We start from the raw sequence: 144,179 nt of genomic DNA, 5'->3' as shown, positions 1-144,179 counted from the left end.
CATTTTAATCCCACTTTGTAACACGATAAAATGTGGAAAAAGTCAAGGGGTGTGAATACTTTCTGAAGACACTGTATATGTCCCTTATGTCACAATACCTGTATTATTTCAGTGATACTTGCAGTCATAGTACTTGTAGCCATGGTAATAAAACATTAGAACAAAAACAAAACAATAAAAACTTAATTTCATCCTATTCATTAAATGTTTTTCTCTCATCACTTCTTAATTCAGCCATTTTACTATTGTAAGCCGTTCCCACTTGTCCCTTTGTTACACCCGGGAAGCACTCTTGCCAGCATCTGTGGAAGGAAGCAACAAATAGAAGATAAAGAGCACATAAAACAGTTAATGGTTGGGTTTGGGCTCATAAATTAAGAGATATATAGTTTTTAATTGAAAAACGATTATCAGATTCAGTTTAATAAGAAATGCTTGAACATTAATGCCTTATTTGCAATGACCGATTTATACATTCAATTAAGGGATTAACTTTTTTACACCTTATAGTCAGTAATATGGTTCCTTACCCTGAAAGTAGAAACTGTAATCCATGGTTAGAGTTGTTACCTTGAGTGGATTTGGCCACAAACATTGAATTTTGTCTAATTGCCACCATAACCTATATCATATTTTTGTTAGCCATCTGACTATAAGGTGTAAAAAAGTGAAATTGACCCCAACCCTGTTATGGGGTATACATTTTTAGAGGGATACTGTGAGATTTCGATGAACTCATCAATACCATTTTTGTCTCTCTGCGTGCAGTTTTGGAGATTATTGAAGTTAGCTTAGCACAATTGCTGGAAGTTTCCCGGTACAGTAACTAGCAGATTGCAACGTTGCATCTGTCTCAATGGCACAGTCTCTGGGCTTACAGACGCCATAATGAGACAGATACAATGTTGCGATCTCTGTACATATCTATGTGCCAACGGGAGAGAGAATGAGGAAGTGGATAGAATGTTTCAAATGATTATTAGTAAAATTAATGAATGTATAAAATATTTATTACTATGTCTAGCTTTGTAAGACTATAAATGACCAACCACACAGCTTTGGAGTAGTTAGGTCTATTTCCCTGTTTTTTTGTTCTATTTTTTTCTTCTTCTATTTCCCTGTTTGAGAGGAGCTGGCTACTGTGGGAGACTTAGAGTAATTGCGCTAAGCTAACAAAATGCTAACTTCAATCATCTCCAAACTACTCGCAGACACATACAAATGGTTTCAATTAGTTCGTATGACTCTGGGTCATTTAAAAAAGCAACCTAAATCTTGAAATATAGCAGAATCCCTTTAAGCCATGTCAGTGTCTGAAATAATATTCACCATTCTTTCTGCCACAAGTCATTAATAAGTCAAATATTTTTATATATATCATGACAACACCTGCACACTTAAATGCTTTTTTGCAATCGATTAACAAAAACCTACTCACTTTTTTCAGGATCTGTCTTTTTCTCCCCATCTTCTCCCCTTTTAGTTTTGCCACCTAGAATTGTTCAAATGAAATAAGTAAATAATAAATAATTATCCAAAGTCATAATGACAGCCAGATATTTAAATTTGAGTTAGGTCTAAAGATAACGTCTCTGGCTTAGCTCTACAATGCTAGAAATAATACATTTGTGTACATACTGTACCACAGCCATTGCCCCATATAATTAGAATGACTAAAACTGGCATTCTCATTTGAAAAACAGTGTTGGTTTGGGTGAACAGCAATTAGCCTCTTTCATAGGCGATGTATCTCCGGTTACCTGTTATCCTTATATGTGCATTATGAGATGGAGACCCCACAAAAATGACCCAATGTGATTGGATCTTCAAACTTGGAGACAAAATTATATTGAGCCTGCGCAAGCTCATCCCCCACCGGCCAAGGACAAGCCCCTTCTAGCCATAATCTAAGGACCTATTCCCCTTTCAAGTAATTTTAATTCTACGGTCTATACAATCTCTTTTACATACATTTCAGGTTGTTATTCAGCAACATGTCAACATCAAAACCACAGCTCTTTTGCCATCACAGTGGAACTGTTGGCCTGTTTGCATGGTCGCCCACTGTAATGTTTGAGCCTGGGTGAATTCCAATCTGCAAAACATGTAATATACATACACATACAATATTCAATTAGGATTTAAAAATATATATAATCATTTGGATATTTTGAAACTATAAAATGATTTCAAGTCAAACTCCACGTTAAGGCCAAGAGGAGACAGTGTGTTGATCCTGTGGATCCAGAAAGATTCCCTTTGAAGAAGTTTCCTCTCAATGTCCTCGCAGTCATTGATTACAACAATATATACCATGTTTTACAAATTTAGATTAGATTCAACTTTGTCATTGAACAAGTGTTTACGGACATATTCAATCAATCCCTATCCCAATCTGCTGTTCCCACATGCTTCAAGAGGGCCACCATTGTTCCTGTTCCCAAGAAAGCTAAGGTAACTGAGCTAAACGACTACCGCCCGTAGCACTCACTTTTGTCATCATGAAGTGCTTTGAGAGACTAGTCAAGGACCATATCACCTCCACCCTACCTGACACCCTAGACCCACTCCAATTTGCTTACCGCCCAAATAGGTCCACAGACGATGCAATCTCAAACACACTGCACACTGCCCTAACCCATCTGGACAAGAGGAATACCTATGTGAGAATGCTATTCATCGACTACAGCTCAGCATTTAACACCATAGTACCCTCCAAACTCGTCATCAAGCTCGAGACCCTGGGTCTCGACCCCGCCCTGTGCAACTGGGTACTGGACTTCCTGACGGGCCGCCCCCAGGTGGTGAGGGTAGGTAACAACATCTCCACCCCGCTGATCCTCAACACTGGGGCCCCACAAGGATGCGTTCTGAGCCCTCTCCTGTACTCCCTGTTCACCCACGACTGCGTGGCCACGCACTCCTCCAACTCAATCATCAAGTTTGCGGACGACACAACAGTGGTAGGCTTGATTACCAACAACGACGAGATGGCCTACAGGGAGGAGGTGAGGGTCCTCGGAGTGTGGTGTCAGGAAAATAACCTCATACTCAACGTCAACAAAACTAAGGAGATGATTGTTGACTTCAGGAAAGAGCAGAGGGAACACCCCTCTATCCACATCGATGGAACAGTAGTGGAGAGGGTAGTAAGTTTTAAGTTCCTCGGCGTACACATCACGGACAAACTGAATTGGTCCACCCACACAGACAGCATCGTGAAGAAGGCGCAGCAGCGCCTCTTCAACCTCAGGAGGCTGAAGAAATTCGGCTTGTCACCAAAAGCACTCACAAACCTCTACAGATGCACAATCGAGAGCATCCTGTCGGGCTGTATTACCGCCTGGTACGGCAACTGCTCCGCCCACAACCGTAAGGCTCTCCAGAGGGTTGTGAGGTCTGCACAACGCATCACCGGGGGCAAACTACCTGCCCTCCAGGACACCCACACCACCCGATGTCACAGGAAGGCCATAAAGATCATCAAGGACAACAACCACCCGAGCCACTGCCTGTTCACCCCGCTATCATCCAGAAGGTGAGGTCAGTACAGGTGCATCAAAGCTGTGACCGAGAGACTGAAGAACAGCTTCTATCTCAAGGCCATCAGGCTTTTAAACAGCCACCACTAACATTGAGTGGCTGCTGCTAACACACTGACTCAACTCCAGCCACTTAATAATGGGAATTGATGGGAAATGTAAAATATATCACTAGCCACTTTAAACAATGCTACTTAATATGTTTACATACCCTACATTATTTATCTCATATGTATACTGTACTCTATCATCTACTGCATCTTTATGTAATACATGTATCACTAGCCACTTTAAACTATGCCACTTTGTTTACATACTCATCTCATATGTATATACTGTACTCGATACCATCGACTACATCTTGCCTATGCCGCTCTGTACCATCACTCATTCATATATCTTTATGTACATATTCTTTATCCCTTTACACTTGTGTGTATAAGGTAGTAGTTTTGGAATTGTTAGATTACTCGTTGGTTATTACTGCATTGTCGGAACTAGAAGCACAAGCATTTCGCTACACTCGCATTAACATCTGCTAACCATGTGTATGTGACAAATAGAATTTTATTTGATACAGTACAATGAAATGCAATTAGCATCTAACTAGAAGTGCAAATAAAAGAGTACAAAAAAATGTTCAAGTGAAACAATTAAGTACAATGTATGTTAAGTGGGATGTATAAATGTGCAATGAAGGCAAATTGAAAGTGCAAGGAGGCATGCAACTGAAATACAGGGAGAGCAGCAATGAGGTTACCGAGGTAGACATGTACATGTACAACTGAAAAATGTCCTTAATCAGACTTTGCAAAGCAATATCAGAGTCCAGTAATACAGTGAAGAGTGCAAAGAGAGTAATGCAACAAGGTCCCTGAGAGGCAGTACTAAGCGGTGGGCGGATGGATATGGTTAGTGCTGTGTTACAGAGTTCAGCAGGGTTACAGTAGCTGGAAAGAAACTGTTCTTGAGCCTGCTTAGTGCGGGAACGTAGAGACCTGTACCGTCTACCTGATGGTAGGAGGGTAAACAGTTTGTAGCATGGATGTGAAGGGTCCCTGATGATGCCTCATGCCCTACGCAGACACCGCTTGCGCTGGAAGTTTACGATGGCAGGGAGCTGGGCACCAGTGATGTGCTGGGCGGTTTCCACCACCCATTGCAGGGCCTTCCGGTCAGCCACGGAGCATCCGCCTAACCACACTGTGGCGCAGTTAGTCAGAATGCTCTCGACCATGCAGCGGTAAAAGTTCACCAGGATCTTGAGAGACCGGCGGGCCTTCTTCAGCCTCCTCAAAAAATACAGGTGCTGCTGTGCCTTTTTGACCAGGGTTGAGTTGGAGGGTCCAGGAGAAGTCCCCGGAGATGTAGACACCCAGGAATTTGAAGCTGGGCACACGCTCCACCTCAATGCCATCAATGAGAACATGGGCGTGGTTGCAGCTTTTAGACTTCCTGTACAATGTGATGCCATAATATTATGGGCAGCCACAACTATAGTATACAAAAATAAATATTCATACTTTCATAGGTTTCTGTGGATTTTCAAACAAAATATAAACCTACAATAGTTCTATGCCATCTCAATCTAATCTCAAAATGAGATGACAAGTATCATCTAGAGTAGCTACAAGAAACAAAGTAGTCATAATGTTGCCAAATGCAATTAGAAAATAATTCATCTCTACGTGTGAGATTTATGTATGGTTTTTAAATACATGCCATGTATATTGTTTTCATTCAGGAATACATTTCAAAGCAATAAATGCACTGAACAAGAAAACAAATGTTCTGAGTAGATTTTGCATGATGAAAATACATATCCATGTTATTTTTTTACAATGGTGTAAATTACTTATATGAAAATAATTTAAAGTACTACTTGAGTAGTTGTTTGGGGTATCTGTACTTTTACTTCACTACATTCCTAAAGAAAATAATGTACTTTTTACTCCATACATTTTCCCTGACTCCCAAAAGTACTCGTAACATTTTGAATGCTTAGCAGGACAGGAAAATGGTCCATTCACACACTTATCAAGAGAATATCCCTGGTCATCCCTACTGCCTCTGATCTGGTGGACTCACTAAACACACATGCTTCATTTCTAAATTATGTTTGAGTGTTGGAGTGTGCCCCTGGCTATCCATCAATAAAACATTGAAAAAGGAAATTGTGCTGTATGTCTGGTTTGCTTAATAAGGAATTTGAAATTATTTACACTTTTACTTTTGATACTTAAGTATATTTAAAAACATACTTTTAATCAAGTAGTATTTTTCCAGGTGACATTCACTTTTACTTAAGTCATTTTCTATTAAGGTATCTTTACTTTTACTAAAGTACTTTTTTAACCACAGATTTTTGTAAGGGGGGTGTGAAATGTACGTTATTAAAATACATATTTTCAAATATGTCACATTCTTTGACATATAAGGCCATATATGACTTTTCCATATGGGAGCAGCCCAAGTCTTGGTGTAATAGTTAGAGAAATGTGATGGAAAGTCCATAGCTCGAGCCAAGGAGTGTCAAACTCCTTCCTTTGAGGGCCTCGTGTCTGCAGGTTTTTGTTTTTTTCTTTAAATTAAATCCTAGACAACCAGGTGAGGGGGGGTTCTTTACTAATTAGTGACCTTAATTCATCAAATCGGGTACAAAGGAGGAGCAAACACCTGCAGACACTTGGCCCTCCGTGGAATGAGTTTGACTTGTGCCCTAGCCTCTATGGCACAGTTAACATTTCCACCAATACGAAGCCCTATAGAGCCCCACAGTAGAGGTGTCATAATACCCAAAAAACCTAGCAGTCAAACAGGGAAATGGTTCCAATAGTTTTTTCATCAGGTAATTTTAGAAACACTTAAAATCTCTCTCGGACAAGATCACTTTCATCAATAGAGTCGGCTTTATTTACCCTCAAATTCCAACATGCCAATTAGCATCAAAGTGGACATCATGCGAGACTACAAATCCCTGCAATCTCTTGCACGTCATCTCTAGCTGACACCTTTGCTAACAAGTAATATGTCCATTTAAAACTTGCACAAGACAGAATGGTCAATTTAAAGACATTTAGCCAATTTATTCATTACCAAATTTAGCTAACAGATAGTTAATCCAGATATTCTTACCTTTGTCTTGATTCGGCAATCTTGTCCAGATCATCATGGCATTTGTAATTCTTTATAACCACATTAGCATTTTTTTTTTTGGGGGGGGGGGGGGGGGGTAAATACAGGTGAATATGTTGAGAAAAAAATCATGTTGTCCTAGAGATTTACACGGTTATCAAAACGTCACACCAGGATATGCCTATATCCTGCTTCTAAAACCCCCTATGGGAAAATAAATGGTGGAAAAACAACTGGAACCATTTCCTTATTTGACCAGTTTTATGGGTATTATGACTCATATGGTGGTACTCCATTGACCTCATCCAAGCAATCTTCAAATACCAATGACGTGCCTGAAAGTAAGAAATGGAAGGGGAATATTGAGATCTTGTAAAAAAGATCTCTTGATCCGAGGTAGCACTAGCTTTACATTGGATAGGCTGTAGAGCTGAGTTAAAGTTCATACTAGCCCTGATTATTATAAACAACTGAAAACAATTTATTGAATATAAATTATCTAATAGAATTAATGTCCACAATAACAATAGTACTTAAGTTATAGTAATATATTTGGGATTTACCAATGTAAGCACACACCTGTCCAAAGTCAGTGAAAGTCATGTTCATTTCACAAAGCATTTATTCATTTCACAATGCATTTATTTATTTTTACATCTAAAAACGTAAGCAGACAAGACTGTGCATGGTTGCACTTATGTACACTTTTCTGTACCTAGACACCATAAATAAAAATCTATAAACATTGGTTCAGTAAGAAAATCTGTTTTTCAAGATCCTTTAAAACAGGAAAAATGTAATTTATACAACTTTTACAAAGCAAACCCCCACACAGTAAAATGTACATTCCAGTAAATAACGTCATAACCTCAAATGCCATCCCAGATTTAATGAAAATAGTTTCTCTAAATCGCATGTTCAAAATGTTATTTAGCCTACTGTACAGTCAAATATTAGGCTTTACATTAAACATATACATCAGATTCCATCATTCCGTGCGACTGCATCACACAAGCCTTTTAAGTGGAGTCAAAATAATTCGGGGTGTATGTGTGTTTTGTTATTGTATTGCTAGATATTGCTGCATTGTTGGGAGGCAGAAACATAAGCATTTCCCTGCACCTGCGATAAGTGTGTAAGCGACCAATAAATATTGACTTGAGCCACGTAGCTTCTTTCATTTGGCATCTCGCATCAGGACGTGACAAACTCAACCATAGATTTAAGAGGAAAGCTTGAGACAGTTTAACAGAATGTCAGCACAGCAATAAAAAATAAAAATAGTTCGCAAAATAATACAATGGGCTAAAATTTTACATGTTAAAGGTGACAAATGAGATTTAGTAGAATCCAATCATGGCTCCAACATTTGATCTTCCATACTTTATAAGCCAAGGTGAAATCAAACCCTAATATTGAAGTTATCCACTGTCATTGGATTTCTACAAATGATTGTTTACTTTATAACACTATCCAATAGACAGGTAAATTCAAAACTCCAATTCTTGAGGACGTGCAGATAACAGGCATAAGTGAGTCACATGTACTAAAATCTCAATAGCCTAATCACCACGCCAGTATGAATTTCATTACGTAACCAGACCAAACCTACTGAACCAAATGATACGGGAGCTTCACTAAATGGAATATGAAATAAGCTTGGAACTACCTGAGAATTCCACACAAGCTCATACATACACAGTTCTACAAGTGTGTAAATCCACCTGGATCATCTCTGTGCAGCCAACCAGAACTATGTGCTATTCAGTACATACCATAGGAGAAGATATCCAAATAAATGCTATTATTTGTATTGATGGTAAACAGCAAAAATGTGTTGCTGCCCAAAATAGTAGTTTGTTGCTGCCCAAAATAGACATGCAATAAATACAGTCAGAGCGAACATCCCTGCAGTTAGAAAACAGCAAAGAAATTGTCCACTTACAATGCTGGAATGTTCCGCAACAAATTGAAACAAGCCAACTCAAATGAAAAAATGTAGACTAGAAGAATATGAATTTTATATTCAACAAGTATAACGTTTAAGTTAATGGGGTTAACAACATTATTACCATCCGTTCTCCAGCTGTACACTAGAATAGAGCTTCCACACAAGAGTTAGTCTCTGTCACATCTTTCTTTTTTTTACAATGTGCAAACCTTAACTAGTTTAGGTGCTCCACATCGGCTTTGAAAAACAGCTCGTTCCCTGTAGGCTAAATTACTATTCCTCAATCTCAGACAATTTTAAGTGTGAATATTGGGAAGAAGAATGACAAACCAGCAAAAGCATGTGGAGTCTACTGACTTTTATACCTGATCCAAGTAGGTCTGCCACATAAAACTAGGTGCATCTCAGATACTTGACCCATGTAACCCCATATTACAAAGCTTTTACCAGATCAGATATGAATTGATTAAATAACTCAAATGTAAATTTGGAACCACAGAATGAAAGATTCTCAATTTATCTGTAACTACGATCGTTTACATACATTTTCATGCCTCCATCACTAGTTAAAGACCAACAAGACAATGTCTTCTGGGCAAATATTTTTACATGTATAGGACCAAAATGTTGCCAATCTCTGCAAAAACACAAAACAGTATAAAATGATCAGGTCTTCTCTGATAAAATTGGGGTCAATATAACTGAGTGCAAGCCTGATTCAAAGCATTACAGTCATGGTAATTTATCCAAACATTTCATGTTCTTTGATATAGAGTAAAAGTTCTGTTCAATTTATTTGGACCTATGCCATTGTGGCTACAGTAACAATTATTACCACATTAGCAAGCTTCCACAGTAAAAAGAATACAGCAACATCCGTTCCTCAGCAAGCAAATTTCAGACAGGCGTTTTGAAAGTAGTGATCACGAGCCAAAATGTGTCCTCGTAAATTGTGCACTACGTCACCTATTTCGTATGATGTTACATCCTGCAAAAAAAACAAAACGTTTTCAATTCGTATAATATGTGCTTCAGATCCTGTACTGGATCTTTAACTTCCCTCCAAAATCAACATTTGTCAGATGAGTCCATGTTCCAAGCCATGTTGTGTAGATCCAATGGTATCCCTCAATCCCAAATTAGCTGGAAATATTGACACCACAAAACATTATGAAATTAGATGGTGCCAATCTCTCATTCACTCATGATTGAGACATAACAGCTTGATCTACAAGAGTTGATGTGGGCTTATCTCGATGTCAGATTACTTTTAAGGTTTGAAAACATCTGAAAAACTTTGATTTGGACTGAACTATCTTTAAGCGTTCATATCAAAACAAATAAAAACACGCAGAGGTGAAGAAAATATGTTAGGAGAACATTTTTGGGACAAAACGCTGGCCAACTCACGATTGATACTTTCCTCTCCCACCAATACGACAGCACTTGCCTTCCTTTCTTTATACAGCATGTCCATGTATGCATCCACCAGCCTAAACCACATACTGGTGGTTGGAGGCGCCGTAGTTCATCGTGTAGGCCTGCCGGCTGTACTGGAAGTGGTCGGTCAGCACGTTGCTTCGACCATACTGAATGTCTGAGCCTTGGGAGAAAGGCACTGAACCATTGGGCTGCGTCTTGTCCAGTCCCAAATTGTCAAAGGACATTGTGTCCTGCTTGGAGGAAGGCAGCAGCTTCTTCTTAGCTTCCTTATTGGCGTCATATTTCGCCTGTTGGCAGTGAAGAGAAGTGAATAGCTTAGCTTAACACATAACAAAGAATGACAAAAAAAACACACATTGATGTAAATTACCATTGTGTGATTTCAAAGTTCTACATAGTTATAAAGTTGCATGTAAAACTGTCCTCGGTGGGGGAGGAATTCAGAGCACTGTTAGAACCCCCCCCCCATGCAGCGCAGAGCAAGCACCATGGCAGCAACAAGCACAATTGGTTGTCTATTAATGCATTGTAACAGCCGTGTGAGTTTAAATATCAAAATTGCAAGGTGTGTGGAGTGTACCCATAGGATGTTGGGTATTTATCAAATTTGCATCGGAGATGACAAAAAGAAAATTGCTCTACAGATTCACGCTGCATAGTACAATAGTGTCTGAACATTTCCAACATGTTGGCCACCAACAACTAATTCAACTTAGTTCATGAAATAGATTAACAATTAAATCAAATTCAGCATTAAGCATGCAGATGTACAAATGCGCTTCTTTCTTAGTAGCACTGATTGTGTAGATAGCCACTATATTCAAGGTTTACATTGCAATAATTATGATGTGTGAGTGGTTTACCCACCGTAGGTGAATGCAGTAATTGTGTTGACTGGATAAATGCCAAAAAAGTATATGTAAGGCTGTCAGAAGGAGTCACCTTGTTGTACAGGAAGACGCCCACAATGGCCGTCATCATGCCCATGATGTTGGTGGAGCTGACCGGGTTACGCAGCATCAGGAGCGATATGCTGATGACCATGATCCTCTTGGTGGCGTTTGCCACAGCGTAGCTCAGCGGGCTGACCAAGTTGAGGACGCTGAAGGCGATGACGTTCTGAGCAAAGTTACAAAAGCCGCTGACGAGGAGTAAAAGGAAGGTGCCGGTCCATTCAGACATGCCTGTCTGGAGGGGTTATGCAGAGGAGGGAGGAAATGATTACTTGGATATTTGGAGAGAACAATGGATTTAGTCAAGACTTTCTAGGAAAATAGAATGTATCCAGGTTGTGGTCTCAATGTGACAAATGAACAAAAGGCAACCGGATACTAGAGATTTTGTTGTGTGTGAAGATATATTGAGGATTAGGCAAAGGAAATGGATAACACATTTATGGTACACACTGTGACATCCTGTAGACTTGTGAATATAAGACAGACATACACCATATGCAGTAGATGAACCACTATCTTATAAGCTGGACAACAATTAGACCACATTCGTTGATGCGTAATGTATGAACCTGCGCATACACTTTACGTAACTGAAAAACATATCCTATCCTTTTTTAACTCACAAAATCCCCCTCAACCAAGAATGAGGAGAGGTCCACCAGAACCCACGTAGGCACCATGAAGAAAACAGCATTGAAGCCCAGTATGTTGAGAAGTCTCAGGTGGTGGATCCTCGTGTCCCGCAGCACCTAAAAAAAAAATGCATATTCATTCATGGCCCTTCTCATTTCTTAGGCAAAAAACAACTGTTGTGTTGACCTTATGCCTCGATCAGACCGACAGTGTCACTGCATCAATTCTCCGCAATAAATTATGCAGTCAAACCTTTTCCATTTTGTAATCCAAAATTGTTAATGCGTGTGCAACAAAAGTTTAACATTCACCTTCTGCTCCTATTTCTGTCAAGTCTACGCATGCAATTTGATGCATACGCTGGATAAATCATACGCTGGATAATAAGTATACACCGCACAGAACGCACCGCAACTGCCTCTGCAGTGCTGCAAGGTAAACAGCAGCGTTCCAATGGAAATGAATGTGCTTCTAGTGTACCGAAACGTAATCTGTCTGATCAAGGCGTTCGAAATCAAGTGAGCAGACAAACACACCTCAAAGCGAGACAAAAAGACACATCGCTAGAAATTCAGAGGTCACACAAATTCCTTGTCGGTTGGATGCTTTTCTTCATCAACAAGTATGAGACAGGTAACTAAGCAGTTGGTAATTAACAAGACATCCTTGTATATAAGTCTAACACTACAAATTATTACAGTCATTTGACTGCAGGGTTAGTAATATCAAGTCATTCATAACACATCACAGAGTAATGTGCTATGGGGTAGATAAACTGGTCGGTGAGTGTTAGGTACACCCATCTAGTTTATGCTGTGAACAGCCCGTTCCATCTCATCCCAAAGATGCTCGATTGGGTTGAGGTCTGGGGACTGTGCAGGTCAATCAAGTAAACGGAACTCGGTGTCACGTTCCAGGCAATGTTGTTCCACTCCTCAATCACCAGTGTTGGTGATCGCGTGCCCACTTTTTTTATCTGATAGGAGTGGAAACCAGTGTGGTCGTCTGCTGTAATGGCCCACCTGTGACAAGGACTGACGAGTTGTGTGTTTCCAGATGCGTTCTGCACACAGCTGTTGTACTGCCCCAGTATTCGTCTGTTTGTGGCTCATCTATTAACTTGCACGATTCTCCTTCAACCTCTCATCAACGAGCTGTTTTCGCCCACAGGACTGCCGCTGACTGGATGTTTTTTGTGTTTGTCGCACCAGTCTCTGTAAATCTTTGATGTCATTGTTGTGCGTGAAAAGCTAAGGAGGGCAGCTGTTTCTGAGATACTGGATCCAGCGTGTCTGGCACTGACAATCATGCAACGCTCAAAGTTCGTTAGGTCACTCATTCTGGTGTTCAATCGAACAGTAACTGAATGCCTCAACGCCTGCTTTATATAGCAAGCCACGGCCACCTGACTCCTGTCTGTAGGAGCAATCAATTTTGTGAATGGGGTGATGTACCTAATAAACTGGCCGGTGAGTGTGTGTCCTTCTCTAATATTGGTTTAAGGGAGACCACTTAAAACAGCAGGAAAATGTAGGACAGATGACACAGCACATCTACAGTATGTAATGAGCAAATGTATTGCAAGGACTAACAAGGCTTCATATAAATAGGCCTTGCCCTTGAGTTTTCCTTTTTAGTATGAGTGATGTCTATTATGTCTTCACTTGAATATTGCAAGGAGTGCTTTTACTTCAAATAACAGTATTCTATTAAAAGGAAAATGTCTTGAACTTATTCTACAATCTCTGCTCAAACACATACTTCATTAAAAAGGTCCTCCTAAGTTCAAATTGTGCTATACTTGTATCCATCATCTAACAACACAAACAAGTCCTTTTCAAAGGGTGCCGACTGTTAAGACATACCTTTTTGGAAAATATGTTTTGCAGAGAGAAGCAGAGTGTGGCGGCCAGGGCACTGACTAACCCAGATACATCAAAGGACAGCTCTGTCATTGTGGCCAGAAGCACTCCTCCGATGATGGGGATGAGAGATACGTACACCTGAGACAGGCACAGGACAAGAGTGCAAAAGAGAAAGTAGGCCAAAGTCAAAAAGTATGGTTGAAACCATTAGCATCCATACACATGCAGTTGTTTTGCTAATTTGTTTATGGGACATTTTGTCACATTGAACCCACCCTCTAAATGGCTGTGGCACATACAGTGCATCTGGAAAGTATTCAGACCCCTTGACATTTTCTACAGTGTATTATACCTTACAGTCTTATTCTAAAATGGATGAAATGTATCTTTTCCCCTCATCACAATACCCTATAAATGACAAAGCAAAAACAGGTTTAGAAATTCTAGCAAATGAATAAAAAAAATAAAAAAATGAAATATCACATTTACATAAGTATTCAGACCCTTTCCTCAGTACTTTGTTGAAGCACCTTTGGCAGCGATTACAGCCTCGAGTCTTCTTGGGTATGACTCTACAAGCTTGGCACACCTGTATTTGGGGAGTTTCCCATTCTTCTCTGCAGATCCTCTCAAGCTCTGTTAGGTTGGATGGGGAGCGTTGCTGCACAGCTATTTTCAGGTCTCTCCAGAGACCTTCGATAGGGTTCAAGTCAAATAAAATTGTATTTGTCACATGCTTACTTACAAGCCCTTAACCAACAACGCAGTTAATAAACATACGTGTTAAGTAAAAAAATAGATCAGGAAAAAAAACATCTCAAGAATGAACAATGGAAACAGGATGGACCGGAGCTCAATTTCAAGCCTCATTGCAAAGGTTGTGAATACTTATGTAAATAAGGTATTTATTTTTTTATTCTTAATACATTTTCAATAATATCTAAAAACCTGTTTCACTTTGTCAGTATGGGGTATTGATGAGGGGAAAAAAGTTATTCAATCCATTTTAGAATAAAACAGTATATAGGGGTCTGCATACTTTCTGAATGCACTGTAATTGTGCACCACACAGTGTTAACCGGATGCGTGTTTTATTCCTGCCTCAAAGCTGCGACCTGCAAACACACCTGCAAGCCTGGTGGTAATATGAGCCAAAAGACCGGCTCACATTGTGCCACATCACCATTGCTTGGACAAAATATATTTGAAAGCAGCTTGTACACTATCAATTCTCTGAGTTACTCACTTTTGTGGTTTGCTTCTCCTTCATGATAATCCTTGATAACAACACAACCCATATAGGCATTGTGGCTTTGACTGTGGAGTGAAAAGAAACAAAGAAAATAGATAAAAGGATCATGTTCAGTGCTTGACTTGAGGGCAAGGGCTTGAGTTGGACAAGCCTAGGTTACAAAAGGTAAGGTGCATGACTTGAGATACAATGGTTTAAAGACTTAGGAGCCCATGCAATTGTGCTACACACCAAGAGTTTAAGTCTCATTGTGTCTCGTGCGTCACATATACACCCCTTGTCAACACAAAACGTGGAACTTATTGCATCATAACCTTATGACACTGCATCAACCATAGCTATACATGTCAGTTATTGAGGTAAGACAGCAAATAGTTAGTTAAACTTTATAAAGGCTTATGTCATACATTAAGTACCTAGCTAATTAGGAAGTGAAATGGTATAATACAAAGGGATTGTCATTAAGTGTTGCCGAGGTCACATTTCTGAGCTGTCAGGTTCCCACCAGTGACCATGGCCAGAAAGTCAAAATTGGCTAGAAATTCATTAACACAAACATTTGATTTTTGTTCTTAATTTAAAGGTTAGATTTAGGCATAAAGTTAAGTGTAGTTAAGGTTTAAAATCCGTTTTTAAGAAGATACATTTTTTTTTTAAATAGCCAGGAGTTATGACTTTGTAGCTGTGGTAACTAGTGACGACCCATTCAGGAAAGGTGAAGAACGACCGTTTTCCTGTTGAGATTCAATTGGCACATGCGCATTCGCGCCAAGTTGCCATCTTAAAGTAACAGCAAGAGGAAACAGTCGGTGGTTGTATTTGATTAACCTTTTATTAAAAAGTATGAATTTAAGCGAACAAAGGCATGCAACAGAGGACAAACATAGGTATAATGTAAAGGTTTCAGAATGTACATTTCCTATCGACGCATAGCGACTCGGAGTAGGAGTCCTAGGTTCCTTTCAAAAACTAGTCTGCACTCATCTCAGTGAAGGAGTTGAGGTAGGCCCCCCCCCAAACAAAAAGGTATTCAAACAACCCCAGTATGTTGGTAAGTAAGGGAGGACGCAAGCTCCTTGGCTAATCGTCAAGTGACTTAAACAAAGCTTGCCTAAATTGACCAGGACAAGACAGCAATCGATGTCGTTGCTAGCAAGCTAAAGCATTATACAAAGATTTGCTAATGTTGCGAGCTTACTAGCTAACATTCCGTTAGTTAAAACGTCAACCAATGATTCAGAGCTCGTACAAGTCTTACCAGTGTGTGCGTAGGAAACTGGTACCTTCCATATACTGAAGTGGGCCGACACAGAAGCGAAGTATTTCCCAAAAGCTAAAGGGAGAATATACCATTTGTAGTATATAGTTGGTACTTCTGTTTTTGGGACTCCCCATGCCTTCAACAACGTAGGAAGGAAGACGACGATTGAGAGTATATGAAAGAGCGAAACTGTGACAGGATAAGGGAATCCATTTAGAATAATTTTGTTAACGACGTTACCTCCCGAACTAACAGTGTACCAACAGAAACAGAGTAAAGCTATCCGGACCCCTTCCTTGACTGGGGGACGTTCCACCGCAGCCATCTTCCAGTTCGGATTCACCGGCAGTGAGACGTGGAGCAGCTACCAAAGATGGTGGATAAATGAAGACAGTTCACTCAGGCAATTTACCATTGGGGGAAAAAATGTCAGTTCCGGTCTACTTAACTGGGTGTGTCTCCCATATACACGGATGTAATAGCAACTTGGTCTGGTCTCGTTGACTTTCATTGAAACAGCGAGTGGGGTGTCTCGTTTCCTCTTCCGTCTCTGCAGCTACTACGTAGCTCTACGTACAACGCTGAGAATATATGCCGCGTTCACTTGCTAGTCGGAACTCTGAAATGTCCGACTTGTTTAGTTTTTGAACACAGCACGTGTATAACTACAACCAGCTAGCAAGTCGGAATTCCATAATTCCAACTAACACATGAACGCGGCAATTTGCTGATTGCGTCACCCCCCCTTACAGCAGAGGTCCCAAATAATTTAAATATTTAAACTATACTGCTCATATTGACATATTTACCATGCACCATTAAATACTCTTTCACGTTATATTTTGTAGCTCAATGGCTGTGTAGCTGGCAACTGAAAGGATTATGAACTTGTTTAACTTTAACTAGGCAAGTCAGTTAACACATTTCTATTTACAATGATAGCCTTCTTTCAATTCATTAGATTGTGTAAAACAAACATGCCTGACAGTCCAGACCAATATTTACGACAAAATAATTCTCCAAAGTGTTGCCGTTGATAGAACACTGGAATCTAATCACATTGACTGTTAAGGCATTACATTCCAGATTCTCTTTGATTATATTGGGAAAAACATTATTCTATTTAACATATTTTGCACACAAAGGAGTTTATGGGCCCTCAACATAAAACATTTCCACCTGCCAAGTGCTGAGCGATAGTGGCTCCTAATTAACCCCAGGAGGCGTTTATGTACCAGGGACTCGGAGATAGAAAATTGGGAAATTATCCAAATGTATCTGGATAGCGCATTAAATATTATATTTAATCACAGATATGTTGTAAACTACTTTTAGAAAGACTGGCTCAAAAGAGTGCTCCTTTGACTACTTAAAAATGTGGATGTTGAGGTTAAAAGTCAAGCCACTGCGGAGGCTCTCAACTAAGGCAAACATCTCAGGACAGATAAGTCTCCTGTGGTACACTGTTCCACTGAAAGGGAGAAAGACATTCACAATTTATGCATTGTATTTATTAACACATACTGTATCAATGTGTCCATTTAAAAAGGACTAAGTATCAAATATGTTCTCTTCTGCATTCAACTGAACACAAATAGCACATTTCTATACATTCACTAAGGCTCCATTTTAGGAAACAAATTGGTTTCCACAAGGCAAACAATATCTAAAGGAATGGTAACAAGTATATTTCCAACATATAAACAATTTCTTTTTCTGTTTATCCTCACAGTACAAAGTTGCAATGTTTTAGCATCTGGTTTGCAATTGCAAATTGTTTTCCGGTATATTAATATAAATTGGAGTTCGGGCAAGGACCGTTCTAGTTGTATTATGGTATGGAATGTTGCTACCGTGTTAACCATACATTTTTGTGAGAAAATGTGCAAAGCACAGGTTTACCATATCTGACAAGCAGAACTGATTGAATAAGTGACTTCAATGAAAGTTGTTTTGCACACGTATGTAACTAACAAAATAATGAGAATAAGTCCAGATAAATAAATGCATACATGATAACCACACATTTCATTCTCTTTGCCAGCTTGTACCTGCCAAACAGGTTCCTTAATACAGTTACAGGGCACCTTAAACTCTTTGCATTTTGCACACAATGCATGGAACCCTTCCACTCAAAGAACTTCAGTGATGCTACAGCTGAGCTGTCTCCCATCGAACACTGATCAGCTATTGCTTTTTATAGACAGCACAATTAGCAAGGCCTCTCTTACACCAACTCTGCAAAGGAGTGAGCAGGTTCTACCACGGACAAGTGCCTTTTTGCACTCCAAACTTACACAACTCTCAAGAAGGGAGCAAAGGAAGGCGCTATTTATCCCTCTTAATTCAGAAACCACAGCTCATTAAACTCTCAGTCTAGGCAGACATATGGCAGAATGTTCAGTTTGCTCTCATCCCCATGTGGTTCTAAGGATATGCACTTTGTCCAATCATACCAGTTGTCCTTGGTGTCATGGCACCCGTTCACCCCAGGCCAGTGCTCTTTGTGTATTCTGTCGAGGTCCTCGTTTATGACCTCTCGGCTCACCCCAGGTAAGTCCATGTCAGGGATATTTGGTACCAGCACGTGTGTTTTTCTGGCCTCTTTGATATGATGTTCCATGTACTCATTCATGAAAAAGTGTGCCCCCGAGGTTTGAGCCCCAGATGACGTGAGCACATTGCTTTGACGGTTAAGGTAAGACTGGATGATTTCATTCCTTGACAGCTCTTTCCAGTTGGTCTGTTGGAATGGACTGGGAGTAACAGGGGTATTCTGTGCATATTGATTCCGCTTGAGCAGTTCTGTCCGAGGTTCTGGTGTGACCGGCACCACTGTAGCCTCCCATTCTGGGTAAGAATCTTTGTGGGTCCAGGATTTTATCTGACCTGTTACAGGGTCAAAAGTAAGTCTACGGTCTTTTAATCTACATGGTTTTGTGCTCTCTTCCGTGGGCTGCCCACCCAAGTTCACTGTGTAGTCTCTGGACCTGTATTTGTTCCTCTTTCTCACTGTGCTAGTGGCAGCACCATTGCCCTCCGCCTTCACCTTGCTGCGTGACGTGGCTTTTGAGTTGTGCAGAGAGTCAGGTCTCATGGTACTGTGCTGAAGGCATTGGTCCACGTTTGCCGGTCCGTCCTGATGAAGGGCGGACTCTGCAGGCGGAGGCCCAACAGTGAGGGAACCCTGGATACATGAGGTTAAAGGCTGTGGAGAAGGCAAAGAAGAGGGCTCCAGTCCAGAGCTGTCCACAACCCTGGGACTCTGAGCAGGGCTCAGTAGAGTTGTTGCTTTTGGTGCAGACAATTTAACAACCACATCCTGTTTCGTACTTCTGGGACTATACGAGTTTCTGTGGGGGATTTTGGGCTGATGTTGCCCCCTTCCTGAAGCAACCAGGTCCATTTTGGCTTGCTGTTGCAACACGGCCGTTTTGAGCAATGCGGAAGTGCTAGGAGGTTTGGCAAGTCCCGGTGAGCTAGGGTGAGGTTTGACAGCGTTGATGGGAATTTTGTTGAGTCTGTCGTTGTCAAGATGATCAGCACCATCCTTGTCTGATTTTGGATGTGAATGAGCATCAAGTGTGTCCATAAAAGCCTTGGGACTGGCCCCAATTCCATTTATTGGCAGCCGTGAGTTTCGTGTTCTTTCATAGGCTGTTTTTTTAGAGATTTTCGCTGGTAGGTGCTGTCCATCCCTCTGCTCCCCTTTGCGTTTTCGGTTGCCTGACTTTTCTGCTTTGGGAGAATAACAGTTGTTGAAGTCATTTCTACTCTTGAGCTCCGAAACCATTTTATCTGAAGGCGGGATGACAGCTGGAGGGGAGACAGCCGTCCGGCAGGGGTTGTTAGCACCGTTGGCAGCGCCTGGCGGCCCTCTATGCCCCTTGGACTGTGCCTCACTCTGCCCAGGCTCAATCAGCTTCTGCCAGGTGCGCAGGAGCTTCTTTGCACGCTTGACAAGATCCTCATCCTTTGTCTTTTTCCTTACATCGTTAATCAGCTTGCCAAGGCGGGTTTCCTTGAAGAAGAACAGGAAGTTTTATGTTTAGTACAACACCCTCTTGGCAACATATTTCCAAGAGCTGACATGCACATTTGTCCCCAGCATTACCTACCTCAAGTGCTTCTTTGGTGATGGGATATTTCTCCAAATAGGAAATGACGTCCATTACAGCTACCATGTTGCAGATCTGCTGGAAAGTAAACAACAAATCATGTTAAAACTATGAAAGTAAGAGACAGGAAATGGTAAGAGAAACTCAATGTATAATGACAGATGAGTGTATACAACAATTCAATCAAATCCGATAGAGTCCAAGTTGTAGAATATGAACTTCAATTATGCCACTTCTGTGTTGCGGAGAAAATAAAGGCTCTATGAGCATGAATTCTTTTTACTCTGAACAAGAAATTCAAATTGGATTAAAAAACCCACACTGACAGTCATAGTCAGTGGCTTAAATTAATAGGACTAATGGTTCAGTGGATGTATAGTGGTTCATACCACTTACTGACCAATGGGTACCACCGGAATTAAAATAAATAAGGTGTTCGCCAACAAGTCATGTCTGCAGGCAGCGGGACGCACACCTTTAGCCAATTTATTTATATAATGAGCCTCTGGATAGATTCTTGGTAGTTCCCCTTTCCTTGACAATTTGTTTAGCTTTAATGACATACCCTGGGCCAGACGGATTACCAGGACGTGTACTCCGAGCAATGCGCTAACCAACTGGTAAGTGTCTTCACTGATATTTTCAACCTCTCCCTGTCTGAGTCTGTAATACCAACATGTTTCAAGCAGACCACCATAGTGTTCTTGGGCACAGGGACTAAGGTAACCTGCCTAAATGACTACCAATCCGTAGCACTCACGTCTGTAGCCATGAAATGCTTTGAAAGGCTGGTCATGGCTTACATCACCACCATTGTCCCAGAAACCCTAGACCCACTCTAATTTGCATACCACACCAACAGATCTACAGACAATGCAATCTCTATTGCACTCCACACTGCCCTTTCCCACCTTGACAAAAGGAATACTTATGTGACAATGCTATTCGTTGACTACAGCTCAGCGTTCAACACCATAGTGCCCTCAAAACTCATCACGAGGGTTGCAAAGGGTCAGAAACTTTCCGGTAAATTTCCAGAACTTTTTCATGGGAAATTAAGGCTAGGAATTTTGCTTAAATTCATCAGAAAAAGTTTGCTTATAACAGTGAACCTTTTTTTGTGGGATGTACATAAGTAAATTCTAGGTATTGTGGCATATTTTGGTTAAACTATCCCCAATTCAATGGAATTGCAACCCTCTGCATGCACAGTGCATTCTTCCACCACAGGTACAGCTGATTCAAGATCATGCATATTAATAAAATATGCTATTGAGACTACAATACTACACTGTCTGAGCCTAGGACTACATGTTTTCTGGTAAATTTAGATTACAATAATAGGTGGGGTGAATGTATTGACATACATGATTTTTTGTTAACTAGTAAATAGTAGCCTACAGCAAAATGTGTTTAAATAATTCCTAACTTGTTAACAATTTCTACTAGTTAGCTTTTGCTACCTTGTGGGTTTCAGCTTGCTTGAGCCTGCTAACTGAGTGTAAATTCACCTGTTTCCATGCACGTTTAATTTGAAAACATTTCTTCCAAAGGATATGTTTAATCTAACTGCTTAACTATTTATCTGTACATGGAATTGTATTTGTTTTGTTTTTTAAACTATTTTATCTAAATCAACACAGGAAAATGCTACGGGCACTATCTGATGTGTGGAGACATTTCACTGCAGCTAATGTAGAAGGAAAAGCTGTGTACATTTGCAAATACTGTGCCAAATCAGGTGTGAAGAATGCAACAAAGATGCAGAATCATCTGGCCAAGTGCATATAGCTCCCTCACAACAAGCAACATTTACATTTACATTTAAGTCATTTAGCAGACGCTCTTATCCAGAGCGACTTACAAATTGGTGAATTCACCTCTGACAAAAGTCCCTCTACTTCTATTCAAGGTGAAAATGACGAATCAGACACCTTATCGATAGCAACAGCTCATGGTCCTCCTGGAATCAGAAGTTTTTTTGATTCAATGGAGGAACAGTCAGAGAAATGCTGATGAATGTCCTGCTTTAGCTGGGTATGCAACTGGTTCACCTCTGATGCTCACAGGCAATGTGTATTGGAAGAGATTTCTGAATGTTCTTCACCCAGCATACACCCCTCCAACCAGACATGCTTTATCTACTAATTTGCTGGATGCAGAGTTCAAGTGAAGGTCAAGCAAATCATAGAGAAAGCAGACTATTGCAATCATCGCTGATGGGTGGTCGAATGTTCATGGGCAGGGAATAATTAACTACATCATCTCCACCCCTCAATCAGTATTCTACAAGAGCACATACAAGGGACAGACACACCGGTCTCTACATTGCAGATGAGCTAAAGGCAGTCATCAATGACGACAGAAGGTATTTGCACTGGTGACAGAATGCTGCGAACATGAAAGCTGCTTGGTCTAAAGGGGAGGAGTCCTAACCTCACATCACACCCATTGGCTGTGCTGGTCATGCATTGAATCTGCTCCTCAAGGACATCATGGCACTGAAAACAATGGATACATTCTACAAGGGAGCCAAGGAAATGGTTAGGTATGTGAAGGATCATCAAGTTAAAGCAGCAATCTACCTCACCAAGCAAAGTGAGCAGAATAAGAGCAACACATTGAAGCTGCCCAGCAACACCCGTTGAGGGTGGTGTCGTCATCATGTTTGATAATCTCCTGGAGGGGAAGGAGTCTCTCCAAGAAATGGCCATATCACAGTCTGCCGATATGGACATGCCCATCAAGAGGATCCTCCTGGATGATGTATTTTGGGAGAGAGTGGTAAGCAGCCTAAAACCTATATCAGTAGCCATTGCACGGATTGGGGGAGACAATGCCAACCTGTCTGATGTTCAGACTCTGCTTGTAGATGTAAGAGAAGAAATCCGTACTGCCCTGTCCACTTCACTGTTGCGCCAAGCAGAGGAAACTGCAGTTCTGAAATACATCAATAAGCGTGAAGACTTCTGCCTGAAGCCATACACACAGCAGCATACATGTTGGACCCCAAGTATGCTGGCAAAAAAAACATTGTGTCTGGTGCAGAGAACAACATCCTGTCTGGTGCAGAGGTCATCATTACTGTGTCTCGCCGCCTGGATGAGGGAAAGGTTCTTGGCAGTCTGTACACTTTCAAGCAAGGGCTTTGCGACGGAGATGAGATATGTTGGCATGATTGCCAAATTGCATCAGCCACCTGGTGGAAGGGACTTTGTGGCTCTGAGGCTGTTTCCTCTTTCCTCCTCTGTTGCCTCCATCCTCCAAATCCCAACAACAGCCACCTTAGAGCGCAACTGGTCCTTGTTTGGGAACACACACACCAAAGCATGCAACAGGCTGACCAATACAAGGGTTGAAAAATTGGTGGCCACCCAGACAAATTGGGGTCTTTTTGAGCCTGACAACGAGCCATCCGCAACAAGGTTGGAAAGTGACAGTGAAGATGAGCCCTCAGTCTGATGTTCAAGAGGTGGACATTGAGGAGGTCCAGGGAGAAGACATGGAAGCCTGAGAGGAAGACAACCAAAGCTTTAGTTTCTAGACTATAATTTTACAGATAGATGCATGTTGAAAACATTTTTGGGAGATGCGATGGATCATTCATCCCTTTTGTTGTTCAGTAAAATCATCCCATGTGAAGAGTTAACTCAATTAAAAGTTAAATTCGTAACTATTGTTTTTTTTGTTTTATTCTATTGGACGGGTTTAATCATTTGCAATTATGTCTACTTATAAGGTAAAAGGTTTATGTTTGTCTCCATATGATTTGGTAAATATATCCAAGGCAAAAAAACATCTACATTTAAATGGTATTAAAATTAATTTGCATATATTTCCATTAATTCCCATATATTCCCACAAAAAGTTTCCACCTCTGAATATTCCCCAAAATGTCCAACCCTGCTCATCACTAAGCTAAGGACCCTGGTACTAAACACCTCCCTCTGCTACTGAATCCCAGACTTCCTGACGGGCCACCCCAGGTGGTAAGGGTAGGTAACAACACATCCGCCACGCTGATCCTCAACACGGGGGCCCCTCAAAGGTACGTGCTCAGTCCCCTCCTGTACTCCCTGTACACTCATGACTGCACGGCCAGGTAGGACTCCAACACCATCATTAAGTTTGTTGATGACAACCGTGGTAGGCCTCATCACCGACAATGATGAGACAGCCTATAGGGAGGAGGTCAGAGACCTGACCGTGTGGTGCAAGGACAACAACCTCTCCCTCAACATGATCAAGACAGATTGTGGACTATTTGCATTGCTGCTGCTGCTGCCCCCCCGCCTCTCTGTTATTATCTATGCATAGCCACTTTAATAACTCTACATACATGTACATTATTAGCTCAATACCGGTGCCCCCACACATTGACCCCTCTAATGTTATTTACTGCTGCTCTTTATCTGTTATTCTTTTCTCTTACTTTAAAATATATATATATTTAAAAAAAAGTATTTTCTGAAAGCTACATTGTTGGTTAAGGGCTTGTAAAGTAAGCATTTCACTAAGGTTCACTACACCTGTTTTGTTTGGCACGTGACAAATACATTTTGATTTATTAAAAAAAAAGAAGAAGCTATGTATCAATTTAACCTTTTTTGCTGATATGAAAGATAATGTCCTTATGTTTCTAATACCATACCGCAAGTGATGCATGTTCATGTTCAGACCGAGTGTTGGGGCTCTTGACAAAACTCCCTGTACAGAAGACACATTCATCCAATGACGTGTAATGTAATGGAACAGAGTCGTGATCAAGGGCTAAGTATGCTACAAAGAGTACACCTTGACCAACAGACTTGGAGGAAAGCAAGCTTCCTTGTACTGTGTTGTCACTTCAAGAGTTTAACAACACTTTTGTTTGCATCAGCCATTTAATTCAATGTTTGTTAATCACATATCATGATAGTCTGTGAGCCTTTGTGACAGATGGCTTCATGTTAGCAACCAGTAACCATTAAGGAATGGCTCGTCACACTGAATAACAAAAGAGCTGATTGGCTAACACTGCCAATCCAAAATGGCTGTGTGGCTTCTGCTACCTAACACGATGGATGAAAAGGACAGTTTTCTGATAACTTCAAAACTAGCAGGCGTTCAATCTTCTCAGTGGTACAATTGGGATAATGGCACAATTCAGAGTCCAACGCATTTCTCATCCCTGGATTAAGGTATGTCCTCTGAGCCGTATCTCGCGGCAGCGTTAATCTACACAGGAAGCCTGTCCGACCCAAGTAGTGCAGATACAGGCAAGCGGCTCGGATCTGCTGGCTACTCATTTCCAAAACACTGCTGACCTTGGTGGTGGGTTTTGAGTAGTAAGATCATCCTTTCAGTTAACCTGCTAGCTAGCTACAATGCTTGGGCCTCGCTAAAGTAACGGCAAAGTTTAACTCTGGTTTAGTTAGCTACAACAGTCGCTACGCAACAGTATAACTAGCTAATAAAAAAAATACATTTAAAAAAAGTAGAACTAGCTAATTTGCTAAGGTGAAGTTTAAAATGTCAACTTTAGCTATCTAAATTAGGCACAGTTAGCTAAATGACAGGCAGGTAGCTAACCAACTAACTTCTGATCACTAGAACTAAGATAGGTTGACCAAAGATGTTGAAATGCTTGGGCTCAGGCGAGACTCCAGTGTGTTTATGTACGTTAGCTAGCTAACTACTACAGAGTTAATGAACTACTGTTAACTAGCTAAGTTCCTAGTATTGACTTTAACGAACAAGCTCATAGATTTAGTTAGTTTACGAGCAGGCTTCCAGCTAGATAACATTAGATAGCTACCTGCCGCGTCGTTAGTTACCACTGCACTGGTTTTAGATAACGACGTTAGCTAAGACAAGTTAGTTAGCTAGCTAATGTTCGCTGTCGATGTTTGTCATAAGATTTCACAGTAGGGGATCATTGCAATAGTGTGGACAGAGAGAGACCCTTCAAGTACGTGGAAACATTACTAACTCACATTGTTTTGGCCATCGATGGCCTGCATCAGCCGGTCTCTCATCTGCTGCGGAGTTGCCGTGGCCGCTGTCATTGCATGGCAGTGGTGCGGATCAGTTGACGGGGGAGGAATCCTCCTTAGACACGAGTGGGTGACTTGCAGACACTCACAGGCCTTTCGGGAGATGTGCTAGTAAATAAAGACCCATATTTTATGGAGCTTTATTCGACCTTGAAGGTGTATTCATGTATTTCGCAATGAATACGTATCTCCAGATAGAGGATCTTCCCGAATACTCGTGTCCGACTGCCTCTTTGGCAACAGCCAACGCTGTGGCCTTTCTCAACATCGGCTTCTCTGCAGCTCAAAACAACAGAGCTATTGAAAAACGCTCTCCTGGTGCATCGTGGGAAATGTAACACAGAAACGTTGTCGACTGTGAATGTATCTGATATTATTTGTGTGAACCTGTAGTTAAATTACTGGGTTATCCTATTACACAATATGGATGTGTAACCAAACACTGTATCTGAAACGTTAGATTTGTCTTAATTCAATACATTTAGCACGAACAATGAAGCCCAACACGTACATTCTAATACATGTGAAAGCTGTACTGTGTAGCCAATATGTGCTTATTAATTTAATTAATGAATCAAGACATGATACAACTGTTTTATGATTTTGTTTAACATGTTTATACAGATGAGTGAGTGTGTGTCAAACAATGCACAATGTGATTGAGTGCAGGAACCAAATAAGGTTGAGAAGCACTAAATCAGATGACACACTACTCAAATCCTAAATTAGGAAAGGAAAAGATGAAAAGGGTATGGATGAAAACACCAAGTGCATTTTAGAGTAAAGTTTTATTATACAAAACTAGATCATAGACAAAAGTATGCAACAAAGCAATGATAAAATTAAGTCTGAATGCTCTTAACATCAGAAGGCCTTAGTAAGACAAACATCAAACATGTCAAATGGTTCTCATTCTGTTCACAAGTTTTAGAAGAAAATGAGGACTATAGATAACAGGTTAGCAATAGGGCTGGGAATTGCCAGGGACCTCATGATACAATATTATCACAATACTTAGATGCCGATACAATATGTATTGCGATTCGATGTTCCAAACATATTGCTAACCATATATCCGCTGCAGTGTGACGAGAGAACCATGAGAAGCAGTTTAGGTCAGTCATGGAAATAAAAGGGCTGAAAAACCAATTGGCTCCCTATTTCTAAAAGCTTTGAAGATAAAATACTGTAGTTTTGGTGCAGGTACAACTAACTAGTGCAAAAATATTGCGATATTGCACATAATGGTCGCAGGTCACAGGATCCGACACGAATCTCAACTCCAAAAAGTTTTTTTTTCGTGCAGGGGCTCCCAATCCAAAAATGAAGTTGATCACTATCCAAACAATCTGTAAATGTAATAGACATGGGCAATTAATACACAATACATTATTGTCAATATGGTATACCTTGTGAGGCACAGAAGCATATCAGTATGACAATAGTAGTAGATTAGACTCTACAAGATGGCAGCTACTTACAGAATCATGCAAAACATCATGAATATGTTCCATAAGGCAATGAAAATCCGGAAGTAGCGTAGACTGGAGGAACTCTCTGATCTTGTCACCTAAAACAAATACGCCATGGTGTCATTTCAGATTTATAGAGACCTTCATTGTGTGTTCATGTGTAACGGATGTGAAACGGCTAGCTAGTTAGCGGTGGTGCGCGCTAAATAGCGTTTCAATCGGTGACGTCACTTGCTCTGAGACCTTGAAGTAGTGGTTCCCCTTGCTCTGCAAGGGCCGTGGCTTTTGTGGAGCGATGCTTCGTGGGTGACTGTTGTTGATGTGTGCAGAGGGTCCCTGGTTCGCGCCCGGGTATGGGCGAGGGGACGGTCTGCACACATCAACAACAGTCACCCACAAAGCTCGCCCATACCCACAGTTTGGCGCAGCACCAGGGACCCTTTGTTACCCATCGCTCCACAAAAGCCGCGGCCCTTGCAGAACAAGGGGAACCACTACTTCAAGGTCTCAGAGCAAGTGACGTCACCGATTGAAACAATATTTAGCCGGCACCACCGCTGATCCGGGTCAAGGCACCAATGTAACAGTATAACTTTAGACCGTCCCCTCGCCCATACCCGGGCGCGAACCAGGGACCCTCTCACCACCATGCAATACAGCGTACCAATAAGTGCTTCAGCCTGACTCGAAGGCTCAGAGGACGGGGTAAAAACGATGCAGAAACATCAGCAATAGCCTGCAGCCTATGTTCTTTAAAAATAGATGATCTATCTCAATGCATACCTCTTGAGTATCCTTACTTTCATTTTCATGAATAGTCACTCTGTGAAGTTTCCTGTGGTGAGGTTTTTTAATGCACCACAATGCATCACACACCTGTAGTTGGTCCACGGGGTTCATCTCCAAATTATCCTTGTGACTCCTTTTTCTTACTGTAATAGAGAACAGTGTTGATTGTCTTGTGTTGATGAGCTAGTAAAAATAATATGAAGTCCAGCATTATTGTCTGTTTAGTGTTACCAGGCACAACTAGGACAATGTCTTCAGCGCAAGACAAAAATTGTATCATACTCACAGTTTGAAGTTTAACACAGCACCAGTGTTCATGAGTAAGGTCCTAAAAAGGATGACATAGAAATAGTTGGAAATTATCACTTTTAATACAGCACATGACAGCACAGAACTCCAACTTTGGCATTAAGCAAATAAATTCATTAAAAATCCTACAATGTGATTTTATGGATTTTTTCCCCCTCATTTTGTTTGTCATAGTTGAAGTGTACCTATGATGAAAATTACAGGCCTCTCTCATCTTTTTAAGTGGGAGAACTTTCACAATTGGTGGCTGACTAAATACTTTTTTCCCCCACTGTATGTGTAAACGAGGATAGCTGGTAGTTATGTCTAAACTGGGCTACTGTAGTTTGCTAACATTAGCGAGCTGGCAAAGAAGGTGCTAGCTAGGCTTGCTCAGCCACACATAGGCTTTGCTGCTAAGTTAGCAGTGTTGGGAAAGCTACTATGAAAATATAGCTTACGAAGCTACCAATTACTTAACACTGGAAGAAGTTAAGCTACCCTTAAGAAAAATATAGTTTACTTAAATAAAGTTACTTAGGAAAAAAATACTTTCACAAACTACTTGGTGAAAAAATATATCTAAATCTAAAATGTCAGACTGCAAATTGCAAGACAGATCACTCAGTAGTCAGATGTTAACATGATGTGTGATTTTTGCCTATTAAACACAAAAAGTGTTTCAAGTGAGAATTAGGCAGGTCTGATGCAGGAAAATAAAGAATTCTTGCCTACCTCACCCATATTTTACTTTTGCAAAAAAAAGGAGTGTAAAGTTCCAGCAGTTACACCACTACATGGCAAAAAAAAGTAATTACTGAAAACAGTACCGACATTTGAATTTACTACCACCAAGCTACTGCAAAAATATATTAGTCAGTTGTACAACTGAATGCATTCAACTGAAATGTGTCTTCCACATTTAACCCAACCCCTCTGAATCAGAGGTACGGGGGGCTGCCTTAAATCGACATCCACGTCTTCGGCGCCCAGGGAACAGTGAGTTAACTACCTTGCTCAGGGGAAGAACAACAGATTTTTACCTTGTCAGCTCGGGGATTTGATTGGTTACTGGCCCAACGCCAAATCCTGTAACTACTAGGCTGCCGCCCTTATTAAATACTATTCTGAACAAAAATACAAATGTAACATGCAACAATTTCAAACATTTTACTGAGTTACAGTTCATATCGGAAATCAGTCAATTGAAATAAATTAATTAGGCCCTAATCTATGGATTTTACATGACTGGGAATACAGTTATGCATCTGTTGGTCACCGATACCTTAAAAAAAAGGTAGCCTCGTGGATCAGAAAACTAGTCTGTATCTCGTGTGACCACCATTTGCCACATGCAGTGTGACACATCTCCTTCGCATAGAGTTGATCAGGCTGTTGATTGTGGAATGTTGTCCCACTCCTCTTCAATGGCTGTGTTAAGTTTCTGGATATTGGCAGGAACTGGAACACGCTGTCGTACACGTCGATCCAGAGCATCCCAAACATGCTCAATGGGTGACGTGTCTGGTGAGTATGCAGACTATGGAAGGACTGGGACATTTTCAGCTTCCAGGACTTGTCTACAGGTTCTTGTGACGTGGGGCAGTGCATTATCATGCTGAAACATGAGGTGATGGCGGCAGATGAGTGGCATGACAATGGGCCTCAGGATCTCGTCACGGTATCTCTGTACATCCAAATTGCCATCGATAAAATGCTATTGTGTTCGTTGTCTGTCGCTTATGCCTGCCCATACCATAAACTCACCGCCACCATGGGGCACTCTGTTCACAACTTTGACATCAGGTAAACCGCTTGCCCACACAACGCCATACACGTGGTCTGCAGTTGTGAGGCCGGTTGGACGTACTGCCAAATACTCTAAAACAACATTTATGGTATCACGCTCCCTCAAAATTTGAGACATCAGTGGCATTGTGTTGTGTAACAAAACTGCACATTTTAGAGTGGCCTTTTATTGTCCCCAGCACAAGGTGTGTAATGTGTAATGATCATGCAGTTTAATCAGATTCTTGATATGCCACACCTGTCAGGTTGATGGATTATTTTGGCAAAAGATAAATGCTCACCAACAGATGTCAAAAAATTTGTGCACAACATTTGAGAGAAATAATATTTTTGTGCTTATGGGCAGTTTCTGGGATTTTATTTCAGGTCATGAAACATGGGACCAGCACTTTATAGATGTTGCGTTTTATACTTGTGTTCAGTATAGTTGAACTACATGTAGTTCACTACTCCCCGACATTGTAACTTAAATTAGCTAGCTTGCTAACAACAACAATCAAACTACACACTGGCTGGTTGAAACAAAAGGCCACGATTATCACATTCCTCGTTGTTAAAATAGAATTAATCTCTTTGGTTTCATAATAAAAAGTCCAGCATTACCCGAATATCAAGAGATCCCCGATCATTTTGTCCACATCACAGGCGCTATACTTCCGCGAAAATCGTAAAAAATAGTCGAATGGCTGAAGTGTAATCCTAGTGGGAATTCAATACGCCGATTCGGTTTTGCAACTTGTTGGACTAATGATTACACCCATGGAATATGTTCAGTAGAGAGAACGTTTTGAAAGGGGAAGCCACATGGAAATATTATCACACCCACGTAGGGGGTAGGTAATACATGGAAACAATTAGCTTTGGACATAGGCCCATATACTCCTATTTTATATTCAGCACTATTTTGACATCATTTTGACTCTTAGTTTAATCAATTATAAAATTCCGTTTTTCTAGCCACAAGGGAAGCCCGTGCGCCAATGTGTAGGCCTACACTAGCTATCGCACCTTTTTTTTCTCACAATAAACTCATTCCGCAGCATATTCACGGAACCACATAATCTGCAGAGCTATATGTTCTTTCTACAACTACATCTCATAGGTTTGGCTTGGTCAAATGTACTACAACGCGAACACACGATTTCAGCCACCCCATAGGTTTATGGAGGCACATGATGAATACAATTCGGCTTCAGACCCTTCATTTATCATCATTAGGCCAGTTTGTTAAACAAATACAATCCTAAAGGACCGAGGTTACATGAATATAATACATCATAAACATATTCTACCTGATTTATTGCAAATGTCTTTATTGTAGGCTACCATAAGCAGGTGCCAGGTGGAATTGACTATCCCAATACAAATATTATTATTAATCTGTAATAGTTTTTATTAGCCTATCAATATACGATTCGGCACTGATTTTTCACATCAGGTTCCAAAGCCAACGTTACCCACGATTTAAACCTATAGAAAAACGTGTTATCGTAAAATAAACCGTAAACCTGTATAGTGACATGCGCATCGTGTCATCTCTTTCTTTCTCCCTCTCTCTCCCTCTCTTTCTGTCTTTCTCTCTCGCTGTTATTTGCAGAGCACTATGGCAAATCGTCAATATATTTCTTAGGCCAGCTATCGTTCAAAGATTAGATTAAATAATGTATATAGCTGCATATCTGATCAAAATTGGGGACCCAAAAACTAAAGCCTATCTGTCATTTTTCAACCGTAGCGACGAATTCCATGGGGAGCTGACAAATAAGACCAGCTGGAATAGAAAAAACGCTCGGCCGAGAACAAATTATAAAGCTGTGCAGATGAGGTATATTAATAGGAAGGCTTGAGTGTCACAGTCTTTTTACTCGTGAAGACGTGGAGCTTCGTGGCGAGTCGCCGGACAACTGACATTCTAGTTACGCAGTGATCATAAAATACACGCGGTAGTGTTATAAATCTTAAATCATGGACGTGTTGGAAGTCCTCAATTTGGGCGATGTTGCCCACAATTTCTCAAAAATGGGAATGTTTCCAGTTTTTGATCTTGCTTATTACATCGTGTCCATACTCTACCTCAAGTATGAACCAGGTTAGTGGTATTTTTTTCTCCCTATACATTCATGTTAAAAAATGAAATCATTAGTTGTAATGGATTTATAATTGTGAGGCTGAGTAGCCTGTAATTAGGTAGGCTATTGAATATAATACTGGTCAACGTTGAATAGGTTATAACCTAGGCTATATGGGTTGTCAACCCCCCAAAATTATAACACCAATAGATACATGTACCAATACAAACATTAATTTGTCAATTTATACATAGGCCTACTATGGAAATCGTAATAAACTTTTAATAACTTGAAAGGAATTTGAATTTGTCCTATGAATAACATTTGCACCAGCAGCTTGGCCTACTTTGAGAGAGGAATTAAGAAACTCTTTTCTTTAATACCTCACATTTCCCAACATTTAAACCTTGAAACAGAAAGGGTCTGCTGTATGAAATCTGAAGAGACCCGATGCATACCAAAGCTTTGGCCCCCGTGCAATAAATAGACTGTCCTTAAATAGATGTCTCTGGGCTGGCTACACACTACAGAAAGTCTCCTCTGCTTCGGAGTACGATTGTTCATAGCCCATTTGTAATTGTGTTTGTAAGACCTCATTGACATTGTATTAATCAAAGGTGAAGCTTACAATACTCCAGAATATATGCAGCCAAGCCTCTTAGAGACCAAAAATATGTCCAAAAGCACGTATGTTGGCCTCGAAATGAACATGTCTAATACAATCCCAGCACTGTTCTACCCTTCTGGATATCCCTTATTCACCCAAGTAAAGGTACACTGAATGAAGAAATTGCATTTGTTCATTGTGGAATAAGTTTTAAATAACAATTTATTTTATTATTTACTCATTGACACATTTTTGTGTTACAAGTAAATGATAGTGGTCTATAAAACCTGGTATCAAAATACTCTCATTCCCTACCTTGCCTTTTTGGCCAAATCTTTGTAAAATCTTAGTAAAGACAGGTGGAACGTTTTTTTTTCTCTCTCAAGTAATGGTTCAAAGAAGCCTCGTGAGCTCCTAGACCTATGTAAACCAATCTCTGAGTCACATGTTCTCAGTGGTTCCCTGGTTCCTCATGAATGAGTTTGGAGGCTGGGGTGTTGAGGGTCAAGGTTTATGTCAAGCCTGTCAGTTGCGTTGTGAGGCAGGAAAGCAATAGAGCAGCGTGTATTTTTAGGGTGCATTTCTTTGGATCAGTTTTCTGTCAAACAGCAGGCAAATCACTCCTACACCCAGAATCACACCTGTTATTTTAGATCTTGACAGTTCTAGTGCCCAATAGGGGGACACACATTACTCCACAATCTTACAACGATCCATAGATGTTTCAAACACCTTATTATAGTAGATGTGGCTTTTTAAAATGACTTTGGTGCTAGTGAAAGACTTGATTTCTCTTTCCTCGTCCCAGTAACACAAATGAGTAGAGTTAATTAATAATTGAGCAATGGATGAGTAAAAGGATTCAGAGACTTTCTCGTGTGGTGTGTACTGTAACATTGCCCTTGAGTAACTCACTCAATGGTGGGAGTGACATGAGTGGATCATTACTATAAGACTATACTGCTGGTATACATTTGATGTGGGGATGAGAGCTAAGGAAGAACCAACCAAAACACAATGGTGTACACACACACACACACACACACACACACACACACACACACACACACACACACACACACATGGTAACACTTTATAATAACTTTGAATAAGCATTATTAAACAATTGATAAACTATTAATAAATGTGTAGGTCATGATTTACTCATCTCCAAGTGTGTGTGCGTCTGTAAATTGTTGTTCGTATGTGTATGTTTGTATCTGGTGTGAGGATTTTATTTGTGAAAAAAATTGAACATTTTATATTATTAAAATTATTATTTTTAATTTTTATTTTACTAACGTCCAGAAACATTTATAAGCATGATAAGCATTACAAATCATGAGTATTTATTTATGAAGCATTTTTAATTGGTTATTTATGAATGTTACTAAAACGTGTTACCAGTCTGACTTCACGTGGAGAATATATTTAAATCCTGATTCTTCTGCAGGGTCAGTAGAGGTGGCTCGCAAGAGCCCCGTGGCCTCTTGGCTCTGTGCCATGCTCTACTGCTTTGGGAGCTACATCTTAGCAGACGTTCTGCTCGGCGGTTGCCCCCTGGACTATTTCCAATACAACAGCCACATCCTCCTAGCCTCCGCTATTTGGTAAGATCCTTTAAATGGTTAATGTGCTTATCTACATACATTATTGTTTTTTGTTTTTTGTTTAGAAAGTGCAAAACCTATGTCTGTATATGCCTAGGATTGTTGAAATAGGCCACATTGAATTTGGTGTCACATAGTAATTATTTCAAAATGATTTAGAAATGTTGTTGTCAAGTAATAAGAAAAAAACTGCCACAACATTATTCAAATGTACTCTTTTGTTTCTCTCTCGTTCACTAAAATGTAACAACAGGTACCTCGTCTTTTTCTGCCCTCTTAACCTCTTCTACAAATGTGTGGCTTTCCTGCCTGTAAAGCTTGTGCTGGTAGCCTTAAAGGAGGTTGTCCGCACTCGTAAAATCGCAGCTGGTGTGCACCATGCCCATCATGCCTACCATAACGGCTTCCTCATCATGGTCATCATCGGCTACGTCAAAGGTTGGGGTCTCCCTGCACTCCACACCTCCCATAGCTACTATTGCAACCTGTAGGACTTTCCTTGTGTGTGTCCATTTTGTAAAGAAGTGAGATACAGACCTTTGTCCTAATTATTCTACTTTCTATTTATATCCTCCCAGGGTCAGGAGTGGCTCTCATTTCCAATTTTGAGCAACTGCTGCGTGGTGTGTGGAGGCCCGAGACCAATGAAATCCTCAACATGTCATTGTGAGTTGATTGTCCTCACGACTCTGTGGTTGATGTCAGCCGTCGACATTTGTTTGCTGCCTCCTCAAGCAGGAGAAGATTTTCAGAAAATGTCTGGCTGTTAGAAACCTAAGCGGTTTCAGGACGACCTACGGGGTTCCCAGCTCTAGTTTGTGACAGCAAGACAATGTTCTATAACAGCAAATAATCCGATATTGATATTTACACCCACAACTTCTGAAGGTATCAGGTAGTTGCACAACTGTATTTGAAGGCAATCGAATGCATTTACTGGTTCTCCAGGTATCTATAAGAGATCATACATGTGTAAATGGGGCTGAACTATCCATTTTAAAGCTGACAAATGTATAACAATGGATATTTTCTATCAAGAGAAATGTGTTGACTTTGTCTGATGTTGATAATATTTTCCCTCTCCAGCCCTACTAAAGCCAGTCTGTATGGAGCCATTTTGTTTACACTTCAGGAGACACACTTGCTTCCTGTGTCCAAGACCACCCTCATCTGTCTTTTCACTGCGTTCATGGCTACTACAAAGGTAGGTCCTGGAGTCCATACTAGAGAGTGTGCATCATACGTTTATACAGGGTTTGGGGCAAATATGCTTTAACTCAAGAAATTGTGAAAATTAATTAACACAAATCCTTTTGTAAAATAATTGTCAATATGCAGTTCATATTCTGAACAGATTTTTAAATGGAATTGATCTCGACCCTACTGCTGTACTTACATACCTCTCCCTTCCTATTGTTTGCTATTAGTATCAGCAATTAAACAAACTTGATAGGGATCCTACTCTATAGCGATTTTGTTGTCTCAACTAGATAATTGCACAAACTAAGTAAATATTTTCACACTTATGATTTCTATTTCACTCAGGTGATTTTGACCGCCCGCCACTCTCACGGCTCTCCCTTCGTCCTCATCGAGTCTTGGGTGTGCCACTTGCTCTTTGGCTCCCCTCTTGGAGGTGGTGAGGAGGAGCACCATGCTGCCCCTGCCCCTGTCGCCCCCGTCTCACCAGTCAAAACCAAGGAAGAGTTTGGCGAAGGCACCCGCAAGAGGAAGTCCAAGAAAGCAGAGTAGCACGCAAACTACTACACCAGTGAAGGGGAAAAAAGGTCCCCACCCCATCCACAAAACTCATCTGATCTCCCCTCATGGCCCAGCCTTCTGTTTAGACATGATGGAGTCTCCCATTCCTTGCTGGGGAAAGGTGCAGTTTGATGTTTACCAAATGAGTCCCTTTCTATTGAAGGAAATGGTGCTTTCTATGTCATATCACACTGTATGGGGATTCTGTAAATAGCTCACCAAAGTCTCAGACTTAAATCATCGTCCCAGCCAGTACATATCTACTTATTTATTTATGTATTTATTGTGACAACTGTGAACATCTCTCCTACTGTGTGCAACAGCATGTGGTGAACAGTGTTACCGCAAGTTACTTTTTTGTTTTAGGATGGCCTTTGTTTCCAGTGCTTCTGCTGTTAGCTATACATGTTTTTGGTTTAAACCCAGTCAGACCTATTTCAGTAATGTAAAGAAATTGGATCAAAAGCACAATCTGACCCTTGATCAGACAATCAGACCACAGAATCAATCAGACAATAATATAATGTGAATAATACATGGCTGCTTTTTACAAAGACAACTAGTAAAAGTAATGTCCTTTATTAATAAAGGCAGGTCAGAATTCCTATGTGGTGAGAGTTTTTGATTCAGTTGTTTACTATGATATTGGGATATGTTGTTTAATGGTTACCGTAAACAAAATAATATATGCGGCTGCTGGGCATTCATACAGAAATGTGCAATATAAAATTACAATTCATTTTGTTTACAAAAGAGAGGGTCACAATACCAGCCAGAGATAAATAGTATGAGGGGAAACTGCCACTGTACCCACATACAACACATGAAATTACCCCCTGAAAAAAATAAAGGTTAATTAACATAAATACATGTTTTAACAAGTAACCTTTTAAAAGACACAACAGACGCAGGTATTTAAGGAGAAAGTTAAATGTCTTGATATACTTTTCCATAAAGAAGTTGAAATTACTCAAAAGTGCAGTGTCATTACAAAAGCATCTTCAGGGGTTGTCGTACTGAACTCAAAATGCTGTTTTAACCTGAAGCTACATCTGTGTCTGTTTGCCCTAGTCCCACTTCCTGTCCTTTGTAGTACAGCTAATGAACCATCATTGATTAACTTTACAGAAGGTCACAACCCCTGACCTCTGACCTTACAGTCCTCTCAGACAGTGGAGGCTGCTAAGTGGAGGAAGGCTCATAATAATGTTTGGAATGGAGTCAATGGAATCGTATCAAACATGTGGTTTCCATTTGGTTTATACCGTTCATTTGATTCCATTCCAGCCATTACTATGAGCCATCCTCCCATCAGCAGCCTCCACTATCTTAGCAGTAGAAGAGGTCATTGACCAAACACAAGCATTCCCTTTATTTTCCCTCCTCATAGCAATGTTAGCTTGTTTTGTATGTACCTCAATCACACCTCAAATATAGAAAACAATGCTGTTTTTCAACTAAAACCAAAAGACATCACTAAGAGCGCTACACTGAGTATACAAAACATTAGGAACACCTGCTTTTTCCATGATATTGACTGACCAGGGGATTCCAGGTGAAAGCTATGATCACGTATTGATGTCACTTGTTAAATCCACTTCAATCAGTGTAGATGAAGGGGAGGAGACATGTTAAAGAAATATTTTTACGCCATAAGACAATTGAGACATGGATTGTGTGCCATTCAGAGGGTGAATGGGCAAGAAAAATATTAAAGTGCCTTTGAACAGGGTATGGTAGTAGGCTCACAGGTTTGTGTCCAGAACTGCAACGTTGCTGGGTTTTTCACACTCAACAGTTTCCCGTGTGTATCAAGGATGGTCCACCACCCGAAGGACATCCAGCCAACTTGACACAACTGTGGGAAGCATTGGAGTCAACATGGGCCAGCATCCCTGTGGAATGCTTTTGACACCTTGTAGAGTCCATGCCCCGACCAATTTAGGCTGTTCCGAGGGAAACTCAATATTAGGAAGGTGTTCCTGATGTTTGGTATAATCACTGTATTGAGGACATGTTGAAATATTCAGTGTCGTCTCAGTTTCTTCAACCTAGCTAAGACTTTAAACACACAGCAACGTTTTTCCAGAGTTGAATTTCAACCATCAAAGGTGACTTGCAAGGGAACAAGTCATGCGTCACCTTGTTTCCTGCCAACCTTCAAGTGTATGTCCAAAAAAACAAGGAAACGTCAACATCTTGGGAAAGAGATGCCTACAAGCCTCACCAACACCAAGCCTTCCCTTTTCATTTACCCTTTGACAGATAGCTGTTTGTAGAGAGAGTCGAATAGACAGTCAAATGTAGTGTCATTTTGTTTCCTTTCTGACATCGCCATTGAAGTCAGGGATTCTTGTTTTGCTTTTCCAGCGAGGGACCAGGAGGAGGCTTCTCTGATGCTGAGGGTTAGGGAGAGAGCTAGGATAAATGTACTGGAAGTCATGACATCCAGTCAAGGTGCTTGCACCACAAAACCTCAGGGGTGCCTGCACTGCAATGTAACCAACATCTGTTAGTTCCACTACTGGCAAACAAGACATACAACACACAAATCCACCAACGCAAATGAGTTCAGCTTTCCATGCAGACACTGGTAAATTAGGGTTCAAGCAAAATTTGGAATGGATATGAGTTCCTTTTTCAAAAGGTGTGATGTACACAGTTGTCATAACTCTCCTGTGAAGATCTGAAGGATCCGGTTACAGTGGGTTCGCTCTACAGCGTGCTCTCTCTCGTAGAGGGGGAGAGCGGGAAAGTCGGCTGTTTTATGACGGTCATAAAATACGCTGCCCATATGCTCTGTTGTGTTCGAGATTGGAATGTAAACTGTGGAACACAGAGAGACCCTTGGACATCAAAAGTTTGAATAATTAAACAATATTTCTATTTTTGAGAATGTGGGAGTGGTCCGTGGACACTTAAGGGACAGTCATGACGAAGTTGTTTCATTTGGTGACCTCATGAAAGACAGGAGATCCACATTACTGTACCTCTGTTTGTGTACACTTTTCAATGATCAGATTTACATCTAGATGTTGGATAAAATGAATGAGTAAATATGAAACTATTTGCGAAAAGATGTAATGTGATGCTCGCCTTCTAAATGAGAGTGGATTTTCATATAAAGTTTATCTAGTCAGTGGCTACACCTCCGTGAGCCAGACAGTACATCAGGCGTCATGGAACCACCCTTTTCTACTCCAGAGTATAAAACCACCCGTGACAAAATGTACATTTCATGCCAAAGAGACCCACGGTAATCCAGATATCTCGAATGGAACGACCATCTTTATGCCTGATGTATCCATTACAACAGACACTATCCAGAGCCGCTGAAAAAGTGACAACTATGAAAGACTTTGTGACTTCTCGGGAAGTTAACCAGAGACTCTGACTGAATGAACTGACTGCCAGCAGACGGACCGGCGATTCCAACAGAGAAGACAACAAAGACATACGGGTGCAAATATTGTTATGCTCTGGCCATAGAGAGGCTTTTATTCTCTATTTGGGTTAGGCCAGGGTGTGACTAGGGTGGGCATTCTAGTTTCTTTATTTCTATGTTTTCTATTTCTTTGTTTTTTGCCTGAGTGTGGTTCCCAATCAGAGGCAGCTGTTTATCGTTGTCTCTGATTGGGGATCACATATAAGTTGTCATTCTCCTTTTGGTGTTTGTGGGATCTTGTTTTTTGTTAGCTCTAAGAAGCCTGCTGAACATGACATTCGTTATTCTTTTTTGTTGTTTTTGTTTGGTGTTCTGAGTAATTAAAGAATCATGAACACTTACCACGCTGCACCTTGGTCTCCTTCCGATGACAAACATTACAAATATATACATTGCAATTATTTTTGATTGAGCGGCCGTTCATGTGCAAAGGATTAGCATTACACTGAATATAATTATCAACTGTGTGTAGTGAATCCATTTAGTCTTTTCCACTTTTTATCTGTCCCCACCCCTTTCCATTGTCTACCAAGCCGTCACACCGATTTCGCCCACTCGGGACTTATCAATGCACTGTGTTAGTAACCAATAACTATATTGTTTGTTTATGTATTTCTGTGATTTGTTTAGTTAGTTAGTTAGTAAATAAATAATTAAGCCAATTTGTATATCGCTGATACATTTTGGAGGCTAGGGTTCGTGCAGATATCCAAGGGTTTGTGACGTTCAGTAATGAGAACTGATAAGGTAATAATACATTAATGCAAGACTGTACTCGATAAGATATGAAAATATCTGAAGAGTCGATTCAGGAAATAGAGACTCTATAAACATTTTCCCGTGTGTAAAGTGTCTGTGTGTAACTGGTGAGATGAGTCAGGCGCAAGACAGCAGATATGAGTAATGAAAGCAATTTTACTCAAATATATCCCAATACACGTCTTATAAATACAAGGCCACAAATACGGACCACAATACAATAAATAATTACTCACAACCAAACATGGGGGAACAGAGGGTTAAATAATGAACAAGTAATTGTGGAATGAAACCAGGTGTGTAAGACAAAGACAAAACAAATGGAAAATGAAAAGTGGATCGGCGATGGCTAGAAGGCCTGTGACGTTGACAGCCGAACGCCACCCAAACAAGGAGAGGGACCGACTTCGGCGGAAATCGTGACACCGTGGTGCCCCGACTTCCTAGTTTATTAATGTCACATCTTGACCTTAGTTCTTTTTTTATGTCTCTATTTTAGTTTGGTCAGGGCGTGAGTTGGGGTGGGCATTCTATGTTTGTTCTGTGTGTTATAGTTCTATGTGTTTGGCCTGGTATGGTTCCCAATCAGAGGCAGCTGTCAATCGTTATCTCTGATTGAGAACTATACTTAGGTAGCCTGTTCCCACCTGGTGTTTGTGGGTAGTTGTTTTCTGTTTTGTGTATTGCACCTTGCAGAACTGTTCGTTTGTCGTTTTTTTGTTCAAGTATTTGTATTGATTAAAATGTATTATGAATACTTACCACGCTGCACCTTGGTCTTCTCCTTCTCCCGACAACAGACGTTACAATTAAACTTTACATGATTAGATTCATCACATAATAATAATTACACATAGAGATTTGATAAAATAACATTTAATGATAGTCACAGACATGACACAGTACACGAGAGGTGTACCCAATTGACAACCTGATCAGGAACATACTCATCAATCAAATTCATTTTCTAACACTATAGATGACTGAAGACTTTTGAGGCATGGTTAGTTTCAGTTCGGGCTGCATATTGGTTCCCCTTATATCGTTTTCCTATTTATTTGCTAAACTGATTAGTTCTTCCAGCAGGCAAAACGGGTTGTAATGACATCAATATGATGGTCAGGTTGTAGACTGACCAGGTAAATCCAGGTGAAAGCTATGATCCCTTACTGATGTCACTTGTTAAATCCACTTCAATCATTGTAGATGAAGGGGAGGAGACAGGATTTTTAAGCCTTGAGACAACTGAGACATGGATTGTGTACATGTACTGTATGTGTACCATTCAGAGGGTTAATGGGCAAGTGCCTTTGAATGAGGTATGGTAGTAAGTGCCAGATGCACCGGTTGGTGTCAAGAACTGCAACGCTGCTGGGTTTTTAACGCTAAAGAGTTTTCAGGGTGTATCAAGAATGGTCCACAACCCAAAGGACATCCAGACAACTTGACACAACTGTGGGAAGCATTGGAGTCAACATGGGCCAACATCCCTGTGGAACGCTTTCGACACCTTGTAGAATCCATGCCCCGATGAATTGAGGCTGTTCGGAGGGCAAAGGGGGAGGGGTGGGGGGTTAGAACTCAATATTAGGATGGTATTCTTAATTTTTGTACACTCAGTATATACTGGTTGAGATATCGGTCACATTTTATTTCGATAGTCCAGATAGTCATACGATCAACAATCTATCTTGTTGACAAGCAACTGCTTGCTAAGGTTAAGGTTAGGTTTAGAATAAGGGTTAGGGTGGATTAAAAATAGGGTTAGGGTAAGGGTTAAGGTTAGGGTTAGGATAACGTTGAAGGTTAGGTTTAGAGCAAGGGTTAGGGTTAATAGATAGTTAGTTAGTTAGTTAGTTGAAATGTTACTGATCGTCTGTAGCACATTTATAGATGGGCTATCCAGATAAAGTGTTACAGAGATATCTTTACCTGGTTGTAATAGAGACCAGTTGGTTGTAATCTGGTTACAATCAGAAAATGACAACCCTTGTATGTGTATCATCATTATCAATAAACAAAGTTAAGAGGACCATGCTTTTGGGCCAGTGATGGGCTTCTGTGTTACGTGGACATTCCTAAATGAAGGCTTCCAAAGGATCTCATGGTCGGAGGTGATGTCACTCTAGGAGACGTATAAAAAGGCAGGCAGCAGAGGAGCAAGATGACACTCTCTCTCAGACTGTCTTAACCCTGCTACAGGAGCCATCCCTGATTCTTCTTGAAGACAAAGGGCAGAATTTGGATAAAGGACCTGGTCGAACCACACCAGACTTTACACAGTGGCACTGGACTTCATATGCACTTACCTGTCTTTCGCTGTAGAGACGTCGAAGGGCAAATGAGAGCATGCTGCGGATTCTGGTGTTGGTGATTTCGTTGAGTGTGAGCAGTGACCTAATAGCTGGTCAGAGAGGTATGTATATCAATATTTCAGTATCTTAAGTGAACAAAAACTTCATAGCACAAAATGTATGTCAAATATGTTTGGAGAGATTCCAAAGTTATTTCAAGTGGGTCTGGTAACACCATGATAACAGTGTCATGAATAAGTAATTTATCAATTCTAATAAATGCTTTATAAATGATTATAAATGTTATAAATGCATACAAATTGTCATGTTTTATAATGCTTAGAAATGCATCTAAATGTTTACAATGAATGAAATACTAAATTGTTTCTTAATGCTAATTAATTCCTTTGTGTTACCAACTTCAGAGGCATGAGAACACTTTTTTGGAAGTCTGCTATTTTATACCTGTGATAAATGTCACATAAATGTCTTGTCAATGGCACGCCAGATCATATTAGTCTAAAATGGAAAGTTTATTTGCAATTATCCCGATTCAATGTAACTACTTTGATTTAGCATATTCCTGAAATAGAACACAATAAATGGATTCATCATCAATTTGTAAGTCGCTCTGGATAAGAGCGTCTGCTAAACGACTTAAATGTAAATGTAAATGTAATTTGCAAAACTGAATTCGTAAGTCCTATCCTCTACATGGCCAACGGGTTCATTCACTTTCACACTTTGAAAAACAAATTGGCAGCTTATGCTGTTGAGCGACTTGTCGGTCAGGCAATGCAACTAAATCACCCTGATAGTGTCATTGGTAGTGTTTTCTTGCCAGTATCTTTGAAGCATGTTTGCTTGGAATTCATTCAGAAAAGATTGCAGCTCCTAATGGGAAGACCACACTTCCTCTCCTCCATGCTCAGGAGACTTTGACACAATATAGCTCCCTGGGGAGTTTATTAATACATCAGGCCAATTAATACATCTAGGAGGTTCCTGTTGGAGCACCACAACAGGCCCCACATGCCAGGCTATCCCAGCATCCTATTCATCTGGGACAACTCTTCCTTGGAAAGGCCCAGACCCCAGGGCCTGTAAATCTAACTTCCACAGGAGTCCATAAATGAAGACTTAAAGTGATTCAAATTGCCATGATTCTTGCCAACCACTGTTAAACCAAACCACAGGCTGTGGCTGCTCTGCTATTTTCAAGCTCCTGTTCTATACCTTTCACGTTGCAATGAGTGTGAAAAATAAAACATTTAATTTCAACAAATTCTTTATCATCCCGTATTTTAGAAAATTGGTATTGCAGCGCTAGGAAAAACCTGGCACAAAACCCACAACATCTTAGTCTCTGTATTTCTGTATGCATGTGATTCAGGCTCAGGGATTGTCTTGGAATGCCAGCTCCTGTGGCAAGGGGATAGTAGTGCAGGTAGTAAAGATGATGAATGGGCAGTGGATGATGTTGTTTTATAAAGGGACATCTGCATAGTGCATCCCCAACACATTGCATACTGATGACTTGCGTCAGCCACAGATGTGCATCCAAGACAATGTCACAGGAAGAGTAATGAGGTATGAGCAGGAGCTTTGTGACCTGCCTTACGTTCAGTTTCAACATGAGGTTGACATTAGTTTCAGTTTATCTTGGCAACCTATGATGATAACACCCCATTTACCTGAAATTGCTATTCCGTCTACTGACTTTGAGTTATTATGACTTTGGTTGAAACAGAATGTGCTGGAATAGGAATACATGTGGGGGTATGTTTTCAAAGATGATCTGTCCATTGCTAATGTATGAAACAAACATAGCTGTGTTTGCACATCCATTGCTAATAAAGCGCTGTGAAATGTTTTTTCAAACTCAGATGGGGAAATTATTAATCAGATCAAGGGAACAAATCAAGCCTTGGCTGAGATTAAAGAACTGCTGAAGCAACAGGTAAAGTCACTGTTTGGACATATAGGGCAACTTTCATTGAGGATGTAAATGGTCCCATACAGTATAACGTGAACTAATAGTGTATTTGTACCTCCATGCAGATCCAAGAGATTGTTTTCCTGAAGTACACAGTGATCAAGTGTAAAGCCTGTGGTGAGTAGCCTTGGCCTGCCTGCAGAAATAGATATTCCAGTTGAATGTCAGTAAACATTGTGGTGTATCTGTTAATCAGGCTGGCGCTCTTTTAGGCACAAAATAAAGCTACTGTATTTTTAAAACAGTACATACATGAATATGTACATATTTAATATATAATTAGAGTACCAGTCAAAAATTTGGACACACCTACTCCTTCAAGGGTTTTTCTTTATTTTTTTACCTTTTTCTTCTTTGTAGAATAATAGCGAAGACATCAAAACTACGAAATAACACATATGGAATCATGTAGTGACCAAAATTGTGCTAAACAAATCAAAATATATTTTAGATTTTAGATTCTTCAAAGTAGCCACCCTTTGCTTTGATGTTTTTTTCTCACCCATCATAAACATGTTTTTAGACATTTTTGCACATTTATTAAAAATGAAATAACGAAATATCAAATTCACGTAACTATTCACACCCCTGAATCAATACTTTGTAGAAGCACCTTTGGCAGCAATCACAGTGGTGAGTCTGTCTGGGTAAGTCTCTAAGAGCTTTCCATACCTGGATTGTGCAACATTAGTTCATTATTCTTTTCAAAATTCTTCAAGCTCTGTCAAATTGGTTGTTGATCATTGCTAGACAACCATTTTCAGATCTTGCCATAGATTTTCAAGTAGAGTTAAGTCTAAACTGTAACTTGGCCACTCAGGAACACTCGTTGTTTTTTTGGTAAGTAACTAGTGGAGATTTGGCCTTGTGTTTTAGATTTTCGTCCTGTTGAAAGGTGTGTCTGGTCTCCCAGTGTCTGGTGGAAAGCAGACTGAACCAGGTTTTCCTCTAGAATTTTGCCTGTGCTTAGCTCCATTCCATTTATTTTTAATCCTGAAAATTCCCCAGTCCTTAACCATTACAAGCATACCCATAACATGATGCAGCCACCATTATGCTTGAAAATATGGAGAGTTGTACTCAGTAATGTGTTGTATTGGATTTGCCCCAAACAAAACACTTGTATCCAGGACAGGGTGCATGTTTTGGAATATTATTCTTTACAAGTTTCCTTCTTTTCACTATGTCAATTAGTTTAGTATTGTTGAGTAACTACAATGTTGTTGATCCCTCCTCAGTTTTCTCCTATCACAGCCATTTAACTCCGTAACTAATTTAAGTCACCATTGGCCTCATGGTAAAATCTCTGATTTGTTTCCTTTCTCTATGGCATGTGAGTTAGGAAGGACTCCTGTATCTTTGTAATGACTCTGTGTATTGATGTATCATCCAATGTGTAATTAATGACTTCACCATGCTTAAAGGGATATTCAATGTCTGCTTTAAAAAAAAATATATATATATATATATATATTTACATTTTTTTTTCACCCCGTTTTCATGGTATCCAATTGTTTTTAGTAGCTACTATCTTGTCTCATCGCAACAACTCCCATACGGGTTCGGGAGAGACGAAGGTTGAAAGTCATGCGTCCTCCGATACACAACCCAACCAAGCCGCACTGCTTCTTAACACAGCGCGCATCCAACCCAGAAGCCAGCCGCACCAATGTGTCGGAGGAAACATCGTGCACCTGGCAACCTTGGTTAGCGTGCACTGCGCCCGGCCCACCACAGGAGTCGCTGGTGTGCGATGAGACAAGGACATCCCTACCGGCACAACCCCTTCCTAACCCGGGCGACGCTAGGCCTATTGTGCGTCGCCCCACGGACCTCCCGGTCGCGGACGGTTACGACAGAGCCTGGGTGCGAACCCAGAGTCTCTGATGCCACATCTGGCACAGCAGTACAGCGCCCTTAACCACTGCGCCACCCGGGAGGCCTTTTTATTTATTTATTTATTTAATTTTTTGACCCATCCACCAATAGGTGCCCTTCTTTACGAAATGTGCCTGGTCTTTGTGGTTGAATCTTTGTTTGAAATTCACTGCTTGACTGAGGGTCCTTACAGATAATTGCGTGTGGGGTACAGAGATGAGGTAGTCATAAAAAAATTATGTTAAGCAAACAGAGTGAGTCCATGCAACTAATTACGTGACATGTTAAGCACATTTCTACTCCGGAGCTTATTTAGCCTTTCCATAGCAAAGGGGTTGAATACTTATTGACTCAAGACATTTGAGCTTTTCATTTTTAATTAATTTGTAAAACATTCAAAAAACATCATTCCACTTTGACATTATGGTGTATTGTGTGTAGGCCAGTGACACAAAAAATCTAAATGTCATCCATTTTAAAATCAGGCTGGAAAAAGGTGGAAAAAGTCAAGGGGTGTGAATACTTTCTGAAGTCACTGTATATTACACATATATCAATATCAACAGCATGATTGCTATCTCAACTGTATGTAAATATGGTACATTAATCATACCATTGTGCTCTCATGTACTTTTTAAAAAGATGTACAGTGAATATTCATAAACGTATGAATATGTAATGGTAAATTAATCTGTAATGGAAATGTAAACAAATAGAACATGCCATGTTTCATAACCTGCAGTAGATGGAGACATCTTACAGGAGAGTGCTCCAGGTCTACTTGGTTGATGGTTGGTGTATCATCCTCTCCCACCTAGGCATGCAAGGTCCCCCTCGCACCTCCTGTGCCCTAACCCCTGCCACATGGGGGTAACGTGCATTGAGACCGCCGGGGGCATCAAGTGTGACCCCTGCCCCGAGGGCATGGAGGTTAATGGTACCCACTGCACACATGTGGATGAGGTAGGACAGGATCCCAAAAATGTCACGTAGTATTCTGTAGTGCAGGGATCATCAACTTTATCAGTGTTTCCCAAACTCGGTCCTCGGGATGTACGTTTTGGTTTTTGCCCTAACACTAAACAGCTGATTCAAATTCAAAGCTTGATGATTCGTTTATTATTTGAATCAGCTGTGTATTTTTTAATTTTTTATTTAACTAGGCAAGTCAGTTAAGAACAAATTCTTACTTACAATGACAGCAGGATTCAAACCAGGTACTGCATTGATGCCTCTTGCACTGAGATGCAGTGTCTTAGACCACTGCACCACTCGGGAGTCAAGTGCTAGTGTTTTGCTAGGGCAAAAACCAAAACGTGCACCCCTTCGGGTCCCATGGACTGACATTGGGAAACCCTGAACTAGATTCAGCCGCGAGCTGTTTTCTTCTTGAGTGGATGGATGGGGGGCAGGAACATAAGCCCAAACAGATATAATATTTGACTAAATCATAATCATTTCAAACCTTGCTTACATTGGTATACCTGCAATCACATCTTTCTATTTTGAGTGGGAATACTTCGGGAACAGATTTCCAAAATTAAAATAACTTTGAGTTGATTTCTTGATGTTTTTACAGTGTTTTATGTCCAACAATGAAAATTCCCCCCGAATAATACAACATAATTATTTGTTTTTGCTCAGGGGGGCCAAATAAACTTGGGGGGCCAAATAAAAACACCCGCACTGCCACTGGGGAAACTCTGCTGTAGTGGGTCTAAACTGAAATACGATCATTTACACAGTACGTGTTACTATTGTGTATATTGTTAGGTTTTTAAAGAGCCTCTGAACACCCGGATTGGCATGTGTGCTTTCCTGTTGCTCATTTGAAAACCTAGATTTCAGTCTTGCCGGTGTGTTTCCTGACGATTCCACGTTTGGTTAATGATGTTTGTCCCTCATGACACACTGTAAATGTGGAAGCCTATTTAACTTCCTCAAAACCCCCAGAATAATTGTAAGATAACTCAAGAAATCGTGAATTAATATTGATGTTTTTGCAGAGGATGTTTCAGTTGTGCAATTTTACATCTAACTAAGGTGTTTGGTGCAGTATTTCTCAAGCTAAAAAAAACATGTTTCTTAAGTAAACAAAGTCGGAGCTGCTGGGAAGGTCTGTCTCACTGTCTATGCTATTGGATTAATAGCAATCACTGCAGCTGTTCACCCCATGTTAGTGGGGAAATGGACACTGTCAAATGAAAACACAACCTTAATTTATCCGTTGTGATGCACGGATGTTCCTAAAACTCCATTTTAGAGTAGACTGACTTTATGACCAAATTATCCTATTTACACTGTGTTGTCAATATTGACACTAGAATAACTGTTTCTGGCTCATATTGCTGCCACATAGCCCATTTTCAAATGGATTTGTTGCTTTTAAAAGGCAGTCACTCTTTAAATCAACTGTTAGATTATCTCAATAGCAAATAGCAAATTCCAATTCAAATATTGAACATGTACATTATACTGCCCTCTCTCCGCTCTCCTCCTGTGTGTGTAGTGTGTCGTGAAGCCCTGCCACATGGGTGTGCGCTGCATCAACACCTCTCCAGGGTTCCGCTGTGGCCCCTGTCCCACTGGCTACACTGGCCCCCGGGTGCAGGGAATAGGCCTCTCCTACGCCACTAACAACAAACAGGTAGCAATTTCGAATCAAGCAAAGAAGCTTATGAGCTTGGCTTTGGGGCCTTTCCACCTCAAAAAACACAAGAAAGAGGATTTCGACACCCGCCATCTCAGATTGTTCTGAAATCGTTTTGGTAATTAGCAACAGATACAATTAGCATTCCTGAAACACACATTGTCTTGAAATATAATTTTATCTCTGCGAAATTAAGCTAATTGATTGCACCCTAATTGGTCATTTTGATTTATAGGATTCAGATATTTAATAAAATAGTACTCAACATCCGATATATACTAAACTTCGTCCTACCAATGAGTAAGAGGAATTCATTTTTGGGGGTCAAAAGCCCCCCCCCCCCCACACACACACACACACACACCAATCCCACCTCAACAACCAGTATACAGTATCAGTTCTCTATGTTTGACAAGTAGTATGAAGCTGTGGCTTGCAGTTCTGCTTCTCCATACTATGTAAATGTTTTCGCTGTGAATCTGGTGATGTTTTTTTCCCCTGTTCAGAGAAATTAGTCAATGAAGTCACTTGCATTATTTACCATAAAGTAGTGTGAAAGTACCAGGTTTTGACCAATAGATGCCTCTGTTCCTGCTATACCACCACATTCTTTAATCAATTTTGCTGGTCTTTTGTGTTTATTAAATAGATCAAAACATTTCCTTTGCAACTTTGGGTAGAAAACCAATAGATTTGTCTCATTACAAAATGTGTATGGTCATCCTCACAATTCAAGTCAGTCCTCAACCCAACTCTCCTTGAATAGTCCAACAAGTGGCAGCTCTTTGAGAGGGCTATTCCTATGCAATTCTCATATGAAGACTTTTCCTACAAGCCCAAAACTACTGTATAATGGAGAACTTGGCTAGGGATTAAAATGTTGTGACAACCCTAATAAAATACTGAATTGCATGGCAGCCTGTTTTTGAAAATGATCAGGAAACATTTCTTCATGTGATTTGTGATTAGTGACATTCAACATTGAACCCAACGCAATCCAATACCATTACAACTGCAATATACTATAAAGTGTGTGTTTTACTATTGAAGTTCATTAGAGACCATAACATGGAACTGATGTAACCAATGGTCTTGATCAGGCTGTTGATTGTGGCCTGTGGAATGTTGTCCCACTCCTCTTCAATGGCTGTGCGAAGTTGCGGGATATTGGCGGGAACTGGAACACGCTGTCGTACACGTCGATCCTGAGAATCTCAAACATGCTCAATCGGCAACATGTCTGGTGACTATGCAGGCCATGGAAAAACTGGGACATTTTCAGCTTCCAGGTATTGTGTACAGATCCTTGTGACATTGAGCTGTGCATTATCATCCTTAAACATTAGGTGATGGCGGCGGATGAATGACACGACAATGAGCCTCAGGATCTCATCACGGTATCTCTGTACATTCAAATTGCCATCGATAAAATGCTATTGTGTTCGTTGTCCATAGCTTATGCCTGCCCATACCATAACCCCACCTCCACCGTGGGGCGCTTTATTCACAACGTTGACATCAGCAAACCACCATACACGCTGTCTGCCATCTGCCCAGTACAGTTGAAACCGGGATTAATCCGTGAAGAGCACGCAGGTCAGATTCCCTGAGGCAGTTTCAGACAGTTTGAGCAGAAATTCACAGTTTCATCAGCTGTCCGTGTGACTGTTCTCAGACGATCCTGCTTGTGAAGAAGCCAGATGTGGAGGTCCTGGGTTGGCGTGGTTACACGAGCTCTGCGGTTGTGAGGCCGGTTGGACATACCTCCAAATTCTCTAATACGACATTGGAGGTAACTTATGGTAGAGAAATTAACGTTCAATTCTCTGGCTACAGCTCTGGTGGACATTCGTGCAGTCAGCTTGCCAATTGCACGCTCCCTCAAAACTTGAGACATCTGTGGCATTGTGTTGCGTGACAAAACTGCACATTATAGAGTGGCCTTTTACTGTCCCCAGCACAAGATGCACCTGTGTAATGATCATGCTGCTTAATTATCTTCTTGATATGCAGCACCTGTCAGGTGGATGGATTATCTTGGCAAAGGAGAAATGCTCACTAACAGGGATGTAAATAAATTTGTGCACAACATTTGAGAGAAATAACCTATTTGTGCGTATGGAACATTTCTGGGATCTTTTATTTCAGCTCATGAAACATGGGATGCACACCTTACATGTCACGTTTATATTTTTGTTCAGTGCAGTAGTAAAACCTGATACTTTCACATTACTAATTTCTCTGAACAGGGGGAAAAAAACATGACCAGATTCACAGGGAATACATTACATAGTATGGAAAAGCAATACACAGTTTAATACTACTTGTCAAACAGAGAACTGACACTGTGTACTGGTTGTTGGGGTGGACTTGGTATGGAGTGTAGAGGGTCAGTGATTGACAGTCGACCATTTTCTGGGATTCCTAATGTCTAACTTACTGTTAGGAAAAAGTTTGGTCCAAATCGGATGTTGGGAACTATATTTATTGGACATTATTGGACACAGAATCTTATAAATTAAAATGGCTAATTTGGATGCACTCAATGAAGCAACATTTCTGAGATAAAATCTTATCTGTTTGTAACTACAGAAAGAATTTCAGAACAATCTGAGATAGTGTGTATCATGGCTTGCTGAAATTACATGGAACGACTTGCTGGCAACATGCAAGGTTTTGCTTGAAGATGGAAGATTTATGCATTAGGGCTTTCTTTTGTATTTGAATCCTACCCAGGTCTGTAAGGACATCAATGAGTGCGAAGGACCCAAGAATGGAGGTTGTATGGAAAATTCCAACTGTGTGAACACACCTGTAATTATCATTAAAAGTCGATGCCACTCAAATATATATCTCATTAGGAAATCCAGAGGTCTTTCCTCTCTGAGGTTTTTAGGGGGGGGGGAACTAAGTTTCTGCTGTGGTGGTTGTGCGTGTTGTTGTCAGGGCTCGTTTAAGTGTGGCTCCTGTAAGGCAGGCTATGTGGGGGATCAGCGCAAGGGCTGTAAGCCTGAGAGAGCGTGTGGTAATGGCCAGCTCAACCCCTGCCATGCCAGCGGAGAGTGCATTGTCCAACGAGATGGGAAAATAGAGTGTCAGGTAATGTGATACAATTCTGTTGCAATAGATCAATGTGAATTTGAATACAGCCTAAATGTATACTACTCCTTATACATGTTGTCTATAGCATTCTTTTGGATACAGATTGCTCGTTATTGATTCAGCTGCTGTAGCTGAAATGGAATTGAATGCAAATTGACATTCCATATTCAATAGAGTACAGTCCATAACTTTGACTTGATCCTGATTCACAGTGTGGGGTGGGATGGGCTGGCAATGGCTACTTCTGCAGCTCTGACATTGACATTGATGGCTTCCCTGATGAGAAACTGGAATGCACCGAGAGGAACTGTGCCAAGGTAATACACTTGAATGCCCTTGAAAAGGCTATGGAAGTCCACGACTATACTATTTTGAACGCAAAGGAAAAATAAAGTGGAAAAACTAAGTCATTGTCATATGCTTTATATACATACTTTTAGGATAACTGTCTAACAGTACCCAACTCTGGCCAAGAGGATGTAGACAAGGATGGCAAAGGAGACGCCTGTGATGAGGATGCAGATGGCGATGGAATCCTAAATACACAGGTTACTGATCTCTTTCTCCAGCAACTGATTTTTTGCTGTGTCATGTTTACGACAGGTCTTTACACTGATTTTGTATCTTAGTGTAAAGACAGGCTCTGATGCCTCTTTGGTAGGACAACTGTGTGCTGGTACCAAATGTCAACCAAAGAAATGTGGACGAAGACGACTTTGGAGACGCCTGTGACAACTGCCGTATGATTAAAAACAACGACCAGAAAGACACTGATGTTGATAGACTGGGTGACGAATGTGACGAAGACATTGATGGCGACAGTAAGTATGCATGTCGAGGTTTTGACCGTGACAAGCCTAATTCTGCCATTGCGGTCATTCATGTCAATTGACATGTCAACTACTGTTACCTCCTTCTAGGAATCCCCAATAATCTGGACAACTGCAAAAGGGTTCCCAATGCTAACCAGAAGGATCGAGATGGGGACAAAGTCGGAGATGCTTGTGACAGTTGCCCCTATGTTCAAAACCCTGACCAGGTCTGGTTTCTGATTTCCATGTTTAGCTGTACTTGTATTAATCCTAGTCATTACTGCATGTTCTACCAGAATGACAAACTATGTCGATGTTCGAGTGATATTTTTTGTGTTTGATACAGTTGGATATGGACAACGATTTGATCGGAGACCCTTGTGACACCAATAAGGACAGGTATAGCGGTGTTACTAGCGTTCTTGTTACCTCCTTGCCTTTAACCAGTGTCGACCTGTGCGTGGCGTTCCAATCTATTGGTACGCCATGACTTATTTTATATGTTATGTAATGACTTGGGTTTGACACATCAACTTTCAGAATCCCACAACAGTGGGGAGAACTGTAAAATGGTCTCCTTTTCTCTACTGTTCTCAGTGATGGTGACGGTCACCAGGACTCTCAGGACAACTGCCCTGCAGTCATCAACAGCTCCCAGCTGGACACGGACAAGGACGGCCTGGGGGACGAGTGTGACGATGACGATGATGATGATGGTATTCCTGACTTTCTGCCCCCGGGACCGGACAACTGTCGCCTCATTCCCAACCCTCTGCAGGAGGACTCTGACGGTGAGTTCAGCACTTTTTCAGTCTAGTTTCCACAAAGTTCTCCAATATATCCGTGTAATGTTGACAGTAATATTGTCCAGTGACTTAAAAGTCACATATTGCGTGAATCTCCTTGTTACAGGTGATGGTGTTGGGAATGTATGTGAGAACGACTTTGACAACAACACCATCATCGACAGCATCGATGTGTGCCCGGAGAACGCTGAGGTCACTCTCACAGACTTCAGGGCATACCAGACAGTGGTGCTGGACCCAGAGGGAGACGCACAGATAGACCCTAACTGGGTGGTGCTCGATCAGGTATGTGTATGCAGATGTTGGATCATAGTTTCAGCCAGTTTGTTATAATAGGATAACAATCCTGTAGCAATTTTTGTAGGGGTTGATACATTTTTTGTTAGGTCAAATCAAGTCTGAAATTTCTAAGTGGAAATTCTAAATGTTAGAAGCCTTTTTAAAACTCAAAAAGACTTCAAGTTTGCATTTCCTGCTATGCAGGAGAATTCTCAGCAATAAAAGGGTCATCAAATCTGTATTGATGCATGCATTAAATCTTATACAATAAGTCCAAGTTACAGTAGATACAAATCAGTGCCAACCTACTGTGAATAGATGTCAGTTCAACGTCTATTCCACGTTGGTTCGTTGAAATGAGGTGGAAACAATGTTGATTCATCCAATGTGTCACCAGTGGGAAGAGACATGTTAACTGCTTAAGTTCTATAATCTTCTCTGTTTCTCTTTCCACAGGGAAGAGAGATTGTCCAAACTATGAACAGTGACCCTGGACTGGCTGTTGGTAAGAGCAACAATCACTCTGTCTCAAGTCGGATTCATTCAATAAACCGAGTTGTACATGACGTTCTCAAACGCGTCCTAACCCAAACTCACGCCATTCCTTCAAGGTTACACAGCTTTCAACGGTGTTGACTTCGAAGGGACTTTCCATGTGAATACCATAACGGACGACGACTATGCAGGGTTCATCTTTGGCTACCAGGACTCTTCCTCCTTCTACGTGGTGATGTGGAAACAGATTGAGCAAATCTATTGGCAGGCCAATCCATTCAGAGCTGTGGCAGAACCAGGGATCCAACTGAAGGTACAGAAAAACCTACATGCACATCTTATATGACTATTATCTAGTCATGTAGTAAAAGTCACTTGTGTTCTCACGGCAGGACAATAATCCTGCAGCAACTGGAAATTTGAGTTATTGTGTGGATTATAATTAATGGAAGAAAAAACATCACTGGGCACAGACGTCAATTCAACGTCTATTCCACGTTGGTTCAACATAATTGGGAAGGAACATCCGCAACTCTGATATGCTCCTATGGTGATTTAATCAGACGTAGAGTAAACACAACGTTTTAATATTTCATATTTTTCTGTTTTTTCTATTACAATTATAGCAAATTTTCAGTTTTCCCCACCCCACTCAAATCACTCCCAGACAGTCCTAGCAAAATTCTTTGATTGAGAAATTGCTCTTTGTTAAGAAGCATTTTCTTCCTTCTTTTTGACCGTTTTAATTTAAAACAACCACAGTAAGGTACTTAATTGCTACCCAGAAAATATTTATGCATTTTTTATTATAATTCATGGACATTTTTGTATGACTTTACATTTTTTGTTAGGGCAAATCAAGTCTAAAATGTTAAATAGAAATTGCAAAATCTAGAAGCCTTTTTAAACCTTGAATTCCTCCAACTACAGGGTAATCAAATTAAGATCCTATATACATCTGTTCAAATTCATGCAAACATGCCACTACTCTATTAATAGACTGACCTACACACATCTAGCCCTTTCTAAGTAATACTCATAGGGCCAGTTACCTAATATTAAGTCTACCCCTGGACTAAAAACAGCTCAACGGAAAATAGATACATTTTGAGTTTACATATAAATACACCTGCCCAGATTGATACATTGGAAGAGATCTACAGTTCTGTAAAAGTGCTGCCTGTGCAATTGTGTTGTCGACTAGGCTGTGAAGTCCAACACGGGACCAGGGGAGAATCTACGTAACTCCCTGTGGCACACTGGCGACACCAGTGACCAGGTGAAGCTGCTGTGGAAAGACGTCCGCAACGTGGGCTGGAAGGACAAGACTTCCTACCGCTGGTTCTTGCAACACAGGCCCCAAGATGGCTACATCAGGTAGTGCGCTGCTATCAGACACACCTTGTAGGCGTCTGATGGCTTTTGGTGCAGTTTGCCAACGATGGCGTGACCTTCTCCTTTCATAATACATTAAAGGCCCAGTGCAGTCAAAAATGTGATTCCTATATTTTATATATAGTTCCACACTGTGAGGTTGGAATGATACTGTAAAAATGTAAATAATACCATTTTAGTGTAAAAGCTTTTTGAAAAGACAGACTGAAATTTTAGCCTGTTTTAGTGGGAGGGAGTTTTGATCTTCCATGGTGCCATCACCATGCGGTAAATTAATTAATAGACCAATAAGAAAGAGAGATCCAAACCTCTCTGCCAATAACAGCAAATGTCCAGTTTTCCACTCCCCACTCAAACCACTCCCAGACAGTCCGAGCTAAATTCTTGTTTGAGAAATTGCTCGTTGCTAAGAAGCTATTTTTGTTCATGTTTTAAACTATTTTAACAGAAAACAATCACAGTAAGGTATTTAATTGCTACCCAGAAATGATTTGATATTGAGGTAAAAACGGCTGCATTGGACCTTAAAATTACAATTTGTGGCATTATGTGTGCAACTGGACTGACATATGCGACCACATACTGTTGAACTTGAACAACATGAAATTACTATTGTGCATGTTCTCTTATCATCATACATCATCATCATCATACATACATCATACTATCCATATTGTATTCTTTACCACAATAGGTTACATCATCCAGTCGTGACACAACTATTCGGGTTGGAGATGGTCTTATTTTGGCTGCATTAACACAGGCAGCCTAATTCTGATCTTTGGCAAAATGATTGGTAAAAATTCTGATTTGATTTGTTAAAAGATCCGAATTGAACTGCCTGTGTAAACGCAACCTTTGTCATATTTTGGTATTCCTAACTGGTCTCGCTCTATGCATGTGTGTGTCATCTTCAGAGTGCGTTTCTTTGAGGGTCCTCAGATAGTGGCAGACACAGGTATCATCATAGACACCACCATGAGAGGAGGCAGACTGGGTGTCTTCTGCTTCTCCCAGGAGAACATAATCTGGGCTAACCTACGCTATCGCTGCAATGGTGAGCAGCACACTAATGACAACCCCACCCCCCTTATTAGAATACCCTTCTCACAAGCAGGAAGTAGAGGAGGATGGGGACCTTAGGGAATCAATTAGAGAAGTATTGCATTGCAGCATCCTGATAATAGAATTCCTGTATTGAGAAATGGATAATACTGCTCTCTGGCAAAAGAGGATCTACATTTACTTGTGTTTTGTGCCTGCTTCTATCCATTCTCATTGTCATTCAGTGACACTGTGGCTGCATTTACAGTGCATTTACAGTGCCTTCGGAAAGTATTCATACCCCATTGACTTATTCCACATATTGTTGTGTTACAGCCTGAATTCATAATGGATTAAATATATTTTTTCCCCTCCCCTATCTACCCACAATATCCCATAATGACGAAGTGAAATTATGTTTGTAGATGTATTTTTTTAAATTGAAAATGAAATACAGAAATATTTAATTTACATAAGTATTCACACCCCTGAGTCAATACTTTGTAGAAGGACCTTTGGCGGCGTGGAGTCGTGCAGATTTTCTCAAGCCCCGTTAAGTCAGATGGGGAGTGGCGGTGAACAGCAGCCTTCAATTCTTTCCACATATTTTCAATGGGATTCAAGTCTGGGCTTTGACTGCGTCTCTCAAGGGCATTCACATTCTTGTTCTGAAGCCAATCGAGCGGTGCTTTGGCTACATGCTTGTAAATCTTCGTCACAGTCAAAGGTTGTTTGCACTCTGTGCCGGTCGGCGTCATTTAAGATGAAGGAGGATGATTCTTTTTTTCCATGAGCATGGCCTTATTTCTATTACAGCATATTGGATGACTGTCATTCATATTCCATTCACCCAGCTCAATAGAACATTGATAGGTTTAGGTTACTACATGATACTCAGATTTTCCCTATACCCATCATGAGGTTTCTACAACCTAGCCTATGAATTAAAGTTTACAACATACAGTGGGGCAAAAAAATATTGTCAGCCACCAATTGTGCAAGTTATCCCACTTAAAAAGATGAGAGAGGCCTGTAATTTTCATCATAGGTACACTTCAACTATGACAGACAAAATGAGGGAAAAAAAATCCAGATAATCACGTAGGATTTTTAATGAATTTATCATCCAAATGCTCTCAAGCAAACCTCAGACGGGCCTGGACACGTAGTGTGTTACTGATGGTAAGCTTTGTTACTTTGGTCCCAGCTCTCTGCAGGTCATTCACTAGGTCTCCCCATGTGGTTCTGGGATTTTTGCTCACCGTTCTTGTGATTATTTTGACCCCACGGGGTGAGATCTTGCGTGGAGCCCCAGATCGAGGGAGATTATCAGTGGTCTTGTATGTCTTCAATTTCCTAATAATTGCTCCCACAGTTGATTTCTTCAAACCAAGCTGCTTACCTATTGCAGATTCAGTCTTCCCAGCCTGGTGCAGGTCTACAGTTTTGTTTCTGGTGTCCTTAGACAGCTCTTTGGTCTTGGCCATTGTGGAGTTTGGAGTGTGACTGTTTGAGGTTGTAGACAGGTGTCATTTATACTGATAACAAGTTCAAACAGGTGCCATTAATACAGGTAACGAGTGGGGGACAGAGGAGCCTCTTAAAAAGAATTTACAGGTCTGTGAGAGCCAGAAATCTTGCTTGTTTGTAGGTGACCAAATACTTATTTTCCACCATAATTTGCAAATAAATTCATAAAAAATCCTACAATGTGATTTTCTGGATTTTTTTCTTCTCATTTTGTCTGTCATAGTTGAAGTGTACCTATGATGAAAATTACAGGTCTCTCTCATCTTTTTAAGTGGGAGAACTTGCACAATTTGTGGCTGACTAAATACTTTTTTTGCCCCACTGTAGGTGCACAGGTGGAGAGAAATTTGAGTAATCAAGGTGACAGACATTGACAAATTCAATACTGCCTTGCACAATCTTGCCTGCATCTAGCTGATCTAGGGTGTAATCATTAGTCCAAAAGATGCAAATGATAGTATCTATTGGACAAATTCAGGTATGGTTATCAGTGGTGTAAAAAGTACTCAATTGTCATACTTGAGTAATAGTAAAGATACCTTAATAGGAAATGACTCAAGTGAAAGTCACCCAGTAAATTACTACTTAGGTAAAAGTCTAAATGTATTTGGTTTTAAATATACTTAAGTATCTAAAGTAAATAGAATTGCTAAAATGTACTTAAGTTTCAACAGTAAAAGTATAAATAATAAAAGATTCCTTATTTTAAGTAAACCAGTCAGCACAATTTCCTTTCCTCTTTTATTGACGGATAGCCAGGGGCACACTCCAACACTCAGACATAATTTACAAACACAGAATTTGTGTTTAATGAGTCTGCCAGATCAGAAGCAGTAGGGATGACCATGAATGTTCTCTTGATAAGTGAATGAATTGGACCATTTTCCTGCCCTGTTGAGCATTCAAAATGTAACAAGTATTTTTGGGTGTCGGGGAAAATGTATGGAGTAAAAAGTGCAATTTTCTTTAGGAATGTAGTGAAGTAAAAGTAAAAGTTGTCAATTATAAATAGTAAAGTGAAGTACAGATACCCCCAGGTAGCAGGTAGCGTTTTCCCAGATTAATCCGCCGGACTGCCAGATGGAGAAGCGTGATTCATCACTCCAGAGAACGCATTTCCCCTGCTCCAGAATCCAATGGCGGCGAGCTGTACACTACTCCAGCCGATGCTTGGCATTGCTTATGGTGTTCTTAGGCTTGTGTGCGGCTGCTCGGCCATGGAAACCTATTTCATTAAGCTCCCGACGAACAGTTCTTTGACAGACATTGCTTCCAGAGGCAGTTTTTAACTTGGTAGTGAGTGTTGCAACCGAAGACAGAAAGATAGCTACTTCTCGCTCTCGCTTCTCTTTCATTTTTGCTAGCTAGCTGTAGTTTATGTTTTCAGTACTATCCTGAACAAAAATATAAATGCAACATGTAGTGTTTGTCCCATGAACTGAAATAAAATATCCTAAAATTTTTCCATATGAACAAAAAGCTTATTTCTCAATTTCTCTTTCCATCCCTGTTAGTGAGCATTTTTCTTTTGCCAAGATAATCCATCTACCTGACAAGTGTGGCATATCAAGAAGCTGATTAAACAGCATGATCATTATACAGGTGCACCTTGTGCTGGGGACAATAAAAGGCCACTCTATATGACTGCAGGAATGTCCACTAGAGCTGTTGCCAGAGAATTGAATGTTAATTGAATGGTTACACAGAGCCCGTGTAACCACGCCAGCCCAGGACCTCTACACCCGGCTTCTTCACCTGCGGACTCGTCTGAGACCAGCCACCTGGATAGCTGATGAGTATTTCTGTCTGAATGAAAAAAAAACTTTTGTGGGGAAAAATTAATTCTGATTGGCTGGGACTGACTCCCCAGCGAGTGGGCCTGTCTCCCAGGTGGTTTGGTATATGCCCTCCCAGGCCCACCCATGGCTGCGCCCCTGCCCATACATGTGAAATCCATAAATTAGAGCCGAATGCATTTATTTAAATGGACTGTTTTGCCTATATGACCTGTAACTCAGTAAAATCGTTGAAATTGTTGCATGTTGCATTTATATATTTTTTCAGTATATATTTATTCGCTGATCCTTTGATTGGGTGGACAACATGTCAGTTCATGTCATAAGAGCTCTGGTAGGTTAGAGGACGTCCTCTGGAAGTTGACATAATTATGGTGTAAGTCTATGGAAGGGGGTGAGAACCACCTAGGTTTTGTATTGAAGTCAATGTACCCAGAGGAGGATGGACATTACCTGTCTTTCGGCTACACCATGATGCTACCCTAGAGTGCTGTAGACCTTCATTGCAAAACAATGTGTTTCAATCAATTATTTGGTGACGTGAATATATTTAGTGTCTTTGTTTCACTATTTTTATGAAATTCTGTGAGGAGGATGGTCCTCCTCTGAGGAGCCTCCACTGTCTGAAGTGGGTTCTCATTAAGGATTTGCCTGTATTTTGCTCCACTCGCTGTTCCGTCAATCTCCCAGTCCCTGCCGTTGAAAGGCATTCCCATAGCATGCTTCACGGTAGGGATGGTGTTAGATGGGTTATGAACTTTGCCTGGTTCTCCAGACATGGCACTTTGCATTCAGGCCAAAGAAATTTGTCTCATCAGACCACAGAGTCTTTTGAATTATGATCTCCTTCATGTGCCTTTATGCAAGATCCAGGCATGCTGTCATGTGTGGCTTCCGTCTGACCACTCTCCCATTTAATTTTTTAATTTTACCTTTATTTAACCAGGCAAGTCAGTTAAGAACACATTCTTATTTTCAATGACAGCCTGGGAACAGTGGGTTAACTGCCTGTTCAGGGGCAGAACGACAGATTTGTACCTTGACGGCTCGGGGGTTTGAACTCGCAACCTTCCGGTTACTAGTCCAACGCTCTAACCACTAGGCTACCCTGCCGCCCCGGAAGTCCAGATTGGCTCCCTTCTGGCAGGTTCTCCCATTTCAGCCAAGGAACTCTGTAGTTCTGTCAGAGTAGTCATTGGGTTCTTGGTCAAGGTCCTTCTTGCCCAGTTGCTGAGTTTGGTCAGATGGCCAGCTCTAGGCAGTCTGGGTAGTTCCATATGGAGACCACTGTGCTTTAGAAAACTTTCAACACTCTAGAAATAGTTTCATACCCTTCTCCAGATACAGTATATGCCTCATCTTGGAGATCTGCGGACAATTCCTTGGATTTCATGTTATAGTTTCTGCTCTGACATGCACTGTAAACTGTGGGACCTTTTTATATAGACAAGTGTGTTTCTTTCTAAATCATGTCCAAACACTTGAATTGGCCATGGGTGGACTCCAATCAAGTTGTAGTGACATCAGTGATGGTCTATGGAAATTAGATGCACCAGAGCTCAATTTGTAGTGTCATATCAACAGGGTGTAAATGTTTAAGTGAGATATTTCTGTATTTCATTTTCACTAAATTTGCAGAGAAAAAAATATAATCCATTTTGAAAAACAAAATGTGTAATAAGTCAAGGGGTATGAATACTTTCTAAAGGCATACAGTATATACAGTAGACTGCATTTAAATGACCACTCGGTACACATACTAGTTTGAGGCTTTAGAGAGAGAAGTTTGAGTCTTAATTATGTATATTGGTCCGTTGGATGTTTGGTATTGTATTGTAGACATTTGGATGTACTTGACAGACACCAACTAACTTACACGACTCATGTAGTTAAGCCTATTGCCATGCAAGGATTCCGTATCGACCTATCATCTCTCCCTCTCCCTTTAGATACAACCCTCGAGGACTTTGACTCATACCAAGTCCAACCCGTTCAGCTACAGTTCTAATACAGCATGCACAAACCTCTGCCCAAAGGAAGACTGGGAGGACATTCCATCTACACCCCCACATTCTGGAACGCATGGCTCCCAGCTGAACAGTGCATGGTTGTGTCTGTAATGGCACCCTATCTCCTATATAGTGCACTACTTTTGATTAAAGGCTATATAGGGCCCGATTTGGACTTAAGAAATTATGCCTTTCTTATGCACACCTTTCATACACACTGAATAGTTAGTATTCAGACGTACCTTATGAAGGAACGTAAAGGGCTTTGCAGGCATGCTTCCCTTGTCATTCAATAGAATTTTCAGTGCATTTATCTTAAGCCATCTCTTTAAATATGGTGTAACTTCTAGTTAGTATTTTGTTGACAGACTCAATAGAATATATTGAATATTAGTGATCAATGAAAGAAAGCCATCTAAATATATGCATATCATTCTCTGTTTCAGCACCACTTGGTAGATTCAAAATACTCTGATCTTGTAGATTATTTAGGGCTAGGAAAGTATTTATGAAATCATAAAAAACAGGTTTGGAGAGCCTTTACGCGGAAAAGAAAACAGTGGTTTGATTCATTCAGAAAATTGCCACATTGTTATTTAACCCATGGTAATGTTGGAAGAGTAGTGTACATTGAATTATAATAGGGAGAATAGTGTACAATAGTAGACTATACCCTCGTCTGTTGCATGCACTCGCCATGGTACTGTGTGATGACAGCCAAGTATTGTGCCATGCGTAGGCTTCAAACTGTTAATGCCTGGTCTGCACTCCACTCCATAACGATTTAATTAGCCTAACTGTTGCTAATGATCCTCAGCAACAACCACATGGCCATGACAGCGTTTACAGAGGAAACAAATGCAGGTAAACAAAACAATGTAATTAAATGGAATGATAATGTATGCTATACCAACTGAAGGGAACTAACAGTAAACTGGCAGTTGAATATGTGTGTTATTAAGCCTACTGACGGTCGATACGGATAGTGGCTAATATTTAACATGATAGAAATAGGAAACAGAAAGTCGTGGTAGCCTATAATTAAGACATCCGAGTGCCCAGCTATGAGTTAAAAGGCTGTGCAATTTAAATTCTGCATAATAGCACAGCCTTTCATGAACTTTACTTTGGGAAAGTTGATATACTTCAGTTTGAAGCCATATATGACTGGTTTCACATTTGTCTCCAGCAATTGGAAGGTAAAATATATCTAAAACAAGTGTAATTTATAGTTTCCTTATCCAGACAGATTACACATTTAACTAGCGCTTATCAAGTTGTAGATGACAGAAATAACACCACACCAACACCAAATAAAGTAATGCTTTTTCCACTTGAAACCGGTAGGTTCGCTAGACCTTATTCATTATTTCCTCATATGTAAAAGGTGGAAGAATTATTAGGGAATTAAAGTCAAGGTCAGAATACAGCGTCTGTTGACACACCATCATTTATTTGATCTCCACCCAAAACAAATAGCAGGTGAACAGCATGCTATTCTCATGCTTAAGTTCAAGGTCAGAATAAGCATAGAGAAAAGTGCATAAAAATGGAATTACTACTTCCATTTAAGCACGCTTAACTCGGTTCGGAATTGGGCCCATATTGAATATTTTTTAGAAGGACCCTGTGAGATGTGACTCAGCAAAATGGAGGCTGACATATTGGTCACCACCAGCAATGACAACATTTTCCGGAGACATTTGCTCCCCAATAATTCCAGTTCTCAGGGGACTTTTCTTTATGTCTACTACTACTCTGTCAACAATATAGAAATGTGAGGATAGTTGTGTGTTTTGAAAAATCAGGGTGTGGACAGAAAATGTGAATTACATTGTGAGCGGACTAACTTTTTTTTTGAGGGGGGGGGGGGGCTATGCATTAGATTGCATGTGATCAATTAATAAAATGTTGAACCACACAACTGTTATTTTGCTTTAGCATATACTGAATATATAAGACTTACCTTTAGGTCAAAACTGGTTTACACTTTCTCCTCACTACTGACTAGACAGAAACCGAAGTCATGAGAAACTGCTTTGAGTACTGATCAAAAGTTTGGGACTGAAAATCACAAAAACAGGTATTCAAAATTATCTTTTAAAAACACATACAGAAATACAGATTACAAAATATAAAACAACATAACAAGGACAACAAAATATAGAATAGTTCAAACGTCATGCATGTCCACACTTAGCAAACCTTGGTGAAATGACATTTTTCATTTATATATTCTGCAAAATCGAGACTATGTACAGAGAAGAAATGCCTCCCACATTCAGTGTATCTTACAAAGGGGTCACATAAAAGGAGTTTCACATAGAAACAAATAATTACTTTACATCTCAGAATATGATTTACAGGACAATAGTTAAATATGTGATACCCACTTAAAGCTGACCAGGGAATTCCCTATAAGAGAGATTTTTACATTATGAATTGGAAATACTTGCCAAAAGTGGCATTTTAGGGTACCCAACTTCAACTGCACGGTTCTACAGGAGGAAATGATTTTGATTTATATTAATCCATTTCAAATTATGGGACAGAAAATATAATTATCCTTTTCATTCACCTTTAGTTGAGAGAATGTATGAGGACAGGTACTCTGGCAGTGACAGTAAGCTTAGTGAGAATCAAGATACTGCTCACCAATTCCCACAAGGCTGAATTCCTTTCATGCTCACTTCAGTCAGTGTATTGTAATAATTACTGTCAAAACAGGAGTCCACATCACAAAATAAATATACATTGAGTGCTATTCCTTTTTTAACATGATTGGAAAACAAGCTGCATTGGAATAAGCCCTTTCTGGTTTTGCATTACAAAATAAGGAATACACTTCCACACTGTTACAGGCTTAAAAAAAAAAAGATAATATGCTTGAGGGTACAACAGTCAGCATTGACAGAACAGCCACCGTTCACATTCACAAGGCAGTTGGCCACAAATAAAGTGAAAAAGCAACAGAATAAGAACACATACAACATAAAAACGTGTCATAAACCTTACTTAAAATATGTCTTATGCAGTCACAGTAACTGATATCAGTTTAGACTTGATTCGGCAGTCATGATGGCACATGCCTCAATTTAGGTTAGCTAACTAGCCATAGTTCATATTGCTGAAGTCAACAAGATAATGTTGAATCATTTGCAATAAACCAGCATCAACAATAGGGACCACTTATAACATCAGTCATGCCATGCAACTGACAGTAAGCTCGACTGTCAAGTCAAGTTTTACTGCCAATACGGAGTACAGTTGCAGTCGAATATATTGTCACCCTTGCACTTTACAATGGAGCAGAAGGTTCTGTTCTCTTAAAAAAAAAAAAAACTGGTTGAATGTTATTTCTTTTTTACCAAGGCACCTGGAACTTACCACAGGTGGAGATAAATTACAACCTTAACAAGAATCACTTTCCTCCAAACAAACTAATTTAAATGTTAAATAATTTAGTCCAAGCCATTTTTTACATTTATGTAATAAATCTTAATTTCAGTTTGGATGTTTGGTTTCTTGGTCCCGTGCAGCTTTAAATCAAAAACACTTGTTAACGCCAACAGTTTTCTTAAATTTCAGCTGATGAGAATAAATGGAATCGTTCAACGGTGCCAATATATTTGATAGCAGCTGGATAAGTGCCATTTTTAAGTAGCTCGTGAAACTGTTATGACTCTTGCCAGATCATTAGTGTAAGTTCACTCCAAAATCAACAGAAGTTTCTATATTTCAACAGTGGTCTTACGTCAAAATGAGTCCATGCCCCTGGCCTTATGTTCTGTAGATCCAGATATTCAGGGTATGCTTCAGTCTTAAATGAATGGAAACAATGTGTACTCTCTTATTCCATCATGGTTGCAGTCTTTGGCTCTCAGTTTACACTTGAAGCCCAGTAATTGAGGCTGTCATTTGATGACAGGAAGTGTATCAGTGCATCAAACTAATTACAGCATACATGCTATAATCACATCAACTATTGGGCTTTTATCCACACATATCATGTTGATGTGATCCTTCTGGAGAGCATGACAAGGATGTGAATTTACAAGTTCAGGATATGAGTTGAGTTACCTGCAAGGAAGCCGGTTAGACTTGGATGATTTGTTGCCATTGTTTTTGATTAGGCTATAACTCTTTCTGGATCAGGAAATTCAAAGTCAATTCCGACTTTGACGGAAGTTCTCACAAACTCATGAGCCCGCTTTAAAAGAAGAAGAAGATTAATCTCAAGGTTAGACAACTTTGAGGTCTGAAATCAATTGGCATCTGATGTGTTATGAAAACGGGATTTTCAATAGGTTCGCATTATAGGAACAACTGACAATTTGACTCACACACAGTGAGGTGCTACAGTGAAGAACTAGACGCTAAAGCAAGTAACAGCCAATTCAACTGAATAAGAAGTAGATGGTGAAAAAAGGGACTCAATGAAAATGCTTTTGGTTCATGTCAATCAGTGAAACAGACACATTCCAAGACTGACTATGTTACACAAATACATTCTTATTTCAGCAATGAGCTAGCATTATGCAGAAATGGAGGTAACACAGTCCTCTGAAAAGTAAATTGTTTAAGTGAATCATTAGGAACAATTGACATACATCCTTTTTGACTGGGTGTGTCACTGTTTTACATTGTAGAGCATGATTTAAATCATCCTGCTTAGCAAATTAAGGCCTTTTTCTGAGGTTCTCTTTCATTTTTGTCATGCAGTCGATTTGTTTCAGCTATAGCCTATGTACAGTACAGGATGTACAAAAAAATTGTCTTGACAAAGAAAAATTAACAAGCATTTGTTTGCAGATAATCTGAATGGCACTGTAAGTATCATACATGCGTATTGCAGTTTGGCCCAAAGTGAAGTTTTTTGTGTGTGATATATATATATATATACACATATACACACACAGTATCATCTATATCTATTTCCTATTCTAATGCAATGGTCAGATGTTTTATTCTGATTTGCATAGGAATCACAAATCTTATTAAAGCCAAACAGTCTGTGATTAATAAACAAGTCAACAGGCAATGAAGAATAAAATGAACTTGAACCCTTAAAATCGTGTCTGCAAAAACAAGATTTCTTTGAGGTATGAAGTAAACAAACTGTTTCCTTTTTACTTAATTCCTTTTTTTGTTATATTTACATTATATTTGGGGCAATATGCCTCTTCCCACATTGGTAAATTAAATTAACATATTTATGTTTTCTGTACACACACACACAATACATTGTACAATAGAAACATGATCCCACACAGCTATCAACATTTCAAAGGTGAACTGAAAAATAAGTTTGATAGTGTTCTTCAAACAAATAAACAGTTGACACAACGCCTTGAGTATGAAAACGATCTCAGCCCATAGAGCGTCCAATTTAACCAACTTCCAATCTAGTGACTTACTTCCAACCACTATATTAGTTTTCAAAACAAAAATGTTTGAATATGAATCGGAGGGAAAGATAGAGTAAAATAAAAAGCAAGAAGCATTTCAGCTCTACAAATTGGTGTATGGACAAAATCTCATCAATTTTAACCACTTTTGTGAAGTTCTACATGTCTTTTGGGACTAATTTCACTGGGTGCATAAAACTGAATGTTCAGCTTGTTTTCTACCAGCCCTAATCTGGAGGGAATAACCAAATATAAGTAATATTGTAATTGTTTCATACAATTTTCTACCAAAATCTTTCCCTTCAAAGAAGCAGAAACCCTACCCATATTTGCACTCTCCATCACAAATTTGAATCCAGCGTTTGATTTTCTTTTTACAAAATCATCAAGAATTTGGCTAGAAAGTGTACCAGTAAAAAATACAGTACAGTGATTTGTCAAACTTTACACTACATAACAAATATGGTCACTGACTAGGAGTTAAAAGTCCTCTCAAGTACAAGAAAATCTTACGAGAAGTTAAGAAAATACATTGTCACATTAGTTAAGACTTAAACAGTATAACACTCAATATGTAAGGCAAAATCAGGTGATTTCACAGTGACAAGTTCAATAGGTTTCTGAGGAGTTTGTATCCTTCAGATTTTCAGGAGGCATTCAATCAAGATATCCATTTTCAACACTCAAAGGAAAAATATGGCCATCTTGTTTTGGGAATTTGCCTTTACAGTGTTTTCATTGTCACATTTGCTTCACCTTATCAGCTGCTAAATGCAAGGATCTGTTGTGCATGTTTCCCATTAATTATGACAAACTTAAAAACAACAGAGTTGGCACAAGACAAAACCCAACCATTTCTGGCCCATGTAAGTGATAAAAAGACCTGCAGACCTTATGCTATATTGTGAGAGGCCGCAGCTAATTCTATCTAGCAAGCGGTCTTAGCAACTGGCACTCGTTAGAGCTTATGAGCAAATATGGGGAGGATTTGTACTCCTTAAGTTAACAGAGTAGCTTAATAAATACAGTATGTAGGTTAAAAATGAATAAATTACATCAGTGCAGTATGTACAACATGACCACAACAGAGCAATGTTGGTATCGAACTCAAAACACTAACAATAATTTAAAAAAAGACATTAAAACTAAATGAATAAATATTTCAATAAATACATATTTCAAGATACAACAATCCAACATACATAAACGCAAATATTAACATTCGGTTGTCAATAAAAATAAAGCTTCGAGTGTGAAGTATAAAGCTGTTATAGTGGGTAGGGAAAGAATCCATTTCAATAATAAGGTAAAAATACCTTGGATGTTGTATGTTGCTCATAATATTGTACACAGTATTCATGAAAGATACGGTGCAGCTCACCTTCCTAGTGGCTTTTTGCTTTTCAAATCACAAAATGTATTTGTAAAAAATAAAAAAATAAAAACGGAAATGTAATAAAATCAGAAGGAGATCAAATCTGTTCAACTGTGACACGGTGGGATATAAGTAATAAGATATGCACAGTTGAAGTCGGAAGTTTACATACACCTTAGCCAAATACATTTAAACTCAGTTTTTCACAATTCCTGACATTTAATGCTAGTAAAAATTCCCTGTTTTAGGTCAGTTAGGATTACCACTTTATTTAAGAATGTGAAATGTCAGAATAATAGTAGAGAGATTGATTAATTTCAGCTTTTATTTATTTCATCACATTCCCAGTGGGTCAGAAGTTTACATACACTCAATTAGCACTTGGTAGCATTGCCATTAAATTGTTTAACTTGGGTCAAACGTTCAGAGTTGCCTTCCACAAGCTTTCCACAATAAGTTGGGTGAATTTTGGCCCAATCCTCCTGACAGAGTTGGTGTAACTGAGTCAGGTTTGTTGGCTTGCTTGCTCACACATGCTTTTTCAGTTCTGCCCACACATTTTCTATGGGATTGAGGTCAGGGCTTTGTGATGGCCACTCCAAAATCTTGACTATGTTGTCATAAGTGATTTTGGAAGTATGCTTGGGGTCATTATCCATTTGGAAGACCCATCTGCGACCAAGCTTTAACTTCCTGACTGATGTCTTAAGATGTTGCTTCAATATATCCACATAATTGTGAAGTGCACCAGTCCCTCCTGCAGCAAAGCACCCCCACAACATGACGCTGCCACCCCATGTGCTTTACGGTTGGGTTTGTGTACTTCGGCTTGCAAGCCTCCCCCTTTTCCCTCCAAACATAACGATGGTCATTATGGCCAAACAGTTCCATTTTTCTTTCATCAGACCAGAGGATATTTCTCCACAAAGTACAATCTCTGTCCCCATGTGCAGTTGCAAACCGTAGTCTGGCTTTTTTATGGCAGTTTGAGCAGTGGCTTCTTCCTTGCTGAGCGGCCTTTCAGGTTATGTCCTGGGGCGGCAGTGTAGCCTAGTGGTTAGAGCATTGGACTAGTAACCGAAAGGTTGCAAGTTCAAATTCCCGAGCTGACAAGGTACAAAATCTGTCGTTCTGCCCCTGAACAGGCAGTTAACCCACTCTTCCTAGGCCGTCATTGAAAATAAGAATTTGTTCTTAACTGACTTGCCTAGTAAAATAAAGGTAAAAAAATATATTAAATAAATATAGGACTCGTTTTACTGTGGCTATAGATACTTTGTATCTGTTTCCTCCAGCATCTTCACAAGGTCCTTTGCTGTTGTTCTGGGATTGATTTGCACTTTTCGCACCAAAGTACGTTCATCTCTAGGAGACAGAATGTGTCTCCTTCCTGAGCAGTATGACAGCTGCGTGGTTCCATTTTGTTTATACTTGCGTACTTTTGTTTGTACAGATGAACGTGGTACCTTCAGGCGTTTGGAAATCGCTCCCAAGGATCAACCAGACTTGTGGAGGTCTACAAGTTTATTTCTGAGGTCTTGGCTGATTACTTTTGATTTGCCCATGATGTCAAGCAAAGAGGCACTGAGTTTGAAGGTAGGCCTTGAAATACATCCACAGGTACACCTACAATTGACTCAAATGATGTCGATTAGCCTATCAGAAGCTTCTAAAGCCATGACATAATTTTCTGGAATTTTCCAAGCTGTTTAAAGCCACAGTCAAATTAGTGTATGTAAACTTCTGACCCACTGGAATTGTGATACAGTGAATTATAAGTTAAATAATCTGTCAGTAAACAATTGTTGGAAAAATTGTGTCATGCACAAAGTAGATGTCCTAACCGACTTGCCAAAACTATAGTTTGTTAACAAGAAATTTGTGGAATGGTTGAAAAACGAGTTTTAATGACTCCAACCCAAGTGTATGTAAACTTCTAACTTCAACTATATGTGTATATGTATATATATATAAATAAAACGTAGCAGGCTAGCAAAGCTCTGACCAACCAACAATCTCATTGGAAATGACAGCAATGCCCTTCCCAAACCCAACAAGTCATTGCATGTCCTTCTCTACAATGGTTTTTGATGGCATATTATTTGAAAGGACTTGAGGGTGAGATCAGATAGCTGAATGGCCATGAAACTGGGGAGATGATTCACCCCCACCATGCCTCGTTTCCCTTTCTTACCAGGGTTATTTTTTGTTGTTGGCCACAGCCAGTATTCTGCATTACAACCTGTCCATCCTGAACGTGTCCTCAGTGGCAGGGTCAGCCAGAACCATGTCGGGATCATTGAGCATGTGCAGTCCATCCAGGGTGAGAGGGTCGATCTTCAGCTCGTCCAATGGGAAGGGAGAGTCCGCATCGAAGCTGACATCTCCAACACCAGCCAGTGAGTTGGTTAACTCCTTAGAGAGGCTGGGTGGAGACTCACCTGTGACTACAATGCAACATTTGGGAAAACATTTGACATTTGTAAATGAAAGCAGCTGCTAGATAACTACCAATATTATTTAAGTAATAGTCTTCACTTAAAGAATCTATAACAAGAGAAAAACAAAATACAATTCACTTAAACAAAATACATGTTTTCCTTATACTGGCCATCCTTCATAAAACAATTGACTATAATCAAGCCAGGATGAATTAATCCCTTTATTAGGTGTGTACAGAACCTAGACTAAGTTAAATTACATGACAGGCTCGCTAATTGGCTCAGCTGCTGCTCAGTACCTGTGAGAATGATGTTAGGGATGTTGCCATGGCTACTGTAGCCCAACTGCTGGGAGTCATGCAGGCTGCTCCCTGTAAGGCCCATCATAGCTGCTTGTGTGTAGTTGAGGGTGGAGCACTGGCTGTATAGGCTATTGGAGCTGATGGGGTTTTCAATCATATTGAACTGCTCGAGCTAGGCAAGTGAAAAAATACACATTTAATAAGTAAAGTTAGGTAATAGAATATAGAGATCAGGCACAATTTCTAATATGGATACATTTAGGGGGAAAAGAGTTGCAGTGAAAATAGAGACAGTGAAATTCATGTCCTAGTTTGATGTGGGTTAAGTCACCTGGTGGGAGAGAGCATTGGTCTGCCGAGATGCAAGCTGCGGATCGTAGAACGAATCCCCAAATATACTGCCCACCACCGGAATGTGCTGAAAGACATTTGACCAATGATTAGAGTAAAAATAAATGGTTTATGGAAACTAATAGGCCTACAGCTAATCAGTACAGCCTTCTTCTTGGGTATCTGAGGGATATGAGGGAACAGTAGTCATGAGACATCACAAAAAAAGCACAAGCATGAGGCAATCCACAAGTTCTTCAATTCAAGCACCGTTAACAAATGGCTGTTAATGACTGCACAGACACCAGCATCTGACAACACTATATTATGCCTATTCAGACCATGTTTTAAAAATTAACCATAGAATGCATGATTCATAAGAGCCACATCCACATAAATGTTTCAGCAGTAAGATTTGATACAGCTGAACAATAACATTATATAAAAATCAAGAGCAATAGGCCTTGTTTAGAAAAGAGAAATATCACAATATAACTGCAGAATGAGCCATCTTGTCATTTTTAGAGGGATGAGCTAGCAAAACAGTGCTGGGGCGGTAGCTATTAGCAAACTGACTGCAAATAAATGCAAGTGACTTTTGCTAGCTAGCTAGGCTAACTTTGGGGTGAAGTTAATTCGTTTCTGCAGCTTCTCTCTGCTAGTAACACGGTTTCATGCCTTTAAAACGGACTTGTGCCAGTAATACTTACATTTGACAAAAGTTGTGACGTATCCACTTTTTAAGCATAATCACTTGCTAAAGTTTGGCAATATAACAAAACAAATTTTGGAATTCAGAAAAAACAAAAACAATAAGTAGAACATACAGTATATAAAGCTACTTTCCAAAGGAAGATCACATTACTGTAGGCAGCTGTAATATATGTAAAGGTAGGATCTTTCACAGGAACAGCAGCAAACAGAACAAAAATATAAACGCAATATGCAACAATTAACTATTTACTGAGTTACAGATCATAAGGAAATCAGTCAATTGAAATACATAAATTAGGCACTAATATAATAGATTTCACATGACTGGGCAGGGGCACAGCCATGTGTGAGCATAGGCCCACCCACTGGGGAGCCAGGCCCAGCCAATCAGGACTTCATTACAGACAAAACGGAGGATTATTTCTATCAGCTAGTTGGGTGGCTGGTCTCAGATAATCCCACAGGTGAAGAAGCCAGATGTGGAGGTCCTGGGCTAGCATGGTTACACGTGGTCTGTAGTTGTGATGCCGGTTGAACGTACTGCCAAATTCTCTAAAACGACATTGGAGGTGGCTTATGGTAGAGAAATTAATATTCAATTCTCTGGCAACAGCTCTGGTGGACATTCATGCAGTCAGCATGGCAATTGCACACTCCCTCAAAATTTGAGAAATCTGTGGCATTGTGTTGTGTGACAAAACTGCACATTTTGGATTGGCCCAAGTTGCACTTGTGAAACGATCATGCTGTTTAATCAGCTTCTTGATATGCAGCACCTGTCAGGTGGATGGATCATCTTGGCAAAGGAGAAATGCACACTAACAGGGATATAAAACAAATTTGTGCACAAAATGAGAGAAAAGCTTTTTGTGCATATGGAACATATCTGGCATCTCATTTCAGCTCATGAAACATGACCAACACTTTACATGTTGCGTTTATATTTTTGTTCAGTATAGAAAGAGTTAAACCCATTTCTCACACCTGAAACGGCCTTGTTAACAGGATATTTCCCCCAAAATTAATCATGTCAACAGGAGAAACCAAAGCTGCTACAAACAGGTTGGACTATCCAAAACTAAAATTAATCATAATTAAGGTTCCAGGTAGGTGCTACATATTCACAAGACATACACTACATGGCTAAAAGTATGTGCACAGCTGTTCGTCGAACATCTCATTCCAAAATCAATGGGCATTAATATGGAGTTGCGCGTCCGTCCCCCTGCTGCTATAACAGCCTCCACTCTTTTGGGAAGGATTTCCACTAGATGTTGGAACATTGATGCGGGGACTTGCTTCCATTCAGCCGAAAGAGCAGTAGTGAGGTCGGGCACCGATGTTGAGCGATTAGGCCAGTTTCGCAGTCGGCGTTCCAATTCATCCCAAAGGTGTTCGATGGGGTTGAAGTCAGGGGTTGAAGTCAGGGCTCTGTGCAAGCCAGTCAAGTTCTTCCACACCGATCTCAACAAACCATTTCTGTATGGACCTCGCTTTGAGCACGGGGGCATTGTCATGCTGAAACAGGAAAGGACCTTCCCCAAACTGTTGCTACAAATTTTGAAGCACAGAATGTCACTGTTTGCTGTAGCGTTAAGATTTCCCGACACTGGAACTAAGGGGCCTAGCCTGAACAATTAAAAACAGCCACAGACCATTATTCCTCCTCCGCCAAACTTTACAGTTGGAACTATGCATTCGGGGAGGTAGCGTTCTCATGGCATCTGCGAAACGCAGATTTGTCCGTCGGACTGCCAGATGGTAAAGCGTGACAGCTGAGCAGTTGTTGCTCCTAGACGTTTCCACTTCACAATAAAAGCAGCAGTTGACTGGGGCAGCTCTAGCAGGGTAGAATTTTGATGAACTGACTTGTTAGAAAGGTGGGATCCTATGACGGTGCCACATTGAAAGTCACTGAGCTCTTCAGTAAGGCCATTTGACTTCCAATGTTTGTCTATGGAGATTGCATGGCTGTGTGTTCAATATTATTCACTCGTCAGCAACAAATGTGGCCGAAATAGCCTGAATCCACTAATTTGAAGGGGTGTCCACATACTTTTAACCATGTTGTGTACATTTGGTTCAAGCAAAAACACAAAAAGCTACTATGCGACAACACTCAAAGACCTGAGCCAATATGATAAGCAGACATCGAGCAGTGGTCTGGAGGAGAGGAAATGGGGGTGGGATTGCTGACACCATGGATGGGAGCGAGAGGCTGGGATGAGTAGCAGCTGGACCAATTACAGCCAATTCCAGGCAAAAAACCCTCCCCCAACAAGGCAGCTTGGTGGTTTCGCCCTTACTTGAGGCGAGCCGCCAGGGGAGAAGCCTGGGGAGAAGCCTTGATTGGAGACTGGGGAGGTTGGAGACTGATTGGCCGGAGAGCCTGTCTGATTGCGGTACTGTTGGAGGGAAGAGTGTTAACCGGTGCAGAATTTCTAAACACTAGCAATAGCACACAGAGAAAGTCCCAAGGACAGTCTGGGGTGGGCTCAGTCTTAAGCAACTACTACTACACCATCTATCCACAGACCAGTTCACTCCCAATGAAAAAACACAAAAACTAAAAGCAAATCAGCCATTACTGAAGTGAACCAAACTTTGTAGAAGCTAGAATTTCACTGGGTATGAGTAAAGAAGTTATCAACATTCAAGGTACTGACAAGCAGGAAACTCAATTCAACAGACTCACCGAGTTGACGTTGATGCTTGCGGGCGTCTGGATCTGGCTGTCCGGGGAGGACTGGGTGGCTGTTGGGGCAGTGGTGGTGGCCAGGGTGATCAGCCTGATGCCCTGGGGCAGGGCCTGCTGCTGCAGGTCATTAAGCACTTGAGCCTGGGCCTGAACTGTCAGCTGGCTAAAGAAAGCATACTGGGATAGCTGTTGCTCCAGAGTCAAGGCCTCCATCGCCACTGCCTGATAAATGATACACAAAAACAACTTTACCAGGCTAAAGAGGCCAAGATTTTGGGGCGAAAAAATGAAAACAAGGCATCTGACAGTGTTAGGACAGGGTTACAGTATCTAGCAAACTAGTGTAGGAGTAGTTGATAAATTAAAATGCATTTTGTTTTAGTAAGCTAGCTAACTAACAGGTGAAACAATTAACTTATTTACAGTTAGGTAACTAATGCATCACTCTTTGTTAGCAGTGTTTTCCACTAATGTCGGCTATACACACATTTTCAGCCGCGTACATTTTCAATTTAAAAAAGGTGCACTAAGCAGAAATCTCTCCCCCATTTCCTGGTTGCAAAAATGCTAATAGTTCACCTTATTTCAGTTTATGTGTGACAAAAAAAAGCGAGTATAGTGCAGAGAATTATTGTACCATCTAAACCGTTGTGAAATATATTTTCCATAACCAAAAATCTTATATTTTCAGCTGTTTGACACTGGTGTTAAAAACCGAAAGACGCAAAAACAAAACTTAAAAACGCGATGCACAGAAATAGCGCACATAGAAAATATCTACCACTTCTTAGACTTGCTTCCAATAAGAATGAGAGTTTTATATTTCACAATTTTACACATTTCTATGTGAATTCTATGTGAATTTGGTCAGGTCGCCCAAAAAATGCACACACACACTGCACTTTTTATCATTCGCAATTGTGTCGCACTGACTGAATAAAGTCAATCTCATATCCTTGTCATGCATAAATCATACAATGTAGTTATACACCGGGTGTACAAAACATTAGGAACACCGTTCCTCAGAACAGCCTCAATTTGTCGGGGCATGGACTGACTACAAGGCGTCAAAAGCGTTCCACAGGGATGCTGTCCCATGTGTCAAGCTGTCTGCATGCCCTTTGGGTGGTGGACCATTCTTGATACACAGGAAACGGTTGAACTCTTGCCCATTCACCTTCTGAATGGCACACATATACAATCCATGTCTCAAGCCTTAAAAATCCTACTTTAACCTGTCTCCTACCCTTTATCTACAATGCTTGTAGTGGATTTAACAAGTGGCATCAATAAGGGATCATAGCTTTCACCTGGATTCACCTGGTCTGTGTCATGGAAAGATCAGGTGTTCATAATAATTTGTACAATCGGCATAGGTCTACTGATTTAATCAGTGTTTACAATGGAGTAGTCAACTACTGCTTTCTGTGTAGCCAAGTCCATGATTAACACCTGCTTCATTCACTCCTACCTGTATTGCAGATAGCTGAGAAAATGGAAGCATGTGGAAGTCAGCAGACTCTTACAAGATTCTTTAAGAAGAATTCTGTGGGTCAGTTGTTAAACAAGTATTGTTTTAGAATGAAAGACATACTGTAATTCACAAAGAGAGTTGCAAACACTTGCAGAAATGATTTCACTGATGTCGATCTCTCTTCTCTTAACATGTATGGACCCAGAACTTAATTGAGCATCTCTTCTATTTATTTTAGAGATACATTTTTTCAGGGGATCCTGGCTGGCTACTTTTTCTATAGGGGCTACTCCGTGTGTGCTTGTGGAAAACACTGCGCTAAAAAACATCTATTGGACATTTTTGACAGTCTTCCAAAGTGTATTAGTAAAAACGAACTGGTTTAACATACAAGTGACTGCCAAAAATAAAGGAAACACCAACATAAAGTGTCTTAGGCCATTGGGCCACCACGAGCCAGAACAACTTCAATGCACCATGGCATAGATTCTACAAGTGTCTGGAACTCTCTTGGAGGGATGCAACACCATTCTTCCACGAGAAATTCCATCACTTGTTGTTTGTTGATGGTAGTGGAAAACGCAGTCTCGGGCATCGCTCCAGAATCTTCCATAAATGTTCAATTGGGTTTAATGCTAATCAAACAATTCAGTGACCACTCGTGCCCTGTGAATGGAGGATTGATCACCCTACGGGGGCATAGCCATGGGAGCCAAATAAAATAATCTTCCAAGCATTTTTACACATGACCCTAAGCATGATGGGATGTTAATTGCTTAAATAACTCAGGAACCACACCTGTGCAGAAGCACCTGCTTTCAATATACTTCCATCAATTACTCGTGTTTCCATTATTTTGGCAGGTACCTGTACATGACCTACAGTATATCTTCATGCAGTATATAGCACCCAGATGAAGACTCAAAAAATAGCAGCAAATATGCTGAGCTTACATTTTCCTCCAATATACACGGAGTGTACAAAACAGAGGAAACCGGCTATTTCCATGATATACACTGACCAGGTGAAAGCTATAATCCCTTATTGATGTCACTTGTCAAATCCAATCTAAATCAGTGTAGATGAAGGGAAGGAGACAGGTTAAAGAAGGGTTTAAGTCTTGGGACAATTAAGACATGGATTGCGCATGTGTGCCATTCAGCGAGTGAATAGGCAAGAAAAATATTTGAAGTGCCTTTGAATGGGTTATGGTAGTAGTTTGTGCCAAGAACTGCAACGCTGCTGGGTTTTTCCACCCAACAGTTTCCCGAGTGTATCAAGAATGGTCCACCACCCAAAGGACATCCAGCCGACTTGACAACTGTAGGAAGAATTATTGTCAACACAGGCCAGCATCCTGTGGAAAGCATTCAACACCTTGTAGAGTCCATGCCCCGATGAATTGAGGCTGTTCTGAGGGTGGGTGGGGGAAACTAGGGCTGTTACGGTGACCGTACTATCGAATAGTCCCCGCGATATGCAACTGTTCAGGGAAGTCAGGAACCAATACACGCAGTCAGTCAGGAAAGCTAAGGCCAGCTTCTTCAAGCAGAAGTTTGCATCCTGTAGCTCCAACTCCAAAAAGTTCTGGGACACTGAAGTCCATGGAGAACAAGAGCACCTCCTCCCAGCTGCCCACTGCACTGAGGCTAGGTAAAACGGTCACCACCGATAAATCCATGATTATCGAAAACTTCAAAAAGCATTTCTCAACGGCTGGCCATGCCTCAACCCCTATTACCAGCCTGTTCAACCTCTCTTTCATATCGTCTGAGATCCCCAAGGATTGGAAAGCTGCCGCAGTCATCCCCCTCTTCAAAGGGGGAGACACCCTGGACCCAAACTGTTACAGACCTATATCCATCCTGCCCTGTCTATCTAAGGTCTTCGAAAGCCAAGTCAACAAACAGGTCACTGACCATCTCGAATCCCACCGTACCTTCTCCGCTGTGCAATCTGGTTTCCGAGCCGGTCACGGGTGCACCTCAGCCACACTCAAGGTACTAAACGATATCATAACCGCCATCGATAAAAGACAGTACTGTGCAGCCGTCTTCATCGACCTTGCCAAGGCTTTCGACTCTGTCAATCACCATATTCTTATCGGCAGACTCAGTAGCCTCGGTTTTTCGGATGACTGCCTTGCCTGGTTCACCAATTACTTTGCAGACAGATTTCAGTGTGTCAAATCGGAGGGCATGCTGTCCGGTCCTCTGGCAGTCTCTATGGGGGTGCCACAGGGTTCAATTCTCGGGCAGACTCTTTTCTCTGTATATATCAATGATGTTGCTCTTGCTGCGGGCGATTCCCTGATCCACCTCTACGCAGACGACACCATTCTATATACTTCCGGCCCGTCCTTGGACACTGTGCTATCTAACCTCCAAACGAGCTTAAATGCCATACAACACTCCTTCCGGGGCCTCCAACTGCTCTTAAACGCTAGTAAAACCAAATGCATGCTTTTCAACCAATCGCTGCCTGCACCCGCATGCCCGACGAGCATCACCACCCTGGATGGTTCCGACCTTGAATATGTGGACACCTATAAGTACCTAGGTGTCTGGCTAGACTGTAAACTCTCATTCCAGACTCATATCAAACACCTCAAATCGAAAATCAAATCAAGAGTCGGCTTTCTATTTAGCAACAAAGCCTCCTTCACTCACGCCGCCAAACTTACCCTAGTAAAACTGACTATTCTACCGATCCTCGACTTCGGCAATGTCATCTACAAAATTGCCTCCAACACTCTACTCAGAAAACTGGATGCAGTTTATCACAGTGCCATCCGTTTTGTCACTAAAGCACCTTATGCCACCCACCACTGCCCAGTATGTTGTATAAAGATTTTCTTAGGTCATGGTCAGAACAGGTAACAGTCGAGACTGGATTATTGTTTTCCATTTGAAAGTAGCTCACACTCGGCGCATTGTGATCGAATGCCTACTTTGAGCAAATGAAAGCACTAAATTACTTGAGGGATATTTGCTAGCCGAGTCATTCCAGGAAACAAGGCCAAACTACATCTGCCAGGAAGTGCTTGCTCACCTCCAAATTGGGATTTAGCCATGTTAGAGAAAAATACTTCCACCAGTGCTCCTTTTGAAGTTAAGGTTGAGTTATAATTTAATTTCTGTCTACATAGTTGTTTAGCCAACTCCAGCACTATTATAAAATGTGCCCTATATAAAAAGCCAACCCCACGGACAATCGGTAGAGCAAAGTTAAAATATAATTGTATTCAACAAGGGACGTTTAGGTTTTTGTCCATGTAATAATGCTTAGCCCTGCTGTCCAGGGATTGGATAGCATGGTAACGTTGGGTCTACTCACCTGGATGTTGAGAGGGGGCGACAGCGTGGGGGAGAGCTGCTGCGGGGACTGCTGTGGCTGGGGGTCTGCATTGAGGGTTAGGGGGATCAGGGTGGGCTGCCTACGCTGGGCCGCCACAGTCATGGTAGGCTGAGAGGTGGTAGTGATCCCTGCCAAGACACAACAGGACAGGCACAAGTGACTTCTCTGAAGTACAGCAAAACTCATTCTGGGTATTGCAGTGCAACATAACATTTCTGCAATGTACATTTCTGCAATGCTATGCAACATTTTTCACAACTACATTGAACAGATTTTCTAGTGAATTGTGCTTTATGTTGATCTGACTTTGACAATCGTCTACATATGCCAATCACTATGTAATAAAGTACCCACCCATCTAGCGTTCCTAAGCTTGGAAAATGCAGTTTCTGTAACTTGTTGCATAATCATTCTGTGAAATCTTTTCAGTATTGAATGAATGGTTCTTCCTCAAATACACTACATGTAATAATTTATAATATTTGACTGAGTTACACGTGGTCTCGCTCTCTAAATTCTCTTATCTGGAAACAGCTCTGGTGGACATTCCTGCAGTCAGCATGCCAATTGCACGCTCCCTCAAAACTTGAGACATCTGAGGCATTGTGTTGTGTGACAAAACTGCACATTTATTGTCCCCAGCACAAGGTGCACCTGTGTAATGATCATGCTGTTTAAGCAGCTTCTTGAAATGCCGAACCTGTCACTTAGATGGATTAGCTTGGGCAAAAGATAAATACTCCCATGCAAATCAAATCAAAATTTTATTTGTCACATACGCCATATACAACAGGTGTAAACCTTACCGTGAAATGCTTACTTACAAGCCCTTAAACAACAATGCAGAACAAGAAATAGAGCTAAGAAATGATTTACTAAATAAACTAAAGTGATTTTTAAAAATAAAATAACAATAACGAGTCTATATACAGGGGGTACCGGTACAGAGTCAATGTGCGGGGGTAGAGGTTAGTCGAGGTAATGGGGGGGGGGGGGGGGGGTCAATGTAAATAGTACGGGTGGCCATTTGATTAATTGTTCAGCAATCTTATAGCTTGGGGGTAGAAGCTGTTAAGGAGCCGTTTGGTCCTAGACTTGGCACTCCGGTACCGCTTGCCGTGCGGTAGCAGGGAGAACAGTCTATGACTTGGGTGACTGGAGTCTGACAGTTTTTTGGGCCTTCCTCTGACACCGCCTAGTATGTAGGTTCTGGATGTCAGGAATCTTGACCCCAGTGATGTACTGGGTCGTACACACTACCCTCTGTAGCGCCTTACGGTCAGATGCAATACCAGGTGGTTACAGAACTTGCTTGGTGCTTTAATGAAAATCCGTAGACTATCCTTGGTTACATTTTTATCTGAATATCATATACACCTTTAAAGTTTGCCACATTCATTTCGCCATCGATGACTTACCGTGGCTGGCAGCACTGATGCCAAGGTGGGTGAGGTTGGTGGTCAGGTTGCCTGTGCTGTTGGATGAGCTAAGGGAAGGAAACGCCACAGTGTCGTCTGGATCCAGCGGAGTGGGAAGCGGTGGGGGGAACTGGATGTTGGTCAGATCAGGCAGGGAGCCTCCCGTATTGAGCGTGGCCGGGATCAATGACGTGTTCACTTCCTGATCTGGTGATGGAAATATACTAGGAGGGGAGAAAAAAAAGGTCTACATATTTCCTAAAATAGCACTAGGCAAAAGAAAATCGATTATAAAATTAATTCTATTGGTTGGTTTTTATGAATGATGACATTTCTCGTTGTTGTGTGTTGAAATAACAGCTGCTAGTCATATGGTGTCATAGGTCCTCTCTCACACAGACCCATGTTCTCTCCATCATTGGACATAATTAATTCTAAGCATGCCCTGGACAGCTCTTTCTCACAAATCACCTTTCTATATGGTACAGTCCTGCCGGAGCACCATATTCAGGTGAATGATGCGTCAATTACTCACTTGATCCCAGGGACTTCGCAGGACTTGGTTCTTGATGAGTCATTCTAGAGTGAAAGTACACTCAGTAAAAAACAAAAACAAACGGTGAGAAAGCACTGATACAACTAGGCTACATGTCCACTCCTTTACCTTTTTGTTATCCCACTGTGTATCCTTGTCTGCATCTGATTCAGACTCCTCAGTCCCAGGCACTGTAAGCAGCAGCACTAAATGGGGAAAAGAGTCAAATAAATGACAATTTAAGGTACTAAGCTCAATTCAAATCAACCCACATTGCAGTATTTTCAGTGTAGCATTCTTCCTGTAGTGAAATGAAACTGCATAATCACTTGGAGACAGTAAAAACAACAGGTAGATCTCCATGACAGGTAGCTAGATACTTTTCAGAAGACCATATTATAGCTCTATTTTCACATGTCATCTTGAGGAATTTCAATTGAGACCATTCCCAGAGGAGATAAGTTCCCTTCAAGAAAATGACTTTGTTTAGCACAATATAATTCAAAATACTACAACAATCTTTCCCTCATCAGTAAGCAGTGGTTGGTTGAACACAAATCAAAATGTGATCCCTTCACCGAAAGAGAATAGCTGCTCCAACATGGACAAAAACTGTTAGTGGAACACAACACCTTCATGTCATAAATTATCCAGACGATTTCACAGTGGGCTTATCCTTTCATGGACATGTGGATTCAAACATGAATAAATTGAATCAATTGAAGCTGTTCCTTGTCCATGTAACTCCATTACCTCGTTTAGGCTGTAGCTCTTGTGATCCCCCTGCAAACGCATCCTGGGGCACAGGGTTCATGGTGTTCTGGTGTAGTGCTGAGTCAGAGTTTGTCCTGTGGCATTAGAACGAAGGAAGGTCAACAAAATGTCTCTGTGACCCCTATTCCTCAACCTCATATCTGGCATGCTATGTCAGACGCTGGGTAAAAAAAAAATAATATCAGTTCAATTGAGCATACCATTTCTATTTGAAAAATTGCAATTTACAAAGACATTGCATGCACTGTGTTTTTGAAGAAATTGATGAAATTGCTAAAAAAGAACTTGTTTATTATAATTTTTTTGAATAGGAGGACATTAATGACATACCTCCTCCAACTGGTATCCGGTGGGGGTGAGAGATACACGGAGCTATAGGGGCAGCTGTCAATGTGGACCTCAGTTAAGGACGAAAATGGCAGTGCAATATAAAATCAAACCTATATAATTGAATGGTCAAGTTAACGATCAGCATTCATCTACTGAAGTGTAAAGTCTAACTCTAAGCATGATCTGACAATGACACACGCCGTTTTAAAACAAGTACTAATTAAGTCAAAAAGTTTTGTAAAAGACCATTCTGTTCGAATCCAAAATAAGCTGAGTGCAGACAAAGGATATCTGGCGGCCATGTTTGTCCACAGAGAGGGGCCGGCGATGGGGCGAGGTTATACGGTTCCGATCGCGGTAAACACGGTCCACCAGCCCGTGATGCCTGGTCGACCGACTGGTGTCCAAAGCGGAATTCTGTACAGGATTAGCAAAAATCAACCATACAAGAAAAATTGGGCATTTGAAAACACACACAAAAAAAGTAAATTAAAATGTCTTGATATAATATGGTGCAAATGTATTCATTTCAAAATGGGTCAAGCTATGGGCCCTCATACTCAAGTTAGCAAAAATGTTTAAAATAAATGGAAAGTCATGATATAGAAAGCAATGACAAAGGCTCCTTGTATGTGTTTTTTAGGAATCTTTAAAAACATTTCAAGATGGGGTGAGAGTGTCTGAAGCTCAAATTTAGCTTTCTTCTGAGACTTGGTTTTCCAGACAATTGCAGTGGATCAATACTGATACGGCAGGACGAGTCTTCAAAACAGTAAACTACTAAAGAAGTCTCTTGAATTGGATTCTTGTTAACAATATAGGGTAACGCAAGGGTGAATCTTAGCCTATCATGGAAGCTCTGAAAGATAAAATTTCCCTCAGGTGAGATTTAATTGTTGTATCACGCAAATTAAAAACAACATTTTACCAACTGATAGAGAAGCTGTGAGCTCACCTGAAAAGGCAGGTCAATGTTGCTATTTCCAATCTGATTGACATTGGGCAGTGAGCCTCCATAGTACTGTCCACGATTCTGCCCTAGTTGCAAATACTGGGTCTTCTGTAACTGCAACTGTGCAACGTAAAATCGTATGAAAGCATGAATGGATGTGTAAACTGATACATGAAGGATTACACACAAAATATTGATAGAAAACGTTCCACAGTGCTAAAGATAGAATAGACCACATCTAAAAGGCCAGATGAGATAAGACATAGGTTAATATGGGCCCATAAACTGTTCATATCTTAATTGATTCGAGGCAGTATCAAGTTTGTGCAATGTCAGCACTGCGTGAACAAAGTCCGTAGGCCTAAGCCAAATAGCTGGAGGGTGTCAATCTCATAAGGAAAGACATCACTGTGTAATGATGGATACTAGGATTTGTCAAATGGTGTTTCTATTTTTTCAATTAGATTTGTAAAAAATAATAACTAATAAAAATAATAGCTATGTTGTAAAACCACAACATAAATCCATTCTGTACTCCTAAACCATTCCTTTATGATATTCATAATGGGTAGGTTCACCACCAAACACCTGGCAATAACTACTAAATGTTTAAGATCACCAATTGCTTTAATGAATTGCATGAATGATGGATTAAACAAAGGCCTGATTTTATGGGGATGAATAAACAGACTAACATGAACATTGGCTTTTTAAAAATCAGGCCGACAAGAATGATTTCCAGTAACCAACCAAAACGAGTCAATTATTTGCCTTGCACGTATTACTAAAAGGTCTACAAGAGGATAGTTGATCCCATGTTATCAGTATCTGCCATCAAAGTTCAAACCTTACAAATCTGTCAAACCTCAGCGTACACACACACACACACACACACACACACACACACACACACACATTAGGTGCTGGGGAGGGGGGGTTTCTTAGGTGCTGTCAAAGCAGCTATTAAAAATACAGCATAGTCCTACTGTTATTACTGTTCCAGATGGCTGATAGGAGTTATTAGGTAGGTAAAGTTAATCATAGCACAGAGAATTTGACCAAATTCCAGACTTGGAAGACAATGTGTCTTCTAAACTTCCACGTCTAGTTGCAGGGGATTCGTTTGAATTTAGAAAATGCTCAGTTAAAAAAAAACTGATCGAGACGAGTATCATCGTGATATGAAGCACTATTTTAATTTAACCTTTAACTAGTCAAGTCAGTTATGAACAAATTCTTATTTTACACTAGCCTACCCCGGCCAAAACCTCCCTTAACCAGGACGATGCTGGGCCAATTGTGCGCCGCCCTATGAGTCTCCCGATCACGGCCAGTTGCGATACACCCTGGGATCGAACCAGGGTCTGTAATGACACCTCTAGTACTGAGATGCAGTGCCTTAGACCGCTGTGTGCAAAGCTGTCATCAAGGCAAAGGGTGGCTACTTGGAAGAATCTCAAATATAATCCTGATTTGTTTAATCATGTTTTGGTTACTACGTGATTCCATAGTTTTGATGTCTTCACTATTATTCTACACTACAGAAAATAGTAAAAATAAAGAAAAACCCTTGAATGAGTAGGTGTGTCCAAACTTGACTGATACTGTATGCATGTATGTATGTATGTATGTATGTATGTATGTATGTAGGACCAGTCAAAAGTTCACACCTTCTCATTCAAGGGTTTTTCTTTATTATTTTCTTCATTGTTGAATAATAGGGAAGACATCAAAACTATGAAATAACACATGGAATCACGTAGTAACCAAAAAATGATTAAGTATGTCAAAATATATATAGTGGGGCAAAAAAGTATTTAGTCTGCCACCAATTGTGCAAGTGCTCCCACTTAAAAAGATGAGGCCTGTAATTTTCATCATAGGTACACTTCAACTATGACAGACAAAATTAGAAGAAAAGAAAATCCAGAAAATCACATTGTAGGATTTTTTATGAATTTATTTGCAAATTATGGTGGAAAATAAGTATTTGGTCAATAACAAAGGTTTCTCAATACTTTGTTATATATCCTTTGTTGGCAATGACAGAGGTGAAGACTTACAGAGAACGTTTGACAAGGTTTTCACACACTGTTGCTGGCATTTTGGCCCATTCCTCCATGCAGATCTCCTCTAGAGCAGTGATGTTTTGGGGCTGTTGCTGGGCAACACAGACTTTCAACTCCCTCCAAAGATTTTCAATGGGGTTGAGATCTGGAGACTGGCTAGGCCACTCCATGACCTTGAAATGCTTCTTACGAAGCCACTCCTTCATTGCCATTGTCATGCTGAAAGACCCAGCTACGTTTCATCTTCAATGCCCTTGCTGATGGAAGGAGGTTCACTCAAAATCTCACGATACATGGCCCCATTCATTCTTTCCTTTACACGGATCAGTCGTCCTGGTCCCTTTGCAGAAAAACAGCCCCGAAGCATGATGTTTCCACCCCCATGCTTCACAGTAGGTATGGTGTTCTTTGGATGCAAGTCAGCATTCTTTGTCCTCCAAACACTACGAGTTGAGTTTTTACCAAAAAGTTATATTTTGGTTTCATCTGACCATATGACATTCTCCCAATCTTCTTCTGATCATCCAAATGCTCTCTAGCAAACTTCAGACGGGCCTGGACATGTACTGGCTTAAGCAGGGGGACACATCTGGCACTGCAAGATTTGAGTCCCTGGCGGCGTAGTGTGTTCCTACTGATGGTAGGCCTTGTTACTTTGGTCCCAGAACTCTGCAGGTCATTCATTAGGTCCCCCCCGTGTGGTTCTGGGATTTTTGCTCACTGTTCTTGTGATTATTTTGACCCCACGGGGTGAGATCTTGCGTGGAGCCCCAGATCGAGGGAGATTATCAGTGGTCTTGTACGTCTTCCATTTCCTAATAATTGCTCCCACAGTTGATTTCTTCAAACCAAGTTATTGCAGATTCAGTCTTCCCAGCCTGGTGCGAGTGGAGGACAGAGGAGCCTCTTAAAGAAGAAGTTACAGGTCTGTGAGAGCCAGAAATCTTGCTTGTTTGTAGGTGACCAAATACTTATTTTCCACCATAATTTGTAAATAAATTCATTAAAAATCCTACAATGTGATTTTCTGGATTTTTTTTTCTCATTTTGTCTGTCATAGTTGAAGCGTACCTATGATAAAAATATGAGAGAGGCCTGTAATTTAAGTGGGAGAACTTGCACAATTGGTGGCTGACTAAATAATTTTTTGCCCCACTGTAATATGAGATTCTTCAAAGAAGCCACCCTTCGCCTTGACTGCTTTGCACTCTAAACCAGCTTCATGAGGTTCATTCAGCTTCATTAATTAATGAACAGGTGTGCCTTGTTAAAAATTACTGGAATTTCTGTCCTTCTTAATGTGTTTGAACCAATCAGTGGAATTTCTGTCCTTCTTAATGTGTTTGAACCAATCAGTTGTGTTGTGACAAGGGAGGGGAGGCAGGGTAGCCTAGTGGTTAGAGTGTCGGACTAGTAACTGAAAGGTTGCACGTTCAAATCCCCCAAGGTACAAATCTTACGTTCTGCCCCTGAACAGGCATTTAACCCACTGTTCCTAGGCCGTCATAGGAATTTGTTCTTTACTGACTTGCCTAGTAAAATAAATACAAATACAGAAGATAGCCCTATTTGGTAAAAGACCAAGTCCATATTATGGCAAGAACGAGAGTCCGTCATTACTTAAACATTTCAAGAACTTTGAAGGTTTCTTCAAGAGCAGTCGCAAAAACCATCAAGCGCTATGATGAAGCTGGCTCTCATGAGGATCGCCACAGTAAAGGAAGCTGCTGCAGAGGATAAGTTAATTAGAGTTACCAGCCTCAGATTACAGCCCCAAAAAATGTAACAGACATCTCAACGTCAACTATTCAGAGGAGACTGCGTGAATCAGGCCTTCATGGTCGAATTGCTGCAAAGAAACGATTACTAGTGGGACTAACAATGATCCAACACATCTCCAGGCTGTGTAAGGGATATTCGACCAAGAAGGAGAGTGCTGCATCAGATGAACTGGTCTCCACAATCACCCGACCACAACCCAATTGAGATGGTTTGGGATGAGTTGTGCCACAGAGTGAAGGAAAGGCAGCCAACAAGTGCTCAGCATATGTGGACACTCCTTCAAGATTGTTGGAAAAGCATTCCAGGTGAAGCTGGTGGAGAGAATGCCAAGAGTGGGCAAAGCTGTCATTAAGGCAAATATATTTAGATTTGTTGAACACTTCTTGGTTACGACATTTTCCCATATGTTTTATTTCATAGTTGATGTCTACACTATTATTCTACAATGTAGATAATAGTAGAAATAAAGAAAAACCCTTGAATGAGTAGGTGTCCAAACTTTTGACTGGTACTGTATATATTTATACATGAACAGTGTACAAAACATTATGAACACCTGCTTTTTTTCATGACAGCTGTGATCTGTATCTATCCCTGTTCTCTCCTCTCTGCACAGACCATACAAACGCTCCACACCGCGTGGCCGCGGCCACCCTAATCTGGTGGTCCCAGCGCGCACGACCCACGTGGAGTTCCAGGTCTCCGGTAGCCTCTGGAACTGCCGATCTGCGGCCAACAAGGCAGAGTTCATCTCAGCCTATGCCTCCCTCCAGTCCCTCGACTTCTTGGCACTGACAGAAACATGGATCACCACAGACAACACTGCTACTCCTACTGCTCTCTCTTCGTCCGCCCACGTGTTCTCGCACACCCCGAGAGCTTCTGGTCAGCGGGGTGGCGGCACCGGGATCCTCTTCTCTCCCAAGTGGTCATTCTCTCTTTCTCCCCTTACCCATCTGTCTATCGCCTCCTTTGAATTCCATGCTGTCACAGTTACCAGCCCTTTCAAGCTTAACATCCTTATCATTTATCGCCCTCCAGGTTCCCTCGGAGAGTTCATCAATGAGCTTGATGCCTTGATAAGCTCCTTTCCTGAGGACGGCTCACCTCTCACAGTCCTGGGTGACTTTAACCTCCCCACGTCTACCTTTGACTCATTCCTCTCTGCCTCCTTCTTTCCACTCCTCTCCTCTTTTGACCTCACCCTCTCACCCTCCCCCCTACTCACAAGGCAGGCAATACGCTCGACCTCATCTTTACTAGATGCTGTTCTTCCACTAACCTCATTGCAACTCCCCTCCAAGTCTCCGACCACTACCTTGTATCCTTTTCCCTCTCGCTCTCATCCAACACTTTCCACACTGCCCCTACTCGGATGGTATCGCGCCGTCCCAACCTTCGCTCTCTCTCCCCCGCTACTCTCTCCTCTTCCATCCTATCATCTCTTCCCTCTGCTCATACCTTCTCCAACCTATCTCCTGATTCTGCCTCCTCAACCCTCCTCTCTTCCCTTTCTGCATCCTTTGACTCTCTATGTCCCCTATCCTCCAGGCCGGCTCGGTCCTCCCCTCCCGCTCCGTGGCTCGACGACTCATTGCGAGCTCACAGAACAGTGCTCCGGGCAGCCGAGCGGAAATGGAGGAAAACTCGCCTCCCTGCGGACCTGGCATCCTTTCACTTCCTCCTCTCTACAATGTCCTCCTCTGTCTCTGCTGCTAAAGCCACTTTCTTCCACTCTAAATTCCAAGCATCTGCCTCTAACCCTAGGAAGCTCTTTGCCACCTTCTCCTCCCTCCTGAATCCTCCTCCTCCCCCCTCCTCCCTCTCTTCAGATGACTTCGTCAACCATTTTGAAAAGAAGGTCGACGACATCCGATCCTCGTTTGCTAAGTCAAACGACACCGCTGGTTCTGCTCACACTGCCCTACCCTGTGCTCTGACCTCTTTCTCCCCTCTCTCTCCAGATGAAATCTCGCTTCTTGTGACGGCCGGCCGCCAACAACCTGCCCGCTTGACCCTATCCCCTCCTCTCTTCTCCAGACCATTTCCGGAGACCTTCTCCCTTACCTCACCTCGCTCATCAACTCATCCCTGACCGCTGGCTACGTCCCTTCCGTCTTCAAGAGAGCGAGAGTTGCACCCCTTCTGAAAAAACCTACACTCGATCCCTCCGATGTCAACAACTACATACCAGTATCCCTTCTTTCTTTTCTCTCCAAAACCCTTGAACGTGCCGTCCTTGGCCAGCTCTCCCGCTATCTCTCTCAGAATGACCTTCTTGATCCAAATCAGTCAGGTTTCAAGACTAGTCATTCAACTGAGACTGCTCTTCTCTGTATCACGGAGGCGCTCCGCACTGCTAAAGCTAACTCTCTCTCCTCTCATCCTTCTAGACCTATCGGCTGCCTTCGACACTGTGAACCATCAGATCCTCCTCTCCACCCTCTCCGAGTTGGGCATCTCCGGTGCGGCCCACGCTTGGATTGCGTCCTACCTGACAGGTCGCTCCTACCAGGTGGCGTGGCGAGAATCTGTCTCCTCGCCACGCGCTCTCACCACTGGTGTCCCCAGGGCTCTGTTCTAGGCCCTCTCCTATTCTCGCTATACACCAAGTCACTTGGCTCGGTCATAACCTCACATGGTCTCTCCTATCATTGCTATGCAGACGACACACAATTAATCTTCTCCTTTCCCCCTTCTGATGACCAGGTGGCGAATCGCATCTCTGCATGTCTGGCAGACATATCAGTGTGGATGACGGATCACCACCTCAAGCTGAACCTCGGCAAGACGGAGCTTCTCTTCCTCCCGGGGAAGGACTGCCCGTTCCATGATCTCGCCATCACGGTTGACAACTCCATTGTTTCCTCCTCCCAGAGCGCTAAGAACCTTGGCGTGATCCTGGACAACACCCTGTCGTTCTCAACTAACATCAAGGCGGTGGCCCGTTCCTGTAGGTTCATGCTCTACAACATCCGCAGAGTACGCCCCTGCCTCACACAGGAAGCGGCGCAGGTCCTAATCCAGGCACTTGTCATCTCCCGTCTGGATTACTGCAACTCGCTGTTGGCTGGGCTCCCTGCCTGTGCCATTCAACCCCTACAACTCATCCAGAACGCCGCAGCCCGTCTGGTGTTCAACCTTCCCAAGTTCTCTCACGACACCCCGCTCCTCCGCTCTCTCCACTGGCTTCCAGTTGAAGCTCGCATCCGCTACAAGACCATGGTGCTTGCCTACGGAGCTGTGAGGGGAACGGCACCGCAGTACCTCCAGGCTCTGATCAGGCCCTACACACCCAAACAAGGGCACTGCGTTCATCCACCTCTGGCCTGCTCGCCTCCCTACCACTGAGGAAGTACAGTTCCCGCTCAGCCCAGTCAAAACTGTTCGCTGCTCTGGCCCCCCAATGGTGGAACAAACTCCCTCACGACGCCAGGACAGCGGAGTCAATCACCACCTTCCGGAGACACCTGAAACCCCACCTCTTCAAGGAATACCTAGGATAGGATAAAGCAATCCTTCTCAACCCCCCCTTAAATGATTTAGATGCACTATTGTAAAGTGGCTGTTCCACTGATGTCAGAAGGTGAATTCACCAATTTGTAAGTCGCTCTGGATAAGAGCGTCTGCTAAATGACTTAAATGTAAATCTGTTATTTATGTCACTTGTTAAATCCACTTCAATCCGTATAGAATAAGGGGAGGAGACCAGTTAAATAATGATTTTTAAGCCTTGAGTGCATGTACTGACATGAACAGTTGTGGCCAAAAGTTTTGAAAATGACACAAATATTAATTTCCAAAGTTCGCTGCTTCAGTGTCTTCAGATATTTTTGTCAGATTTTACTATTGAATACTGAAGTATAATTACAAGCATTTCATAAGTGTCAAAGGCTTTTATTGACAATTACATGAAGTTGATGCAAAGAGTCAATATTTGCAGTGTTGACCCTTCTTTTTCAAGACCTCTGCAATCCGCCCTGGCATGCTGTCAATTAACTTCTGGGCCACATCCTAAATGATGGCAGCCCATTCTTCCATAATCAATGCTTGGAGTTTGTCAGATTTTGTGGGTTTTTGTTTGTCCACCGGTCTCTTGAGGATTGACCACAAATTCTCAATGGGATTAAGGCCTGGGGAGTTTCTTGGCCATAGACCCAGAATATCGATGTTTTGTTCCCCGAGCCACTTAGTTATCCACTTTTTCCTTATGGCAAGGTGCTCCATCATGCTGGAAAAGGCATTGTTCATCACAAAACTGTTCCTGGATGGTTGGGAGAAGTTGATCTCGGAGGATGTGTTGATACCATTCTTTATTCATGGCTGTGTTCTTAGGCAAAATTGTCAGTGAGCCCACTCCCTTGGCTGAGAAGCATCCCCACACACGAATGGTCTCAGGATGCTTTACTGTTGGCATGACACAGGACTGATGGTAGCGCTCACATTGTCTTCCCCGGACAAGCAATTGGAAAGAGGATTCATCAGAGAAAATTATTTTACCCCAGTCCTCAGCAGTCCAATCCCTGTACCTTTTGCAGAATATCAGTCTGTTTTTCCTGGAGAGAAATGGCTTCTTTGCTGCCCTTCGACACCAGGCCATCCTCCAAAAGTATTTGCCTCACTGTGCGTGCAGATGCATTAACACCTGCCTGCTGCCATTCCTGAGCAAGCTCTGAACTGGTGGTGCCCTGATCCCGCAGCTGAATCAACTTTAGGAGATGGTCCTGGCGCTTGCTGGACTTTCTTGGGAGCCCTGAAGCCTTCTTCACTACAATTGAACCGCTCTCCATGAAGTTCTTGATGATCCAATAAATGGTTGATTTAGGTGAAATCTTACTGGCAGCAATATCCTTGCCTGTGAAGCCCTTTTTGTGCAAAGCAATGATGACAGCACGTGTTTTCTTGCAGATAACCATGTTTGACAGAGGAAGAACAATGATTCCAAGCACCACCCTCCTTTTGAAGCTTCCAGTCTGTTATTCGAATTCAATCAGCATGACAGAGTGATCTCCAGCCTTGTTCTCGTCAACACTCACACCTGTGTTAACGAGAGAATCACTGACATGATGTCAGCTGGTCCTTTTGTGGCAGGGCTGAAATGCAGTGGAAATGTTTTTTTGGGGATTCAGTTAATTTGCATGGCAAAGGGGGACTTTGATCAGATGAATTGCAATTAATTGCACTCTTCGAAACATTCTGGAGTATATGCAAATACTACTTGCCATCATACAAACTGAGGCAGTAGACTGTGAAAATTAATGTGTCATTCTCAAAACTTTTGGCCATGACTGTATGTGTAACTGATAAATGCACACACATGCACACTACATGTTTTTAAATGTACTGTATGTAAATTTTAAAGTCTTTTGTCAGTAATTACTTTTTGTTATATGTCGGATTCCAGTAAGACTAGCTTTCACCATTGGCGTCTGCTAATGGGAATCCTAATAAATAAAATCAAAAATGGTCCAGCTTTCGACACCTCAATATTAAGAAGGTGTTGTTACTTTTGTGTACACTCAGTCTGTGTGTGTTGTGTTGTGTAATATACATACATATATATATATATATATATATACATACACACACACACACACACACACACAGCAAAAAAAGAATCGTCCTCTCACAATCAACTGCTTTTATTTTCAGCAAACTTAACGTGTAAATATTTGTATGAACATAACAAGATGTGACTAACAGTAATGGAATAATGTGTCCCTGACAAATGGGGGGGGCTCAAAATCAAAAGTAACAGTCAGAATCTGGTCAGAATCTGGTGTGGCCACCAGCTGCATTAAGTACTGCAGTGCATCTCCTCCTAATGGTTTGCACCAGATTTGCCAGTTCTTGCTGTGAGATGTTACCCCACTCTTCCACCAAGGCACCTGCAAGTTCCCAGACATTTCTGGGGGGAATGGACCAAGCCCTCACCCTCCAATCCAACAGGTCCCTGACGTGCTCAAGGTGATTGAGATCCGGGCTCTTCGCTGACCATGGCAGAACACTGACATTCCTGTCTTGCAGGAAATCACACACAGAATGAGCAGTATGGCTGGTGGCATTGTCATGCTGGAGGGTCATGTCAGGATGAGTCTCCCCTGTAACGCCCAGCGTTGAGATTGCCTGCAATGACAACAAGCTCAGTCCGATGAAGCTGTGGCACACCGCCCCAGACCATGACGGACAGTCCACCTCCAAATCCATCCCGCTCCGGGGTACAGGCCTCAGTGTAACGCTCATTCCTTTGATGATAAGCGCAAATCCGACCATCACCCCTGGTGAGACAAAACCGCGACTCGTCAGTGAAGAGCACTTTTTGCCAGTCCTGTCTAGTCCAGCGATTGTGGGTTTGTGCCCATAGGCGACATTTTTGCCAGTGATGACTGGTGAGGACCTGCATTACTCCAGGACTACAAGCCCTCAGTCCAGCCTCTAAGTCTATTGCGGACAGTCTGAGCACTAATGGAGGCATTATGCGTTCCTGATGTAACTCGAGCAGTTGTTGTTGCCATCCTGTACCTGTCCCGCAGGTGTGATGTTCGGCTGTACCGATCCTGTGCAGGTGTTGTTACACGTGGTCTAACACCGTGAGGACGATCAGTTGTCCGTTCTGTCGGCGTCTCACAGTACAGACATTGCAATTTATTGCCCTGGCCACATCTGCAGTCCTCATGCCTCCCCCTTGCAGCATGCCTAAGGCACGTTTACACAGATGAGCAGGGACCCTGGGCATCTTTCTTTTGGTGTTTTTCAGAGTCAGTAGAAAGGCCTCTTTACTGTCCTAAGTTTTCATCATTGTAACCTTAATTGCTTACCTCTGTAAGCTGTTAGTGTCGTAATGACTGTTCCAAAGGTGCATGTTTATTAATCGTTTATGGTTCATTGAACAAGCATGGAAAACAGTGTTAAAACCCTTTACAATGAAGATCTGTGAAGTTATTTGGACTGTTACGAATTATCTTTGAAAGACAGTGTCCTGGAAAAAAGGACGTTCGTTTTTTGCTGAGTTTATATCTCACGCATACTGAACAAAAATCTTAAACTTAGTATGCAACAATTTCAAAGATTTTACTGAGTTACAATTCATAAGGAAATTGGTCAATTGAAATTAATTAAACCCTATCTATGGATTTCACATGACTGGGAATACAGAATCTGTTGGTCACATATCACATACCTTTATAAAAAGATATGGGTGTATATCAGAAAACCGGTCAGTATCTGGTGTGATCACCATTTGCCTCAAGCAGTACAACACATCTCCTTCACATAGAGTTGATCAGGCTGTTGATTGTGGCCTGTGGAATGTTGTCCCACTCCTCTTCAATGGCTGTGCTAAATTTCTAGATACTGACGGGAACTGGAACACCCTCTCGTACACGTCGATCCACAGCATCCCAAACATGCTCAATGTTTCAACCTTTATATAACTAGGCAATACGGTTAAGAACAAATTCTTACTCACAATGATGGCCTACTTGTAAAGCCCGCCCGACCAAACCCTCCCCTAACCGGGCGACACTGGGCCAATTGTGCGCCGCCCTATGGGACTCCTGATCACAGTTGGTTGTGATACAGCCTGGGATTGAACCCGGGTCTGTAGTCTGTAGACTTCTGCGCCACTCGGGAGGCCACATGTCTGGTGAGTTTGCTGGCCATGGAAGGACTAGGACATTCTCAGCTTCCAGGAATTGTGTACAGATCATGGGGCCGTGCCTTATCCTGCTGAAACAGGAGGTGATGGCACGACAATGGGCCTCAGGATCTCATCCCGGTCTCTCTGTGCATTCAAATTGCCATCGTTAAAATGCATGTTTGTTCATTGTCCGTAGCTTATGCCTGCCCAAACCATAACCCAACTGCCACCATGGGGCACTCTGTTCACAACATTGACATTAGCAAACTGCTTGCCCACACAACGCCATACACGCTGTCTGCCATCTACCCGGTATAGTTCAAACCATGATGAGCCCTCTTCTCCAGTGTGCCAGTGGCCATCCAATTAGAACATTTGCCCACTGAAGTTGGGTTCGACGCCGAACTGCAATCAGGTCAAGACCCTGGTGAGGACGACGAGCACACAGATGAGCTTTCCTGAGACTGTTTGACAGTTTGTGTAGAAATTCACGGGACCAACACTTTACAGGTTGCATCCAACCGGCATCACAACCGCAGACAATGTGTTACCACACCAGCCCAGGACCTGCACATCTGGCTTCTTCACCAGCGGGATCATCAGACCAGCCACCCGGACAGCTGATGAAACTTTGGGTTTGCACAACCTGTCAAAAACCGTCTCAGGGAAGCTGAACATGTGCCCCACAGTATGGGCAGACATAAGCTACGGACAATGAACATAATTACATTTTATCGATGGCAATTCGAATGCACACAGAGCCCGTGACGAAATCCTGAGGCACATTGTTGAGGCGATTGCACTTTTCAGCATGATAATACATGGCCCCATGTCACCAGAATCTGTACACAGTTCCTGGAAGCTGAAAAAGTCCCAGTTCTTCCATGGCCTGCATAGTCACCAGACATGTCACCCATTGAGAATGTCTGGGATGGTCTGGATCAACGTGTACGACAGAGTGTTCCAGTTCCCGCCAATATCCAGCAACTTGAAGAGTGGGACAACATTCTACAATTAACAGCCTGATCAACTCTATGCAAAGGAGATGTGTCATGCTGCATGAGGCAAATGGTGGTCACACCAGATACTGACTGGTTTTGTTTTTTAAGATATGCATCTGTAGGTCACAGACATCTGTATTCCCAGTCATGCAAAATCCATAGATTAGTGCCTAATGAATTTATTTCAATTGACCAATTTCCTCATATGTTCTGTAACTCAGTAAAATCTTTTAAAATTGTTGTTTGTTGCATTTATATTTTTTGTTTAGTGTATTATAAAGATCAGTACTTTCAGCAACCCAGATAATTTATGTATAAATACCATCATTGGATGGTTTGGCAGTAGGGTTTAAGCCATAGGCCAGCATATTGAAAATATAGAAAAAAATATTTCCCTGTTAATGTGTATATGTCTTAGCATTTTCTAAATTCAAACGAACCCCCTGCAACGAGACATGGAAGTTTAGAAGACACGTCTTCCAAGTCGGGAATTGAGGTAGTATCCCAGTTAACGGTTGGTAGAAAATTATCTGTGCTACACTTAACATTCCCTACCTACAATAACGCCTACCAGCCAGCTGGAACAGTAATAATGGTCCGACTAGGCGATATTTTTTTTATAGCTACTGTCAAAGCAGAGTTGGTACTTTGCAAACATGCAAACCCATTGCCTGACAAGCATGGGGAAACAATTGACTGGGGAATTAAGTCAAAATGGCTTGTGGTGATCTAGCTATGGTGGATGTAACTCCATTGCGTTGTCAACATTAGAGTTAGCGAGATGTATCCTCCTAGCTACTGCGGTGTTCTGTCAGTGTCAAATACACACCAGTTTGACTGAGTCAGTCGAACTGTGCTAGCTAAGCATGTTCAGTATTCATTGCAAATTGTAGATGGTAACGAGCTAGCTAGCTAGATAGTATCGATATCTAGCTTGATACTCTGAACCTTTTGATGTTTATGATGCATGGCAATTTGACTATGTATGAGCAGGTGCTTGCTAACTATAGAGCATAGTTAGCTAGCCTACCTGGCTGCTCACCATACCTAGCAAACGTCAACAAAGACAGTTCACTACACTAGCTGGCTAGCTAGGTTAAAACGTTTGCAAAATAACGCCCCAATATATAATGGTTATCAGAATACAGCTATTTAACTGCGAATGCAGTCAATCGGCTACTTTTGCTAGCCACTGCCAGCTGGCTAAAAACAACTTGTCATAAAAACGTGCTAACGTTACTGGCTAACTAGCCAAGCTGCATACAGTAATTAATCAACAAAACAAGGCACTTACCCGTGCAGCTCTAGTGATGTTTAGGTCTTTCATCACTTCTTCGAAAGCCGCAGTCTCCTCCGCTTGTTTCTGATTATGTAAAGCGATTTTCTCGCTAAATTTACGTGGATTGTTTGAGCTCGCCATCTTTTGCTGTTCTTCTCAATGGGACATTACGCACAACGCTTGGATACGATGGTTTGTCGTCATTACGCGCGTACTGTAAATGATGCTATGAAATTAAAAATACAAATGTAAATGTCTAGCTAGCTACATAACATATCGCATACTACATGCCACTTTCTATTTTCTGGAAATCTAATGATGAGTATTATCACATCATTAAATCAGGACTTACCGTGTGTATTTGATTTGTATGTTGGGCTATGTGGGCTTTCACAGCAAATTAGTTTGGAGCGGTTCGGTTCGTTTTGACTGGTGTGAACACTATCCGCACTCGAGCGTACCGTGGTTGGTCTCAGTCAGATTCCGTTCGTACCTTGGTGCGGTTCACTGCAGATGAGAACGCAGTCCGGACCAAATACCAGAAAATAACCAGAGGCGTGCAGTATTTATTGTTTGACAAGCATTTGATGACATGCAAACAGTACCATAACTTGATATCTGTTGAACATTATGTGGGTAGCAGCGCATTTATGGGTGTAAATTGTGGGGAGACAAGGCTATACCAGGATAGGTAATGTGAAACTACCTGGACCAAATTAAGAATATACAATTGAACAAATAATCGAACTCTGATTCGAACTATAGCTCAGAACTACGCGTGGGAACGCACTAAAATATGTCAAAGGACAATTATGTTTAAAGGGATAGTTCACTTAAAACTATATTTGAGTATATTGTTCATTAGTACAATCCAAAAAAACAAAACATGTCATGTCAGCAGTCAAATTTTCAAGAAGATAGAGCACTTTCAGTAGGCAAAAACTGTGACGACGATGATGATGATGCTTTGCATCATATGACGATTTATAGGAATGGTTAGGTTGACAACATTTTAAAAAACTGGAAAACAATCTATTTCTTGAAGTTTTATTAAAAGCCACTCAATATCCAAACTACAAAATGAACTGAGTGAACAAGGTATCACCAGAGGGGGACCCCACACATGTTCTGTCAAAACCATGGATGGCAAATTCACAGACACACAATAAGATTACAAATTTGCCACAGTATCCTTTGAAGTAGATTACAGAAAGTATGAAGGACACATGGCAGATATGTGCATGCTACTTTTTCAAATATTTACTAATCATACATTTTTTGGGGTACAAATAAAGATATTGCTCTACCAAAGTTGAAATACCAGTAGTGGATCAATCAAATCCTTGGAATTGTATCAGGGTCATGATGAACAGAGATAAACTGAAATGCCCTATACCAAATTGATTAGTTGTCCAGATACAGCAGGCCTATAATTGACTGACAGGAAATATTGGGATTCATGTCTTTGTGACATTTACAGTGATGTTGGAGTTTAAAAGCACAGTATTTAGCTAAATACAGGGTATGGTCAAGTATAGAAAGGCAAAAATAGCACCTCATATAAACCATACATTAATTATGAATAATCTCATAAGTGCATGTTGTCCTCTGACACACATTTAAAGCATGAATCTCTGGAGCAAGGGCATCAACATCTTATTCAATAGAATTTTCTGTAAAAAACACACAAATGACAAAAGGATTAGTATGCTGATTACACAAAACAAATGTGTACAATCTACATATCACATCTGTATTACAGTACTGTATAAGAAAGAGGAAGAGCTCATAAGATTAAACACATTCTGGTACGGTCTTGTATTTCACAGTTTCACTGACGGGTCAAGTAGAATTTTCTACGATTGGGAATAAGGTTTCACTTGTCTTCAATTTACATTAAACTGCCATCCCACAAAGATTTTTGTTGTTCTTTGAAAAATGATACATTCATTTACAACACCTGAATGCTGTTTTCAGTTCATGTAACACCTTTAATTAAAGCTGGAATCCATAGCGGTGAAATTGAACACATCTGTTTGCGATATTACAACAGACATTACTTCAAACAACAGACACGGATTCCCCCCCGTTGGACATCATTGATTTTTATTGCTGAACGCTCATTTCCTCAAAAACAATAACAAATGCATCTAGGGGCCGGCTGCTTCGCCTATCGCGGATCTCAGCTTTAAGGATATGCAGGGTTGTTTTTAAAAAGGGGCTTAGGTGGTGTAGAGGCATTTTTAAACCAATTTCTCCACAGTTAAATGTATCTCTGCGATTCTACATATTCTGCCAAGGAGGGAGTGACAATTTAGCAGTTTTAATGCAAATTTCCTGCAATTCTATGCATTTTGCCATGGATAATGCTGTGTTCTTTTGCACAAACATATTAACAAAATCAATACGGATAGATTACATGTTTTTAGAATTTCCAATTATCCCTGACTGTCTAGGTTTTATTTTGGTGTTTGTTAGTTTTCAAATATGATATTATTGAAAAATATATAGGTCCATTATCTTTCTACATAACTTATCTGGTTTTAATCGTTTGAGTTTAGACTGAAAGCTTTTTTCCATTCTGAAAATAAATGTTTAAAAAAATAGATAAAATGCTTTTTTTACCCCGTTTTTTTTTATAATTATTTTTTTACTTAGGAGTCCCGGAAAAAACACGTAGGTGGCCCACCCAAGGATTTTAATGGCAGAAGAAGTCTACATTCGCCTTTGATAACAGTGGACTCCACTTATAAAGCACTTAAAAGCTAACTATGTGCTTTTGAGTTGGACATACAAAACATCAGAACAGGTGAGGCAAACAGGTGACATTTTCAAAACCAAAACATATTTCAACGAGGGCCACGTTGTGCTTCCAAATAAAATGTTGCATTATAAGCTTGTCTCACCACTGTCAACATAGTCTACAAGGAGTAAAATACATTAACAATCAGTTGTGCATACAATACTGAAAGTCTCACAAATAGGCTACTCCACATTAAACTAACGTTTTACCATATGCACTATACTAAAGGGAGAAATACACAGGACAATAATCACATATCCTCACTGCTTGTGTGCTGTGCTTGTTCTTTCCATCAGGAGGTCCCCCTTACATGAATTTCAGCCCCTTGCCTTTAGCTCTTTGGGCTTCACAGTTCTGGCAGGAAGATAAGTGAAGGCATCACCCTATTTCTCACACCATATGAGTCCTTTTGTGTAGGAGCTAGGAGAAGTGGGTGACACCAATGTAACTTGGCCTTCGAATCTGGCCACTTGACCAGAACCCTCCCACCCCCACTTGTTCATCACAACCAAACACTGCAAGAGTTGGACAAGACAAAATCACTTCATTCTGATCTACAGTATTAATTATACACAGTATAACATTTTCGAGAAAATGCAAGAAGCCTACAGAATTCCTACATAAGGAGCACTAACCACGGATGTTCTCATGCACTCACACAGGACTTCAAAAACGAATGAGCTGCCATAAGATAGAGTTTGGAATACGTGTTTCATAAGATAGCTTGGACTATATCCACACCTGCTCCATTGACTCCAGCCATTGTCAGTGGTATAGGCTGATTGGTGGTGGTGCTCGTGCTTCCTCATGCCTCGATCACACCGACAGTGTCATTGCATTTTGGTACACAAGAAGTACAGTACCAGTCAAAAGTTTGGAGACACCTACTCATTCCAGTTATTTTTTTATTATATATTTTTTTTTACTATTTTCTACATTGTAGAATAACAGTGAAGACATACAAACTATGAAATAACACATATGGAATCATGTAGTTACCAAATAAGTGTTCAACAAATCAAAATATGTGTGATTTTTCAAAGTAGCCACCCTTTGCCTTGATGACAACTTTGCACAATCTTGACATTCTCTCAACCAGCTTCATGAGGTAGTCACCTGGAATGAATTTCAATTAACAAGTGTGCCTTATTAAAAGTTAATTTGTGGATTTTCTTTCCTTTTTAATGTGTTTGAGCCAATCAGTTGTGTTGTGACAAGGTAGGAGTGATATATAGAAGATAGCCGTATTTGGTAAAAGACCAAGTCCATATTATGGCAAGAACAGCTCAAATAAGCAAAGAGAAATGACAGTCCATCGTTACTTTAAGACATGAAGGTGAGTCAATACGGAACATTTCAAGAACTTTTCAAGTTTATTCAAGTGCAGTTGCAAAAACCATCAAGCGCTATGATGAAACTGGCACTCATGAGGATCGCCACAGAAAAGGAAGACCCAGAGTTACCTCGGCTGCAGAGGATACGTTCATTACAGTTACCAGCCTCAGAAATTGTAGCCCAAATAAATATTCCCCGAAGTTTAAGTAACAGACACATCTCAACATCAACTGTTTGGAGGAGACTGCGTGAATCAGGCCTTCATGCTTGAATTGCTGCAAAGAAACCAGTGCTAAAGGACACCAATAACAAGAAGAGACTTGCTTGGGCCAAGAAACACAAGCAATGGACATTAGACCAGTGGAAATCTGTCCTTTGGTCTGATGGTTCCAACCACTGTGTCTTTGTGAGACATGGAGGAGCTTTGCTAGTGACACTCTCGGTGACTTATTTAGAATTCAAGGAACACAATTCAAGGAACACTTAAGTAGCATGGCTACCACAGCATTCTGCAGCGATACACCATCCCATCTGGTTTACGCTTAGTCTGACTATCATTTGTTTTTCAACAGGACATTGACCCAACACACCTCCAGGCTGTGTAAGGGCTATTTGACCAAGAAGGAGAGTGAATGAGTGCTGCATTAGATGACCTGGCCTCCCCAATCACCCGACCTCAACCCAATTGAGATGGTTTGGGATGAGTTGGACCGCAGAGTGAAGCAAAAGCAGCCAACAAGTGTTCAGCATATGTAGGAACTCCTTAAAGACAGTTGGCTTTCCATGTAAAGCTTTCCATGTAAAGCTGGTTGAGGGAGTACCAAGAGTGTGCAAAGCTGTCAAGGTAAAGGGTGGCTACTTTGTAGAATCTAAAATCTAAAATATATTTTGATTTGTTTAACACTTTTTTGGTTACTACACGATTCCATATGTGTTTTTTCCTAGTTTTGATGTCTTCACTATTATTCCACAATGTAGAAAATAGTAAAAATAAAGAAAAACCCTTGAATGAGTAGGTGTGTCCAAACATTTGATCAGTACTGTACATTCCTTTCCAATGGAACGCTGCGTTTGCCTTGCAGCATTGCGTTGCAGAAGCAGTTGCAGTGCATTCTATGTGGTGGACACTTTGGATTTATCAAACGTATGCATCAAATTGTATGCATAGACGGCTAGACAGAAATGGTATCAGATCAAAGCATCAGAAGTTATGTAGCAAGCTAAGGTGACAACAATGCCTCCCATGGACGTTTCCCAGTTGATTTGAATGTTCAACATCATAGTGTAAGAACACTTTTTAAGCCTCAAAGGTTAAGACAAGTAGTTTCAAAACAAGTCCTTTTTGGCTAGCCACAGCAGTCAACTAGCTAGCTAGGTATCTGTTTAGATTTCTAGCACATTCACTAATTTGTTTGTAAACAATTAACAAGCTAGTTAGATACCACATGTTATTGTTAAACTGTCAACAGAGTAGCTAGCAAGCAACAATATATGCCAAATAACTGTCTAAAAACCACACGAGGGCAAATCAGATTTGACGGTTCAGACAAGACGCATGGCCAGGAATAAGATTTGTATCTGACTTCAAAGGAACTACAAAGGTGGTTTGAAATGTGTCTTGAAATATCAAATTCCATGTGCTTTTTGGCTGTTCAGACTGCAGGAAAAAGAACAGATTCTAATCCGCTATATGCAATAAAATTGAATTTGAGTAACTTCAATGTGAACAATGCTTACGGTTCCCATGCAGTCTAATCAATCATCAAATCTGTTGTAATTTTCGTTTTGTTTTAAGTTAAACCCTGCAAATTGACTATTTCAATGTATTTACCCAACCAATTAATAGAAACATGCTTCCTTGATGCAGGGCACAAATGTAGAAATGTTATCCTGCAAATCTGTTAATAGGTTTTTGATTGTGGGTATTGCTTTAAGTATTTTTTTAAACACCCCAAACTACATTGAAATGTCAATAATGATCTATTTAAAAGCAAGTCTGTCCTTAGAGCTATCACTTATTTTCCATTAAAAGGCCACTAATACATTTACACTGGCTCTGGCCTTCACATAATTTCAAACACAGTTCATTATAATGCCGCACATGGACCTCAACCATAGGATGGAAGCTGTAGTAATACACTTTAGCCTATATTATAGCAACATCTTAACAGATCTTAACAGATTAAACATTATGGAGTCTTAAAGGAGGCATAGTCAAGGCGAAAATGTCACAAATACTCCAACTTCAATTCATTATTTCTCAATTGTGCGTTAAGATACAAATGTCAAATACAGTACCTTCAGAAACTATTCATACCCCTTGACTTATTCCACATTTTGTTGTGTTACTGCCTGAATTTAAAAATTTATGAAATAAAAAAAACTCACCCATCTACACACAATAACCCATAATGACAAATTGAAAACATATTTTGGGATTTTTTATGCACATTTATTGAAAATGAAATATCAAATATACTTAAGTATTCACATCCCTGAGTCAATACATGTTAGAATCACCTTTGGTAGTGATTACAGCTGTGAGTCTTTCTGGGTAAGTCTCTAAGAGCTTTGCACACCTGGATTGTAAAACATTTGAACATGATTATTTTTCTTCTTCTAGCTGTCAAGTTGTTTGTTGACCATTGTTAGACAGCTATTTTCAAGTCTTGCCATATATTTTCAAGTCAATTTAAGTCAAAACTGTAACTAGCCCACTCAGGAACATTCAATATTGTCTTGTATTCAAGACATAAAGTTAATTTATTTGCCAATTGTTTAGGGCAGTTTTACTTTAGTGCATTATTGCAAACAGGATCTATGTTTTGGAATATTTTTAATCTGTGCAGACTTCCTTCTTCTCACTCTGTCATTTAGGTTAGTTTTATGGAGTAACTACAATGTTGTTGATCCATCCTCAGTTTTCTCCATTACACTCTGTAACTGTTTTAAGGTCACCATTGGCCTCATGGTGAAACCCCTGAGTGGTTTCCTTCCTCTCCAGCAACTGAGTTACGAAGGACCCCTGTATCTTTGTAGTGACTGGGTGTATTAATACACCATCCAAAATGTAATTAATAACTTGACCATGCTCAAAGGGATATTCAATGTCTGCTTTTTTTTATCCATCTACCAATAGGTGCCCTTCTTTGCAAGGCATTGGAAAACCTCCCTGGTATATGTGGTTGAATCTCTGTTTGAAATCCACTGCTCGACTGAAGAACCTTATGGATAATTGTATGTGTGGGGTACAGAGATGAAGTAGTCATTTCGAAAATCATGATAAACACTGTTATCGCACACATAAGTACATGCAACTTATGTGACTTGTTAAGCAAATTTACTCCTGAAATTATTTAAGCTTGTCATAGCAAAGGGGTTGAATACTTATTGACTCAAGACATTTCAGGTTTTTGTTCATTTGTAAAAATTTCAAAAAACATAATTCCACTTTAACATTATAGGGTATTGTGTGTAGGCCAGTGACACAAAATCCAAATGTAATCAATTTTAAATTCAGGCTGTAACACAACAAGTTGTGGAAAAAGTCAAGGGGTGTGAATACTTTCTGAAGGCACTGTATGTCATCTATCCTTCTTCCAAAGGACCCTTCTGTGGATTAAATTGACTGAAAATCCCCCAAATCATGGTATTTTTTTTGTTTTCAGTTTTGTGAGGAATCGTCCATGGAATCAAATTGTCACAGACACTTTGGGCGGAGGGATTACCGTTGCGTGGTGGTTTGTGGAAGTATGATCGGCGTACACGCAATTCCTGCAAAAGACTCAGGGAAGTGCAAGTCCCTCTCCCACTCATCAGCCTCTGTGTTGTACACTTGCACGATGCTTGTGACATTGTTTAGATGCCAATTGTACCCTCCAACAATATAGATCTTTTTGTCCAACAAGCAGCAGCCTGCCTCAGATTGCCCTGCTCGCATGGGGCTAACAGTGGTCCACTGGTCATTCTCTGGAATATAATACTCAACCACCAGGACGTCAAAGCAGCGGTCCACGTGGTCCATGCGACCGCCCAGGCAGTAAACACGGTCTTTGGCGCTGATCATAGCATGAAGCACTCTGGGCTCGTTCATGGGCGATTTGAAGTCCCATTGGTCAGATGTGGGATCATAACAGTGCAGGGCTTTCTTATCGTCCACCGAGACACCGTAACCCCCTGAGATGTAGAGCTTGTCACCACAGGGAGTTCCTGCATGGCCCCAGATTCTGCGTTTCAGTGGTTCCACGTAGGTCCACTCATTTTTCTTGGGACAGTAGCACTCTACGGACGACAGACTTCCAGATCGGTTGCGCCCCCCAGTGGCGTAGAGTTGTCCTTGAAGAACGTTGAGCTGGAACTGAATGCGCACCTCCTGCATCGGCTGGATGCGCAGCCATTGGCTCAGGTGCGGGTCATAGCGGAAGCAGACGTTTACCGCCCCTTCGCCGCTGCGGTACTGCAGGTGCTGCCCGCCTACTACGTAAACAAAGTTGTCCAGCACCGATACACAGGCGTGGCTGGAACCTGTCTCCGCCTCCGTTAGTTCCTTGAACTGACGCGCGGCAATGTCTGGAAGATAGAACACCTTACTGCTCACAGTGCGATCATTGTCAGTGTAGGGTGTCCCACCAAAGGTAATGAGTGAAACTACTTCGGAGCGGATCACGGTCCGAGGGGACTGCATCTCGTGCTGACGAAAGGGGAGGATCTGGAAGTTGAATGCCTCCAGGAGGTACTGCCTGCACAGCACGTCCTCTACCATGATGTCCACCGTCTGCACACTGTCCACCAGCTCCGAGGAGCGCATGAGGGGGAATCGTACGTGGCAGAGCACTTTGTCGGCTCCGGCCCGGCGGGCCTCGTCGTGCTGCAGCCAGCGGATGGCAGCATGGAACAGGTCGATCTCGCTGCAGTTCTTCAGCTTGTTGCTCTGCAGGAAGAAGACCAGGCGCTCCATGGGAATGTGTAGGAAGTCCTCCTCCTCAGCGATCTGCAGGAAGTGGCGGAAGGTAAAGGTGTCCACATACTCCTTGAGGGAGGACAGGTTGAAGGTGGTGGCCATCTGGCCAATGTTCAGGCAGGTCTCTACGCTCATGGCTGACTTGAGGAACTCCTCGCAGAGCTCCACGACTGGGACCATCTGGAGAAAGACAGCTGCTCCCAGTACGTCCTGAATGCAGTCCAGGTCAAGTGTGACGTCTGCGCTGTAAGCAAAGTCAATTATATGTTTCAGGCCGCGGGCGGACAAGCCTTTCAGCTCAATGGTATCCTTGTTTGACTCCCTCATGCCTCCGGTGAACATGGCTCTGCAAGGTAAGTGAGAAAGCCATTTAAATAACTGTCTTTATGTTAAACTTGTTTTATTGATTTCCCCCAATTCTAAACAACATATTAATCTGAGGTAAATTAGACCCGGAACCACTCCCCTACTTGCCATGCAACATCAGATTATTCATTTAAATATATTCACATTGCACATTGTACACCTGTAATGTTATTATATCACTCCCTATCAGTCCCACATATTGTACCAATTCCTCTTCCTTTCTCTCCACTACGCCTCTCATCTGACTCAGCTCTTGATGTATCATCATTTCACACCAAAGCCAAATTCACCAACACAATCACACTCTTCCCCTCACCTCTACATCTGTATCATGATTTGATTTGTACGTCTCTTTACCTGGGTCTCTCTTTTACCAGTCAGTGTATCACTATAGTCAGAGAATACATCCAGTGTCCAGTTTTCTCAAATCAGTGCAGATGAAAGGAAAGGCGACGAGTAGCAGAAGCCATTTTGGAGACACAGCGTCAGTCTCACCTGAAGTAGTCACTGCAGGAGGCCAGCACTGCCTTGTGAACCTGGAAGCGCTCCTCATTGATGGCCAGCACCACATCCAGGAGCTGCCCCTGGACTCGCAGGACCGACAAGCCCTGCAGGAGAGTGGCGCTATGGCTTGGGGCTGAGAACGTGCAACGCAGGGTGCTATTCTGGTTAGCCATACTGGAAGAGAAAAGGCCTATCACTATCAGTTTATCAGAATAGGGTATTTTAAAAAGTATTTCCACGTATCTTCTGCCAATTAAGCTTCTAGGATACTTGTCAGAGTTGACTGATCCTGTTGTAACATCAGTGACAGTGCTGAGCTCTTGCTCTCCTGCACTTTGTCCATCCGTTTTCCCAGCAGCTGCATCATCACCCTCATCTCAACTCCCTTTTCTTTTTAATTATTCAGCTGCTTCCTTTGAAGAAATGCCTTCTTTTGTATTCAGAGAACAAAGCCTGTGTTAATGGGTGATATATATATATATCCCTTAAACACTAGAGAATATCTTGAATTGTTCACCACTTTCAGGACAATTTAATCTCACTAGATATTGAGTGAGGATATGACCGTCTCAATGGATAATAGTACTATAGGCTGCCTATCTATGATACCTGGGGGGAAATTATAACTGTCAATTATTGTGGTGACTTACAGTATGACTGACTGTGCCTCTGGTAACTGGCAGAAGGCTAGTCAGTTTCATGTTTCAAGCTTATCAATTAAAACTAATGAAATCAAATAATTATGACTGCTTGGCTGTTTTGAGACAAATTCTTGATTGGGTTTGGTTGACAAAACACAACTGAAAAGTTATATATTTCTACTTTAATTTTGTTTTGTTTTTAAAGTCAAACTAAAAACTAGCTATAGGCTACATTATCATCAATAAGTGACGGATTCAATTCAGTAGGCCATAACATTTTTCATTTCATGCTGAAGAAATAGGGATTTTGCAATGTGTTGCGGTGCTGCACCTGCTAGAGGAAATTTGCTTATCCAGATGCATGAGGGGGCTAAAGAGGGGGCTAAAGTTTTAGTTGTATGTCCCTATATAAAAATAGCTAAAACGTTCAGATGATTGAGTGACAGGTTGGTGCATAAAAAAATTGGTATCTCCGCTGCGTCAGCACAATGGGCAGAGTACACCGCGGAGTGTGTAGGGGGTCTATGGAAAGCCACGGGGGCAGTTAGGTGTGAATCCTTTGGGTTTTTATAGAAAGTGGGAAAACACTTCTCATCTTTGTGAAACGCTAAGTGAATAACGTAATAACTGTAATATTTGATTTACAAGGGCGGGGTCAAGGTTACCAGTCAGGCCCTGTTGATGATGCAGTGTTGGAGGCCTGTCTGTCTCCCTCCTGCTCCTCTGCTGTTCCTATGGGGGGGGCGCTCTGCAGGAGTGTGTGCCCTGTGATGGGGTGTATGAGGTTTTCATCCGGACATTGACTGACACTGATTATGACCGAGCTCTCTCCACAACCTGGAGAGGAGAGGGTGTGCTCTGACCCTTTCCCCGGGCTTGGAGAGAAAGTGACCACACCGCAAAATGTTCCTGGGTGTGACATGGAAGTCTGGAGACAACCCCAGTTCTGGTGTATCGTTCTGGAGAGAATTCTCCCTTACCTGCATAAAAAAAAGTCAATGCGGAGAAGTTTGTGCCCCCACATCGCCAAAAGGTTTGTGGACAGCTGAACGTTTGATTTCATTGTTTGTCAATGTTTATCAATGCCCCATTAAATATATATTCATCAGTGAAGTTACTGTTAATCACAACATAGTCCCCCATTAATTTAGAATGTGTGGTTACAGAAATGTGTGTAATTCATTAAATATAGCCTAATACCATTCTCCAAGTGGAAAAGTTGTTTGGAGAGCACACAAATTGCGCAACACTTGTGATTTATGTAATTGCTTGTACCAGTTAACTGTCAATTTCTTAATTGTCTTTGTTTGGGGAGCATGTGTCCGTTTTATCCGTCATGTTTAATGGTGTGAGTGCGCGCACTTTAGCGTGCATAGATATACCTGGCCTGCGCGCCAAGAATAGTTCACTTTTGGGTACCTCAAGCGTAGGCTGTATCCAAACCGGTGCTTTACTGGTTAAGGCAAGTTTTGCCTGATGAGAGGCTTTTTATTTTGCATGCTGACATTTTTATATATTTGTAAATATCACCGTCACCTTTGAAACACCAGCGCTGTGTCAATAAACCCAACACGAATTTGCACCTCTACCTGCCTCCTGCTGAATATTCGTCTTTACGACTGCTAGAAGGCCAATATTTTATGCTGATACGCGGAGTGGATATAAGGTTACAGGTTTTGCGCCAACCTGTCACTTTAAAATCACTCAATGATCTCGGAGTCTCTGCATTTGAACTTTGTTTATTGTGGTGTAACGTATTGTAAGCAGAATTCAATATAATTCCAATACAAGAACCCCCCCCAAAAAATAGCCCTTCGCCGATTTCAACTGCCCCCTTTAAATCCCTTTATCCTGGAGCGGTGTCTGTAACTATGAACGTAACAATGTTACGACAGAATTCCAAACAGGTAGCCTAACATTCTTTCTTACTCATACCTTATCACCGGCAATATTTAGCCTAGGATGTAGCCTACCATGGATACAATGTACAATAAATGAATCAATCTGCAAAGATATGACAATTCATGCAAAAACAAAAAAGGCCAGTATCCTCGGGAATTTCTTGAAAATCCACCCGAATGTCCTCTCGCCCAATGTTTCACATTTATAAATTTTTTAATTCCTTACCCGGTATGTTCCCCTGGGTGTCATGTAGGCCTATCACATGCCCATTTATCTCTGGCTGCCTTTTGGTCTACATACAGTTTTTCCCATATTGATTTCACCACGAGTGTCATCCTCACCTGTTCTGCGGACGATTCGAGGCGAAATCCCCACCATCCGACTCCGCCATTTTCTAATGTAGCAGTAGGTCAAAGGCATAACAAAATAAACGCATCAAACCTATCGATAAGCTAATTATGTTACTTTCCCCCGTGCTAAAATATGGTGATCTCTGCACCAGATGTAAATGTTCTGTTGTGCTGGGACTTTTTTCGGGTTTGCAAAGAGCGCGCGCGCAACTGTACTTTTGTGAATGCAAGGACGTCTTGGTCTGGGAAAACCACTGCACAGACATAACAAGGAACATAAGTGTAATCAGCTAGCTAGACGGATTCCACAGCGATTTGCATTTGCCTGTGCATTTCATAATATATATATATATATTTAAACAGGCGTATATGTAGTTTTGGACTTCTGTTTAAGGCATTTGTTAAGATTTACACTCGGCTGTTATTGCTGATGTAGTAGTCGGGCTAGCTAGTATGCTAGATAACCATCATAATGGTTTGGTTAGCTAGCCAATTTAGCTAGCTAGTGTCGTCAACCAGATTGGCATCGGAATTCGAATTATTTAAAGTGTAATGCAGTTGATTGATAACAATGGTATGACTGAACATATATTCAGCATTAGATGAGCATTATAACATGATTATAACCCAAAATAAACGTGGAATGGCATGTACAGTGAACACACAAAAATATAAACTCAACACCTAAAGTGTTGATCCCATGTTTCGTGATATGAAATAAAAGATCCCAGAAATGTACGATATGCACCAAAAGCTTATTCCATCCACCTGACGTGTGGCATATCAAGAAGCTGATTAAACAGTATGAACATTACACAGGTGAACCTTGTGCTGGGGACAATAAAAGGCCACTCTATAATGTGCAGCTTTGTCACACAACACAATGCTACAGATGGTAGCGCTGTTGCCAGACTAGCGCTGTTGCCAGATAATTTAATGTTAATTTCTCTACCATATGCCGCCCCCAACTTAATTTAAGATAATTTGGCTGTATGTTCAACCGGCCTCACAGTTTGCGGATGCCAACTTTGTGAACAGAGTGCCCCATGGTGGCGTTGGGGTTATGGTATGGGCAGGCATAAGCTACGGACAATGAACACAATAACATTTTATCAATGGTAATTTGAATGCACAGAGATACCGTGATGAGATCCTGAGGCCCATTGTCATGCCATTCATACACCTCCATCACCTCAAGTTTCAGCATGATAATGCAATACCCCATGTTGCAAGGATCTATACACAATTCCTGGAAGCTGGAAATGTCCCAGTTCTTCCATGGCCTGCGTATTCACCAGACCAGAAATGTCATACATTGAGCATTTTTGGGATGCTCTGGATCGACGTGTACGACAGCATGCTCCAGTTCCCGCCAATATCGAGCAACTTCAGACAGCCATTGAAGTGGAATGAGACAACATTTCACAGGCCACAATCATCAGCCTGATCAACTCTAGGCGACGGATCAACTCTAGGCGCTGCATTAGGCAAATGGTGGTCGCACTAGATACTGACTGGTTTTCTGATCCACTCCTCTACCTTTTTTAAGGTATCTGTGACCAACAGAAGCATATCTGAATTCCCAGTCATGTAAAATCCATAGATTAGGGTCTAATTCATTTATTTCAATTGACTGATTTCCTTATATGAACTTTATTTTACATGACTGTATTTTTTAAAACCTTTATTTAACTAGGAAAGTCAGTTAAGAACAAATTATTATTTACAATGACGACCTACCAAAAGGCAAAAGGACCAAACACACATCACGACAAAAGAGACACTACACCATTGCATAAAGAGAGACCAAAGACAACAATATAGCATGGCAGCAGCACATGACAACACAGCATGGTAGCAACACACATGACAACAACATGGTAGCAGCACAAACCATGGTGCAAACATTATTGGGCACAGACAACAGTGCAAAGGGCAAGAAGGTAGAGACAACAGCTCGTTCCAGTCTCTAGCTGCAGCGAACTGAAAAGAGGAGGGACCCAGGGATGTGTGTGCTTTGGGGACCTTTAACAGAATGGGACTGGCAGAACAGGTGTTGTATGTGGAGGATGAGGACTTCAGTAGGTATCTCAGATAGGGGGGAGTGATGCCTAAGAGGGTTTTATAAATAAGCATCAACAAGTGGGTCTTGCGATGGGTATACAGAGATGACCAGTTTACAGAGGAGTACAGAGTGCAATGATGTGTCCTATAATGAGCATTGGTAGCAAATCTGGTGGCCAAATGGTAAAGAACATCTATCTCCTCGAGAGCACCCTTACCTGCCGATCTATAAATTACGTCTCCATAATCTAGCATGGGTAGGATGTCATTGTCGGTGATCAGGCCTACCACTGTTGTGTCATCTGTAAACTTAATGATGGAGTCGTGCCTGGCCATGCAGTCATTGGTGAACAGGGAGTACAGGAGGGGACTGAGCACGCACCCCTGGGGGGCTCCAGTGTTGAGGATCAGCGTGGCAGATGTGTTGCTACCTACCCTCACCACCTGAGGGCGGCCCGTCAGGAAGTCCAGGATCCAGTTGCAGAGGGGGATGTTTGGTCCCAGGATCCTTAGCTTAGTGATGATCTTTGAGGGTACTATGGTGTTGAACGCTGAGCTTGTGTCACTGGGCAGCTCGCGGATGTGCTTCCCTTTGTAGTCTATATAAGTTTGCAAGCCCCGCCACATTAGACGAGCGTCGGAGCCGGTGTAGTACGATTCAATCTCAGCCCTGTATTGACGTTTTGCCTGTTTGATGGTTCGTCGGAGGGCATAGCAGGATTTCTTATAAGCTTCCGGGTTAGAGTCCCGCACCTTGAAAGCGGCAGCTCCACCCTTTAAAGTGCGAATGTTGCCTGTAATCCATGGCTTCTGGTTGGAGTATGTACGTACACTGAACTGTGTTTGATGTGATCAGGGGTGTATTCATTGCCGATTCTGTGGAAAAACATTTCTTAAAAGCTAGTAAATAGAACAAATGGGGATAAACATACCTGAATTTGCCCAATAGAAACTCTAATTTAAAATTGTTGGACTAATGATTACACCCTAGATAAGATAGATGCAGACAAGATTGTGCAAGGCGGTATTGAAGGTGTCAATGTCACCTCGTAGGGAAAATTGGAGTATCATGTAGTAGCCTAAACCTATCAATGTTCTCTCTCTCTCTCTCTCTCTCTCTCTCTCTCTCTCTCTCTCTCTCTCTCTCTCTCTCTCTCTGTTTCGCTCTCTGGCTGTCTGTCTCTTTGTCTGTTTCTGTCTGTCTCTCCATCTCTCTTTGAGTCTGTTTCTCTTTGTCTTTCTCCCTCCTTGGCCTTCGGTCCTATGTGATTCTTCTATGTAATTGCTCCTAACTTTTCCTTTTCTTTATTCTTTCTATCTAGGTGATATTGCCAGCTGCAATGATGACCTGACAGTCAAGAAATACTCATGTTTAGGGAGGTCATTTGCAGACTTTAAATCGTAAGCATTGTGCATCTTACTTTTGTGTTGTATAGTTAGAAGGAAATTCTGGTCAGTTTACAAATGTTATTTGTAATGGAAGGCTAAAGACTGTATTTTTCGTAGGTTTCTGGTTTGGTTTGGGTGTGTTCGCCTCTGGGCATCGGTCAGAACGCAATGATGGCAAGACTTGTAGGGTTGTAGTTTCCTGAAAGAACAGACAGTAAATAACAGGACAATATGTATAGGGCTTTGTATAGGGTTATGGGTTGATCAGTAGGAAGGCTACTGTACCACTGATCCATAACTGTGGATGTGGAAAGGTGATAGTGCTTCTGTGTGGTTGACCTATATAGGAGGAAGCAGAGTGCAGAGTGCCAGGAATAATATCAGGAATAATATACAGAAATTATACAATGACATTACTTGACACCATTTACAATATAAACTGTAAAGGCATCGTTTACTACACAGTTTACTACGCATAAAGGGACTAATCTAAAGCACCACTAGGTGGCAGTAGTAACACATGAACGGCTAGGGCATTGCTACCTAACTGAATTGTGGAATCTCACTGAATCCTGGTCACTCTTTGGCAAGAAAGGAGATCCACGAAGTGAACTGAATCTCTAAGCCTGAGTTCTCGTCAAGTAAAGGTAAGGATGGCTCACCTAGGGAGCTCTACACTCACAATTCCACTTAGTTCAGAAACTGTAACTCTATGCCGGATGTAACTATGAGCCGGATGCTGGATGTAATGCTGTGGTGGATGCTGGATGTAACTCTGAGCCGGATGCTGGATGTAACTCTAAGCCAGATGCCGGATGTAACTATGAGCCGGGTTCTGGATGTAATGCTGCGGTGGATGCTGGATGTAACTCTAAGCCAGATGGCGGATGTAACTATGAGCCGGATGCCGGATGTAACTATGAGCCGGATGCTGGATGTAACTCTGAGCCCGATGCTGGATGTAACTCTGAGCCGGATGCTGGATGTAACTCTGAGCCCGATGCTGGATGTAACTTTGAGCCGGATGCTGGATGTAACTCTGAGCCGGATGCTGGATGTAACTCTAAGCCGGATGCTGGATGTAACTATGAGCCGGATGCTGGATGTAAGGTTGCGGTGGATGCTGGATGTAACTCTAAGCCAGATGCCGGATGTAACTATGAGCCGGATGCCGGATGTAATGCTGTGGTGGATGCTGGATGTAACTCTAAGCCAGATGCCGGATGTAACTATGAGCCGGATGCTGGATGTAACTCTGAGCCGGATGCTGGATGTAACTCTGAGTCGGATGCCGGAAGCTGCATGTAACACTGAGGCAGATACTGGATGCTGGATGTAACTCTGAGCCGGATGCTGGATGTAACTCTGAGCCGGATGCTGGAGATAACTCTGTGCAGGATGCAACTCTGTGCAGGATGCTGGATGTAACTCTGAGCCAGATGCTGGATGCAAATCTGAGCCCTGATTCTATACTGGATGTCACATCCAGCATCCAGCATCTAGCTCAGAGTTACAGCCCCTACTGTTAATAGGCTCACCAGACTTGTAGAAACTTACACAATATATACAAAAGTATGTTGACACACTTTCTCTCAAATTAGTGGATTTGGCTATTTCAATCTCACCCTTTGCAGACATGTGTATAACATCGAGCACACAGCCATGCAATCTCCATAGACAAACATTGGCATTAGAATGGCCTTACGGAAGAGTTCAGTGACTTTCAACATGGCACCGTCATAGGATGCCACCTTTCTAATAGGTCAGTTAGTCAAATTTCTGCCTTGCTAGAGCTGCTCCGTACAACTGTAAGGGCTGTTATTGTGAAGTGGAAACGCCAAGGAGCAACAACGACTCAGCCGCGAAGTGGCAGGCCACACAAGCTCACAGAACGGGACCGGCGAGCGCTAAAGAATGTAGCGCATAACATTTGTCCGTACTGCCTCCCGAGCGACACAGCGATCTTAGGCACTGCATCACAGTGCTAGAGGCATCAATACAGACCTGGGTTCGATCCCAGGCTGTATCACAACTGGCTGTGATCGGGAATCACATAGGGTGGCACACGTGGGATTGTTCATCAGGAGCTTCATGAAATGTGTTTCCATGGCCAAACAGCAGCACACAAGTCTAAGATCACCAAGTGCAATGCCAAGCGTCGGCTGGAGTGGTGTAAAGCTCACTGGTATTGGAGTTTATTTTTTATTTTTTTATTTCCCCTTTATTTAACCAGGTAGGCTAGTTGAGAACAAGTTCTCATTTGCAACTGCGACCTGGCCAAGATAAAGCAAATGTAACAGTAAAACCTTAGACTGTCCCCTCGCCCATACCCGGGCACGAACCAGGGACCCTCTGCACACATCAACAACAGTCACCCACGAAGCATCGTTAACCATCTCCCCACAAAAGCCGCGGCCCTTGCAGAGCAAGGGGAACTACTACTTCAAGGTCTCAGAGCAAGTGACGTCACCGATTGAAACACTATTTAGCGCGCACCACCGCTAACTAAGCTAGCGTTTCACATCCGTTACACAAAGCAGTGTGACACAGACAACAACACAGAGTTACACATGGAGTAAACAATTAACAAGCCAATAATACAATGAACAAGTCAATGACACAGTAGAAAAAAAGAAAGTCTATATACAGTGTGTGCAAAAGGCATGAGGAGGTAGGCAATAAATAGGCCATAGGAGCGAATAATTACAATTTAGCAGATTAACTCTGGAGTGATAAATGAGCAGATGATGATGTGCAAGTAGAGATACTGGTGTGCAAAAGAGCAGAAAAGTAAATAAAATAAAAACAGTATGGGGATGAGGTAGGTTAATTGGGTGGGCTATTTACCGATGGACTATGTACAGCTGCAGCGATCGGTTAGCTGCACAGATAGTTGATGTTTAAAGTTGGTGAGGGAAATAAAAGTCTCCAACTTCAGCGTTTTTTGCAATTCGTTCCAGTCACTGGCAGCAGAGAACTGGAAGGAAAGGCGGCCAAATGAGGTGTTGGCTTTGGGGATGATAAGTGAGATATATCTGCTGGAATGTGTGCTATGGGTGGGTGCTGCCATCGTGACTAGTGAACTGAGATAAGGCGGAGCTTTACCTAGCATAGACTTATAGATGACCTGAAGCCAGTGGGTCAGGCGACGAATATGTAGCGAGGGCCAGCCGACTAGAGCATACAGGTCGCAGTGGTGGGTGGCATAAGGTGATTTGGTAACAAAACAGATGGCACTGTGATAGACTGCATCCAGTTTGCTGATTAGAGTGTTGGAAGCTATTTTGTAGATGACACCGCCGAAGTCGAGGATCGGTAGGATAGTCAGTTTTACTAGGGTAAGTTTGGCGGCGTGAGTGAAGGAGGCTTTGTTGCTAAATAGAAAGCCGATTCTAGATTTGATTTTGGATTGGAGATGTTTAATATGAGTCTGGAAGGAGAGTTTACAGTCTAGCCAGACATCTAGGTATTTATAGTTGTCCACATATTCTAGGTTGGAACCATCCAGGTTGGTGATGCTAGTCGGGCGGGCAGGTGCGGGCAGAGAACGGTTGACAATCTTGCATTTGGTTTTACTAGCGTTTAAGAGCAGTTGGAGGTCACAGAAGGAGTGTTGTATGGCATTGAAGCTCGTTTGGAGGTTAGTTAGCACAGTGTCCAAGGAAGGGCCAGAAGTATACAGGAGTGATGAAGCACGCATCACTGTCTGGCAGTCCGACAGATTTATCGGGGTTTGGCTGATGCCAGGAGAACGCTACCTGTCTGAATTCATAGTGCCAACTGTAAAGTTTGGTGGAGGAGGAATATTGGTCTGGGGCTGTTTTTTATGGTTTGGGCCAGGCCCCTCAGTTCCAGTGAGGGGAAATCTTAATGCTTCAGCATACAATGACATTCTAGACGATTCTGTGCTTCCAACTTTGGGGAAGGCCTTTTCCTGTTTCAGCATGACAATGCCCCCATGCACAAAGCGAGGTCCATACAGGTTTTTTTTAAATTGTAATATTTGTATTTAACCTTTATTTAACTAGGCAAGTCAGTTAAGAAAAAATTCATATTTACAATGATGGCCTACACCAGCCAAACCCGGACAACGCTGGGCCAATTGTGCGCCACCCTATGGGACTCCCAATCACGGCTGGTTGGGATACAGCCTGAATTCGAAAAAAGGTATGAATGTTTTCATGGAAGAGAAGGAAATTTGTAAGTGACCCCAAACTTTTGAATGGTAGTGTATATAATTTATGTGAGAGACAAGATTCACAAATTCTACAGCACAACGGCAGAGTCATGTCTTCAGTGTAAAACTAACAATAACTCAATAATTCATGCTTTCTGGGAGTGCTATAAAGTCCAGAAATTATGGGCAGAGTTAGAAATCTGGCTGACAGAAGTTTTACAATGTAAATGTATTTTAACCAGTCTATGTGCATATTTCAAGACACGGCATATGGGTGTGCGGTGAGATACCCACTGGGCTAGACAATATTATTTTTGGCAATTATATTGAAGAAGTTAGGGACGCAACTTATGTTTTAGAAGTGAGGTGGGGGACATAACCTGGCAGAGGGTCCTCCCTCATAATTATTTCTGGCATCTAAACTAATTTCCTGCCTTTCTACTTGGGCTGTCTCCGACCAAAAACATCTTGGTCCACCAAGAGTAGTCTTTTCTTTCGACCAATCGATTGGTTGTGTATAGACACACCTTATGTGTTTTAATAAAATCAACAAGGCTATATGTCCTGAACTCATCTGATGCTTTAAGCTCGCTGTTTGATTCAATAATGAAGACACACAAATGATTCAAGAGGGAGCCAGAGATGAAGATATACTAACCAGAAGAAAAAAAAACTGTTCTCGACCCTCCTTATGCTCCTGAAGTTGCCGGTAATAGGCTACACCAGTGGTCGGCAACCTTTTTCATTTGGAGTGCCAATTTATCTTACCATTTCTATCAATCTGTGTGCCAGCGGTAGGCTATTTGTGTAAGGGATAAGAAGTAATCAGGTGTTTTATGACATTTCCACTGGATTAGAGCATTACATTTTTCCCTTTCATGCTGAGTGGTTATCGTAAGGGAGAGAACGGCTAATATTGTTCAAATACTTTGAGGAACTGATTTTGATTTTAAAAACAAAAGACGAGTGTAGCATAGGTTGAGTTCTGTAAAACACATGTCCACTCCAACAATGTGAAAGGTAAATGACTAATAATAATATATTGAATGCATTAACAGAAATTACCATAACCAAACAAACATTGCAGATGAGAAATCCTGGGAATTAACGGTAAATGTAGGCTACTACTGGTGATGTATGTAATGGGGAATTAATAGACACAGCAAAAAATGCACACAATTAAGTTATTATGAAACAATGAATAACCCCAAAATGACGGGAGTGTAACGATTTTCGTGGGGTGAAAGAGGAGGACCAAAGTGCAGCGTGGTATGTATCCATAATACTTTTAATCCAGAATGAATAGACAAACAAAAACAACAAAATTATAACCGAACAGTTCTGACAGGTGCAACAAACACTAACCAAAAAATAATCACCCACAATTCAAAATGGGAAAACAGGCTACCTAAATGTCTCTCAATCAGAGACAACAATAGACAGCTGCCTCTGATTGAGAACCATACCAGGCCAAACACATAGAAAAAGAAAACCTAGATCATACAACATAGAATACCCACCCACATCACACCCTGACCAAACTAAAAATAGAAACATACAAAGCAATCTATGGTCAGGGCGTGACAGTACCCCCCCCCCCAAAGGGACTCCGGCCGCAAAACCTAAACCCATGGGGGAGGGTCTGGGTGGGCATCTGTCCGCAGTGGCGGCTCTGGCGCGGGAAGTGGACCCCACTCCACCATAGTCTTGGCCCACTTAAGTGGCATCTTTGGAACGGCGACCCTTGCTGCCGACCTCGGACTGCGGACCCTTACAGTGGGCCCCGAATAGACGGGCGACTTTGGCAGCACCGGAGTGACGGGTGGCTCTGGCAGCTCCTGACTGACGGGCGGCTCTGGCAGCTCCTGACTGACGGGCGGCTCTGGCAGCTCCTGACAGATGTGCGGCTCTGGCAGCTTCTGACAGACGGGCGGCTCTGGCAGCTACTGACTGACGGGCGGCTCCGGCAGCTCCTGACAGACGGGGGGCTCTGGCAGCTCCTGACAGACGGGAGAACCTGGAAGGAGGAGACGGAGAGACAGCCTGGTGTGTGGGGCTGCCACAGGACCCACCAGGCTGGGGAGACCTACAGGAGGCCTGGTGCGTGGAGGAGGCACCGGATGGACCAGGCTGTGGGGGAGCACTGGAGCTCTGGTGCATATTCACCCGGCACGGGCAGAGTGCAGGCATAGGAAGCACTGCACCCTCCCAGCGCCTTGGAGACACAGCACGCAGAGCCGGCTCAGGATACCCTGGGCCGAAACGGCGTACCGGAGACCAAACACGCTGGGCCGGCACAACACGCCCTGGCTGGATGCCCACTCTCGCATGGCACTTGCGGGGGGCTGAGATGTAGCGCACCGGGCCATGCATGAGTACTGGGGACACCGAGCACTTCACCGCATAACACGGTGCCTGCCCGGGTCGCTCTCTCACCACGGTAAGCACGGGGAGTTGGCTCAGGTCTCCTACCTGACTTTGCAAATCTCCCCGTGTGCCTCTCGTGCCTGTTGCGCTGCCACGTTCTTGTTGCCAACTCCCTTCTCCCTCCTCGCACTGTTCCAGAGAATCCCAGGCGGGCTCCGGCACTCTCCCTGGGTCGATCGACCACGTTTCTACCTCCTCCCAAGTTGTCTCATAGTCCAGATCTCGCTGCCTCTCGTTACCACGCTGCTTGGTCCTTTCTTGGTGGGTGATTCTGTAACGATTTTCGTTGGTGGAAGGAGAGGAGGACCAAAGTGCAGCGTGGTATGTATCCATAATACTTTTAATCCAGAATGAATACATGAACAAAAACAACAAAACGATAAACTAACAGTTCTGACAGGTGCAACAAACACTAACCAGAAAATAATCACCCACAACTCAAAATGGGAAAACAGGCTACCTAAGTATGGCTCTCAATCAGAGACAATGATAGACAGCTGCCTCTGATTGAGAACCATACCGGGCCGAAAAAGAAAACCTAGACCATACAACATAGAATACCAACCCATATCACACCCTGACCAAACTAAAAATAGAAACATACAAATCGATCTACAGTCAGGGCGTGACAGGGAGTGAGACGTGCCTTGTGCATGAGCCAAACTCTTCATATTCTTAGACCGTGGCATCCCACGGCCTCCTCAATGGATTAGTCCCTGAGACAGGGGCAAATCACACAGGTGTCTCGTGTGCCATGAAAAAATATATATATTTGCGACTGCTCGACTAAAAAAATCTAATATTTTCAATACAGATCCATTTTGTCATACAGTAGGCTACTCTATATAAGCCACCCAGACCTTATGAAAGTTGCACAGTATACCCTTAATCTTGTAATTCAAATCTAGTGATGCATAACTTGACATTTCTGCCATCCATTGTGACATTCTGGGAGGATAACCAACCTTCCAATTAATGGCAATGCGTTTCTTAGGCGCTATAAATGCTAGCTGCCTCTGATTGAGAACCATACCAGGCCAAACACATAGAAAAAGAAAACCTAGACCGTACAACATAGAATACCCACCCACATCACACCCTGACCAAACTAAAAATAGAAACATGCAAAGCAATCTACGGTCAGGTCCGGGATCCAAGCAAACAAAAACAGGGAGAATGTGTTTTTTTTATTTTTTTAAATTGGTTATCCCCCTTTCTCCCCAATTTTGTGGTATACAATTGTTAGTAATTACTATCTTGTCTCATTGCTACAACTCCCGTGCAGGCTCGGGAGAAAGCCATGCGTCCTCCGAAACACGAAACACAACCCAACCAAGCCGCACTGCTTCTTAACTCAGCCGCACAACCAACCCGGAAGCCAGCCGCACCAATGTGTTTGAGGAGACACCGTGCACCTTGGTTAGCATACACTGTGCCCGGCCTGCCACAGGAGTCACTGGTGCCCGATGAGACAAGGATATCCCTACTGGCCAAACCCTCCCTAACCCGGACGACACTAGGCCAATTGTGCGTTGCCCCACGGACCTCCCGGTCGTGGCTGGCTGCGACGGAGCCTGGGCACGAAACCCAGGGTCTCTGGTGGCACAGCTAACGCTGCGATGCAGTGCCCAAGGCCACTGCGCCACCCGGGAGGCCCCCCTTCTGTATTTTACACCTCCAGCAGAGGAAATACATTTCTGAGTGCATGTTATTCAGTTTCACTGGCATATAGTACGATCTATGGATGGTCTTAAACTGCAGTAATTTATGTCTGAGATTATATGAACATAATCAATAACGTTACATTGCTATACTGACTCTAATAAAAACTCACATTGCGCTGTCAAGAAATGTTTGCAAAAATGCAATTTTAGAATGTGGGGGGTCATATTCCCCAGTCAAATGATACTCCATCTTTAAGAGAATGGAAGCATCAAATGCTTTATTATTTAAATATGAGAAAAATTCTGTCTACAGACAAACAACATAACACAATTTGAAGTCACATGGGGCAGAGCATTAGAAGGCACTAAAGCCGTAACGTCTGATGCAGTGAAAATAATGAAAAACATTGAATAATGAAGTACTGTAAGCTTTATGCGACATCTTTTTGAGTACCAACCCATTACACCTCGTTGTTTGTGTGGGAACATGTGGGTCTGAGCAAGTGTGATGCCACTAATGTTTGTGGAAATGTATGTAAATTAAGTTGTCTGGTTTTTGCCTGTTTTTGCTTATTGTCAAGAAAATAAGTTTAATCAAATGTTAAAGAAATACATCAATGCAAACTCTCTGGCAGTGTTGCCTAACACTTTACTTAAAGGATGCAGATACGCTTTTTAACTTGTTAGAAACAAGTATAAGCCTTTATAATGTATTATAAGGCTTATAATATGTCAATTTTCTCAACTGACTCAAGATGGCTGTTATTTAGTCAGGACCAATAGAAAGTGACAATACACCATAATAAGGGGGTCATATATTATAATTACAGGCTTCGAGCGAGTGCTACAGCAGTGATGTCTAAAGTTGGATCCCGACATCCTCGGTGGAGTATGCTTTCATATCAAAGACCAGACCGTTCCTGTACATCAACATGGTGACCAAACAGTCAATCTCTCCTTGGCTTGAATCAGGGGTTTCTAGACGTAGCACCTGGGCCTTGTAATCAGGGCTCAGCGGGTCACTGACTGGGGTGCTGGAGTCTCCCAGGCACTTCTCGTCCGTGTCTTCACACTCGTATGTCTCAGACACCTCCAGGACAGTGGCTTCCTCGGGGTTGGGGTCTTGGCTGCAGTTGTCATATAGCTGCAGCTCATGCACCTCCTCCTTCTCATGCATACTCTGTTGAGACAAAGGGATACCCATTCAGGATCAAATCATGCCAATGTCTCAATGATGTCAGCATCAACACATGCCTTGGACAAATGTTCAAGTTATGCACACACAAAGTCGTGCACCAGATATTTTTGTAACATGTTTTGTAAAAAGTTGAGTTGATAAACCAGCTATTTAATAAGTTTGGCGTGCATTATTGTTTGTGGCCAAGGGAAGATTCTTCTCACCATGTTTGTGCTTTCCTTGCTCAGCAGGCACTTTCCTCCCACCAGTGTATTCATATAGACCTGAGCACCTCTGTAGACACAATAACTAACCCTACCTTTTATGATGGCAGCCTGACAGGGCTCAATCATGACTATGGTACTTTTATAATTTGTGATTTTAGTGTAAAAGATCAAAGCATGTCACATGATGTCTACTTTCAATTTAATCATGTGCTGTGTGCATTCTGACTTACAAAGCAGGACATTTAGGGAAAATGCAGAGTTCTGCACAGTAAAGTCTGAACACAATCCTAAATATGTCAATTGTTAAAAGGATTTTACCTGATTCCTCGCTCGATAATTCACCGACTCTACGACCACAGGACGTGGTATTGGTGGGAAGATATTTTTTTTATGTCTTAGAATTAGAACAAAAGTTATAGATGCTGTTTAGAATGATGTGTGAAATCATTGAAAAATGAACAATATTCATCCCTGAAAGACTAGACTTTCTTGCTGATCCTGAAGATCGGATGTTATTAAAAAGTATATATTTTCAGCTTACCTCTTGATGATGAACAAGCATACTGTTATTAATATTGCAATTATGCCAGCTATGATCCAACCTTATTGGAAAAGATAAAGGAGATAATTTAATTTTATGTTGAGTTCGATAAGCATCTTGAGTCTGTAGGGGGAAGCAATGCAGGCAACATCCACATATCACTAAATTGAAAATCACAAGTCAATCATACCATGAATGTGGACTCTCATAATTTCAAAATTGTTTAACATTTCTGCTGGTTCTCTGGTCTAGTCTGTGCCATAAAAATACATTCCTAATTCCTACCAATAACGGACTGGGGTAGAGGCTTTGTCATGATTTCGATAGTTGTCGTTGGTCCTAAACCTGCAGCTGTTGCTCCAGCGAGATGGATGTTGTAGATGGACCCAGGTGTCAGGTTTTGAACAAGATACTCTGTTTTTGATGCAAAGCTCTTGAGACACTCTGATAAGAGACAAATGTGATATTCATCTATATTACATTAATTACACAATTACATAAATTACACGTTTATCACAGGGCATCGACTCATTAAGTTTGGAGGAGGACTTTACCAGATTCAATTTGTGACTCATTGTTTTGGCTTCTCATTGTGTAGCAGATTTCATAGTGTGTAAGGAAACCTCGCTGGTCTGGCACAGGAATAGGTTTCCAATGCAGCATTGCAGAATTGGTTGTAACATTAAGAATAGGAGCAGTGAAATGATCAGGTGCCTTACTGGGTGCTGAAAACAAGACATCCGTGTTAGATGATGTATACATTATGTAGGAAAGAACTGCATAAAAGCATTGCTGTGACAGTCAGATTTTTTTATATGAGCTTAGCTTACCACCCTCCCTTTTATACATGAGACACGTCTCTGTTGATTGTGGCTTTCCATCAGTTTGTTTGTGAACAAGGTAATAGTAACGTACATAGTCGTCCATCTCTGGAACAAAACCAGACGAGTTTTATCTCAGTTTGCCAGACATACCACCTGTATATCTTGATATATCACACTTGGTAAAGCACAGTAAAACAAATAGACATTTCCTATTCTCTCTCTCCCCCCCAAAAAAATGTTTTTTACTTTCTCTAACATGTTTTAGTTTTTTCTTCACGGTTCCATTTAGTTTTGATCTTTTCACTTTTTCTGGTCGCGTTTCTCCGTCTGTTGACTTGTACCACTCCAGGCAGGATTTCATAAAGCCATGCGCATACTTGAGTGGGATGAGTCTGTCATTAGGCCAAGCTAATTGGAAATTAAATAACAACATTTTGATTTCAGGAATTAACATCATTGTGTAGGGGTAAATGAAGCATAAGCGCAGACACACAAAAAACACACACACATATATACTTACACTTGCAAGGAAATGAAATATGTTTTGCTGGGACAAGGATATGTGTCCGGGATGACTTTCCCACTTTATTAAAGGCAATAATGTCGCCACTGACAGCAGAGTAAGTCACATAAACACTGAACTCAGTGGTAGTGACAATGGTGAAGTTCGTTCGCTTTAGTAGGCATGGCCAAATATGGAGAGAGAGGTTGTAATTCACCTGCATAGAGACTGGATAAGGTGGTGTCTAGAAGACACAGGGGTACACAAATAAGATGTAAGTGATGCAACTCTTTAACACATTTTGAGCCTAATTGTAACCCGCAGAGTCTAGAATGTTACTTAATTTTCAATGTTTTGTAGCACTTTAACTTACACCCCAAGTCAGCTTGAGTAGTCGAGTACCATTGTTAAAATCCTCTACTGTCCAGTTAACTTCTGGGGGATTTGGGATTTCTGCAGCAAAATTACAGTTATAACCAGAAATGGTACATCCTCAGCAATTCTATAAGGGCAAAGCCAGGAACATGTCTTCATCTCAGGACATAGAGTCAAAAAAATTCTGACATTACAGAAGATTGAAATTCAATTAATGAATTTAAAAACTTGCCACTGTTTCCAATCGTCATGTGAACAGAATTGACTGATTTTGAATAGAATTGCCATCATCCCTGGTGAGTTTCACTGTAGGCACAGACTATTTAAATATCCATTGCTCACCAGTGGGAACGTCCAGGATTGGAGTCCAGTCGCTCCACAGGGGATGTTTGACATGCTTGGACATTTGTCTGACCTGTAGTTGGTACACAGATTTGTTCTGGAGATTCTCCAGCGTGACCATGGCTGTACAGACAAACACAGGTTTACTGCAAGTCTCACTCTAGTAGTGATAGCTTTGCACTTTTCAAATACTCCATTTTTATTGAGACCCACACTGCAGTAAAATAATGAAATAAACATTACAATAACTTGGCTGCTTATAATTCAAAAGATCTTAAAATGAAACTGAAAGGAGCTCACCTTGTTTGACTTCTTTCTTAAATGTCTTCTAGACCAACAGAGACAAGGTCAAATTAATTGAGGCAAAAATACTAAACTCATCAGAAAAGAATGAATGAGATCATTGTTGCAAGGAAAAGAAGAGGTCTCACCCATGTCCCTGAGGTTTCCTCTAGTCTTCTGAACTTGACCTCTATGACAGCATCTTCAGGCACGTGCACATATGAGAAATTGCTTTTTCAGATTGGTTGTGTTTAAAAAATTCAAAAATTCAACGTAAATCTCGTTACTTGTAACACATAAAACGAGCCAATCTCTCATAACCTCTTGAATCTTGGAAGAAAACTGTTGAGCACCTGCCCTCCCAAAGGACTGTGCAAGGCCCTGAGCACCTTAACTACCTTTCTTGTTATCCCAGCTGAGGGTAAGATTACTCGAGGATCTTGCCATAGACATACGTTGGGGAGCTTCATATTTAACTGTAGGGAGAAAGCAAATCACGTTACACACAAAAAAAACAAAGATTACAATAGGAATCTTGGGATTCAAATCGTACCGTGGTCAGTTGTGTAAAGTACTTAGTGGATTCTTAGCCTGCATTTTACACCGAATAACAGTTCAAAAATAAAAAAAATGATTTACCTCTTTCAGAAAGTGTAACAGTGGTATTGAGTGACCGGCAGCTCCAGTTGCCCATGTAAGCGACCACCCATATATCCACCAACACTTTGTTGAGCACTGTATTGTCTTGCACACAGATATAGCTCTTCCTACTACTGCCCAGCGATGTTCTACTTGCAGCGGAATTGGAGCGGCTGAAAACATTAAGGATGAGCGCAACATTTGGTTTGCACATTAAACAGGTATTTGTATGATCAATGTTTTATTACCTGGGGGGGATCTACTAAGGTTGATGGTATTGCCTTGTGCTTGAGAATGAACTGTCTTCCTACTGTCAAACTCTTGCTTTATCTGCCGGTGACCGTAACGTGCACACGCTCACATATCACAACACTTTTCTTTTTGTCTACTATAATAAAATTGTTACAATGTATATACAGGTAGCTCTTAAATGAGTTCTTCATGCATTGTTTAGCCACTACACACCTAGCACCTGCCGGTTTCCCGGTGTCATAATACAACTTCTGTCTGTGTAACTTGTGGAAAGTTCCCAAGCATGCATAGCTAGTTAACTTACCTGTAAAAAAGCTCATAAGTTGCATTCTTCATAGATTCAGATGTCTCCCATTCACATGTATAGATGGTGGCACTTTCAGTTTTCTTGTAGCACAGAGGACTAGAAGGACATTTAATAGTTGCCCCTTTATAAAGGAAATTTAAAGTGCTTAAATTAAAAAAAATAATAATTTAATTCAGTGAGTTGCTGTCGTTCATTAGTATGTATACATGGGCTCTGAAGTTATTGACACCTTTGTTAAAGATGAGCAATAATGTCTGTGTAAAATAAATTATTAAAATACTGAGGTATATTTTTGTTTGCAAAACATTTGGTAAATTGTATTATTTCATACTAATACAATTGTTCAGAGAAACATTTTGTTTAACAAGTAATTATTGTTAAAAAACAAAACAATTGACACCCCTAATAGATTTTTATAATAAAGTAGTCAAAAGTTTAGTATTTGGTCCCATATTCCTAGCACGCAATGACTAAATCAAGCTTGTGACTCTACAAACTGGTTGGCTGCATGTACAGTTTGTTTCGGTTGTGTTTCAGATTATTTTGTGCCCAATAGAAATTAATGGTAAATAATGTATTGTGTCATTGGAGTATAATCATTTCAGACCCCACCATACAACTTCTTTGCTTTCACCAGAGAGGGTCAAGTTAATTTAATAGATATTATGAATAGAATATATTCTATAAATGATTATATTAGATGTTACTTTGCAAAATTATCCCTAAATTACAAATGGGTATTACAAAAGTTTGTTTGAAATACTACTAATTGTAACTATCAGTGTGCAATAAATAATATGCATATCTTTCATCTGTATTTCTGCACAGTTCATTTACAGTAGCAGCCCTGTAACAAACTCTTGTTTGTGAAAACCATGCTGCCCTGATAAGCTAACCATAATCTTCAGCCTCATGTCAAACTTCAATCAGAGTAAATGCTTCTTATTTGTCTTATGGTTTTGGTAGTATGATAATTGTATCACTACGGAGATAAGCTGAACAGAATTGACGCTGGGCCAAGAGCCACTTGAAAGTCCCTGAGACTGAGTAGAGAGAAAGATTCATACCTTGAGCTATTACCATAGCAAGAAGCAGAAATCCTTGCAAGAACCAGTGTTCCTTTGCCTCCATCACCTCGACAACCCCTTGACGGAGTTAGTGTGTAAAGTCTCCAAACAGGTGACAATCCAGGGTTGATCAGCCTGCGTTTGACCAAAGAGACTTGGGTTTGCTAGACTGTTAACACAGTTCCATGCAGCCGTCGACAGCTCCTCAAACCTGTTTCAGTTACGCTTCTTGTAAATGAAACTGTTGGGGGCGAAAAATGTCTGCATGCTCTTGTTCTTTCTCAGATAAAAGGGCAGAACATGTTGTCTCTACACCACAAACCACAATGTTGGGGAGGGAAGCGTGCTGACTGTTGGCAGGTTAAAAAAGAAACCTTGACTTAATGTTTCAGAGAGGATGTTGGCCACTGCAACCTTCTGCAGTGACACAAAATGACCTACTTTACCTTTCCTACGCTCAGAAGCATAATCTATTTTCACATCACTCTCAAGCTAACCCCTGCCATGCAGCTTAGGCTTTGATGGACTCTTTCATATTAAAAGCATCACTCATCACTGAGGTTTAGAAAACTGGCTTTGCAACGGTTTGCTCGACCAATCTGAATGAAGACACTTTGGTAGGACTTTTCAGGCAATCAGCTGAAGGCGTGGGCAATTCTGAGCAATTTCTCATCTCTTACATCCTCAAATTGGATTTCCATTTTCTATGAAATGACTATATTTCTTTAACATTGCTTAGTCACTTTATACCTCTCTTTGTACCTATTCCACATTAAAGGTGCATTCCGTTAGATTTCTATGTGCAAATTCCACTGCGCACACCACGTCATTTCAACGTGGATAACTGGGTAATGTTTGGTTGAGACGTTGATCAATGACATTACAACCTACAGTATATTCAACCACTCAAAGAGACAGTCAAAAGTTTGTTGAAAGTATAGAGATAACACATTGGAAATTCAACAATGTCCACTGAACAAAAATAAAAATGTAAAGTGTTGGTCCCATGTTTCATGAGCTGAAATAAAAGATCCCAGAAATGTTCCATACGCACAAAAAGCTTCTTTCGCTCAAATTTTTTTGAAACAAATTTGTTAACATTCCTGTTAATGAGCATTTCTCTTTGGCCAAGATAATCCATCCACCTGACAGGTGTGGCATATCAAGAAGCTGATTAAACAGCAGGATCATTACACAGGTGCACCTTCTGCTGGGACAAAAGGCCACTCTAAAATGTGCAGTTTTATCCCTCAAGTTTTTGCGGGAGCATGCAATTGGCATGTTGACTGTAGGAATGTCCACCAGAGCTGTTGCCAGAGAATAATGGGAATTAATTTCACTACCTCAAGCCACCTCCCTCATTGTTTTAGAGCATTTGGCAGTACATTCAACCAGCCTCACGTATGGCATCGTGTGAGTGAGCAGTTTGCTGATACCAACGTTGTGAAGGGTCCCATGGTGGAGGTGGGTTTATGGTATGGGCAGGCATAAGCTATGGACAACAAACACAATTGCTTTTTATCGATGGCAATTTGAATGCACAGAGATACCGTGATGAGACCCTGAGGCCCATTGTCTTGCCATTTATCCACCGCCATCACCTCATGATTCAGCATCATAATGCACTGCCCCATGGCGCAAGGATCTGTACACAATTCCTGGAAGCTGAAAATGTCCCAGTCCTTCCATGGCCTGCATACTCACCAGACATGTCACCCATTGAGCATGTTTGGGATACTCTGGATCAACGTGTACGACAGCATGTTCCATTTTCTGCCAATATCCAGCAACTTTGCACAGCCACAATCAGCAGCCTGGTCAACTCTATGTGAAGGAGATGTGTCGCGCTGCATGAGGCAAGTGGTCACACCAGAAACTGTCTGATATTCAGATCCAGGCCTTTACCTTTTTTTAAGGTATCTGTGACCAACAGATGCAAATATCAGTTCCCAGTCATATGAAATCTATAGTTTTGGGCCTAATGAATTTATTTAAATTACTGATCTTTGGTTTAGATCTCACCCAAATTGTTACGGTTTTCTTCCGATGAAGGAGAGGACCAAAATGCAGCATGGTAATTGATACATGTTTAATAAACAAATAAACACAAAACAAGAACCGTACCGCGAAAACCTAAACAGCCTATCTGGTGCGAACAGAGACAGGAACAATCACCCACAAAACACTCAAAGAATATGGCTGCCTAAATATGGTTCCCAATCAGAGACAACGATAAACACCTGCCTCTGATCGAGAACCACTCCAGACAGCCATAGACTATTCTAGATAACCCTACTATATCACAATCCCAATACCTACAAAAAAAACAAGACAAAACACACCACATAATAAACCCATGTCACACCCTGGCCTAACCAAAATAATAAATAAAACACAAAATACTAAGACCAGGGCGTGACACAAATGTCTATCACTGCGCTTTCAACCATTTAAAAGCACAGCAAAGTTGAAATTGGAATACAATGTCAGATATTTTTTTTATTTATTCACGAGATGAATGTGTTATACCTCTGCTTCATCTAATAGCATCACCAAATGTCCTGGATTGCAATTGAGATTACACTGAAAGTACATGGTGCAAGAGATCAATGCCGTTCGAGATTCTGCTCAAGTTATTGCAGCAATTGTAAAGATCTCCACAGACCTGCGGCGACCTGGGCATGCTATCTTGAACAATAATAATCTTCAGAAATGGCTTTGACAAAGGAACAAAATAACTTTACAATGATGGTGACAACTTGGAGAAATGTTGGGGTTAAGTGGGTTAAAATCTTCCTGGAAGTCACAGAGGGATTTATTTAATTTCCCATGTGGTTTATATTAAAGGGCACTTTATTGAATATGTCTTTTAAAACTCAATATTGGTGCACAATTTCTACTTAAAATAAGAGACACAAAAGGCACTCATTTCGTGGAATGACACACATGTAACACTGCCTCAGATAACATGGTCCCACTCCACACAGTGTAAAATTCACTCTTCACCAAGTGTTACATTTCCAGAGTTGATTCAACTTTAACTCTTATTAAAACTCGCTTGTTTTGTTCCTGTGTAACTCTATGCTACTAAGGTTCACCCTGCCCAGGGTGATGCCCCTTAACATGAATACCATATAAGCTCATAATTAATAGCTGCTAACACAAAGATGTTTCTGCTAGGTGGAGTTCAGTTTGTTATTTGCAGTTAGTTTCCCAATCCTTCTTCCTCCTTTTGCTATCAGAAGACTGGAACATAGTATCAACAGAAACTGAAAGTTTCAAACAGGCATTTGTATGGCTTTTGTACAATTGAGCTCTTCATGCACTTAAAGTGTCTACCACTGATTCTTAATCTCAAGCTAAAGCAAAACATGAATCATTGTACTTTTGTAATTACAGGTGTTCCAATAGTGTACAGATATTTGTTAAGCGGAGTGACACAGGGGAATCCAGGAGCCTCAGATGAGGAAACAGGGATAAATTAACCAAACAGATGTGGAGACTGAGGTTGGAGTTAGCTGAGTAGAACAGGGTAAACAGGTCCTGAGGGGAATCCAAGATAGTGGTTGTGAGTAAAATCCAGAGCAAGGTAGTTGGGTGGTGAGATGTGGAACAGGAGACAGAGAGGTAACTGCAATGAGAGGCTAAACTGTGTCAGGCAGGGACACAGGCACATCAGCGTAACAGGATCTTGAATAATCATAAATGGCTAGAATCATGAACTGACTAAGCAGAGATTACGATCTGGCAGAGTGGAAGTGGCAGGACTGACTATTTGTACAGGTCTTGATTATGGAACGAGTTGCAGCTGGTAGGGATCTGCTCTGACTCCAGCACACCTGTCCCCAACCACACAATCACACAGAGAGAGAGAGGGAGAGAGAGAGAGTGTACAGGGGGAGTAACTGCAGGTCAAGAGGACACCAGATGAACACCAGAGAGCGTAGCAGGAGCAGATGTGACAGATATTATAGAATTCCTTTCACTCCCATGAAGTCCATGGCCATCAGGTCTGCATGGTAGAACTTCTAAGTAGAAGCTAATAACATCTACAGTAGAGTTCATAACCCAGTTACTCTAAGTCAGGTTTAGGGTTAGGGTTAGGGGTTAGGGAAAAAAGGACTATAATTGGGAATCAATTATTGGTCCCCAAATAGTCCTCACAAGTATAATAAGAAATGCACTACATGCTTGTCGAACATCTCATTCCAACGTCATATGCATTAATATGGAGTTGGTCCCCCCTGTGCTGCTATAACAGTCTCCACTCTTTCAGGAAGGCTTTCTGTGGGGACTTGCTTCCATTCAGCCATGAGCATTAGTGAGGTCGGGCACCGATGTTGGGCGATTAGGCCCGGCTTTCCAAATCATCCAAAGGGTGTTCGATGGGGTTGAGGTCAGGGCTCTGTGCAGGCCAGTCATGTTCTTCCACACTGATCTTGTCAAACCATTTCTGTATGCACCTCGCTTTGCGCAAGGGGGCATTATCACGCTGAAATGGGAAAGGGCCTTCCTCAAACTGTTGCAAAAAAGTTGGAAGCAATTCCATAGGAAGAGAGAGACTGGAGATTCTTTCAAACAACAATTTGACAAGATTTGCAAAAATGGAGCAATCAACCATCACCAAGAATGCTTAAGAGTTGAAAGCTTAACAAACATAGTCGGATCTCTACTTTTATAGAAAAATACATTTGTTGTATGAGTGTTAGTCAGCAGATAGTGTGTAAAAGGCAATTAGTTGTCTGTGCAGATTTAACTTAGCACGAGGTTGCTAGCCCAAGGGCTCAACCATCTAACTGCATTCAGCAAACATGTGTCTTTCTGTCCCACAAAGTCAAGTTCGTATCAGGTTAGAAAAAAACAAGCATATAACAAGAGACTATTCTTTAAGCAGTAAAACACGGGATAGCATGACTAATTATGTAATTTTCCACGACAAAGCACAGAATCTTCTAGAATGTCATTGTATGCTGTAGTGTTATATTTCCCTTCACTGGAACTAAGGGGCCTAGCCTGAACCATGAAAAACAGCCCCATACCATTATACTCCTCCACCAAACTTTACAGTTGGCACTATGCATTGAGGCAGGTAGCGTTCTCCTGGCATTTGCCAAACCCAGATTCGTCCGTCGGACTGCCAGATGGTAAAGTGAGATTCATCACTCCAGAGAATGTGAACGTGCAATTTGAATTGAAATTTATGGAGAGAGAGAGACTGCTCGCACGTGCTCTGATTTAAAACAACGATATTCGAGTGATAGCCTGTTTCAAAATTTTACAGCTGCAGTAAAATAAAATACATCATTACAATAAAACAATATGGTGACCTCCAAAAGCCAGATGGAGATGTATAAATTAGACAGACGGTCCTTATATGACTTTAGTATAGGCTGTGCTGCATGTAGGCCTACCTGTCACAAGAAAAAAGTTACCATGATGAGATGCATTGTGAACTGCACTCCATACTGAGATGGGCTGTCCATCCCCACCATGAGCATCCCCTCCTCCCTCCTCCAGACCATCTCCCATTCCTCACTTCACTCACCGCTAGTCTCACCACTTTCACGGCTGGCTCTCCGCTCTGCCAAAGCTCTCCAGTGTTCTCATCCTCCTAGATCTATCTTCTGCCTTTGAAACTGTGAACCATCAGATCCTCCTCTCCATCCTCTCAGCACTGGATGTCTCAGGTTCTGCGCACTCTTGGATTGCATCCTAACTGGCAGGCAGCTTCTCCCAGGTGAAGTGGAGAGGATCTGTGTCTGCACCACGTGCTGTCACTACTGGTGTTCCCCAGGGCTCGGTTCTAGGCACTCTCCTCTTTTATCTATATACTAAATCACTCGGCTCTGTCATATCCTCACATGTTCTCTCCTATCGTTGCTTTTTAAAAATTATTTTACCCCTTTTTGTCCCCAATTTTGTGGTATCCATCGCTGCAACTCCAGAATGACTCAGGAGAGGTGAAGGTCTAGAGCTCTGCATTCTCCGAAACACAACCCAGCCAAGCCACACTACTTCTTGACACAATGCCTGCTTAATCCGGAAGCCAGCCGCACCAATGTGTTGAAGGAAACACCGTACACCTGGCGACCATGTCAGCGTGCCACAGGAGTTGCTAGTTCGCGATGGGACAAGAACATGGGACAAGAAAATCCCTGCTGGCCAAACCCTCCCCTAACCCTGATGACTCTGGGCCAATTGTGTGCTGCCCCATTGGTCTCCCATCGCGGCCGGCTGCGACAGAGCCTGGATTTGCGACAGGTTATCTAGTGACACAGCTAGCACTGCAATGCATTGTCTTAGACCACTGCGCCATTCGGGAGGCCCCCTCTCCTATAATTGCTATGCTGATGACACTCAACTACTTTTCTCCTTCCCTCTTCTGGCAACCAGGTGGCAGCACACATCTCTGCATGCCTGGCAGACATCTCAGATTTTGTGGTCAATTAAAACCTGGTTGCCTCTACCTGGAGGCTGAAACTTGGCCGTAAGTGGATATTCCAGCAAGACAATATCCCCAAGCAGACATCGAAATCCAGAAAGAAATTATTAATTTACCACAAAATCATCTCATCTCAGTCTCCCATTGAAAACCTGTGGTTATAAATTGAAGAGGGCAGTTGAATGATATCAAGGATCTGAAAAGATTCCGTACACTCTTAGAAAAAGGGGTTCCAAAAGGGATCTTCGGCTGTCTCCATAGGAGAACCATTTTTGGTTCCAGGTAGAATTGTTTTTGGTTCCAGGTAGAACCCTTTAGGGTTCACCAGAGAACCCTCTGTGGAATCCAAAATAGTTCTACCTGTAACCAAAAGGGTTTTACCTGCAACCAAAAAGGGTTCTTCAAAAGGATCTTCTATGGAGACAGCCGAAGAACCCATTCAGGTTCTAGATAGCATCTTTTTTTCTAAGACTGTATGGAGGAATGGTCTAAGATCCCTCCCAATGTGATCTCTAATCTCAAAAAACATTTTAGAAAAAAGTTCAGTGCCGTTATCCTCGCAAAGTGAGATATTGAAAGGTATTGAAAACAGGGGCGCCAAGACCCCTTTCTTTTTTAGATAAAAAAATAAATAATTGTTAAACCAATTTTTTTTCAATTTTATGAGTAAAAATTATATTTTTTGCATACAATATAGCTGAGTATTTGTATTATTTATTTTATACAGTCTTTTTGGCTAATGTTCATCATTGCTGACTCATTTGTGTAATGCTCCGGGTGTCGTGGGTGTGGAGTCAAATGCAGGAGACAGAGAGTTCAATGCTGTGCGTCTTTAATAGCACCAATGCACCACAGGGTGCTCACAATAGTTACGTTCCCAAACACAGGGTATCAAAATGTACAACGAAAAATTCACGACCAAGTACTAACACGTACCTCTACAACAGAGCCGAAGGTTACACTGAAATAATCCCGCACAACAACCAGGCGGGCCGGCTGTCTAATAAAGACAAACTAATTAAACATAAACAGGTGCTACCACTAAACATACAAGGAGGGGGAGGAAAGACAATCAGTGGCAGCTAATAGGCCGGTGACGACGACCGCCGAGCGCCACCCGCCCGGGAAAGGGAACCACCCTCGGTCGGACTCGTGACAGTACCCCCCTGACACGCGTTGCCCCAGAGGACGAGGTGCAGGGCGATCCGGATGGAGGCGATGGAAATCCCTCAACATGGATGGATCCAAGATGTATATGAAATGCTTCAGTCTGGTTTTAGACCCCATCATAGCACTGAGACGGCACTTGTGAAGGTGGTAAATGACATTTTAATGGCATCGGACCGAGGCTCTGCATCTGTCCTCGTGCTCCTAGACCTTAGTGCTGCTTTTGATACCATCGATCACCACATTCTTTTGGAGAGATTGGAAACCCAAATTGGTCTACACGGTCAAGTTCTGGCCTGGTTTAGATCTTATCTGTCGGAAAGATATCAGTTTGTCTCTGTGGATGGTTTGTCCTCTGACAAATCAACTGTAAATTTCGGTGTTCCTCAAGGTTCCGTTTTAGGACCGCTGTTGTTTTCACTATATATTTTACCTCTTGGGGATGTTATTCGAAAACATAATGTTAACTTTCACTGCTATGCGGATGATACACAGCTGTACATTTCAATGAAACATGGTGAAGCCCCAAAATTGCCCTCGCTAGAAGCATGTGTTTCAGACATAAGGAAGTGGATGGCAGCAAACTTTCTACTTTTAAACTCGGATAAAACAGAGATGCTTGTTCTAGGTCCCAAGAAACAAAGAGATCTTCTGTTGAATCTGACAATTAATCTTAATGGTTGTACAGTCATCTCAAATAAAACTGTGAAGGGTTACTCTGGACCCTGATCTCTCTTTTGAAGAACATATCAAGACCATTTCAAGGACAGCTTTTTTCCATCTACGTAACATTGCAAAAATCAGAAACTTTCTGTCCAAAAATGATGCAGAAAAATTAATCCATGCTTTTGTCACTTCTAGGTTAGACTACTGCAATGCTCTACTTTCCGGCTACCCGGATAAAGCACTAAATAAACTTCAGTTAGTGCTAAATACGGCTGCTAGAATCCTGACTAGAACCAAAAAATTTGATCATATTACTCCAGTGCTAGCCTCCCTACACTGGCTTCCTGTCAAAGCAAAGGGCTGATTTCAAGGTTTTACTGCTAACCTACAAAGCATTGCATGGGCTTGCTCCTACCTATCTCTGATTTGGTCCTGCCGTACATACCTACACGTACGCTACGGTCACAAGACGCAGGCCTCCTAATTGTCCCTAGAATTTCTAAGCAAACAGCTGGAGGCAGGGCTTTCTCCTATAGAGCTCCATTTTTATGGAACGGTCTGCCTAAATCAAATCAAATCAAATTTATTTATATAGCCCTTCGTACATCAGCTGATATCTCAAAGTGCTGTACAGAAACCCAGCCTAAAACCCCAAACAGCAAGCAATGCAGGTGTAGAAGCACGGCCTACCCATGTCAGAGACGCAAACTCGGTCTCAACCTTTAAGTCTTTACTGAAGACTCATCTCTTCAGTGGGTCATATGATTGAGTGTAGTCTGGCCCAGGAGTGGGAAGGTGAACGGAAAGGCTCTGGAGCAACGAACCACCCTTGCTGTCTCTGCCTGGCCGGTTCCCCTCTTTCCACTGGGATTCTCTGCCTCTAACCCTATTACAGGGGCTGAGTCACTGGCTTGCTGGGGCTCTCTCATGCCGTCCCTGAGGGGGTGCGTCACCTGAGTGGGTTGATTCACTGATGTGGTCATCCTGTCTGGGTTGGCGCCCCCTTGGGTTGTGCCGTGGCGGAGATCTTTGCGGGCTATACTCAGCTTTGTCTCAGGATGGTAAGTTGGTGGTTGAAGATATCCCTCCAGTGGTGTGGGGGCTGTGCTTTGGCATAGTGGGTGGGGTTATATCCTTCCTGTTTGGCCCTGTCCGGGGGTGTCCTCGGGTGGGGCCACAGTGTCTCCTGACCCCTCCTGTCTCAGCCTTCAGTATTTATGCTGCAGTAGTTTATGTGTCGGGGGCTGGGGTCAGTTTGTTATATCTGGAGTACTTCTCCTGTCCAATTCGGTGTCCTGTGTGAATCTAAGTGTGCGTTCTCTAATTCTCTCCTTCTCTCTCTCGGAGGACCTGAGCCCTAGGACCATGCCCCAGGACTACCTGACATGATGACTCCTTGCTGTCCCCAGTCCACCTGGCCGTGCTGCTGCTCCAGTTTCAACTGAACCGCGGCCCTAGGACCATGCCCCAGGACTACTTGACATGATGACTCCTTGCTGTCCCCAGTCCACCTGGCCGTGCTGCTGCTCCAGTTTCAACTGTTCTGCCTTATTATTATTCGACCATGCTGGTCATTTATGAACATTTGAACATCTTGGCCATGTTCTGTTATAATCTCTACCCGGCACAGCCAGAAGAGGACTGGCCACCCCACATAGCCTGGTTCCTCTCTAGGTTTCTTCCTAGGTTTTGGCTTTTCTAGGGAGTTTTTCCTAGCCACCGTGCTTCTACACCTGCATTGCTTGCTGTTTGGGGTTTTAGGCTGGGTTTCTGTACAGCACTTTGAGATATCAGCTGATGTACGAAGGGCTATATAAATAAATTTGATTTGATTTGATTTGATGTCCGCCACCGGTACCCAGCACCTCTCCTCCGGACCGTACCCCTCCCAGTCCACGAGGTACTGCAGGCCCCTCACCCGGCGTCTTGAGTCCAGAATGGCTCGGATCGTGTACGCCGGGGACCCCTCGATGTCCAGAGGGGGGGGAGGGACCTCCGGCACCTCACTGTCCTGCAGGGGACCAGCTACCACCGGCCTGAGGAGAGACACATGAAACGAGGGGTTAATGCGATAATAGGAAGGGAGTTGTAATCGATAACACACCTTGTTTATTCTCCTCAGGACTTTAAAGGGCCCTACACACTGCGGACCCAGCTTCCGGCAGGGCAAGCGGAGAGGTAGGTTTCGGGTCGAGAGCCAGACCCTGTCCCCCGGTACAAACACGGGGGCCTCACTGCGGTGGCGGCCAGCACTCCTCTTCTGCCGTCCACTCGCTTGTCGTAGAGATTCCTGGACGGCCCTCCAGGTCTCCTTGGAGCGCTGTACCCATTCATCCACCGCAGGAGCCTCGGTCTGGCTCGGATGCCATGGTGCCAGGACCGGCTGGTACCCCAACACACACTGAAAAGGGGACACGTTAGTAGAGGAGTGGCGTAGTGAGTTCTGAGCCATTTCAGCCCAGGGAATGTATCGTGCCCACTTCCCTGGCCGATCCTGGCAATACGACCGCAGAAACCTACCCACCTCCTGGTTCACTCTCTCCACCTGCCCATTACTCTCGGGGTGATAACCGGAGGTCAGGCTGACAGAGACCCCCAAGCGTTCCATGAAAGCTCTCCATACCCGAGACGTGAATTGGGGGCCCCGATCAGAAACGATGTCCTCCGGCACCCCGTAGTGCCGAAAGACATGGGTGAATAACGCCTCCGCAGTCTGTAGGGCTGTAGGGATACCGGGCAACGGGAGGAGACGGCAGGACTTAGAGAACCGGTCCACAATCACTAGAACCGTGGTGTTCCCCTGAGACGGCGGAAGATCGGTCAGGAAATCTATGGACAGATGTGACCATGGCCGCTGTGGAACGGGGAGGGGTTGTAACTTCCCTCTAGGAAGGTGCCTAGGAGCCTTACTCTGAGCGCACACTGAACAGGAGGAGACATAACCCTTAACGTCCTTAGCCAACGTAGGCCACCAATACCTCCCCTGAAGGCTCCCCACTGTCCTTGTCACCCCAGGGTGACCCGAGGAGGGTAGGACGTGAGCCCACCGAATCAGTTTGTCCGAACACCAAGCGGCACGTACCTTCGCCCCGCTGGACACTGAGGAGGCGCGGGTTCAGCCCGTAACGCCCGCTCGATGTCCGAGTCCACCTCCCATACCACTGGTGCTACCAGCTTTGAGGCGGGAAGGATGGGAGTAGGTTCGGTGGACCCCTCCTCCGTGTCGTAGAGGCGGGACAGTGCGTCAGCCTTTACGTTCTGGGAGCCCGGTCTATAAGACAAAGTAAACCGGAACTGGGTGAAGAATATGGCCCACCTTGCCTGCCCACCAGTGGCAGCTTATAGGCCGGTGACGACGACCGCCGAGCGCCACCCGCCCGGGAAAGGGAACCACCCTCGGTCGGACTCGTGACAATTTGATTATTTTCATTATGGAATAACTGGTGCCTTTTCAGATTATATGACACAATCGTGAACAAATTCTCAGTACTTCATTTTGTTGGAATCACTCTGATCAAAGACCGGATCACAAATCTGTTTTCTTTTTTTGCTAATTGTAACATACAATATCAGGGCCTGAATTGAATTAATCCAAACATGAAGCAAACTCAAAATCCAGAGGAATCATGCTCCTGTGCTTTTTAAACTGCTGTTTTAATGGCTGTTTTATTCAAATCTGTTGACAATAAAGTTCAATTGAATTCATTGCTGAATATGAAAGCAACGTTAGCTGTGGCTCACTTGTTGCACTCTGTTTTCTGTTCTGCCTAAATGTCCATCTGGATGGGGAAGAGATAGTTAGAAAAGAGTGAGGCGGAGGTATAGCCCTTGTCACCATGGTAACAGAGGAACCTGTTCTCTTTCGCTGTTCCAAGCAGCAAGCTTCTCAAAACAAGAGAAAGGCATTAACAGGAAACCTCCACTTATGTCCTCCATTTTCACTCATGTCCTCTTTGAACATAGGATCTCTTGTTCTTCCTTCTAATGTCAATGTTTCACACTAAATATCCCATTAGTTAGTGTGACAATGCTTTAATACATTGTGCTTTTGAGAGAGAGCTGTGGTTTGATTAATGGAATACAGGGGGGGGGTTCAGGGGAGGGGGAGTTTAAGGGTGGAATTCCAAAATGTGTCTTTCCAAGCAAGCTTTGAATATCACAGATGCATAGGGTCAAATCTGGAGTATGCGCAGGCTCCTAGCAACCACCAGTAACCATGTGCTGCCTTAGTAACCAATGTTGTCTACATTTTTGTAGAATAAGATATAAGCATTAAACCTAATTAGTACAGATACGCACACGCACATGCCCAGACACACACTTATGCAAACACATGCATGCACGCATGCACACTCACACACAAACAAGCACAGCACACGCATGCACACACGAACATGACCTGCACACAGGAGCACACACACACACACACACACGCGCGCACACACACACACACACGCACAAATCTTATAGAGACTAATATACAGAGTAGATCTGGCTCTGGTGATAGCATAGTAGACTGAGAGGAATTCCTGGAGCAGCTTTGGGATAGGCTACCAACAGTCCTCATCTTGAGCAACAGCTTGTGATTATGTTGTCGGTGCGTCAGTAAATTGCCTACTGACGGCTATCCCGGGCTATAATTATGCACATCAATTTGCATGTTATTTCAGATTGCACACCGTCATTGATTTAGCCGTATTTTTATCAATTCAAATAGATTTAAAGGGATAGTTCACTCAAATTTCAAAATGTCATTGGTTTCCTTACCCTGTAAACAGTATACACTCTTAGGTGCTATCTAGAACCTAAAACTGTTTTCCGACTGTCCCCATAGGAGAATCCTTCGAATAACCCTTTTTGGTCCCAGAGAGGGTTCTATATGGAACCTAAAAGGATTCTCCTATAGTGGGACAGCCTAAGAATGCTTTTGGAACCCTTTTTTCAAAGTATGACAGAAATCCATGCTTTGGTTTTGTTTAGTTGACCACGTGTTTTTTTAATGGTAACCTTTTTAGCATTTGTGACACAAATCCAATGAATGTCAGTGATACCTATTGTATTTTTGTGCTTTATGTCCAAATCACCCTAAAGCATCTAAAAATGTATTGTGTAGGCGAACTTAATTAAGTTACTATAGATGATTTGGACATGAAGTGTTAAAAACTCTAATATAGGTAACTTATCATTGACTTGCATTGGTTCGTGCCACCAATGAAAAAAAGTTAGCATTTAAAACAGTGGCCACGTAAACAGACTGCTTCCAGGGCAAGGAAAGCCACATGTCATTTGTCATTTGGATGAACTATCCCTTTAACTTAGGAGGTAAATTAATCTTACACTCTCAACACAACTTTTCTCTTCCAGCACCTTCTCCAGGGCCGATTGATTACTTTGATCAACACCTTCACCATTACCCTCGCACCATAGTCTGGCAAAAGCCAGATGGGCTGGTCCATTTTTAGCACAGTGGGCCTGTCTAAATTGTTGTTATTTTTTGTGCAAAATTGTAATTATATGGCTAATATTGGTGGCCTTGATATAAAAAATCGACCGGTGCGGAGGCCTCGAGGGGAAAAATGCGCTGGTGTGATAGAAATGCCTGAGGCCGATTTCTGGTCCAAGTCCGTCCCTGGTGGTGACCGCGGTTCCAACCGCGCTGCTGCTCCTCAGTTCTTCACTGGTGCGCTTTGGACTACACACTTGACGCGCGCCTTTTCAGAAATGGATTGCCTATGTCGAGTTTGCCTTCATTGACATGTTGTGTTTGTACCAGTTAGCGACGATGTGCCGAAGCCACTGATAAACGACAGCTACTTGACAGTTCTTTTTTAGGTCCCGCCGCACTATGATAGAGAAACTGTTCGCAAAATCACCAGTGTCGCAACGTGACAAGTGAAGTGCAAGCAGCAGTCAACGGAGGTCCCTCTTGGCAGGAGTCGTAGAAGGATGAAGTCGAGGAGAGACAAGCTGAAAATCCCCTCCCTTACTTTGGAGTAAGTTTGCATGCTTTTATATAGTGTATA

General features: G+C 41.8%; 7 protein-coding genes and 1 pseudogene across 17 annotated transcripts; 2 read left to right on the top strand and 6 right to left on the bottom strand.

Annotated features, from left to right (window-relative positions):
- Window positions 1-8,803: 8,803 nt before the first annotated feature.
- On the bottom strand, window positions 8,804-16,494 carry LOC135512658 (solute carrier family 35 member E1-like). Its single transcript, XM_064934906.1, has 6 exons — window positions 16,036-16,494; window positions 14,772-14,842; window positions 13,526-13,663; window positions 11,651-11,776; window positions 11,014-11,259; window positions 8,804-10,358 (listed from the first exon to the last, which is right to left on the bottom strand). Exons 1-6 carry the CDS (start codon window positions 16,361-16,363, stop codon window positions 10,122-10,124), a joined length of 1,146 nt encoding a protein of 381 aa, XP_064790978.1. The 5' UTR covers window positions 16,364-16,494; the 3' UTR covers window positions 8,804-10,121.
- Window positions 16,495-17,725: 1,231 nt separating this feature from the next.
- Window positions 17,726-26,471, bottom strand: LOC135512655 (mediator of RNA polymerase II transcription subunit 26-like). 4 transcript variants are annotated; one of them, XM_064934901.1, is made up of 4 exons: window positions 26,132-26,213; window positions 22,593-23,666; window positions 20,157-20,234; window positions 17,726-20,059 (listed from the first exon to the last, which is right to left on the bottom strand). In XM_064934901.1, exons 3-4 carry the CDS (start codon window positions 20,220-20,222, stop codon window positions 18,410-18,412), a joined length of 1,716 nt encoding a protein of 571 aa, XP_064790973.1. In that variant the 5' UTR covers window positions 20,223-20,234; window positions 22,593-23,666; window positions 26,132-26,213; the 3' UTR covers window positions 17,726-18,409. The 4 variants fall into 4 exon arrangements, with proteins under 4 accessions (XP_064790973.1, XP_064790974.1, XP_064790971.1 ...); XM_064934902.1 differs by having other exon boundaries at window positions 23,001-23,666; XM_064934899.1 differs by lacking the exon at window positions 22,593-23,666 and having other exon boundaries at window positions 26,132-26,471.
- Window positions 25,263-37,201, top strand: LOC135512657 (trimeric intracellular cation channel type A-like). 3 transcript variants are annotated; one of them, XM_064934905.1, is made up of 6 exons: window positions 25,263-25,336; window positions 34,679-34,835; window positions 35,089-35,273; window positions 35,414-35,501; window positions 35,922-36,039; window positions 36,381-37,201. In XM_064934905.1, exons 2-6 carry the CDS (start codon window positions 34,729-34,731, stop codon window positions 36,585-36,587), a joined length of 705 nt encoding a protein of 234 aa, XP_064790977.1. In that variant the 5' UTR covers window positions 25,263-25,336; window positions 34,679-34,728; the 3' UTR covers window positions 36,588-37,201. The 3 variants fall into 3 exon arrangements, with proteins under 3 accessions (XP_064790977.1, XP_064790976.1, XP_064790975.1); XM_064934904.1 differs by lacking the exon at window positions 25,263-25,336 and adding an exon at window positions 32,087-32,638 and having other exon boundaries at window positions 34,688-34,835; XM_064934903.1 differs by lacking the exon at window positions 25,263-25,336 and adding an exon at window positions 32,087-32,638.
- On the bottom strand, window positions 26,961-31,271 carry LOC135511700 (small integral membrane protein 7-like; annotated as a pseudogene).
- A 10,631-nt stretch (window positions 37,202-47,832) lies between the features above and the next one.
- Window positions 47,833-64,211, top strand: LOC135511445 (thrombospondin-4-like). The gene is made up of 16 exons (XM_064932952.1): window positions 47,833-47,931; window positions 49,478-49,615; window positions 51,294-51,410; window positions 52,565-52,717; window positions 52,933-53,037; window positions 53,161-53,268; window positions 53,382-53,541; window positions 53,641-53,759; window positions 53,879-53,931; window positions 54,130-54,323; window positions 54,445-54,623; window positions 55,074-55,122; window positions 55,229-55,425; window positions 56,317-56,489; window positions 57,425-57,564; window positions 62,827-64,211. Exons 1-16 carry the CDS (start codon window positions 47,833-47,835, stop codon window positions 62,883-62,885), a joined length of 2,043 nt encoding a protein of 680 aa, XP_064789024.1. The 3' UTR covers window positions 62,886-64,211.
- A 94-nt stretch (window positions 64,212-64,305) lies between these two features.
- On the bottom strand, window positions 64,306-98,924 carry LOC135512654 (CREB-regulated transcription coactivator 1-like). Of its 3 annotated transcripts, XM_064934896.1 has the most exons (14): window positions 98,780-98,924; window positions 84,998-85,114; window positions 84,334-84,459; window positions 84,043-84,104; window positions 83,692-83,786; window positions 83,068-83,144; window positions 82,939-82,982; window positions 82,404-82,627; window positions 80,965-81,113; window positions 76,152-76,376; window positions 75,763-75,861; window positions 72,744-72,830; window positions 72,410-72,584; window positions 64,306-72,116 (listed from the first exon to the last, which is right to left on the bottom strand). In XM_064934896.1, exons 1-14 carry the CDS (start codon window positions 98,903-98,905, stop codon window positions 71,905-71,907), a joined length of 1,818 nt encoding a protein of 605 aa, XP_064790968.1. In that variant the 5' UTR covers window positions 98,906-98,924; the 3' UTR covers window positions 64,306-71,904. The 3 variants fall into 3 exon arrangements, with proteins under 3 accessions (XP_064790968.1, XP_064790969.1, XP_064790970.1); XM_064934897.1 differs by lacking the exon at window positions 75,763-75,861; XM_064934898.1 differs by lacking the exon at window positions 84,998-85,114.
- Window positions 98,925-103,695: 4,771 nt separating this feature from the next.
- On the bottom strand, window positions 103,696-111,864 carry LOC135512653 (kelch-like protein 26). Its single transcript, XM_064934895.1, has 3 exons — window positions 111,617-111,864; window positions 108,724-108,906; window positions 103,696-108,208 (listed from the first exon to the last, which is right to left on the bottom strand). Exons 1-3 carry the CDS (start codon window positions 111,664-111,666, stop codon window positions 106,627-106,629), a joined length of 1,815 nt encoding a protein of 604 aa, XP_064790967.1. The 5' UTR covers window positions 111,667-111,864; the 3' UTR covers window positions 103,696-106,626.
- Window positions 111,865-123,758: 11,894 nt separating this feature from the next.
- LOC135512652 (interleukin-6 receptor subunit beta-like) lies at window positions 123,759-130,155 on the bottom strand. 4 transcript variants are annotated; one of them, XR_010451443.1, is made up of 17 exons: window positions 129,882-130,155; window positions 128,812-128,935; window positions 128,256-128,428; window positions 128,015-128,092; window positions 127,766-127,818; window positions 127,635-127,662; window positions 127,335-127,457; window positions 126,991-127,070; window positions 126,636-126,861; window positions 126,362-126,523; window positions 126,122-126,220; window positions 125,846-126,016; window positions 125,577-125,735; window positions 125,292-125,352; window positions 125,069-125,144; window positions 124,145-124,526; window positions 123,970-123,987 (listed from the first exon to the last, which is right to left on the bottom strand). XR_010451443.1 is itself a non-coding variant. In XM_064934892.1 (16 exons), the coding sequence occupies exons 1-16, from the start codon at window positions 129,943-129,945 to the stop codon at window positions 124,206-124,208; spliced, it is 1,998 nt and encodes a 665-aa protein (XP_064790964.1). In that variant the 5' UTR covers window positions 129,946-130,155; the 3' UTR covers window positions 123,759-124,205. The 4 variants fall into 4 exon arrangements, 3 of the variants coding, with proteins under 3 accessions (XP_064790964.1, XP_064790965.1, XP_064790966.1); XM_064934892.1 differs by having other exon boundaries at window positions 123,759-124,526; XM_064934893.1 differs by having other exon boundaries at window positions 123,759-124,526; window positions 127,635-127,659.
- Between the last annotated feature and the right edge of the window lie 14,024 nt (window positions 130,156-144,179).

The sequence above is a fragment of the Oncorhynchus masou genome, chromosome 24 (assembly GCF_036934945.1).
Source record: "Oncorhynchus masou masou isolate Uvic2021 chromosome 24, UVic_Omas_1.1, whole genome shotgun sequence".
Lineage (NCBI taxonomy): Eukaryota > Metazoa > Chordata > Actinopteri > Salmoniformes > Salmonidae > Oncorhynchus > Oncorhynchus masou.
This window is presented reverse-complemented; position numbering and strand designations above follow the sequence as displayed.

What these genes read in the sequence shown, in the direction of transcription:
- LOC135512658 (XM_064934906.1), bottom strand. Translation starts at nt 16,363, where the DNA reads ATGGCTGCGGTGGAACGTCCCCCAGTCAAGGAAGGGGTCCGGATAGCT. An exon ending in AGTTTCCTACGCACACACTG is followed by an intron (nt 14,843 to 16,035) that starts GTAAGACTTGTA and finishes TTCACTCCACAG; the next exon opens with TCAAAGCCACAATGCCTATA. An exon ending in GCGTCTTCCTGTACAACAAG is followed by an intron (nt 10,359 to 11,013) that starts GTGACTCCTTCT and finishes CACTGCCAACAG; the next exon opens with GCGAAATATGACGCCAATAA.
- LOC135512655 (XM_064934899.1), bottom strand. Translation starts at nt 26,203, where the DNA reads ATGACAGCGGCCACGGCAACTCCGCAGCAGATGAGAGACCGGCTGATG. An exon ending in CCATCGATGGCCAAAACAAT is followed by an intron (nt 20,235 to 26,131) that starts GTGAGTTAGTAA and finishes TTTACTTTCCAG; the next exon opens with CAGATCTGCAACATGGTAGC. An exon ending in TCACCAAAGAAGCACTTGAG is followed by an intron (nt 20,060 to 20,156) that starts GTAGGTAATGCT and finishes TTCTTCTTCAAG; the next exon opens with GAAACCCGCCTTGGCAAGCT.
- LOC135512657 (XM_064934903.1), top strand. Translation starts at nt 32,515, where the DNA reads ATGGACGTGTTGGAAGTCCTCAATTTGGGCGATGTTGCCCACAATTTC. An exon ending in CTACCTCAAGTATGAACCAG is followed by an intron (nt 32,639 to 34,678) that starts GTTAGTGGTATT and finishes ATTCTTCTGCAG; the next exon opens with GGTCAGTAGAGGTGGCTCGC. An exon ending in CATCATCGGCTACGTCAAAG is followed by an intron (nt 35,274 to 35,413) that starts GTTGGGGTCTCC and finishes ATATCCTCCCAG; the next exon opens with GGTCAGGAGTGGCTCTCATT.
- LOC135511445 (XM_064932952.1), top strand. Translation starts at nt 47,833, where the DNA reads ATGGGGGTAACGTGCATTGAGACCGCCGGGGGCATCAAGTGTGACCCC. An exon ending in CCGAGAGGAACTGTGCCAAG is followed by an intron (nt 53,038 to 53,160) that starts GTAATACACTTG and finishes ACATACTTTTAG; the next exon opens with GATAACTGTCTAACAGTACC. An exon ending in AACCAGGGATCCAACTGAAG is followed by an intron (nt 55,426 to 56,316) that starts GTACAGAAAAAC and finishes GTTGTCGACTAG; the next exon opens with GCTGTGAAGTCCAACACGGG.
- LOC135512654 (XM_064934896.1), bottom strand. Translation starts at nt 98,905, where the DNA reads ATGGCGAGCTCAAACAATCCACGTAAATTTAGCGAGAAAATCGCTTTA. An exon ending in TGGACAAACATGGCCGCCAG is followed by an intron (nt 84,105 to 84,333) that starts ATATCCTTTGTC and finishes ACTGAGGTCCAC; the next exon opens with ATTGACAGCTGCCCCTATAG. An exon ending in TGCGAAGTCCCTGGGATCAA is followed by an intron (nt 82,628 to 82,938) that starts GTGAGTAATTGA and finishes CTCCCCTCCTAG; the next exon opens with TATATTTCCATCACCAGATC.
- LOC135512653 (XM_064934895.1), bottom strand. Translation starts at nt 111,666, where the DNA reads ATGGCGGAGTCGGATGGTGGGGATTTCGCCTCGAATCGTCCGCAGAAC. An exon ending in TCGAATCGTCCGCAGAACAG is followed by an intron (nt 108,907 to 111,616) that starts GTGAGGATGACA and finishes TTTCTCTTCCAG; the next exon opens with TATGGCTAACCAGAATAGCA. An exon ending in TCCTGCAGTGACTACTTCAG is followed by an intron (nt 108,209 to 108,723) that starts GTGAGACTGACG and finishes CTTACCTTGCAG; the next exon opens with AGCCATGTTCACCGGAGGCA.
- LOC135512652 (XM_064934892.1), bottom strand. Translation starts at nt 129,945, where the DNA reads ATGGAGGCAAAGGAACACTGGTTCTTGCAAGGATTTCTGCTTCTTGCT. An exon ending in TAAGAAAGAAGTCAAACAAG is followed by an intron (nt 127,458 to 127,634) that starts GTGAGCTCCTTT and finishes TTGTCTGTACAG; the next exon opens with CCATGGTCACGCTGGAGAAT. An exon ending in CATGTATAAAAGGGAGGGTG is followed by an intron (nt 126,017 to 126,121) that starts GTAAGCTAAGCT and finishes TCTTGTTTTCAG; the next exon opens with CACCCAGTAAGGCACCTGAT.